The sequence below is a fragment of the Scyliorhinus canicula genome, chromosome 7 (assembly GCF_902713615.1).
Source record: "Scyliorhinus canicula chromosome 7, sScyCan1.1, whole genome shotgun sequence".
Taxonomy (NCBI): domain Eukaryota; kingdom Metazoa; phylum Chordata; class Chondrichthyes; order Carcharhiniformes; family Scyliorhinidae; genus Scyliorhinus; species Scyliorhinus canicula.
In genome coordinates this window covers 52,709,369-52,850,712 of record NC_052152.1, presented here as the reverse complement: position 1 = coordinate 52,850,712, position 141,344 = coordinate 52,709,369, and the positions used below count along the sequence as shown (strand labels likewise).

General features: G+C 48.3%; 2 protein-coding genes and 1 long non-coding RNA gene across 5 annotated transcripts; 2 read left to right on the top strand and 1 right to left on the bottom strand.

The window, feature by feature from the left end:
- The first annotated feature begins 24,074 nt into the window (after positions 1-24,074).
- Positions 24,075-68,026, top strand: LOC119968969 (T-cell surface antigen CD2-like). Its single transcript, XM_038802027.1, has 5 exons — positions 24,075-24,285; positions 24,399-24,719; positions 31,892-32,155; positions 48,892-49,024; positions 63,747-68,026. The coding sequence occupies exons 1-5, from the start codon at positions 24,228-24,230 to the stop codon at positions 63,754-63,756; spliced, it is 786 nt and encodes a 261-aa protein (XP_038657955.1). The 5' UTR covers positions 24,075-24,227; the 3' UTR covers positions 63,757-68,026.
- A 793-nt stretch (positions 68,027-68,819) lies between these two features.
- Positions 68,820-97,830, bottom strand: LOC119968608. Of its 2 annotated transcripts, none has more exons than XR_005461150.1 (3): positions 97,746-97,830; positions 72,068-72,164; positions 68,820-69,869 (listed from the first exon to the last, which is right to left on the bottom strand). It is a non-coding gene; the product is annotated as an uncharacterized LOC119968608 (long non-coding RNA). The 2 variants fall into 2 exon arrangements; XR_005461151.1 differs by lacking the exon at positions 72,068-72,164 and adding an exon at positions 86,090-86,295 and having other exon boundaries at positions 97,746-97,804.
- A 71-nt stretch (positions 97,831-97,901) lies between these two features.
- On the top strand, positions 97,902-136,919 carry LOC119968967 (T-cell surface antigen CD2-like). Of its 2 annotated transcripts, none has more exons than XM_038802023.1 (5): positions 97,902-98,064; positions 99,893-100,213; positions 123,774-124,019; positions 127,558-127,686; positions 136,108-136,919. In XM_038802023.1, exons 1-5 carry the CDS (start codon positions 98,004-98,006, stop codon positions 136,497-136,499), a joined length of 1,149 nt encoding a protein of 382 aa, XP_038657951.1. In that variant the 5' UTR covers positions 97,902-98,003; the 3' UTR covers positions 136,500-136,919. The 2 variants fall into 2 exon arrangements, with proteins under 2 accessions (XP_038657951.1, XP_038657950.1); XM_038802022.1 differs by having other exon boundaries at positions 136,105-136,919.
- The last annotated feature ends 4,425 nt before the right edge of the window (positions 136,920-141,344 follow it).

Below are 141,344 nucleotides of genomic sequence, written 5' to 3'. Positions count from 1 at the left end.
ACTAGCTAGCTTGCACTCATATTTCATCTTCTCCCCCCCCTTATTGCTTTTTTAGTTGTCCTCTTCTCGCTTCTAACGGCTTCCCAATCCTCTGACTTCCCACTAATCCTTGCCACTTTGTATGCCTTTTCTTTTGTTTTTGTGCTGTCCTTGACTTCCCTCGTCAGCCAGGGATGCTTTGTCCTCCTCTTAGCATGTTTCCTCCTCCTTGCGATGAATTTCTGTCATGCCTCCCGAATAACCCCCAAAACCCCCTGCCATTGCTATTGCACTATCTTCCCTGCTAGGCTCCTTTTCCAATCAACTCTGGCCAGCTCCACCCTCATGTATTTTAGTTACCATCATATAATTGTAATACTGTTACATCTGATTGCAGCTTCTCCTTCTCAAACTGCAAGGTAAATTCTACCATATTATGGTCACTGTTCCCTAAGGGTTCCTTCACCTTAAATTGCCTCATCAAGTCTGTCTCATTACACATCATCAAATCCAGAATTACCTGATCCCAAGTAGGCTGTCACAAGCTGCTCCATAAAACCACATTCCACAAATTCCCTTTCTGAAGATCCACTACCAACCTGATTTTCCCAGTCCACCTGCATCTTGAAGGCCCCCGTGATTGTAATATTGCCTTTTTTACACACCTTTTCTATCTCCTAATTTATTTTCTGCCCCACATCCTGACTACTGTTAGGGGGCCTGAAAATAACTCCCATCAGGGTCTTTTTACCTTTGCGATTCCTCATCTCTACCCACAGAGATTCTATGCCTTCTGATCTTATGTCGCTCCTTGCTATCGATTTAACTTCATTCCTTACGAACAATGCAAACCCACCCCTTTGCCCATCTGCCTGTCCTTTCGATGGGACACATATCCTTGTATATTTAGATCCCAGCCATGTTTCCCTTACAACCATAGCTCTGTGATGCCCACAACATCGTACCGCCCAATTTCAATGTGCACAACACACTCATTTATCTTGTTCCGTATATTGCGTGCATTTAAGTACAACATCCTCAGTCTTGCATTGATCATTTCCCTTCTCACACTTGTCACCTTTATTGCTCTGCCTGAGGGTGATATAATTCTCTTATTTTTGTTCTCTATTTCCCCTTCAGTTATTACACCTTTTAAGCTAACACTCTGGTTCCCACCCCATAACAATCATTTGATTGATGCACTCTCTCCAATAACTGAAATGTGAATATTTGCACAATATTGATTATTTAACTGACTATGTCACTTCTGATTCATGACTTTCAATTTCCTCAGATTCTTCGATTGATGCAGGAGATGCTGCAGGAGGAAACTGAGAATCCACAGGTGAGGTTAGGCACTCTGAGGTAGTGCTGCCATGTCTACTCTCCTCCAATACGCACCTCAGAAGGGACTCCAGTAATGACAACAAGTTTGATTGGGGAAATGGTGTCATAGTGGTACTATTACTGGACGAGTAATCCAGAGGTCCAGGTTGTTGCCATGGGGACATGGCTTCAGATCCCTTCATAGCAGCTTTTAAATTCACTTAATCAATAAAACAAATCTGAAATTTAATGCTAGTCTCAGTAATGGTGCTAGGATACTATTATTGATTGTTGTATAACCCACCTTTTAAAAAATGTAGTTTTTATTCATTTATGAGATGTGGGCGTCGCTGGTTAGGCCAGCATTTTTTGCCCATCCCTAGTTGCCCTACAGAAGGAGGTGGTGAGTTGCCTTCTTGAATCGCTGCAGTCCTTGAGGTGTAGCTACACCCACTGTGCTGTTAGGTGGTGGGGTTCCCAAGTATCTGATGCTCTTGACCTTCTAGATGGTAGTGGTCTTGGGTTTGGAACGTGCTGTCTAAGGAACCTTGGTGAGTTACTTCAGTGCATCTTGCAGATGGTACACAAGGCTGCCAGTGTTCGTCGGTGATGGAGGGTTTGAATGTTTGTGGAAGGGAGAACAATCAAGCAAGCTGCTTTGTCCTGGAAGGTATCGAGCTTCTTGAATGTTGTTGGTGCTGCACTCATCCAGGCAAGTGGAGAGTGTTCCATTACACTCTTGACTTGTGCCTTGTAGATGGTTGACAGGCTTTTGGGGGGGGGGGGGGGGGGGGGGGGGGGGGGGGGGGGGGGGGGGGTTAAGGAGGATTCCTAACCTTTGACCTGTCCTGGTAGCCACAGTATTAATGTGGCTAGTCCAGTTCAGTTTCTGATCGATGGTAACCCCCAGGATGTTGATATTGGGGGATTCAACAATGGTAATGCCATTGAATGTCAAGGGGTGGTGGTTAGATCCTCTCTTGTAGGAGATGGTCATTGCCTGGCACTTGAGTGGCACAAATGTAACTTGCCATTTGTCAGCCCAAGCCTGAATATTGTCCAGGTCTTGCTGCATTGGGAAATGGACGACTTCATTATCTGAGGAGTTGTGAATGGTGCTGAACATTGGGCAGTCATCCGCAATCATCCCCACTTCTGACCTTATGATGGAAGAGAGATCATTAATGAAGCGATTGGCTTCAGTTTAGCTCGGGCTTCTTGATGCCATACTCAGTCAAATGCTGCCTTGATGTCAAGGGCAGTCACTCGCACCTCAGCTTAGGCTGAATAGAATGGTAATCAGAGTGGATGGTGAGCCAAGTGTGTGAATGTGTCTGACTGTAGAAATAAGTTGTGTTGTGTGATGGGCAGTGGGATCAATATGTTCCATAATGCTTCCCATACTCATTATCTGAACTGTGCCTGGAAGAGTCTACATGGGCTTCCATGAAAGCTATAGGCTGCAGGAACACTGGACACATCAGGCTCTTTCTTTTGATGATGCAGAGCACTCCTTACAATTCTCCTCTCTCAGCTTCAGCCCTCCATTTTCTGTTGTATAAAGCACAGCTGAACACAAATCTTGCTGCTTGTACATACTGAAGGGCAACACAAGATCTGTCCAGGCACCTGAATCACATTGTCAGAAACCTAATAGTTTGCTTTATATGCTCATGTGCCTCCTGTTGTTCCTTGGGGTAGTCTGTGCACTGGTGTCATTTTTTTTTTACATAGAATTTACAGTGCAGAAGGAGGCCATTCGGCCCATCGAGTCTGCACCGGCTCCTGGACAGAGCACCCTACCCAAGGTTAACACCTCCACCCCATCCCCATAACCCAGTAACCCCACCCAACACAAAGGGCAAATTTGGACACTAAGGGCAATTTATCATGGCCAATCCACCTAACCTGCACACCTTTGGACTGTGGGAGGAAACCGGAGCACCCGAAGGAAACCCACGCACACACAGGGAGGATGTGCAGACTCCGCACAGACAGTGACCCAAGCCGGAATCGAACCTGGGACCCTGGAGCTGTGAAGCGATTGTGCTATCCACAAGGCTACCGTGCTGCCCCTAACTGACCTGCTCCTTAAAGGGTCACCTCCAAGGAGTCACCCATTAACTCTGCATGAAGGTGTGAAGACCGGTGGAACATTTTCTTTTTTTTTATAAATGTTTTTTATTGAGTTTTCGTATTTTATATATGACAAATTACAAATTATTAGAGAGAAAAAAAAAGAAAACACAAAAATTTAACATGAATATTTACAGGTAAGCATCTTCATAACAACAATTGTGGCTGCCCCCTTTAGCCAGTATACATATTTTACATTCCCCAATATGGCCGAGGCACATGTTTATAGGCATTTATTTATAGTTTGGTTTTGGGCCTTGGCTTGCCAGCAAACCCCCATAACGAGCCCGTAACCCCCCCCCCCCCCCCCCCCCCAACGTCCGACCCTCGGATGGCGAATTTGATTTTCTCCATTTGGAGAGATTCCGAGAGGTCGGACAGCCAGTCTGCAGCTCTGGGCGGTGCTGCTGACCGCCAGCCAAACAGGATTCTACGGCGGGCGATCAGGGAGGCAAAGGCAAGGGCGTCCGCCCTCCTCCCCAGGAATAGATCTGGCTGGTCTGAAACCCCGAAGACCGCCACTATCGGGCATGGCTCCACCCTCACCCCCACCACTTTGGACATAGCCTCGAAGAAGGCTGTCCAGTACTCCACAAATCTGGGGCAAGACCAGAACATGTGGGCGTGGTTGGCCGGGCCTCTTTGGCACCGCTCACGTCTGTCCTCCACCTCCGGGAAGAACCTACTCATACGGTTTCTCGTTAAGTGGGCTCTATGTACCACTTTTAGTTGCGTCAGGCTGAGCCTTGCGCACGTGGAGGTGGAGTTGACCCTATGCAGTGCTTCGCTCCAGAGTCCCCACCCTATCTCCATCCCCAGGTCGTCCTCCCATTTCCTTCTTGTTGCGTCCAGTACGGTGTCGTCTCTATCTACCAGTCGGCCATACATGTCACTACAGTTCCCTATCTCTAGGATACTTGCGTCCAGTAGGTCTTCCAGTAGTGTCTGTCGTGGCGGTTGTGGGTACGTCCTTGTCTCCTTTCGTAGGAAGTTTTTGAGCTGCAGGTACCGTAGCTCGTTCCCCCCAGCTAGCTGAAATTTCTCTGTCAGTTCGTCCAGTGTTGCGATCCTGTCGTCCGTGTATAGGTCCCTGACTGTCAGTGTCCCCCCGTCCTGTCTCCACCTTTTGAAGGTGGCGTCAGTCAGTGCTGGTTTGAACCTATGGTTGTTGCAGATGGGAGCCTTGTCCGACATTTTGTACAGGCCAAATTGCTGCCGCAGTTGGTTCCAGGATTGGAGGGTGGCTGTCACCACTGGGCTGCTGGAGTGTTTTTTGGGTGGGGATGGGAGTGCTGCCGTGGCGAGGGCCCGGAGGGAGGTTCCCATGCAGGAGGCCTCCTCCGCACGCACCCACTCGGCTTCTGTCTCCTGGATCCATCCCCTTACTCGCTCGGCTGTTGCCACCCAGTGGTAGAATTGTAGATTCGGGAGGGCTAGCCCCCTCCGGATTTTGTTTTTTGTAGGACCTTCTTTGGGATCCTAGCATTTTTACCCCCCCCCCCCCCCCCCCCATACGAACGCCATGATAAGTTTGTCCAGCGCTTTGAAAAGGCCTTGGGGATGTAGATCGGAATGGATCTAAACAGGAAAAGGAACCTGGGTTGTACGTTCATGTTGATCGTCTGGACTCTCCCCGCGAGGGAGAGCGGGAGTGTGTTCCATCTTTGCAGGTCCTTTTTAACTTCCTCCGTCAGGCTGGTGAGGTTCCATTTGTGGATCCCTTTCCAGTCATGGGCTATTTGGATCCCCAGGTCGGTGGAACATTTTCTTGGCACAGAATGAAGTAACCGTGTAGCAGCTTCCAGGATGCCTTGCATAAACATGCATTAATACCTTCAGGTGGTCACAAACCAGCTGAACATTGACATAGTAGATCTCTTCCAACTGGCAGAGACTCCTGGTTGATTTGAGGTGCCTTGATTGGTAAATATGTGTAGTCCCTGTACCTGTGGGAATCTAGACACTAGAAAATCTGAAAGCCTTCTGGTTCTATCTGCCTTCATCAGGAGCAAATTGCACACAAGTGGAAGCTGTGGCAAACCTGGGAGATTGCTTGAGTTTGTGAAACCCTGTTCATGACACCCTGAAGAAGCTAGAGGCGATGTAAAGTAGTGATTAATAGCCACCAGCAATGCTTTTTCAGCTTGCCCACTGGAAAGGAGGTCTTGTTGCAGAAAGCTAAAGATGTCAGCAATCATCATGAATGCTGAGCCAGGGGCAGCATGGTAGCATGGTGGTTAGCATAAATGCTTCACAGCTCCAGGGTCCCAGGTTCGATTCCCGGCTGGGTCACTGTCTGTGCGGAGTCTGCACGTCCTCCCCATATGTGCGTGGGTTTCCTCCGGGTGCTCCGGTTTCCTCCCACAGTCCAAAGATGTGCGGGTTAGGTGGATTGGCCATGCTAAATTGCCCGTAGTGTCTTAAAAAGTAAGGTTAAGGGGGCGGTTGTTGGGTTACGGGTATAGGGTGGATACGTGGGTTTGAGTAGGGTGATCATTGCTTGGCACAACATCGAGGGCCGAAGGGCCTGTTCTGTGCTGTACTGTTCTATGTTCTATGTTCCTGTAACATTGTTACTCCACCATGTTGAGGAAGCTGATCTTCAGCCTATGTATTCTATGCTGGGTACATAAAGGGACATCCAGGAAATAAATTGTCAGTATTTTGACTATTTGATTAGAGCTGAAAAGCTGCAGTGACCTTTTCCAGATGGCAAAGTGGAGGCCAGCAGAAAGTTTTTAAAAATAAATTTAGTGTACCCAATTATTTTTTTCCAATTAAGGGACAAGCAATTTAGCATGACTAATCCAACTGCCCTGCACATCTTTTTGGGTTGTGGGGGTGAGACCCAGGCAGACACGGGGAAGATGTGAGCACTCCACATGGGACAGTGACCCGGGGCCAGGATCAAACCCAGGTCCTCAGCGCTGTGAGGCAGCAGTGCTAAACACTGTGTCACCGTGCCGCCCTGACAGCAGGAAGAGTTGACATGTGAGGATAATGTAGGACAGATGAGTGTGGCATACCATGACAATACATCTTCTGGTAGGAGTAGATACAATCAGCAGTAAGTATATTGCCTCTTTCTAGTTGGAGCTATGTCCTTTGGAGAGATTTGTGACGCTGTAGAAGACAGCTTCTGCTGCCATGAATATTCTTTAAAAATATTCTTCATGGGATGTGGGTGTCACTAGCAAGACCAGCATTGCTGTCCAACCCTAATTACCCTTGAACTGCTCAGCTTGTTAGGCCATTTCAGAGGGCAGTTAAGAGCCAACCCATTGCTGTGGGTCTGGAGTCACATATAGACCAAACCAGGTAAGGACAGCAGGTAGCCTTCCTGAAGGATTTAGTGAACCAGATAGTTTTTTTTACAACAGTCGATTATAGTTATTATGGTCACTATTACTGAGACTGGCTTCATAGTCCAGATTTTATTAATTGAATTTAAATTCCACCAGCTGCCATATCCCCAGAACATTAGCCTGATCCTCTGGAATACTAGTCCAGTAACATTACCACCACAGCACCATCTCCCCTTAGTTCCTCATCAGAGGTCCAAAGTAGAGCTGCAAACATTGCACCTACTATGAAATGAAAGGTTGATTCATGGAAGTGCAGACCAAAGTTGAAAAAGTCCTGGGCAGCAGAGATGCATTTTGAAATATTGGAAACTACCTGTAAGTCAGTGGAAGCCCATTTTTAGAACATGTATTGTGAGTAAAAGTCACTCAATTCAGTTGAAGCAGCTGTTTCACCCTTCAAATCTTTTCCATCCTGGCAATTGAATAGAGCAATCACCCCGCCATGCTCTTACCTTGTTGAACTTGGTGTGTTTCCCAGAGCCTAATGTAATAGTCCGCACTAGGTGGGAATGATTAGCTTCCCCGTGGTCATTAAGGAGTACCAGTTCCCCCGCTATGGGCGGGGGATCTCTATTAACCTCTGTATAAAAGGTCAGCCAGTGAGGCACCGCCCAGAACAGGAACCCGGCAGGGGTCTACTTGGCAGTGTAAATATCATGTGTAAATAAAACCATGTTTCTTTATTTTACTCAGTGTGGACGGACTCCCCATGCCCTCATTAAAGTTGGGAAGCTTGTCAAACCAGAATGCAGGGTTAAAGCCAGAATGAATAGGTTCTTCCATATTTGAAATAGCGACCAACATCTCTCTGTGGGTTTCCTATGTGCATCCAATTGTGCCTGGGTAAATGATGGAAGTGAGTGGAATCATGTAAGGTTATGTTGACATTTGTAGGGATTTAATTCTCTATAATCACAAGTCTCCTCATGCCGGCTAAGTTTCTGCCCACTCTGTGTGCCTCTAGCTGATCAAATACATTTTCTGGGCAACATTAGATAATGCAGTAACCAGCAATGACTCTTTTCCTCAGTGTGGGACAACTAAAGACCCTTTTGGCAACCGACCAGTACCGAAAGTTAGCATCACGGGTTTACCTTTGCCAATCCCCCAACCTGACAAGGCTGCCTGAGCAGTCGGAGTGAATTTGAAAGGCATTTTACTCAAGGGGCAGCATTCTCTCTCTCTCTCTCTCTCTCTCCCCCCCCCCCCCCCCCACGCCGGGTGTGAGAATCGGCGGGGCGCCGTGCGAGTCACAGCACCCGCACGCGATTCTCCTACCACCCCCTAAACCGGCGCGGCGAGATTCACGGCTGGCTGCTGGGAGAATCGGCACTCGCCGTTTCTAACGGGCGAGCGGCGATTCTCCGGCCCGGATGGGCCGAGCGGCCTGCCCAACACGACAGGTTCCCGCCGGTGCTGTCCACACCTGGTCGCTGCCGGCAGGAACAGCGCGGGAACGCTGGGGGGGGGGTCGGCCTGTGGGGGGGGGAGGGGGCATCCTGCACCGGGGGGGCCTCAAAAGGGGTCCAGCCCGCGATTGGTGCCCACTGATCGGCGGGGTGGCCTCTCTGAAGGAGGACCTCCTTTCCTCCGTTGTCCCGCAAAATCCATCCGACATCTTCTTGCGGGGAGGACGGCAACCGCGTATGTGCGGGTTGGCACCGGCCAACCTGCGCATGCGCGTGTGACATCATTTATGCGGTGCTGGCCGCGTAAATGATGCGGCGCCGCTGCCAGCCCCCCCGGGGGTGGGAGAATAGGGGGCGAGGAGCAGCCTCCGACGCCAGAGTGAAACACTCCGGTTTTCACTCCGGCGTCGGGACTTAGTCTCCCGATGGGAGAATTGTGCCCAAGATCTTTGGATTACATTGTTTCTTACCTTGTATTCTACTAAAATAATCTTTACTATATCCTGATAGAGAGCAACTTGATTTAACGTCTCTCACTTTTATAACACTAATTCCGTGCTCCACATGACCATCTTCTCCTGCTCACTTGACAGCTAGATATTAGCCACATGATGATGAAATGCTGCTCACAGCAAGTTCCTTCCTGGGTGTAACCTGAGTCACAGGATGGAGCGTAGCTCTAATGTATATTGCCATATCATACTTCCTGACATTCTGGTGGCAGGAGATAAAATGCTTGTCAGAAACTGATACAACATTGGCTCATTTTGTGTGGAACATTCCACCCCAGACCTTTCAATCTGAAACTACATGAATGTATAACAAAACCTTGCAGGCAGTAAAGCTATCGAATTTGTTTATAATGTAGCTACTGATCGCAAGCCAGTTGTTGCAATTTTGGTTGGAGCTTGAAGTGCTACTTTTGCTACTCAGGAATCATCTCTGCACACATCAGGGGCAGGATATTTGGACCCTGCTGGAGATGCAAATGGAAGCAGACAAGGCCCAAAAGTACTGGGCTGGCTGGACTGTGCCTATTTCATGTAGTGAAATGCATGTACATATCAATGTATATAGTTGTCTATCAGTGCACAGTTATCGGTATGACCTACGACTAGTAGGTTGGATCTGAGATCTATCACGTGATTCGAGACACCGGCCACTTGGTAGTAAGCCGTACAAGAAGATAGTCACACTCAGTAGCTCCAAGAGAATTCACTGAACTCATTTAGTAGCCGTCGTCTGTACTATAGTTCATCTTTTCCATGTGCTTGTTAATAAATCATCTTTATAGTTAAATAGCTAGGGGGCAGCGTGGTGGCGCAGTGGGTTAGCTGTGTTGCCTCACGGCGCCGAGGTCACAGGTTCAAACCCTGGCTCTGGGTCACTGTCTGTGTGGAGTTTGCACATTCCCCCTGTGTTTGCGTGGGTTTCGCCCCACAACCCAAAGATGTGCAGAGTAGGTGGATTGGCCATGTTAAATTGCCCTTTAATTGGAAAAAAATAATTGGGTACTCTAAATTTTTTTTTTTTAAATAGTTAAACAACTATGTTCCTTGTACATCATTACAATGGTTATATCACAGAACACAGCACCCAAACCCATCCCTGACCATGGACATTTTTGCCAAGCTAGGTTTGGGGCCAGCAGGACTACCAACTTCCACGTTAGCTTCATTCAGACAACATAGAAATACTAAAAAAAACATAGCTTTGTTAAGCCGTAAGACTTGCATTTTCCAGTCAGCTTCCAGTTTCCCACAACAGTGGGGTCAGGCTCCTGGAGGCAGGCAGTCAGTGACAGGCCAGAGACAAGCACTCCTCCAGTCCTACAAACCTTCCTGCTCACCTAAGTGCAAGAGGCAGCCACATGCTGCCCTGTGGAGGGACTTACCCTCTCACTACCCCCGCAGTGGTGGGCCAGTTTGCAGGAGCCATTTTTGCAGTTAAGCTTTTAAAAATGTTGGTGCCAGGCTGCATCCATGTTGAAATTCACTCTCTGGAATTTGCCAATTAAGGGACCACCCCAGGCAAAATTCCCCCCACCCTCCTGAGCCAGGGAGAAGGGAAATTCAGCCCATGGTTACTGTTAAATTTCAATATAAGTTTCTATAATGACCACCAGGGGGAAACATTGACTTGCTTAAAAGACACATTTCACCGATGCTTGCACAAGGATAATAAAAATATCACAGAACCTGCAAGGTTCTGCTGCCAGTGGAAGGCTTTGCTGAATACAGGTATTGATCAGAGGTAGGGCCACTGCAGTGCAGTCTTGATTCTGCAAACTATTGTGCATTTGCATCTACTGCGGTGTTGCACCCACAGCAGGACCTCATATTTTCTGAATATATAATTATTTCCTCTTAGTTTTCCCTTTTGGTTCTTTTTTTCCTTTGTCATCAGATGGAAACTAAAGACCATGAGTGAAACAGGATGAGCACAAAATAGATCATATTTAGAGTGATTACTCCCAAGTATTCATAAACATAATCATGAACGTTATGACCGCCACAAAGATATCTAAATTACTGTCATGTCAATAAATGGAACCAAAATGTTCGACAGGCTAAGTGTGATTAAAACAAATATAACCACAGGGACAGATTGCATTTATCCCATACTGCTGCGAGACTAGAGAGAAGATCTTTAAGTATTGCCAATCATTGTGAGGGAATCAGTGGACACGGAGAAGGTACATCAAAACAGGCTAATATGGAATACTCAAAATGGTGAAAAAAAAGACACATCAACTGCAGACCCTTTGGCCATACTTCCACGTCATGACAAATAATGGAATCAATTATCCGATATTGAGGTTCATCTGTGCAACAGTTACTAAGTAAACACCACGTGGTGTGGATTCAGGTAAGGAAGATCCTGCATAAACAACCTCCTTGACCTATTTGAGGCAGTGGTAAATTCAGTGACCTGGCTTAACCTCTGATGCACCATCAATTATGACGAGATGAGAGTAGAGAGTAATCGAGGCTTTATTACGCAGAGATGTGTGGCCTCCCGCAGCTGCTGCCGAAATGGCTGCAGCTCGGAGAGCCCACACATTTATACTCCGCCTACTGGATGGAGCCAGCAGGCAGGGATCTACCCCCGTACCTGTAGTACAGGGGCCTTACCGTAATTCACCTCATATGTGGTATATACAATACAACAGTGATGATTACCACAACCTCAACCTCCAAAACTCTTGATAATTGTTTCCGTAAAGGCTATTAACAACACAAATAACTCCTATGTACTTCCCCATTTTGGGACCAATGAAACTCCAAAGGAGGAAGCAGAAACCCCACACCCAGTCCTCCCTCATTCATGATTCTGTGTGTCACAATTCACTTTTGTTTGCTCCCAGATTTAAACATCTGCATCTATGTAAACATTGCAGCAACACTGGATTGCACATCCCAGAGTCGAGTTCTAAATGGACAGCAATAAACGCGTTTGACCGAGTCTTCTTAAAAAAATGTTTTTATTAAATGTTTTTCATATTTATACAGAACAAAGATGAGCGTGAACATACACAGAAACAATATATATACATCGGTTGTCTTTCATTATTTACATCGATTACCGTTTCTTGTCTTTCATTTTTCAGTAGGCGGTTAGTTAGAGTTGGATTCCCTGCTTCCCTCTTTCCCTTCCTTACCTCCCCTCCCCTTCTAGTCGTCTGGCGTGCCTCTTCCCTCGTTGAGTCTTTTATCTTGTTCCTGTTGGGGTGGTATGATGCCATGTATCTTGTTGTGTATTGGGCATGGTTGGGTTCCATGTCTCTTTATTCCCCCATCCCCTCACCCCCACCCTCTCTTTTTGTTTGTGTCTGTTTTTTTACCGTGGCTTCCCCCTCCCTCCCTCTGACTTATTGGCTGTTGGCTACAAACATGTCTTGGAACAACTGGGTGAATGGCTCTCATGTTTTTGTGGAAGCCCTCTTCTGACCCTGAATGGCAAATTTAATTTTCTCTTTCTGGAGAATTTCTGATAGGTCGGACAGCCACTAACCTGCAGCTGATTGCCTGTCGAGCAGGATTCTCCGGCGGACGATTAGGGCGGCAAAGGCAAGGGCGTTAGCCCTTCTCCCAATAAAGAGATCTGGTTGTTCTGATACCCCGAAGACTGCCACGCTCAGGCATGGCTCCACCCTCATCCCCACCCCCTTGGACATTGCCTTGAAGAAGACTGTTCAAAACCCAACAAATCTGGGACAATATCAGAACATGTGGACGTGGTTGGCCAGGCCTTCTTGGCACCATTCGCATTTGTCCTCCAGCTCGGGAAGAATCTGCTCATTCTGGTTCTGGTTACTTGAGCTCCATCTACCACTTTGTGCTGCATTAGGCTTCGCCTTGCGCATGCGGAGGTGGAGTTGACCCTGTGCAATGCTTTGCTCCAGAATCCCCACTTATTTCAAGCCCTAGGTCATGCTCCCACTTTTCCCTTATCTTGTCCGGTGTGCCCTTCCCAGTAGTCACCCATACAGGTCGTCGCAGTTCTCCCTCCCTAAGATGTGCACGTCCAGTAGGTCCTCTAACAGCAATTGTTACGGTGGTCATGAGTATGTCTTTGTTTCCCTACGTAGGAAGTTTTTGACCTGTATAAATCTTAGCTCATTTCTCCCTGTCAGCTGGAACCTCTCTGTGAGTTCCTCTAGTGTTGTCAGTCTGTGATCTGTGTAGAAATTGCTGTCAATGTTCCACTTCTCCTGTCTCCACCTTTTGAAGGTGGTGTCCATTTTGGCTGGCGGGAACCTGTGGTTGATGCCTTAATGGACATTTCGGTTCATCTGAAGTACTGTCGTAGTTAGTTGCACGACTGGAGTGTGGCTATCAGCACTGGGCTCATTGAGTGCTTGGTCAATGGGGATGGGAGCGCAACTGTGGCCAGGGCCAGGAGAGAGGTCCCAGTGTAGGAGCACACCTCCATTCTCACCTATTCAGCTTCCGGCTCCTTTTTCTACCCCTTTACCATTTCCACTGTTGTTGCCCAGTAATAATATTACAGTTTCAGAGGGCTAGGTCCCCCATGCTACTCGTTCTCTGCAGGACGTTTCAAGGGATCATAGCACTCCACCCCCCCCCCCCCCACCTCCTCCCTACCCCCTACACACACACATACAAACGTCATTGATCAATTTTTCCATTGAGCTGAAAACGGCATTGGGGATGTAGATTGGTCTGGATCTGAACAGGAAGAGGAAGCTGGGCAGTTCGTTCATCTTGATCGTCTGAACCCTCCCCACCAAGGAGAGTGGGAGAGTGTCCCACCTCTATAGGTCCTTTTTAACTTCCTCCACCAGGCTGGTCAGGTTCCACTTGTGGATCCTTGTCCAGTCATGGGCGATTTGGATCCTCAGCTAACAGAATCTGTGTCGGGCCTGCTTGAAATGCAACCCCTCCAGCTCTGTCTCTCCCCCTTTACTGATCTTACTTTTGCTCATGTTGAATTTGTACCCCGAGAAGGTTCCAAACTTTTTCAAGAGGGCCATGATTCCCTCCATGCTGCTTTGCAAATCCGAGATGTAGAGGAGCAGGTCATCCGTTTAGCAAGACTCAATGCTCTCTGTCTCCTCTCCAGATCCACTTCGAATTCTTTGCCGAGAGAAACTGTAATGAGCACGATCATTAGTGGTTCATTCGCAACAGGAACAGCTGGTATCCTGCCTTGTGCCTCAATACAACTGGAAGTACTTTGAACTGGTGGTATTTGTCCCCACACTCGCAGTGGGAGGGCTATACAGGAGTTTCACCCAGTCGGTGAACCCTGGTCCAAGCCTGAACCGCTCCAGTACCTCGAAGAGGTACTTCTATTCGACTCTGTTGAAGGCTTTTTCTGCGTCCAGAGAGATGATCATCTCTGGTGTTCTCTCCCTGGGTGGGGTCATTATCACATTCAGCAGAAGTCTGATGTTCAATGTTAGCTGTTTACCTTTGACAAAGCCAATTTTGTCCTCTGCTACCATCTCTGGTATGCAGTTCTCCAGCCTTTTGGCTAGGAGCTTGGCCAGTATTTTTGCGTCTACGTTTAGCAGCGAAATGGGTCTGTGTGACCCACATTCTGTTGAGTCTTTGGCTTTCTTGGGTATCAGCGAAATTGAGGCTTGTGCTAGGATGCCATCGCCAGCGAGTCTGTGGGCACCTCCCTCAAGTGTGGGGCAAGTGCTATCACAAATGTTTTGTAGAAGTCAGCCGGGAATCCGTCTGGTCCTGGTTCCTTCCTTACCTGAATGGAGTTGATACTCTCCATGATCTCTCTGAGTTCTAATGGTGCTTCCAGCCCCTGTTTCCCATCTTCCCCCACAAATGGCATGTCCAGTCCATTGAGGAACTGTTTCATCCCGAGTCCCCTACGGGGGCTCGGAGGTATACAGCCCCCAGTAGAACGCCTTGAATGCCTCGTTGACCTCCTCCGGCTCCGTTACTAGTTGTCTCTAACCTGCCCTCGGTTGTCTCTAACCTGTGCTATTTCCTAGTGGCTGCCTGCTTTCTCAGCTGGTGAGCCAGCAGACGGCTGGGCTTGCCTCCGTGTCTCATACCTGGCAGAGTTGGTGCACTGCTTTTCTTGTGGAGAGCAAGTCAAAGTCCATTTATAGCTTTTTCTTTTCTGCCAGGGTCGTGGAGTATTGCCGGTCTACCTCCAATATGGAGTCGACTAGCTGTTGCCTAGCCACCCACTCTTCCCTATCTCTGTGTGCCTTGTAGGCAATAATTTCACCCCTGATCACAGCCTTCAGCGCCTCCTGGAACATGGAGGATGAGACCTCCTATTCCGGTTATTAATAATATACCTGTCTATGACCTGTGATATTTTCTCACAGAAGGCCTTATCAGCCAGGAGGGCCATGTTCAAACACCAGGCATAGCCGTCTTCAACTTCACATCCATGTAATGTGGAGCACGATCAGAGATTTGAATTGCGGAATATTCTGCTCTTAAAGATAAAGATAAAGATCTTTGTTGTCACAAGTAGCCTTACATTAACACTGCAATGAAGTTACTGTGAAAAGCCCCTAGTCGCCATATTCCGTCACCTGTTCGGGTACTGATGGATCTGTACTTTGTTAATATGCTTATGAGTCGCCGCACTTACAGAACTGGAGACTGAGCTTCTTGGGTGGAGTCAAGTATAGCTTTATATATGTCAGTTTCGAAGTTTACTGATCAAGTCAAGTTTTATGCAAATACAGAATCTAGAAAGTTGTTTGTCCAATGCAAATACAGATGGTTGAGTTGAATTCAAAATGCAATTCAGTTTGTGGTAATTTCTTGAGATCAAAATGCACAATATCAAAATGAAACAAAAGAAAATGAAATTTGATTGCAAAGCAAAGTAAAAATAGGTTTCAAAGGTTAGGTTAAAGATGAATTCAGAGAAGGAACTTTGACCTCTCCACCAGGAAAGCAGTGCACCAACTCCGCCAGGCGCGCGGGACCCTGTACGAACACGGAGACAAAGCCAACCGCCTGTTGGCACACCAGCTGAGAAAGCAGGCAGCCACCAGAGAAATTGCGCAAATCAGGGGTACCGGAGGCACATTGGAAACAGAACCAGAGAGGATTAACAAAACCTTCAAGGCCTTCTACCAAGAGCTGTACACCTCAGAGCCCCCAACGGGGAAGGCTGGGATGAACCGGTTCCTTGATGGACTGGACATACCAGTTGTGGGAGAGGGCAGAAAACGGCACCTGGAAGCACCACTAGCACTGGGAGAGATCATGGACAGCATTAGTTCCATGCACTCGGGGAAGGCGCCAGGACCGGATGGATTCCCGGCGGACTTCTACAAAGAATTCGCGACAGCGCTGGCCCCGCACCTGCGGGAGATGTTCACAGACTCGCTAGCTAGGGGCACACTTCCACCCACGTTAGCACAGGCCTCAATCTCTCTGATAACTAAGAAAGACAAAGACCCAACGGAATGTGGGTCATACAGACCCATCTCTCTGCTGAACGCAGTCGCCAAAATACTGGCCAAAATCCTAGCCAAAAGGCTAGAAGACTGTGTACCTGAGGTGGTCACAGAGGACCAGACGGGCTTCATCAAAGGTAGACAGCTTACCTCGAACATCAGGTGCCTACTGAACGTGATAATGATCCCCTCCAGGGAGAGAACACAAGAGGTGATCGTCTCCCTGGACGCAGAAAAGGCCTTCGACAGAGTCGAATGGAAATACCTCATAGAGGTACTGGAGCGGTTCGGGCTTGGAACAGGGTTCACCGCTTGGGTAAAGCTCCTATACAATGCTCCCATGGCGAGCGTACGGACCAACAATACCAACTCCCAATACTTCCAGCTGCACAGGGGCACCAGACAAGGATGCCCACTGTCCCCGCTGCTGTTCACACTAGCAATTGAACCGCTAGCAATCGCACTCAGGGCAGCGAAAAACTGGAGGGGGATCCGAAGGGGAGGCAGAGAGCAGAGTCTCACTCTATGTAGATGACCTGCTCCTCTACATCTCGGACCCACAGAGCAGCATGGACGGAATCATTGCGCTCCTGAAAGAGTTTGGAGCCTTCTTGGGCTACAAACTCAACGTGAGCAAAAGCGTGATCTCCCTCAAAGGGGAGGGGGGGGGGGGGGCAGCACTAAAGGGGCTGCCATTCAAACAAGCCCGACACAAATTCCGCTACCTGGGGATCCAAATAGCCCATGACTGGAAAGGGATCCACAAATGGAACCTCAGAGTCTGACGGAGGAAGTAAATAAGGGCCTGCAAAGATGGAACACACTCCCACTCTCCCTCGCGGGGAGAGTCCAGACGATCAAAATGAACGTACTGCCCAGGTTCCTCTTCCTGTTTAGATCCATTCCGATCTACATCCCCAAGGCCTTTTTCAAAGCGCTGGACAAACTAATCATGGCGTCCGTAATGGAGGGGGGGGGGGGGGGGGGGGGTAAAAATGCTAGGATCCCAAAGAAGGTCCTACAAAAAACAAAATCCAGCTAGCCCTCCCAAACCTACAATTCTACCACTGGGCGGCAACAGCCGAGCGAGTAAGGGGATGGATCCAGGAGCCAGAAGCCGAGTGGCTGCGTGCGGAGGAGGCCTCCTGCATGGGGACCTCCCTCCGGGCCCTCGCCACGGCAGCACTCCCATCCCCACCCAAAAAACACTCCAGCAGCCCAGTGGTGACAGCCACCCTCCAATCCTGGAACCAACTGCGGCAGCAATTTGGCCTGTACAAAATGTCGGACAAGGCGCCTCTCTGCAACCACCATAGGTTCACACCAGCACTGACTGACGCCACCTTCAAAAGGTGGAGGCAGGACGGAGGGACACTGACAGTCAGGGACCTATACACGGACGGCAGGATCGCAACACTGGACGGACTGACAGAGAAATTTCGGCTAGCCAGGGGGAACGAGCTACGGTATCTGCAGCTCAAAAACTTCTTACGAAAGGAGACAAGGACGTACCCACAACCGCCACGACAGACACTACTGGAAGACCTACTGGACGCAAGTATCCTAGAGAAAGGGAACTGTAGCGACATGTATGACCGATTGGTAGAAAGGGACGACACCGTACTGGACGCAACAAGAAAGAAATGGGAGGATGACCTTGGGATTGAGATAGGGTGGGGACTCTGGGGCGAAGCACTGCATAGGGTCAACTCCACCTCCACGTGCGCAAGGCTCAGCCTGATGCAACTAAAAGTGGTACATAGAGCCCACTTAACAAGAAACTGTATGAGTAGGTTCTTCCCGGAGGTGGAGGACAGATGTGCCAAAGAGGCCCGGCCAACCACGCCCACATGTTCTGGTCTTGCCCCAGACTTGTGGAGTACTGGACAGCCTTCTTCGAGGCTATGTCCAAAGTGGTCGGTGTGAGGGTGGAGCCATGCCCGATAGTGGCGGTCTTCGGGGTTTCACACCAGCCAGATCTATTCCTAGGGAGGAGAGCGGACACCCTTGCCTTTGCCTCCCTGGATCGCCCGCCGTAGAATGCTGTTTGGCTGGCGGTCAGCAGCACCACCCAGAGCTGCAGACTGGCTGTCCGACCTCTCGGAATCTCTCCAAATGGAGAAAATCAAATTCGCCATCCGAAGGTCAGACTCATTCATGTAATTGTTCCGGGACCTGTTTGTGGCCAACGAACAAGAGGAAGAATAGTCGGGTGGCCAAGAATCAGGGGAAAATGGTCGGGAATCGGGGGAAGGTAGCGGGGGGGGGGGGGGGGGGGGGGGGGGGGGGGGGTGCTACGGGTTCGTTATGGGGGTTTGTTCTCATGGTTTTATGCTTATTTCTTTTTCTTGTTAATTTATTGTTTTTGTATTGGAGGGGAGGGGTTACTGTTTTTCTCTGTTGTGATCAAATTTGTTGTTGAAAACTTGAATAAAAATTATTCCAAAAAAAAAGGAAGGACAAAGCCGCAAGCGACAATCTGATGGCAAGCTAAGGCCCAAAACCAAATTGTAAATAAATGCCTATAAACATGTGCCTCGGTCATATTGGGGAATGTAAAATATGTATGCCGGTTAAAGGGGGTGGCCACAGTTGTTATTATGAAGATGCTTACCTGTAAATATACGTGTTAATATTTGCATGTTTTTTTTCTAATAATTTGTAATTTGTTGGATATAAAATATGAAAACTCAGTAAAAAACATTTCCAAAAAAAAAAGATGAATTCAGAGAGAGAGAGATGATTTTGGAGAGAGCTAAAAAGGTTCTCTCTCGGTCTCATGAGGAAATCATAATCTTTTTAGGCTCTGTCCCCTTTCTGACTGTGATTGGGTTAAAATAATTATAATTCATCTAATTGACCAAAATGTCTGCCTATCACGTTTTAAGGGATAATGTGGCATGGGAGAACTTCTATATGTTTCAAACCACCTGTTTCCCATCATGTTTTCCAGAACTTGGATGTTTGCCCAGCAATGACAACAATGAGTGTATTCTGCAACATGGATAGTCAGTTTGAATACTGACTTCCTTATCAGATCTTTTCCCATGCTCTCAGCATTCTCTGTTGTTATGGCTAATGTATGGTTTTTAATCGTATAATGTCACTAAATCATTTCTTCCCTTAAACTTTTATTACCTACAAGAAAAGTAGGTTTCCATCAGGTACACGGAGGGAGAATTCAGAATTCTCTGCTGGCACGGGAATTGAACCCGTGCTGCTGGCCTTGTTCTGCATCACAAACCAGCCGTCTAGCCCACTGAGCAAAATCAGCCCTTCACAAAGGCACCATAAGCAACCACTTGGAAGCACCGATTTCCCCATTACAAAGAAGTCGATCTGTGTGTATACATTGTGTACCGGGGAGAAGAAGGACAACTCCTTCCCCCCTGAGTGAGTGAACCACCATGGGTCCACTGCCCCATCTGCTCCATGAACAAGCCAAGTTCTTTCGCCATGTTGGAGGTCTTCCCGGTTTCTGGGTTCCACCTGCCTGTCCGTGGGTCTTGTTCACAGTTAAAGCACACCACTCCCCATGATAGGTTGGTACATATCGATATCGGCGATGGTCTTTTTTATAAACTTCATGTCGTCCCATTTGGGAGGCCAACAGTTCACCAGGACTAATGGTGCCCCGTCCAGGTGACCATGATGTACTGTCCCTCAGGTCAATAACTGTCCTTGTCTCAGTAAACATTGTCCTCTTATTTAACAGTATGGCTACTCCCCGGCCCTCGTCCCATTGCAAGAAAGGTAGGTCTGTCCCAGCCAGCCCTTCCTTACCCACAGTCGGTCCTTCTCCCTCAGGTGTACCTCTTGGAGGAAAACTATATCGACTTTCAAACTTTTCAGGTGGGTGAAGACTCTAGATCTTTTCACTGGGCTGTTAAGTACCCTGATATTCCAGTTGACTATGCTAATGTGGGGTTTCTGTCCCTCCCCTTCTGCGGGATCAACCATATTTACTTAGTGGATGCTCCCTTGCACTCTGGCGTTTTCAATTATTAGGGGGCCATCCAAAATGGCTGTGGTCACCGTACTCCCCATGAGGCTGGGCCCCTACACTCTGGGGTTTCCCTTTGTCCAGGGGCTACCCAACGTGGCCGCCAACTGTGTGTACTCCATGTGAGTGACCCCTGTGCTCCTGAGTTTCCCTTTGTTCAGGGACACTCCAAAGTGGTTGCTTGCAGTGCCTTTGTGTACCAAGTCACCACATGTGGCCTGTTGAAGCCAGTCTAATACCCTTACTACCCTTGTTCCTATGTTTCACCTCGGGTTCTTTCTCCCACACTCGTCCACTTCCCTCCCTTCCTTTTGCTGTTCCTCCCCCCCGTGTTCCCTTCCTCCCCCGTTTCTTCCCCTACTTGTTCCCCCATTAGTGATGCATACCCCCTGCCCCCGTTGCCAAGCGCTCTCTTCCTTGCGGGAGATGCGCCGCGGTCCCTCTTTCCCTCACGCTTCATGGTGCTCGCTCTCCCACTAGGGTGGTGGCCCCCATCCCAGGGTACGCTATAACTACCTTTTTGCCCGCTATCTGTTTTCCCTCCTGCCATTCTTCTCACCCTTTCCTGCGCACTGCTGCCCTCGCCCTCTCCTTCTTATGCTGTAGCTCCTGTCCTCAAAGCGGGCAATACAGCCCCGCGCAATGTGTCTTTCGAGTTGGTTAAATAAATAAATTATCTTCGGGTGCACTTTTCACCGCCGTCCCTGCTGCTGTTTTTCTAGCCCATTCTCCAGGACAAATTTGTTTGTGTTCGCATGAGCCGTAAAGAAGTGTTCCCTGCCCTGGAATGCTACCCCTCCACCCCATGGTGTCACCCAGGACCCTATGGGCCCGATGGGCCCTATGAGCCTTTCCAGGTGCCTTTTACCAAGGAGTCTCAGGGAATCTCCATTCCTCCTGAATCCTCCCATCCTGACACCATGCCTCAAGGACAGTGGGCAGAACAGGGTGACACAGCGACACATGTGACATCTGTAAGTTGGCCGGGGCACTCTGGCTCCAGCCCCTCCAGAGATCGTCCGTCAAGGGCATCAAGGGCCACAGAGCACAGAAGGCTGCCTCCACCTTTGACGAGCATCCTGGGGACACACCTTGAAACAGCACTAGACCACAGAGGATCAAGATGTTTTAGGAGTGGCTGCTGGTGAGGTCACTATTCGTAGCTAGGGGCGTGGATAATTGTAATATTAAAATAGTAATAATTCTTATTGTCACACGTAGGTTTACATTAACACTGCAATGAAGTTACTGTGAAAAGCCCCTGGTCGCCACATTCCACCGCCTGTTCGGGTACACAGAGGGAGAGTTCAGAATATCTAAATGACCTAACAGCACATCTTTCAGGAGTTGTGGGAGGAAACTTGAGCATCCGGTGGAAACCCACGCAGACACGGGGAGAATGTGCAGACTCCACACAGACAGTGACCCAAGCCGGGAATCGAACCTGGGACCCTGGCACTGTAAAACAATAGTGCCACCCCACTGTGCTACCGTGCTGCAAACTGTTCACCAGTAAAGCATTTCACACCTGAAACATGTAAATTATCTGTTACATTACACTTCACGTGCCTGTCCACACCCCATCCCCTGTTCTCCATGTTCCCTAATGCATTGGCATCATCAGCCATGACCTCAGCAGGTATCCCTTGTGCCCCACAAGCTAACCTGTCATCCTGGTGTGGTACTCAAAGACATTGGGCGGGATTCTCCTGCAATTGGCCGGATAGCCCGACGCCAAGAGCGGCGTGAACCACTCCGGTGTCGGGCCGCCCGGAAGTTGTGGAATCCTCCACACTTCTGGGGGCTAGGCTGGCGCTGGAGGGGTTGGCGCTGAACCATGCTACGGAAGCACTGTTGCTTCACAGCGCCTGGGACTCGGTCTCAATTCCCGGCTTGGGTCACTGTGCGGAGTCTGCATGTTCTCCCGGGGTCTGCGTGGGTTTCCTCCGGGTGCTCCGGTTTCCTCCCACAAGTCCCGAAAGACATGCTGATAGGTTATTTGGACATTCTGAATTCTCCTTCCCAATACCCGAACAGGCGCCGAATGTGACGACTATGGGCTTTTCACAGTAACTTCATAGCAGTGTTAATGTAAGCTTACTTGTGACAATAAAGATTATTATTAAATTGCCCCATAGTGTCCAAAAAAGTTAGGTTGCGTTGCTGGGTTACGGGGATATGGTGGAGGTGCTCCTTCAGGGGGTGTTTAGACTCGATGGGCCGAATGGCTTCCTTCTGACTATAAATTTTATGATTCTATGATTGTTGGCAGCATCCTTCTTGGTGCTGACGCACCTTGAGTACAGGTTACAGAACATCCACCCACAAATCATCCTCTTAGACAGGCCACCTGTTCATTTGAGGAGGCACTTGAGATTTCAAGACCGTGAAGTACTGTCACAACTAACAAGGCTATATCCTTTGAGATAGAATTGAGCTGTGAAGCTAGAGGCTGCTCACAGTCAAAGGGGTGTGAAATGGAATATGAACACTCAAATACAAAGGTAGAAAAGAAGGCAGACTGCAACATTGAAAACACAGAGCCTTTTGGAACCTCAAGGGGGTGAAATGGATTGTCCTAAGACAGGGTGTAGCAGGGCTCTGTCCTGTGAGAGTTTGGTAAGACAGGCAGGCCTCTATTATGGGTCTCCACAATATTTAAAGATGGCTTGAATGCCTCACATACGGAAACCACCTCCCCCATCTGTCGGCCCAGGGGCAACCCCCGACCTGGCTCCCTCCTGCACTGCCCGAACAAACCCTGCCCCCATGAGGGGCCCCGCGCCACTCCACAGCACTGGGGCATTAGCTATGGTGTCCTTGAGCTGCATGTCGGTAAATGGAGAGGACAACTCACCTCCTCGCTCCCCTCAGTATCCATTGAGCTACGTCCCCGTTTTTGAAGAGGAGTACTAAATGACGTGGTGACCCGCGGGAGGACGCCTCATTCGACTTTAATCTCGCTAATGAGATTAAAATGAATGCAAATGAGGTTTCACCAGGTTCCCAACCTTTCTGGGCGAGATCCTGATCACGCCTTCGGGAGCAGGTCAGCAGAATGGCAATTTGTTTGTCGCCTGGTATAAATTCTGTTTTTGCCCTCTTCCGCTATTCACCCGATGTAACAGGATCAGTGCTGGGCAGAACATGGTGGGAAAAGCACACCCACCACTGCCTGAAAATGTTAGCAAATAGCAGAGAAAATCTCTATCAGCTCAAAAAAACAGCCAGTGGAAATCAACCTGCAGCTAAGTAGAAAGTAATTGAAGATTGCTTTAAGTAGCTTTGTTCAAGGTTGAGGCAGGGCAATAGTTGGGACTTTCAGGTCAAAAACCAGGGGCTGGTTTAGCACACTGGGCTAAATCGCTGGCTTTGAAAGCAGACCAAGGCAGGCCAGCAGCACGGTTCAATTCCCGTACCAGCCTCCCCGAACAGGCGCCGGAATGTGGCGACTAGGGGCTTTTCCCAGTAACTTCATTTGAAGCCTACTTGTGACAATAAGTGATTTTCATTTCATTTCATTTTTCAAAAATAGCCCCACTAGTGTCAAACCATGGCTACAAGTTGGCTGCTGTTGCAATTTACCTTCCCTCCATCCTTGCACGCTTCCTATCACTCTTGTCAAAATGGCAACAGGCGTGCCCAGCACCAGAAGGGTGACATACATCACAGGCATCACCAGCACCACAACACCAAAAGTACAGCCACCCAATCCACTATCGTGGCCAGTGACAGCTGAAGAACTGTTGGAAGGTTCAGTTGTTCGGATCTTTTACAACCACTAGACCTGGCGGAGCTCTGTGAATATTTTTTGAATAAGAAGTAGATTTTTTCGCTTTATGTTTTTTACACAGCATTTATGGGGAGATCTTAGGTTAAAATTGCTTTCCTTTCAGCATAGTTTTCGAACTAAACATCAATTTGTGTCATTGGCGGTCTGGAACTCAATTTGGCTCTTATTTGTTTATTCCCTCCCTTCCTTCCTGTCAAAGTGCTTGCAGAAACTTTCCAATGCAGTTCTCTTTAGTTCCCTTCTTATGAATATTGTTAACTAAATCAGAGTTCTGACCAAGCAGTTAAAACCAGTCAGGATGATTTCTTATAGTAACTGTGCACAATACAGCTTGATTCTCATGATAGCTGTCTCTGGTAAGTTAAACTAACCTGAAAACTTATTTATAACTTGAAAGTAATTGTTTTCAATTCCGCATCTCAATTAATTGGATTGTAATTTTTAGCATTTATTTTCTGTTCATTTTCAGGACGGTTTCTTACAGAAGGTACTGGCGATGTAGGAAATGTTTATAGTGAATGTGGCCATCCTTTGTTTGTACATTTTTGGAATCAAAGCTTCAATACTGAAAGTGACTTTAAGTGGGTTAAAGAAAGCTCAACGTTAGTTGCACGATACAAAAATGGTTCTCGGGCATATGGAAAATTTAAGTCGAGAGTTGAAATTTTTCCAAATGGCACACTGAGATTTGACATCACGACAAAAGATGATGAAGGAGAATACAGATTTGAAGCACACAACAAGGATGGAAAACTTCAATTCTCTCAAGATTTTAAATTGCATTTACTTGGTGAGTTTATTTCTTCAAAACTCCCTAATTGAATCTAACCGAAACCTTCAAGACACTTCCCTTTCGCAAAATAATTACCTGCAAGTAGCTTCTGGTATCAGAAATGACTGACCCGTGATGATCTATAAGTCAATATTATTGTGATGGAGTAGGTACCTTAAGTTTAGGAAATGCACCTGCAGTGGATCTTTGAGCACCTAACAGGGTGAAATTAATGTTCACCACTGACCCAGAGAACTACCACTATGCTTGTCGTGCTACACACAGCTGAGGTAGGTTTGCCTGTAATCATATTTAACAATATGAACATACAAACACGGAGCAGGTGTAGGCCATTCAGACCCTCAAACCTGTTCCACCATTTAATAAGATCATGGCTGATCTGATAGTAACCTCAAATCTGCATTCCGCCTCCCCCCAACAACCTATTAACCCCTTGCTTACCAAGAATCTGTCCACTTCTTAAAAATATTCAGAGACTCTGCATCCACCACCTTTTCAGGAAGAGAGTTCCAAATACTCAACTCCCCGAGAGAAAAAAAATTACCTCACCTCCATTTTAAGTCAAATTGCTGAAGGCACTTTCATGTCCTTCAAAGGCTCTGTGTAGGTGGTAAGCACTAGGATACTTCATCAGGGTAAATACAATAAACTCAATTATAGTAAATTTATAACTTCTTAAGGGGATCATTTGGTGTGAATTTTATCTGCATCTGCAGTGTCTTATTTTCTTTTCCATTAACTCAAGCTGAATCTCAACCCCAGTGGGTCCTTCTGTGAAGGACCAGGGAAAGGTAGCGAGTGATGGGAGGAATGGAGAACGTCAGATCAATTGAATGGGCAAGCAAATATGAAAGTGATTTGTTGTGTCAGGTATATCCATCCATGACTGTATACATGAGGACTACTGGCTATGGATATTATGGGATGCATGTACTTGTTGAGCAGCTCAATCCTCAGAAACATTAATTGCAAGGTTGGGATGTAACTTTGCTTGGAATTTCTGTAATTTCTTCATACACAATAATGGTCCGGCACATTAATATCAGGTATGTACCAGATTAGAACTGTCAAAACTAAATCCCAGTACTACCCAGGTTAGTTTTAGCTGTACACAAATGTTTCAGAATATATCATCAACAAGTTCACCGACTTAGAGACAAAGCTTGGAGGGCTTCAGAGTAAGTAATACCAATAATGTGACGGAAAACAATGATGAAGTAAAATGGGAGAAAGACTTTCACAGGAAGTAAAATACTTCAAAAAAATATTTAGCGAAGTGAAGGATGCGGGCGGCACGGTAACACAGTGATTAGCACTGTTGCTTCATAGCGCCAGGGACCCAGGTTCGATTCCCAGCTTGGGTCACTGTTTGTGCTGAATCTGCACGTTCTTCCCGTTTCCTCCCACAAGTCCCGAAAGACGTGCTGTTAGGTGAATTGGACATTTTGAATTCTCCCTCTGTGTACCCGAACAGGCGCGTAGTGTGGCAACTAGGGGATTTTCACAATAACTTCATTGTAGTGTTAATGTAAGCCTATTCGTGAGACTGAAGAACAATAAAGATTATTGTTATTATGTTAGTTTTAAAGAATAGAACTCTACCTGTCAGAGATACCTGGGGCTTGATTTTCAATTGCCTGTGGAGAAGAGGTTGGGTGCAGACATGTTTTGAAAAGAGCACCCGCAGTTGGCATCTCAGTTTTCCCAGGCCTCCAGAACACTCTTGTATTCTCAAAGCTAGGAAGGTGTGGAGCTGGAAATCTTCTTGCCTCCAACTGAGCTTCACGAATAACTTCATAACCAGCTGGGGAGGGCCTGAAGAAGGTTTGCAAAGTGGAGACTGGGAAAAGCAAATGGTCTGGTTCATGTGAATGCTCAGCTGTCAGGAGGAATGTAAAGAGCCATTATGTGATGGAGGTGATGAGTAAAAGTAATGGGAAAATAAGGTTATTCAAACAGAGAGGGACAAATACCTTCTGATTGACCATTTGACCCCTTGAGGCTGTCCACTCTCTGCTCTCCTGCCTGCTCCAATCTGCAAAGCAGCGGCAAGCCCAATCGTGGCTGCTATCTGCCGTGGAGCATTGCAGTCTACAGCCAGTTCCGTGCAGCACCTGGCATCCATAATTGGGTGCCAGGCTCGCTTCCAGCCCAAATGGTGTTGCGTCAATAATACAGCTGCTGCACAGGTTCGTGACCCCAGATTGAAAATCAAGCACCTGATGTCAGTATCAAGAACTCTCCAGCCAATTATAGCACAACCAGATACATAGAGCTCTCGCCATCGTAACCTTCAAAGGCTACCTCCTACTGCACCAATGTTTCTATTTTTCGCACCAGTCATTCTTTGAGATTGCCATTAGTGCTGAATTAGAGACAGTTGAAGGCTGTAGACTGACAGGAACGTTGTTGAAACTGTCCTGTTCATTTGACACAGCAGAAATTGTATTCCATCAGTCTGGGTTAGATTCAAATGTAAGTGCTGAGGTGAATGTGTCGAGACCATTGCACCACTTAGTTATCAATGCAATACTTTTACTTCAGCGTTCTTCATTTTGAAAATGATACTGTTTAATAACAATAGAATTATTAGGTGAAAGTTTGACAGCATTGTTGCAGGTTTATTTTAAAATATGCAGAGCAGGAAAATCATTTTGTAAATTAATTGGGCCATATGTCAGAGCTGGGAAGGAAGATAGAGCTGATCTTCCAGCTGGGAGCGTGCAACAACATGGAGGAGGCACAGTGAGGTACATATTTCATTTATTTTTAATGCAAGCATCAAAGTATTGTAACATTTACAAATTTTAAGAAGGACCCAATGAGATGCATGTTCAAATTGAAGTTCTACATTTTTGCAGCAATGGTGATTAGGGATTTGGTTTCAACTTTGAAGTTTAAATTTCAGAGAAGGGGAAGCCAAGGAGTAGGAGAATGTGAGGAAACGTCAAAGATTATTAGTGATGAGTGGGCCTGCTGGTCATTGATTGTTTTGGAGGGCAGTTAGAGCAGAGAGCAAAGCAAGGCAGCAGCCTGATGTTTAATGACTTTTATCATGATGATAATTTGCATTTACTGTATACCTTAACATCGAAGAATATCCCAGGATGCTTTACAAAGGTGTAATCAGGCAAACAGGATGTATGAAATTTGTCAAAACATTGATCAAGGAAGTGTGTTCAAAGGAGAGAGACGAGGAGAGGAAGATGAGCTGAGGGAGGGAAGACCAACGTTCTCCAGAATTAGAGGAAGGGAGAGTTATGGAGAGAAGAGCAATTGAAAAACATAGGGCGGGATTCTCCGGCCGCGTCCGCCTGACGCCTGAGGTCAATGGAGTTCTCCATTGTACGCGGTTCGCCCGTAGCGTTCTTGCGGTGAGCGGGGCAGGAGAAACGAGCCCTTGGGGCAGGATCCTCCGGCCTCCAAGCCACGTGTCTCTCAGCAGAGGGCGGCAGAGCGATGTTCCCTGGCGGTGAGATTCTCTGCTTACGCTGCTGTCAATGGCAATCCCCCTTGAAGCCTCCCACGTGGGAGGTGGTACCCTGCTGGCAAGACCAGAGAATCTTGCCGGCATGAACGGCTGGAGAATTATGGCCTTGATTTAGCACCTTTCACAATCAAACCTCTTGGACAATACAAGACCGGATTTTCCTGCCTTGCCTGCCAGCAGGATGTTCCGGACCCACCAAAAGCGACCCCTCCATGGCAGGTTCCGGGCGACGGGTTGGGCAAGCAATACAAATTGCTGGAGACATTGGCGGCAAGGAAAATCTCGCTGACGGCTTTCGGTGAGCCACTTCCTCCTCTGGAAAATACACAGAAAATCCTGCCCAGTGAAGTGTAATTACTGTTGTATTAAGACCATAAGACCATAAGACATAGGAGTGGAAGTAAGGCCATTCGGCCCATCGAGTCCACTCCGCCATTCAATCACGGCTGATGGGCATTTCAACTCCACCTACCAGCATTCTCCCCGTAGCCCTTAATTCCTCGCGACATCAAGAATTTATCTATCTCTGCCTTGAAGCCATTTAGCGTCCCGGCCTCCACTGCAGTCCGCGGCAATGAATTCCACAGGCCCACCACTCTCTGGCTGAAGAAATGTCTCCGCATTGTAAGAAACCGTATTGTATTGTAAGAAACGCACTGGGAAATTTCAATCAGCAAGATCCCACAAAGTGCAATTTGATACATACCAGGTAATCTGCTTTTCTGATGTTGGCTGAGAGATAAATATTGGCCAGCACACCAGGCAAAATGGCAAAGCTGCTTTTCTGAAATCGTGCTTGGGATCTTTTATGCCCATTTGAAAGGGCAGGTGACTTCAGTTTAACACCTCTTCTGAAAGGCAGAACCTCCAATACTGGAGTGTCAGCCAAGTTTGTTGTTCTCAAGACATGGAGTGGGGCCTGAACCGACAGCGTGTGATACCATCTGAGTAAAACTCGACCTACACACCAAGGATGTAGGACTAGAAATGGCAGCAATGATAGGGTGGAGTGAGGCCATGAAGAGGTTTAAAATATCAAATCCAAGTTCAAAGTTTTGGAAAGACTCTGTTCACAAAAAGCTTTAATGTAGACCTATAAAATTAACACAAAAGTCAATCAAACTGATACATTTTCATGTTATTCTGAAATGTGTATTTCTGATGTTTAAAAATGAAACATTTCTGTCATAAATGGCAAATCAAATACTTTCAGTTCAAAAAGCTTCAGAAATTATTTTGAATGTTTTGTTAGAAGATTTTGCAATGACATGGTAATAAGTTCACATAGAAGGCAGACATCAGGACTGGGGAGAATAATCATGGGCCTTGGTGCTCCTCCTGTTTCCCTTATTAAGGTCCCTTATTATCTTCTCCAGCTCCCACCACAGCCTTAGCTTCCCCCCTTGCATCCTTTTGGATGCTCAGAATTAGGGAACATAGTTGCAGTGGGGTCAAACTATTTTATATAGGTTCAGCAAAACCTCTTGGCTTTTGTACGCAGTGCCTCTTATAAAGCCAATCAAAAGCTCAGGTTCCACAGTGATACACTTTATAATCACAGCTTTGTCAGCCAATTACACAGAATCATTCAAAAGTGCTTAGAGGTAGAGCTAACGAGTCAAACCTGTTTTGCCTTTTCACTTAAGAAGTAGATCTAAAGATAGACAGACCAGGCCCCAAGGGACCAGGGAAAGGGAGGAGATCGGACCTGTGATTGCCTCCGGTGGGGATCATTCCAACTAGCTTTGGTGAAATTCATACACAAGTGGGTGTTGGGTGTGGATTGCCTTTCTGCCTGAGTTTTCCTCATCTCCCGGGCCTGGTGCATAAAGAGGTTTGTGGAGAGGAAAGAGGAGCTGGGTGTCTGTGTTCTTCCCCGCACAAGCGTTTTGTTTGTGTGTGTCTATGCAGCTCACTCCCAGTCTCAGGATTCTCTCACTCTCTCATACGTATTTACTCTCACACACACCCTCACTCACACTCATCTCTCTCACACACACTCACTCATGGCCGCACACACCCTCACTCACACTCATCTCTCACACACACTCACTCATGGCCGCACACACCCTCACTCATACTCATCTCTCTCACACACTCACTCATGGCCGCACACACCCTCACTCACATTCATCTCTCACACACATTCACTCATGGCCGCACACACCCTCACTCACATTCATCTCTCACACACGCTCACTCATGCCCACACACACCTTCACTCACACTCATCTCTCACACACACTCACTCATGCCCACACACACCCTCACTCACACTCATCTCTCTCACACATTCACTCACACACACACACTTGCTTACTCCCACACACACTTACTCTCACACACACCCACACACACACACACTCGCTCACTCCCACACGCACACTCACACACACTCACTCTCACACGCACTTATTCCCCCCACACTCAATCACACACACTTGCTCACTCCCACACACACACTCACTCACGCCCACACACACTCTCACTCATTATCACACATACAAACTCCTATTCACACGCACACTTGTTTCTCTCAAAAATGCACTTGCTTACACACACACTAGAGTCTCTCTTACACACACACTCACTCCCACGCAAAGTCATCTTACCCATACACATACTAGCTCACTCTCACACACTCACATACACTGATTCCCTCTCACACAGCCACTCTCACACACTCATTCTCACACACACTCATCTTTCTCATACACATACTAGCTCACTCTCACACACTCACATACACTGATTCACTCTCACACAGCCACTCTCACACACTCTCATCTTATACACATACTCGCTCACTCTCGCAGTCACTCACTCACACTCATGCACTACTCATACAGCTACTCTCACAAACACACTCTCATACACTCACTCACACACAATAATCTCTCTCACACACTCACTCTCATGCACACTTACATTCATTCACACACACTCACGCACACTCACTCACACACACACAAGCACTTATTCACTCACAGACACACTCACTCTCGCACACATTCACTCTCACATCACTCATTTATCACACATATACACTCTTTGTAGTTTGAGTGCAAAAGCCCAAATTTCTCAAATTTTGCTTCCTTTTTAAAAAATACTTTTATTCAAGGCTTTTTTCATTTAGTCAAATTTCTCTTCCCAATTCTATCTCATCATTCAACAGTGGTGAATCTACAATTCACCTTTTCTATTACTAAATAAATTTAGAGTACCCAATAATTTTTTTTTTCTAATTAAGGGGCAATTTAGCATGGCCAATCTACCTACTCTGCACATCTTTGGGTTGTGGGGGTAAAACTGACGCAGACACTGGGAGAATGTGCAAACTCCACATGGACAGTGACCCAGGGCTGGGATTCAAACCCGGGTCCTCAGCGCCGTAGGCAGCAAAGATAACCACTGCACCACCGTGCTGCCCTTTCTATTACTTTTAGATTCTTTCTATTTGAGGGTGCTTAAACCACACATTGATGTAAAATTTTAATAAGATAAAGATATAGATAGATTCCAATCTCAGCAGGTATTTGACCATTCTGCTGTCTGAAGTTCAGTCAAGGAATATAAATAATTTTAAATGTCTGAAAGAAGATCGATTTTAGAATGAAGACCTATTTTAGAATGACACAAGAAGGGATTTACACAGACTTCACACTTTTTTCTATTTCAGAGAAACTTTCAACACCAGTACTGGATATTACTTGTGATTCTGAGCAAGGTGTGACCATGTCATGTCGAGTTCAAGGAGGGACACCCGATACCTTCTATTTGAATGACCAACAACTCACCGAGGACAATGCTGTGTTTTCATCTGATGGAAAGAAAGCTACACTGAAGAACTCAAACTCATTTTTTGGCAACAAAACATTCTTCTGTAAAGTTGAAAACCGAATTAGTAAAAGTCAGACTGATCCAAGAGAACTCACCTGTGCAGGCAAGTGTAAACGTGGGAACATAAGAGTAGGAGTAGGCCATTCAGCCCATAGAGTCCGCCATGCAATACAATCATGACTGATCATCCACTTCAATGACTTTTGCTTCGCACCATCCCCATATCCTTTTACATCATTGGTGTTTAGAAAGCTATCAATCTCTACTGTAAACATACTCAATGACTCAAGTTTGAGTAAACAAACTTTTCCTCAACTCGGTCCTAAGTGGTTTCTCCCTTATTTTGAAATTGTGTCTTCTGGTTCTCGACTTCCCCACCAGGGGAAACATCTTACCTGCATCTTCCCAGTCCATCCCTTTAAGTATTTTGCAGGTTTCAATGAGGGATCCTCTCATTCTTCCAAACTCTAGAGAATACAGGCCCAGTTTCCCCAATCCGTATTCAAAGGGCAAACCTGCTATCCCTTGAACAAGCCTGGTGAACCTTCATTACATTATCTCCATGGCAATAATATCCTTTCTATGGTGGGGGACCAAAACTGTACACAGTATTCCAGGTGCAGTCCAACCAAGGTTCTATATAATTGAAGCAATACCTCACTATTCCTGTATTCAGTATGATAGCAATAAAGGCTAATTTCCCAATAGCCTTCCTAATTGCTTGCTGGCCTTCAGTGACTTATTGATAAGGACACCCAGGTCCCTTTGTACAACTACACTCTCTAATCTCTCACCATTTACAAAATACCCTGCACTTCTGTTCCTCCTACCAAAGTATATACCCTTGCATTTTACCGCATTAAATTCCATCTGCCATGTTCTTGCAGTCACTAGGTCTGCCCAAATCCTCTTGATGCCGCTTTGTATCTTCCTGACAATACACATTCCCACCTAACTTTGTACCATCAGCGAACTTGGAAATATTACATATGATCGCCACATCCAAATCATTGATATATATTGTGAACAGCTGGGGACCAAGTACTGATCCTTGAGGTACCCACTAGCCACAGCCTGCCTACATGAGAATGACCTGTTTATTTCCACTCTGTTTTCTGCCTGTTAGCCAATCCTTAATCCATACCAGTGTATTACCACCTGTCCCATCTGCTTTAGTTTTGCTAACCGACCTCCTTTGGGGGACTTTATCAAAAGCCTTCTGAAAATCCAAGTATACTATATCCTTTATCAATTCTGTCAGTAACATCATCAAAAAACTCCAATTTATGATTTTCCTTTCAGAAATCCACGTTGGCTATGCCCAGCCAGATCATTATTATCTAAGTGTCTGACACATTCTTTATAATGGATTCCAGCATTTTCCCTACCACTGATGTGAGACGAACAGATCTATAGCTCCCTGTTCTTTCTCTCCCTCCCTTTTTAAATAATTTGGTGAAATTTGTTACCTTCCAACCTGCAGAAACCATTCCAGAGTTTGTCGAATTTTGAAGCAATGTTTTGGTGTGTATATGTTCAGCAAATATGAAAGCAACAGAAACTTTACCATTACATTTGATGGGATAACAGTATTTCAGGATCACCATAACAAAGGTAAATCAATAGCCTCGGAGAAGATGAAGGCTGTAAATCACCAAGCAATACATAAGAAAGTAAGAATACTGCCCAGCTGCAAGGAATAATTTTGCAAAACCATGAAGCGCCCAAAAACTTAAGAATTATTTTCCTTTCACTTAATTCACAACTAGCCTTGGTGATTACCTTGTACGAACAAGAGCTTCCATTTTACTGGAAATGTTTAAGCTAAACACATGATAATAACCAAAAGGTTAACCATGAAAATCCAAATTTTGTGAAGTTTGAGGAATTTACATTTTCTGCCAAAACAGTTATGATCTTCAGCTGGTAGCTCACCTAATGGAAATCTAGCAAATTCCTCATATATAAAAGGTTGCATCAATTTAGGGGCTGCAGGCTGTCGTATAACTAGGGCTCGAGAGAGGACTTCAAACTAAATAGGTGGGTGCGGGGAAGCGATCACCTGAGGGAGGATTTTGAAACTAGAAAAAGGACAAGGCAATAGCATTGATTACTGCCACAGGTAATGGTAATCAGATTGTGACAGGAAGGAGCAGAGCAGAGTGCATAAAGGTGACAGTGCACCAGCAAATGGAGACAGAGTAGGAGAAAAACATTTCTTTAAACCAACAGAGCGGAAGAGGATGCCGGTGAAACGAGATTCGAAGATAGAAGTTGAGGCAATAAAAACAAGTTGAGTGAGGTAGGGATTTTATTGGCAGCAGTGCATCAGATCGCAAGGTCTATGCAGGGAATGGTAGTCAAAAAATAAAATTGACGTCACTTTATTGGAATGGGTGGAGCATCCGCAGTAAGATTTGATGAATGAATGGCACAAATGGACATAAATTCCTTAGATCTAATTGCTTTCTTATGTATTGCTTGGTGATTTACACCTTTTAGAAGGTGAATATGGTTGCAAATCACAGAAACACAGAATTGTTACAGTTAAAAGAGTCCATTCAGATGATCATGCCTGCACAGCCTTTACAAATGAGAAATATGACTTAGTGTCGTTCTCTTGCTTTTTTCCCGTATCTGTACATATAATTTCTATTCAAATAATCTTCCACTGCCCTCTTGAATGCTTGAGATTGAACCGGCCTCCACTACACTTTCAGGCAGTGCGTTCCAGATCTAAGCCGCTTACTGTGTGAAGAAGTTTCTTTCATATCTCATTTGCCCCTTTCATATCTCATTTGCTTCTTTTGCAAAGCACCTTTGATCTGTGCCCTTTCATTCTCAATACGTTTACCAGTGGGAACAGTTTCTCCCTATCTACTCTATCCAGCCTCCTCATGATTTTGAACATTTTAATCAAATCTCATGTATCAAGTTTTCCAGGACATACATTTCAATAAGGCAGACAGAATGGAAAAGGAGGAGGGGAAGCCTTGTTAGTTGAGGGTGATTAGTGATATTAGTGAGAAATGATCTTAGCTCAGAAAATCAGAAAGCAGAATCAGTATTGGTGAAGCTTAGATATAACAAGGACACAAAATGGTAGCGGGAGTAATTTATAGGCCTCTTAACTGTAGTTATACCATTGGACAGAATATTAAATAAGAAATTATTGGAGTTTGAAACAAAGACAATGTACCAGTTACAGGGGACTTTAAGATTCATACAGACTGGACCAATCAAATTGACAAAGGTGGTCTGGAAGGCGAGTTTGCTTTTGTAATGGTATTCTACTGCCAGATAGGGCTGAAGATGTAGGGCGAGATTCTCCAACCCCAGGCCGGGTCTGAGAATCGGCGGGGTGGGGGGAGGGCTGTGATTCACGCGACGCCGCTCTAACGCTGGTCCGCCGATTCTCCGGTTACCAGAGAATCGATGCCATTGGCGCAGCACCAGTCGGTGGCCACACCAGCGATTCTCCGCGCGCGTTGGGCCGAGTGGCCGCCAAGATAGGCCGCGTCCCGACGGCGCCGTTCACATGTGGTCCTACCCAGCGGGATCTCGCCATTCATCCTGCAGGGGCGGCTTGGTGGGGGGGAGGTGGATTCGACTCTGGGCGGGAGGGTGCCTCCACCGTGGCCTGGCTAGTGATCGGGGCCTACAGATTGTCAGGCCGACTTCTCCTGGCGGGGGCCTATTTTACTCCACGGCTGGCCCCTGTAGCTCTCTGCCATGTTGCATCGGGGCCGGCGTGGAGAAGGCCGAGTTCGCGCTGGTCGTAACATGCATGTGCGAATTTGCGCCGGCCGCAGCGCATATGCACAGACCCGCGGGGCCCGTTTGACGCCGGTATCGGCAGCTGGAGCAGCGTGAGGCTCTCCAGTTCCGTGTTGGCCCCCTGTGAGGCGCAGGACCGTTGATCCTGGGGGCCTGTTGACACTGTCGTAAAACGCGACGGCATTTACGATGGTGTCAACATTTAGCCTCAGGATCAGAGAATCCCGTCCATAGTATTTGACAATGAGGCAGGGATAACGAATAATAGTAAGAGATCACTGGGAAATAATGCTAATAATACAGGTGAATTTGACATTAAGTTTGAAAATGATATATTCCAATCACAAACAATTGGAGACCCGGTTGTGATTTATTGGGAACATGGACTTAAACCTTTGGAGGTAAATAACCTGTTGAAAACATTTAAAGAAACAATTCAAAATGTTTAAAATAATCTTTCTCTGTGACTATGTTTGTTAGAACCCGAGGATGCAGACCATCAATTCCTGGGGATTTGTCATTTTTTAGTCCCTTGAGGTTCTCCAGTACATAGTCTCTGCTGATATTAATTACCTGAATTTCCTCACTCTTATTAGTCTGCTAGGGTTACTGTCTATTTCTGACATTCTATTGAAAAACAAAATTCTGCAATATAGACCCATGCAAGGCTTACTAAAGAGGTTAAGGATTCTACCAGACTAAAATAAGAGACTCACAATGTGGTAACGAACGGCAGTAAGTTGGAAGATTGGGAATGTTTAAAAGTCGGCAAAGGGTCACAAAATATTTGATATTAAAGGGAAAAAATAGAATATGAGACTAAACTAGACAAAAGTAAAACAAAACAGATTATAATTGCTTTTACAAATATATAAAAAGGAAGAGAGTAGCTAAATTATATGTCAATCCCTTAAAAATAAGCAGGAGAAATTATCATTGGTAGTGAGGAAATGCCAGAGACACTGAATAAATAATAAATATTTAGTGATGACGTAAGTTACATACCAGAAATAAACAGTAACCTAGCAGGTTAATAGCAGTGACGAAATTAAGGTAATTAATATTAGCAGAGGATATGTACTCTAAAATATGGCAAATCCCCAGGACCCGATGGCTTATCTACTGGTCTGGCTTGCATACTAAGTCCCCATGCTGGGGTGAAAACGGTGGTGTTTTACTCCAGGAAATCTGGCGTAAAATGGCCACAGTTTCCCCGTTTTGCTGGGGGGTAACAGGGAGGCAACATAGTGCACCCAGCTCTAGCTGCCGATACAGCCCCAGGACGTCCGGTTCAGAGGCCATGCTCCATGGTGAACTCAGCCCAGGGACCCGGACCGCCAAGGTAATGCCCCCCATCGGCCGCTCGCGTGCCCCGGACCAACTATCCACAAAACCCCCAGCCCCGAATGAAGCCCCCCCCCCCCGACCGCCGATCGGCCCTCCCCTGACTGTGGTAGCCCCGGCCTGAGTCCGCAGCCGCCACGCCGAGTTCATGAATGGTGTGAGCACACGTAACCCACGCTGTCAGGAACTCAGCCGATCGACGACAGAACATCGTGGGGCGGGCCTCAGGCAATGGCCTGGGGCCGTAGATAACCAGCACGGAGTACTCCTAGAGTATGCCGCTTTTTAGGGGGCGGAGAATTCAAAAACCGGCGGCGCTCCCGATTTTGGCGGCAAACCGGAGTCTCCGCCCCGTCGCAGAACGCGATTTCGGCATCGGGGAGCAGAGAATCCAGCCCCCTATGTTTCTAAAAGAGATACTGGATACGTTAGCTATGATTTTCCAAAATTACCCAGATTCTGGAATAGCTCAGCAGTTTGCTAACTGGCATATGTAACACCATTATTCAAGAAAGGAGGGTGTTACACTCACATAAATCTCTAATAAATTTGTCAAACAGGATTTCCCTTTCATAAAACCATATTTAAAAAAAATAAATTTAGAGTACCCAATTCATTTTCTTTCCAATTAAGGGGCAATTTAGCGTGGCCAATCCACCTACCCTGCACATCTTTGGGTTGTGGGGGCAAACGTACACAAACACGGGGAGAATGTGCAAACTCCACACGGACAGTGACCCAGGGCCAGGATCGAATCTGGGACCTTGGCGCCATGAGGCAGCAGTGCTAACCACTGTGCCACATGCTGCCCTATCATAAAACTATATTGATATGTTCTAACCATACTATGTTTTCTAAATACATTACTGAGACTTTCTTAATAATTGATTCCAACACTATCCCGATGACTGGCCTGGACCTCCCTGTTTTCTCTCAGTGGGTTGAAAAAAGGGGAATCAGTAGATGTGGTATGCTTGGTTTTTCAAAAGGGACTTGATAAGATGCCACACACAAGGTTAATCATAGAATCATAGAATTTACAGTGCAGAAGGAAGCCATTCGACCCATCGAGTCTGCACCAGCCCTTAGAAAGAGCACCCTGCCTAAGCCCACACCTCCACCCTATCCCCGTAACCCAGTAACCACACCTAACCTTTAGACACTAAGCCTAATTTAGCATGGACAATCCAATTAACCTGCACATCTTTGGACTGTGAGAGGAAACCGGCACACCCGGAGGAACCCCACGCAGGCACAGGGAGTGTGCAGACTCCGCACAGCCAATGACCCAAACCGGGAATCAAACCTGGGACTCTGGAGCTGTGATGCAACTGTGCTAACTACTATGTTACCATGCTGCCCCTAAGGACTCGAGGAAGGCGGGATCATGATATTCATTTGATGATCGACCATGATCATAATGAATGGTAGAGCAGGCTCGAAGGGCCAAATAGTCTCCTCCTGCTTAGAAAATAGAACATAGAACAGTAGAGCACAGTACAGGCTCTTCGGCCCACGAATGTAATGCGACATGAACACAAGGTCCCGGTTGAGGCCGTACTCATGTCTGCGGAACTTGGCTATAAGTTTCTGCTCTGTGATTCTGCGTTGTCGCGCGTCCTGAAGGCCGCCTTGGAGAACGCTTACCCGAAGATCAGACACTGAATGCCCTTGACTGCTGAAGTGTTCCCCGACTGGAAGGGAACATTCCTGCCTGGCGATTGTTGCACGATGTCCGTTCATCCGTTGTCGCAGTGTCTGTATGGTCTCGCCAATGTACCACGCTTCGGGACATCCTTTCCTGCAGCATATGAGGTAGACAACATTGGCCGCGTTGCACGGATATGTACCATGTACCTGGTGGGTGGTGTTCTCACGTGTAATGGTGGTGCCCATGTCAACGATCTGGCACGTGTTGCAGAGATTGCCATGGCAGGGTTGTGTGGTGTCGTGGTCGCTGTCCTGAAGGCTGGGTAGTTTGCTGCAAACAATGGGCGCAATTCTCCCAAAGGGAGACAAACAGCTGGCGTCGGAGGCCGCTCCTTGCCCTCTATTCCCCCCCCCCCCCCCCCCCCCCCCCCGGGGGGGCTAGGAGCGGCGGCACATGAATTTTGCGTGCCGGGCCTTGACACTTGCGTCAAAGCGGTGCGCCAGGACTGACGCGGCCGGCGGCACCTAAGTGACGTCAGCCGCGCATGCATGGTTGCCGTCTTCCCCTCCGCTGCCCCGCAAGACATGGCGGCTTGATCTTGCCGGGCGGCGGAGGGAAAAGAATGCGTCTTGTAGAGACGCCGGCCCGACGATCGGTGGGCACCGATCGCGGGCCAGACACCTCTTGAGCATGCCTGTGGTGCTCAATCCTCCCTCCGCCCCCCACAGGTCCCACACATAGCGGTCACACGCTGTTCACGCCGGCAGCAACCAGACTTTAATCTGGCGTTGTAGGACTTCTTACTGTGCTCATCCCAGTCCCAACGCCGGCATCTCCACATCATCCGAATCTAAGATCAACGTAATCTACACCCCTTCAATTTACTGCTGTACATGTGCCTGTCCAAGATTCTCTTAAATGTCCCTCATGACTCTGACTCCACCACCTCTACTGGCAGTGCATTCCACGCACCCACCACTCTGTGTAAAGAAACTACCTCTGACATCTCCCCTATACTTTCCTCCAATCACCTTAAAATTATGTCCCCTCATGACAGCCATTTCCACCCTGGGGAAAAATCTCTGGCTATCCACTCTATCCATGCCTCTCATCACCTTGTACACCTCTATCAAGTTACTTCTCTTCCTTCTTTGCTCCAGTGAGAAAAGCCCTAGCTCTCTCAATCTTTCTTCATAAGACTTGCCCTCCAGTCCTGGCACCATCCTGGTAATTCTCCTCTGCAGCATCTCCAAAGCATCCACATCCTTCCTATATGATGCGACCAGAACTGGACACAATATTCCAAGTGTGGTCGAACCAGGGTTTTATAAAGCTGCAGCAAAACCTCACGGCTCTTCAACTCAATCCCCCTGTTAATGAAAGCCAACACACCATATGCCTTCTTTTTTTTTTAATAAACAATTTTATTGAGGTAGTTTTTGGCTTTATTAACAGTTACAGACATCATCAGAAAGAAAGCAAAAAAGGCAAAAATGTGCAAACATCCACGTACTTTCAATACTTCCATCGTAACATATTGCACAAGCCCGCTCCCCTCCCACCGATACTACCCGCCATATTTTCCCTCCTACTCTACTCTACCGCCCCCCCCCCCCCCCTCCCCCCACCCCCCTGCTGACGCTCACTCTCCCGCAAATAAGTCAATAAATGGTTGCCACCTCCGGGTGAACCCCTGCACAGATCCCCTCAAGGCGAACTTAATTTTTTCCATCCCCAGGAAACTCGACATGTCCGCAAGCCACCACTCAGTCTTCGGGGGCTTTGAGTCCCTCCACGCCAATAATATTCGTCGCCGGGCTATCAGGGAAGCAAAGGCCAAAACATCGGCCTCTTTCTCCCCCTGGACGCCCGTCTCTTCCGAAACCCCAAAAATTGCCACCCCTGGACTCATCACCACCCTTGTTTTTAGCACCTGGGACATGACCCCCGCAAATCCCTCCCAGTACCCCCCCTCAGCTTAGGGCATGCCCAAAACATGTGAACATGGTTCGCTGGTCCTCCCGCGCACCTAGCGCATTTGTCCTCTATCCCAAAAAATTTGCTCATCCGAGCCACCGTCATATGGGCCCGGTGAACGACCTTAAATTGGATCAGCCCGAGCCTAGCACATGTCGCGGTCGAATTTACCCTACTCAGGGCCTCTGCCCACAGCCCATCCTCCATTTCCCCGCCTAGGTCCTCCTCCCATTTAAGTTTCAGTTCCTCTGTCTGGGACCCTTCCTCCCTCATGAACACCTTATATATACCCGAGACTCTGCCCTCCCCTTCTTCCCTCCGAGAGACTATTCTGTCGAGGATCCCCATTGGCGGGAGGCGCGGGAAAGATGGGACCTGTCTACGAACAAAGTCCCGCAACTGTAGGTATCGAAAATCATTTCCCCTTACCAACCCAAATTTCTCCTCCAAGCTCCTCAAACTCGCGAAGCTCCCTTCCAGGAACATATCACCCACCCTTCCCGCCCCGGCTCGCCGCCATACTCGGAACCCCCCATCCATACTGCCGGGGGCAAACCGATGGTTGTCGCAGATTGGCGCCCAGACAGACGCTCCCATCTCCCCCACATGCCTCCTCCACTGGCCCCATATCCGCAGGGTCGTCACCACTACTGGGCTGGTGGTGTACTTGGCCGGCGGCAGCGGTAGAGGAGCCGTGACCAGGGCTTCCAAGCTGGAGCCCCTGCACGAAGCCGCCTCCACCCGCTCCCAAATAGACCCCGTACCCACCATCCACTTCCTTATCATAGCGATGTTGGCCGCCCAGTAATAATTGACCAGACTCGGCAAAGCCAGCCCTCCCTCGCTGCGGTTCCTCTCCAACATCACCTTCTTCACCCGTGGGGATTTTCCCGCCCAGACAAAGCTCATGATCAGCCCGTTAACTCTTTTGAAGAAGGACTGTGGGATAAAGATCGGGAGGCACTGAAAAATAAACAAAAGTCGAGGGAGGATTGTCATCTTTACAGTCTGCACCCTCCCTGCCAGCGACAGCGGGAGTGCATCCCATCTCCGAAATTCTCCCTTCATTTGCTCCACCGCCCTGGCCAAATTTAACTTATGCAGCCTGCCCCAGTCTCGTGCCACCTGGATTCCCAAATACCGGAAATTTTCCTCAACCAGGCTAAACGGTAGCCCTCTCAATCTGTTCTCCTGGCCCCTTGCCTGGACCACAAATATTTCACTCTTGACCGTATTTAATTTGTATCCTGAGAACTGGCCAAACTTCCTCAGCATTCCCAGTATTGTTCCCATCACGGCCACTGGGTCCGACACGTACAGGAGCAGGTCGTCTGCATAAAGAGAAACCCTGTGTTCAACCCCGCCCCTCACCATCCCCTTCCAACCCTCTGCGGCTCTCAGCGCAATCGCCAGCGGCTCTATGGCCAGCGCAAACAGCAGCGGGGAGAGCGGGCAGCCCTGTCTGGTCCCTCGGTACAACCTAAAGTACTCCGACACTTCTCTGTTGGTCCTGACGCTGGCCCTCGGGGCCTGATATAATAATTTGATCCAATCCACCAATCCCTCCCCGAACGCAAACCGTCCGAGCACCTCCCATAGATAGTCCCACTCCACCCGGTCAAAGGCCTTCTCGGCGTCCATTGCCACCACTACCTCCACCTCTCTACCCGCCGGGGGCATCATTATCACATTGAGCAATCTCCTCAGATTGGCCGCCAGCTGCCTACCTTTAACGAACCCCGTTTGATCCTCCCCAATCACCTCCGGTACACAGTCCTCCATTCTACCCGCCAGTACCTTTGCCAGGAGCGTGGCGTCTACATTAATCAGGGAGATTAATAGAACAGTACAGCACAGAACAGGCCCTTCGGCCCTCAATGTTGTGCCGAGCCATGATCACCCTACTCAAACCCACGTATCCACCCTATACCCGTAACCCAACAACCCCCCCCCTTAACCTTACTTTTATTAGGACACTACGGGCAATTTAGCATGGCCAATCCACCTAACCCGCACATCTTTGGACTGTGGGAGGAAACCGGAGCACCCGGAGGAAACCCACGCACACAGGGGTAGGACGTGCAGACTCCACACAGACAGTGACCCAGCCGGGAATCGAACCTGGGACCCTGGAGCTGTGAAGCATTTATGCTAACCACCATGCTACCCTGCTGCCCGTATTGGCCTGTAGGACCCGCACGCCTCCGGGTCTTTACCCCGCTTCAATATCAGAGATATGGTGGCTTGTGACATTGTCGACGGCAGGGTCCCTCTGCCCCTTGCCTCATTGAAAACCCTCGCCAAGACCGGGCCCACCAGCTCAGAGAACTTCCTATAAAACTTTACTGGGTATCCATCCGGCCCCGGGGACTTCCCCGACTGCATAGCCTTAAGGCCCAATACCTCCTCTACTCTAATCGGGGCCCCCAGCTCTTCCACTCGCCCCCCACCAACTGTTGGGAATGTTAACCCGTTCAGAAACCTTTTCATCCCCTCCAGTTCTTCCGACGGCTCCGAAGTATACAGCTTACGATAGAAGTCCCGGAATACCCTATTCAATTCTGCCGGGTCCTCCACTTTGCGCCCCCCCCCCTCGTCCCTCACTCTACCTATTTCCCTGGCCGCCTCCCTCCTCCTGAGTTGCTGCGTTAACAGTCTGCTAGCCTTTTCCCCATGCTCGTACACCACTCCCCTCGCCTTCCTAAGCTGTTCCACGGCCCTGCTCGTGGATAGTGCCCCCATTTCCGCCTGTAGTCTCTGCCTCTCCCTGAGTAAAACCTCCCCCAGGGACTCCGCGTGCTCTTCATCTATCCGGCCTATTTCCCTAACTAATCTATCCATCTCTGGCCGGTCTGCCTTGGCTCTATGGGCCCCAATTGAAATCAGCTCCCCCCGCACTACTGCCTTTAGCGCCTCCTACAAGGTCTCCGCTGAGACCTCCCCCGTGTCATTCACCTGCAGGTAATTTTTTATACATTTCCGAAGCCTCTCGCAGATCCCCTCCTCCGACAGCAGTCCCCCATCTAGCCTCCATTGCGGGCGTTGATAGCTCGCTCCCCCGAACTGCAGGTCCACCCAATGCGGGGCATGGTCTGAAATGGTAATTGCTGAGTATTCCGTGTTCTTTACCTCCCCCATACAGTCCCTGCTTAGTACAAAGAAATCTATCCTGGAATATACTTTATGGACGTGCGAGTAAAATGAGTAGCCCCTTCCTGTTGGCTGTCTATCTCTCCAGGAGTCCACTGGCCCCATTTGCTCCATAAACCCTTTCAGCTCCCTTGCCATTTCTGAGAGTCTACCCGTTCTGGGACACGACCGATCCACAGTCGGGTCAAGGACCATGTTAAAGTCCCCTCCCATTATTAGCCTGCGAGAATCCAAGTCCGGGATCTTCCCCAGCACTCTTTTAATGAAGTCCACGTCATCCCAGTTCGGGGCATATATATTCACCAGCACCACTCTTCTCCCCTCCAGTCTGCCCCGTACCATCAGGTATCTGCCCCCCCTGTCTGCGGATATGCCCTCTGCCTCAAATTGCACGCGCTTGTTAATCATGATTGCCACCCCTCTGGACTTCGAGTCCAAGTCCGAGTGGAAGACCTGGCTAATCCAGCCCTTCCTTAGCCTGGTCTGGTCCGACACTTTCAGATGTGTCTCCTGCAACATAATTACGTCCGCCCTCAGGGCCCTCAAGTGCGCGAACACCCGCGCCCTCTTAACCGGCCCATTCAGTCCCTTGACGTTCCAGGTGATCAGCCTGGTCGGGGGGCACATCCCACCCCCCCACCCCGCCGGTCAGCCATAGCCTTTCTCGGGCCGGCCCCTGGCCCGTGCTTCGCGCCATTCCTGGCCCGCCCTTTGGCTGCCTCCACCCTCGACCTCCTTTCCAGTGCCTATTTCAAGTCCCTCTCCCGTCAGCAGAACAACCCCCCCCTCCTCTAACCCCACCCCCTGATACCCCCACCCCTGCCATCTACTGGCTGCAACTTCCCCCCCCCCCCCCATCTGACTCCCTTGACTAGCCAATCTGCTAGCCCGGTGACTCAACACTCCGGCGCCTTCCTGTCTCATTCCCATTGTTTCCCCGTCCTCCTCCCCACCCACTGGGGTAAGCCGGCTCCAGTATCTTCCGCGAGCTGCACAAAAAGCACAAACCAGCCCAAACAGGAAAAAAAAACCACAGAAAAAAGAGAAAAAAGCACATAAATGTCCATGAACAAAGGAAAGAGTCTCAAATGTTCCGCTTGGCCCCTTGGCCCAGCAAACCGTTGAGCAGCAGTCCAGGCACATTCGGCGTTCCTTCCCACAGAAATCCTCGGGCCCTAACTCGCGTCCTTGGGGCCTCCTTTCGGGACCAGCCCCAGGTCCCTCACAAAATCCATCGCTTCTTCGGGCTCGGAGAAGTAGTGGTGTTGACCCTGGTGCGTGACCCATAGCCGAGCTGGGAACAGCAGACCAAACTTCACGTGCTTCTTGAACAGCACCTCCTTGACATTCTTAAAGGCTGCTCGCCGCCGAGCCACCTCCTGGCTTAGGTCCTGATAAATGCGGAGAACACTGCTGTTCCACGTGCTGCTCCTGGCGCTCTTTGCCCACTGCAGCACCCGCTCCTTGTCCACGAACCTGTGGAACCTAATCATCATCGGGCGGGGGGGGGGGGGGGGGGGGGGGGGGGGGGGGGGGGGGGGGGGGGGGGGGGGGGGGTCCGCCCGGCCGCCCCTGCCTTGCCTGCACTCTGTGTGCCCCCTCCAGCTCCAGCGGTCGCGGAAAGGCTTCGGCCCCCATCAGCTGCTTCAGCAGGTCTGCTACAAACGCTGCAGCATCAGCTCCCTCAGCCCCCTCCGGGAGGCCGACCATCCTCAGATTGTTCCTGCGGACTCTATTCTCCAGCTCCTCCACTCTGTCCAGCAGTCTTCTCTGCCGCTCTTTCAGGCCGTCAACTTCTAGCGCTGCAACCGTTTGCGCATCCGCCTGCTCCTCCACCGCCTCTCCCAGCTCCTTAACTTTAACATCCTGGGCGTCCAGCCTCTGGTTCAGCTGATCCACCGCTTTATGGATTGGGTCCAAGCTGTCCCGCTTCAGCGCTTCAAAACTGGACTTCATTACCTGGAGCATGTTATCCAGCGCCTGCTGGATTGCTGAGTCCGGGGTCCGTGTGTCCGCCATCTTAGGTCCCAGGTAATTTTCTTCAGGTCCTTGTCTCTGTCCCTTTTTTTCCTTCTTCTTCTGCCTTCTGGAATCCCGCTGTTCCATGTGCCGCAGCCCGCTCCTCAGCACCTTCGCTGCCGCCTTCCTTCGCCCAGCTCCTTAAATTTTACCTCCTGGGCATCTGAAGTGGGTCCAAGCTGTCCCTCCTCAGCAACTCCAAACTTTTTTTCCTTGTCCTGGAGGAAGGAAGGTCCGTTGGTCCGCCATCTTACCCTTCAGGTCAGTTTCCTCCTTGCCTCCGTCTCTCTCTCTCTCTTTCTTCCTCTACCTGCTGGCCTCCCACGATTCCATCCGCTGCAGCCCGCTCTCCTCTTCTTTCACGGCAGCCTTTTTGCCGCCCCCGTGGTCCCGCTATCGCGGGGAATCAGCTGCTAAGCCCCGCCGGAGCGAGAGCCCGCCGAATGTGCGGCTCACTCGAACATCGCCGCCACCGGAAGTCACCATATGCCTTCTTAACGACCCTATCAACCTGAATGGCAACTTTGAGGGATCTATGTATGTGAACCCCAAGATCCCTCTGTTCCTCCACACTTCCAAGAATCCTGCCTTTAACCCTGTATTCAGCATTCAAATTCGACCTTCCAAAATGAACCACTTCACATTTATCTAGGTTGAACTCCATCTGCCACTCCTCAACCCAGCTCTGCATCCGGTCAATGTCCTGTTGTAACCTGCAATAGCCCTCAACACTATCTACAACTCCACCAACCTTCGTGTCATCGGCAAACTTACTAACCCACCCTTCCACTTCCTCATCCAAGTCAGTTATAAAAACCACAGAGCAGAGGTCCCAGAACAGATCTCTGTGGGACACCACTGGTCACCGCCCTCCAGGCGGAATATTTTCCATCCACTCGCTTTCTTCTTTCGGCCAGCAAATTCTGTATCCAGACAGCCAAATTTCCCTGTATCCCATGCCCCCTAACTTTCTGAATGAGCCTACCATGGGGAACCTGATCAAATGCTTTACTGAAATCCATATACACCACATCCACTGCCCAACCTTCAGCATGGTAGCACGGTAGCATGGTGGTTAGCATAAATGCTTCACAGCTCCAGGGTCCCAGGTTCGGTTCCCGGCTGGGTCACTGTCTGTGCGGAGTCTGCACGTCCTCCCCGTGTGTGCGTGGGTTTCCTCCGGGTGCTCCGGTTTCCTCCCACAGTCTAAAGATGTGCGGGTTAGGTGGATTGGCCATGCTAAATTGCCCGTAGTGTCCTAAAAAGTAAGGTTAAGGGTGTGGGGGGTTGTTGGGTTACGGGTATAGGGTGGATACATAGGTTTTTGTGTAGGGTGATCATTGCTCGGCACAACATCAAGGGCCGAAGGGCCTGTTCTGTGCTGTACTGTTCAATGTTCTATAACCTTCAATGAGGCTTGTGAGGCAAGACCTGCCCCTCACAAAGCCATGGTGACTATCTTTAATCAAACTGTTTTTCTAAATAATCATAAATCCTATCTCTCAGAATCCTTTCCAATATTTTGCTCACCACAGACGTAAGGCAATGTAATTCCCAGGGATTTCCCTACTGCCTTTCTTGAACAGGGGAACAACATTCACCTCCCTCCAATCATCCGGTACTACTCCAGTGGGGAGTTCTATCTATTTCTATGTAAGGAGTTGTGGTGATATATTTCGATGCCCTGGATTATAGATAGGAAACAGACAGTAGGGATAAATAAGACATTTTCAAGTTAGCAGACTGTGATTAGTGAATTTCCACAAGGATCAGTGTTAGGGTATCAACTATTTGCAGTATAAATTAATAAGAACTAAGAACATAAGAACTAGGAGCAGAAGTAGACCGTCTGGCCCTTCGAGCCTGCTCCGCCATTCTATAGGGTCATGGCTGATCTTTCCGTGGTCTCAGAACCATTTACCTGCATTCTCGCCATACCCCGTAATTCCTTTATTTTTCAAAAAAACAATATAAACATAATATAATGACATAGAGATAGAGATAGAGATAGTGAGTAGCATGTTTAAGTTTGCTGACAATACAATGCTAAATGGAAATGCAAGCTGTTAGATGGAGACAAAGAGGTGAAACTAATGTTGATAGATTAATTAAGCAGGCAACAAGGTGGCAGATGAAGTGTGAGGTTATACATTTTGGTCGTAAGACTAAAAGAGCAGAATACCTTTTTAAAAAGCGTGACATTTTAAAATTTTGTATTTCAGAGTCTTCAATGTACCTTTACAAGGAGCATAAAATGTTAGCATCAGGTACAGCAAGACCATAGGAAAGCAAATGGATGTTAGATTTTATTGCAAAGGGATTGGGTTCAAGAATAAAGAAGCCTTGCTATAGTTGTACAGGGTTTTGGTGAGACCACATCTGGAATACTGTGTGCGGTTCTGGTCTCTGTATTTAAGGATGATAGGATTGTCTATGATAATAAGCTTAGTAAATTGTGTCTATATTCTCTATATAGAAGAATGAAAGGTGATCTCATTGAAACATTTGAGATTTTGAAGGATCTTGGTAAGGTAGGTATTGAGAAGTTGCTTCCCCGGCAGAGGAATATAGGGAAAGGGGACACAGCATGAGGATGAGATGCAAATCTTTTCGGACTGAAATGAGGAAAACAATAACTGAACAAATGAATAAGAAATCATTGTTTTCAAATATTATACGTAAAATTTCCTAAAAATGAGTTACGTTGCTGTTGTATGTTAACCTGATTTTAAGCCTGCCGATCTGCATGAACTGGGTAGGTGGGCTGCCATTTTAACTGACAGAATCAGTGCCACCTAGCAGATGTAGTAGGGGTCTCAGCAATATTTAAAAGTTGGGTCATTTATGCCTCTGTTCTGTGTGTGGTTGATGGCATTTTAGGACATTCACTTGACGTCTTTTTGTTGCTTCTTTTGGTACAGATTCAACTGAAGGTCATGATTATGTGAAGACTTTAATCATTATTCTGGCTGTAGTGATTGGACTGATTATTCTGTGGGTCTGGCTTATCATTTTTGCCAGAAGAAATTTGGACAACAACTGCAAGATAAGGAGGTGAGTTTCTAACTGAATGTCAAGATGGAGTGTCACTTATCCCCCCACCCCCACGCGAACAGCTCCTCAAATGTGGCCACGAACAGTCCCCACCATGCCGTGAAGCTCTCTGCTGAACCCCTCAGTTCCAACTTAGTTTTCTCCAACTGAGAGATTTGACACCGGTTTTTGAGTCTCCCCTCACCGGTCCCAGAATCAGTGTGAGTTCGGGGCTAATTTTGGCATCATGAAACGCCACAGTTCCCACGCTGGCGTCGGCTCTTAACCGCAGAAACGGAGAATCCAGCCCCAGTTCTTTCTTTTTCCTTTTTTTCTTAGCTTTAGTGCTACCACCCTTGAACTTGGTAAGGTCCACGCTCGCATCTGCCTGTGAATCTTTGGCATCATCCTTGCTGCTCGTCTCGCCCAAGGAATTCGCTGTTTCTGGAGGTTTTGCTGGATTGAAAGGGTTTGGTTTATCCATGGCGCTTGCGTCCGAGAACTGTACCATGTGTCCATGAACTATTGAGGCATCTAATGTCAGCGGTGCTTGGATGCCTTTGAAGTTGAAGGCAAGTTTGTGACTTCAGGAATGATCTGCAAACCCTTGAATTTCTGTATCTTGGACAGGTCAATATCCTTCAAAATGGGGATTATTTCTTCAATTTCCAGCTGGTTGTTCTCAACTGATTTGTTCTTACTTCATTTGTTTTTTGTTGCAATCTGACTTTCAGTCTCTGCACACTTATTTTAGAGCTTTCACAATCATCTTTCTGCTGCACAGATTCAAAACTACTTGTTATCACCTCTTCACTAATGTCCAATGAACTTTCATGGTCTTCCTCTTCTAGCTCAGCCTTCACTTTGTCTCCCAATGGAGCTGGTACACATCTTGGTGCGTGTATTACAGATTTTCATTCTCCTTAGTTGCAGTGCTGACTGCACTGTAAACCCGCATAACTAGCTGCAGTTCCTAACTCGCTCTACTCCTGTCAGACATTTGCGTTCAGTCGTCACAACGGAAGATTTATGTATGTAAATACTGGTTTTACATTGACATCGGGTTCGCATGCTCCTAATGTCTTAATTTCATTTCCATTGTAATCTCTTAACAATACTGTTTTGTCTACTGCTTGCGGTTTAATTCACTGCTTTTTGACATTGGACAAATTGATGAGGTTGACCTTGTACCTGTGTCGAGTTTCAATGTTATTACTGTGTCATTTATCATTAATGTCATTGTCCATTTATCTTTAGGAACTTCTGCATTACCTTTACTATTACTACAAATTGTCATTGCAACATTGTCATTTTGCATGCAATGACAATACTTGTCCTCCCTAAAGATCATGCCGATGAAGACCAGGGGCGCAGTTCTCCCGAATCCGGCAATGGCCCGACATCGGCGTAAATGACGGCGTAAACCACTCCGGCGTCTGGTCAACCAGAAGGTGTGGAATTCTCCGCACTTCCGAGGGCCAGGCTAGCGCTGGAGGGGTTGGCGCCGCCCCAGCAGGCGCTGAAGGGATTGTGCGAGTTTGAGCATGTGCAAAACCGCCGGAATGGTTCAGCGCATGCGCAGAGCGGCCAACGTATTCCAGCGCATGCACAGGGGGGTGTCTTCTCCGCACCGGCCATAGCGGAGCCGTACAGGGGCCGGCGCGGAAAGAAGGACTGCCCCCACAGCACAGGCCAACCCGCAGATCGGTGGGCCCTGATCGCGGACCAGGCCCCAGTGTGCCCCCCCCCCCCCCCATCGGGGTCGGATCCCCCCGCGCCCCCCTGAGGACTGCACCAGCCAACTTACCTGCCAGATCCCGCCGTGTGGGACCATGTCCAATCCACGCCGGTGGGACTGGCCAGAAACCGACGGCTGCTCGGCCCATTGGGGCTCGGAGAATTGCCGGGGGGGGGGGGGCGCGCTGTCAACGGCCCGCGACCGGTGCGGCGTGATCCCTGCCCCCACCTGAAAATCAGCACCAGAGAATACGGCAGCTGGCACGGAGCGGCGGTGCGGGATTCACACTCCCCCCGGGGATTCTCTGACTCGGCAGGGGGTCGGAGAATCCTGCCCATGTCTTTGAGGCACATTTCATCAACTGTGTTGAAGGCTTTTGTTTGTTCCTCTTTTTGATGAGAAAAACATTGCCTAGCTGTGGTGAATCACAGTAGCGTAATTCACACTGTATTACCATGTTGTACTATGCCTCGGTAAGCTCGGCACACGAGCAGTTGCGCTACTCTGCCACTAGGGGGAGATGCACTGGGAGTGTACGGGAGTTTGTACTGGGCTCCACCCTTGGCTCCACCCACGGCTCCTCCCCCTAACCGGAAGTATAGAGGTTGATGCTGAGAGCCTGCCTGCCAGTTCATCTGGAGTTCATCTTGTCACAGGCAGGCTCTGTTGTAAGACGATTAAAACCACTGTTCACTTCTTTTTTTTTAAAATAATTTTTATTGAAGACATTTTTCAAAATACAAACATTTTAACCCCCCCTACATTTACATTTAAATTATAACAAAACAAAGTCAAACCCCCCTACTTAACAAAAAAAGAAAAAGGTCCCCCCCCCCCCACGCGCGCGTCCCCCCCCCCCCCCCCCCCCCCCCCCCGTCCCCCGCCGGCGAACCGACAGTCAGACCACTATCATTTCTAGCAGCGTTCCCGGGCAGGCCTTGCCCGTGCCACCACCGCTACCGTACTTCCTCCGTCTTTGTCCCCCCTCCCCTCCCCCTCCCCCCCCTCCCTCCCGCCCTCCCCTCCCCTCCCGGGTTGCTGCTGTCACGGCCTCAGTTTCTATCTCTGATCACTGTTCACTTCTAACCACATGTCGCGTGAATTGATGGTCTCATCAATTTAATCGTCTTAAGAAACAGTAAGGAATGACCATGGAATCAGCCCTCGAGCCTAATCGACTGGAACTCGACCCGCAGGATGCAGAGGCGAAAAAGGTCTTTTCGCATTGGCTCCGATGTTTTAAGGCCTACCTGGCTGAAGCAAGCACCACAGAAATGACGGAGGAGCAGAAACTCAGTCCACTGCACACGAGGGTGAGCCATCGTATAGCTACTCAGCTAAACTGTATCGTCTCATATACAGAGGCCCTGGCCCTACTCGATAGAATGTACGTGAGGCCTATCAATGAGGTCAACACGCGCCATGTTTTTACTACTCGCCACCAGCATCCTAAGAATCGCTAGAAGAATTCCTCAGAGACTTAAAAGCCTTATCCCGGGACTGTAATTACCAGGCAGTAAATGCTGCAGAACATAGAGAACTTGCTGTCCATGATGTCTTTGTTGCAAGCCTTAGATCGAATTACGTGCGCCAGCGACTGCTGGAGAGGGGGGCCCTAAATTTAGAAGATACTGTTGAACTCGCGACAACTATGGAGGTCTCATTTCGTAGCCTCATCTCGTTTCCTGCCGACTGCGCGACCCCGTCATGGGCCCCCGACCAGCGACTCCCCAGGCCAGTGCCGCGCGGCCACCCAGCCACCATGCTGCCCCAGCCTGCCACTTTTGTGGCCAGTCCCAGCACCCGCAGCAGCACTGCCCGGCCCGCAACGCGACCTGCAGCAGTTCCGGGCGAAAAGGCCATTACGCCAGAGTGTGCCTGGCAAGGAAGGCCCCAGCCCCTAAACCTCCAGCGGCACAAAGTAATCGCCCTCCGCACTCGCAGGCCCGCAGGCCCCGGAACGCAGCGGCCTATAACCCCAACTCCGCCCTCACCCACCACGTGCGATCCATGGGGGCCGCCATCTTGGCGGACCCCCACCACGCGGTCCACCACGGGCGACGCATGGGGGCCGGCATCTTGGATGCCATCTTCCTCGCCGCCCACCACGTGCGATCCACGGGGGCGGCCATCTTGGGCGCCATCCTCTCCACACTCAGAAAACTCGATTGAAGACTGCAACCTCAGCGGGCACTCATCGCGGGGTCATCCCAGCGCAGCCGACCGAGCCACCGACTACCTGCAACTCAACGCAGTCACACTGGACCAATCGCGCCCAAAGCATCTCCACAACTCGATGACGACGGTCCAAATCAACGGGTACAGTACACCGTGCCTTTTCTACTCCGGGAACACTGAGAGCTTCGTACACCCAGATCTGGTAAGACGCTGTTCGCTCCCTGTTTTTCCTTCACGGCAAACTATCTCCCTCGCTTCGGGTTCCCACTCTGTCCACATCCAAGGGCGCACCGTCGCGACTCTAACAATCCAAGGCGCTAGCTCCTCTAATTTCCAACTATACGTCCTGCCCGAACTCTGCGCCCCACTCTTATAGGGACTCGACTTTCAATGCAATCTCAAGACTCTCACCCTCAGCTTCGGTGGACCCCTACCCCCTCTCACTATCTGCAGCCTAGCCACGCTGCAAATCTCCCCCCCTCCTCTCTTTGCCAACCTCACTCCGGACTGTAAACCCATAGCCACTCGCAGCAGGCGGTACAGCCTACAGGACAGGGTGTTCATTCGATCCGAGGTCCGGAGGCTTTAACGTGAGGGGATCATAGAGGCCAGTAACTGTCCCTGGAGAGCTCAGATGGTGGGCGTCAAGACCGGGGAAAAATTCCGTATGGTCATAGACTATAGTCAGACTATTAATCGGTTTACGCTCCTCAACGCGTACCCCCTCCCCAGGATTGCAGACATGGTAAATCAGATCGCCCAGTATCGGATTTGTTCCACGGTGGATCTGAAGTCTGCATACCACCAACTCCCAATCCGCCCGGAGGACCGCCACTTCACGGCGTTTGAGGCCGATGGCCGCCTCTTCCACTTCCTCCGGGTCCCCTTTGGCGTCACGAATGGGGTTTCGGTGTTTCAACGAGCAATGGACCGAATGGTGGACCAGTACGGGCTGCGGGCCACGTTTCCGTACTTGGATAACATCACCATCTGCAGCCATGACCAGCAGGACCACGATGCCAACCTCAACCGATTTCTCCAGATGGCCCAGAAACTTAACCTCACATACAACAAGGAGAAATGCGTTTTCTGCACAACCAGACTAGCCATCCTCGGCTATGTAGTGGAAAACGGAGTCCTGGGTCCCGACCTGGACAGTATGTGCCCCCTCTTAGAACTCCCTCTCTCTCATTGTCCCAAGGCCCTCAAGCGGTGCCTGGGATTCTTTTCGTATTACGCCCAGTGGGTCCCTCAATATGCGGACAAAGCCCGCCCACTCTTTAAGGCCACACTTTTTCCCCTGTCAGCTGAGACTCGCCAGGCCTTCAACTGCATCAAGGAGGACATCGCCAAGGCTGCCATGCGGGCAGGGCCGGCTCAAGGCACCGGCAACTCGGGCTGTCGCCCGGGGCGCCATGTGCTAGGGGGCGCCAGACTCGGGTCCCGCGCATGCGCAGTTGGGCCAGCGCCAACCAGCGCATGCGCGGTGGCCGCACTCCCCCAGGGCGGCCCCCCCCCGGTCCGTCCCCCCGCCTCGGGTCCGCCCCCCGCCCCCCCCTCGGGTCCGCCCGCCCCGCCCCCCCCTCGGGTCCGCCCGCCCCGCCCCCCCCCCCCCCCGGTCCGTCCCCTCGTTCCGCCCCCCCCGCCTCGGGTCCGTCCCCCCGCCCCCCCCTCGGGTCCGTCCCCCCGCCCCCGCCCTCGGGTCCGCCCCCCCCCCACCCCGCCCCGCCCCCCTCGGCCCCCCCCCTCGGCCCCTCCCCCCCCCCCTCGGCCCCCCTCCCCCCCTCGGCCCCCTCCCCCCCTCGGCCCCGCCCCCCCTCGCCCGCCCCCCCTCGGCCCCCCCCCCCCCCCCCCCCCCCCCCCCCCCCCCCCCCCCCCCCCCCCCCCCCCCCAAGGGCGCCGAAGTTCAGCTTGCCCGGGGCGCCAGCAACCCTAGGGCCGGCGCTGCATGCGGGCGGTGGATGAATCCGTCCCTTTCCAGGTTGAGAGCGATGCCTCAGATGTAGCTCTTGCAGCCACATTAAATCAGGCAGGGAGACCAGACGCATTTTTCTCCCGAACCCTCTCCGCTTCGGAACTTCGACACTCCTCAGTCGAAAAGGAAGCACAAGCCATTGTGGAGGCTATTCGTCACTGGAGGCACTACCTCGCAGGTAGAAGGTTCACCCTCATCACCGACCAAAGATCGGTTGCCTTCATGTTTGACAACTCGCAAAGGGGCAAAATTAAAAATGACAAAATCCTGAGGTGGAGGATCGAACTCTCCACCTACAAATACGATATTATGTATCGACCGGGGAAGCTCAATGAGCCCCCAGATGCCCTGTCCCGCGGGACGTGCGCCAGCGCACAGAGCGACCGGTTAAAAGCCATCCACAATGACCTCTGCCACCCGGGGGTCACCCGGCCCGCCCACTACATTAAAGCCCAAAATCTGCCTTTCTCCACCGAGGAGGTAAAAGCCGTCGCCAGGGATTGCCCGATCTGCTCGGAGTGCAAACCGCACTTCTACATACCAGACAGGGCCCACCTGGTCAAGGCTTCTAGACCCTTTGAACGCCTCGCTATCGATTTCAAAGGGCCACTCCCCTCGACTAACAGGAATGTGTACTTCCTGAACGTCATGGACGAGTTCTCCCATTTTCCGTTTGCTATCCCGTGCCCCGATATGACCTCCCACACAGTCATTAGGGCCCTGCATAGCATCTTCACCCTGTTTGGTTTCCCCAGCTATGTACACAGCGACCGGGGTTCGTCCTTTATGAGCGACGAACTGCGTCAGCACCTGCTCGGCAAGGGCATCGCCTCGAGCAGGACTACCAGCTACAACCCCAGGGGGAACGGGCAGGTGGAGAGGGAGAATGCGACGGTCTGGAAGACCGTCCTACTGACCCTCCGGTCCAGGAATCTCCCGATCTCCCATTGGCAAGAAGTCCTCCCCGACGCGCTCCACGCTATTCGGTCCCTCTTATGTACCGCTACCAACTAGACCCCTCACGAGCGGCTCTTTATTTTTTCCAGGGGCACTACCACGGGGGTTTCGCTCCCAGCATGGTTGAATACACCGGGCCCAGTACTCCTCCGGAAGCACGTCAGGGCGCACAAAACTGACCCACTCGTAGAGAAAGTGCTCCTACTGCATTTGAACCCCCAGTACGCCTTCGTTGAATTCCCTGACGGACGTCAGGACACCGTATCCCTCCGGGACTTAGCACCTGCAGGGTCCAACCCCCCCACTACACCACCGAGGTACCCCTCCCACTACATCCCACCCAACTCGCCCCCCACACCCTCGCACCTACCAGTTCGCTACATTTTTTTTGCACGCCCGCGCCAGCTAGCACCCAGCGCCCCCAGTCCCCAGTCGATTCAGACGGGTACGAAACTCGGGCGGAATCGCCCCCGGAGTCCACCATCGTACCCCAACCGACGGTGCTCATCCAGCCACCAGAAGGGGCTGCAACCCCGGTGCTCCCCCGATCACAGTAGCATAATTCACACTGTATTACACATGTTGTGCTATGTCTCTGTAAGCTCGGCACACGAGCAGTTGCGCTGCTCTGCCACTAGGGGGAGATGCACTGGGAGTGTACGGGAGTTTGTACTGGGCTCCACCCTTGGCTCCACCCACGGCTCTTCCCCCTAACCGGAAGTATAAAGGTTGATGCTGAGAACCTGCCTGCCAGTTCATCTGGAGTTCATCTTGTCACAGGCAGGCTCTGTTGTAAGACGATTAAAACCACTGTTCACTTCAAACCACGTGTCGCGTGAATTGATGGTCTCATCACTAGCAAAATGATTTGTTCTTCCACATTTGGAGCTTACCTTTCCAAATGCTGGACATTGTTGTGGCAAATGTTGATTGCCACACCGCTGGCATGAAATGGAGGATTGGGTCGGCCACTCAAAATGGCTACCAGCACTGGGAAAACATTTTTTATTCAAGTGCATCACTACACTAATGGCATCTGCCATCTCTTCTACCTTCAGGTAAATTGGGGAAAGGCAGAGTATAACAAAATTCGGCAGGAGCTAGGGAATGTGGATTGGGAGCAGCTGTTTAAGGGTAAATCCACATTTGAAATGTGGAAGTCTTTTAAGGAAAGGCTGATTAGAGTGCAGGACAGACATGTTCCTGTGAAAATGAAAGATAGAAATGGCAAGATTAGGGAACCATGGATGACGGGTGAAATTGTGAGACGAGCTAAGATGAAAAAGGAAGCATACATAGGATTGAGGCAACTCAAAACTGATGAAGCTTTGGAGGAATATCGGGAAAGTAGGACGAATCTCAATCGCGCAATAAAGAGGGCTAAAAGGGGTCATGAAATATCTTTGTCTAATAAGGTTAAGGAAAATCCCAAAGCATTTTATTCGTATGTAAGGAGCAAGAGGGTAACTAGAGAAAGGATTGGCCCACTTAAAGACAAAAGAGGAAATTTATGCGTGGACTCAGAGGAAATGGGTGAGATTCTTAATGAGTACTTTGCATCGGTATTCACAAAGGAGAGGGACAAGACGGATGTTGAGGCTAGGGATGGATGTTTAAATACCCTAGGTCAAGTTGTCGGACGGAAGGGGGAAGTTTTGGGTATTCTAAAAGACATTAAGGTGGACAAGTCCCCAGGACCGGATGGGATCTATCCCAGGTTACTGAGGGAAGCAAGGGTCAAAATAGCTGGGGCCTTAACAGATATCTTTGCCATGATGTGGAGATGCCGGCGTTGGACTGGGGTGAGCACAGTAAGAAGTCTTACAACACCAGGTTAAAGTCCAACAGGTTTGTTTCAAACACGAGCTTTCGGAGCACGGCTCCTTCTTCAGGTGAAGAAGGAGCCGTGCTCCGAAAGCTCGTGTTTGAAACAAACCTGTTGGACTTTAACCTGGTGTTGTAAGACTTCTTACAGATATCTTTGCAGCATCCTTGAGCACGTGTGAGGTCCCGGAGGACTGGAGAATTGCTAATGTTGTCCCTTTGTTTAAGAAGGGTAGCAGGGATAATCCAGGGAATTATAGACCTGTGAGCTTGACGTCAGTGGTAGGCAAACTGTTGGAGAAGATACTGAGGGATAGGATCTATTCACATCTGGAAGAAAATAGACTTATCAGTGATAGGCAGCATGGTTTTGAGCAGGGAAGGTCATGTCTTACAAACCTAATAGAATTCTTTGAGGAAGTGACAAAGTTAATTGATGAGGGAAGGGCTGTAGATGCCATATACATGGACTTTAGTAAGGCGTTTGGTAAGGTTTCCCATGGCAGGTTGATGGAAAAAGTGAAGTCGTATGGGGTTCAGGGTGTACTAGCTAGATGGATAAAGAACTGCCTGGGCAACAGGAGACAGAGAGTAGTGGTGGAAGGGAGTGTCTCAAAATGGAGAAAGGTGACTAGTGGTGTTCCACAGGGATCCGTGCTCGGACCACTGTTGTTTGTGATCTACATAAATGACCTGGAGGAAGGTATAGGTGGTCTGATTACCAAGTTTGCAGATGATACTAAGATTGGTGGAGTTGCAGATAGCGAGGAGGACTGTCAGAGAATACAACAAAATATAGATAGATTGGAGAGTTGGGCAGAGAAATGGCAGATGGAGTTCAATCCAAGCAAATGCGAGGTGATGCATTTTGGAAGATCAAATTCAAGAGCGGACTATATGGTCAATGGAAGGGTCTTGGGGAAAATTGATGTGCAGAGAGATCTGGGCGTTCAGGTCCATTGTACCCTGAAGGTGGCAACGCAGGTTGATAGAGTGGTCAAGAAGGCATACAGCATGCTTGCCTTCATCGGACGGGGTATTGAGTACAAGAGTTGGCAGGTCATGTTACAGTTGTATAGGACTTTGGTTCGGCCACATTTGGAATACTGCGTGCAGTTCTGGTCGCCACATTACCAGAAGGATGTGGATGCCTTGGAGAGGGTGCAGAGGAGGTTCACCAGGATGTTGCCTGGTATGGAGGGTGCTAGCTATGAAGAAAGGTTGAGTAGATTAGGATTGTTTTCATTGGAAAGACGGAGGTTGGGGGGGACCTGATTGAGGTCTACAAAATTATGAGAGGTATGGACAGGGTGGATAGCAACAAGCTTTTCCCAAGAGTGGGGGTGTCAGTTACAAGGGGTCACGATTTCAAGGTGAGAGGAGGAAAGTTTAAGGGAGATGTGCATGGAAAGTTTTTTACGCAGAGGGTGGTGGGTGCCTGGAACGCTTTACCAGCGAAGGTGGTAGAGGTGGGCACGATAGCATCATTTAAGAAGCATCTAGACAGGTATATGAATGGGCGCGAACAGAGGGAAGTAGACCTTGGAAAATAGGAGGCAGGTTTAATAAAGGATCTGGATCGGCACAGGCTGGGAGGGCCGAAGGGCCTGTTCCTGTGCTGTAATTTTCTTTGTTTTTTGTTCTTTGTTCACACCAAAATGCCGGGGATTCAATGTGCTGATCTGCTTTGCTGCAAGCTCGCTTGTATGACATATTTGGATAGCACTTTCAAGTTGAAGCTCTGTTTCTCTCAGAAGCATCTCGCATACCTGTTCGTCCTGAATACTATCTGATCGCGGATCTTTGATGACTGAAGGATAGTAAAATTACACGACTGTGCCTTCAACCGCAAGTCGGTTAGAAAACTATCAAATTATTCGCCTGCTTTCTGGGTGCACGTGTGAAATATGTACATCTCAGAGGTCTCATTTTTTTTTAGGAGCGCAATGCTGATCAAATTGCTTGAGAATTTCGTCAAAGTTCTTGCTCTCTGTCTCGCTTTCGAAAACAAATGTGTTGAAAATTCTAATTGCTTGGGGACCTGCTACAGTGAGTTGCAATGCAATGTGCTTCTCATCAGGCTGTACCTGCAGAACAAGGGCTGCAACATAGAGTTTTGACTTCTGCTTAAACACCCACCAATTCTCATCTACCGGTAATCTGAAGCTGTTGAGGTGCCTTGATACCTCCATCCAGGACTTTGAGGTTTTACCGTGCGTTGAGCACCAGTTGCCGGTAGTTTACAGGTTTAGTAGAAAAAATGCATTTTCTTGCTTCTTCCTCATAGTTATCTTTAATTGTTCGAATCTTTTCAGAATCTTTTTGTTCTTAATCGACCTTCACCCTTGGTACCATGTCATGTTCTGTAGACTGGCCAAATATGAATAATGCACTATAGAACATCTAGTTTAAATAATTTATTATGAAACAACTGTGCGGTAAAAATAACTGGAATGAATAAATAACAAACTACTAACACTAACTAATTAGTATAGAGCTACTGCAAAATACACCTATACATCAACACGACTTACTCCCAACTCCCCCAGACACAGAGTCTTACACTGCCATCTGCTGGTCGGATGCCGTGCACACAGCATCACAGCGCCAACTCCCCTTTCTGCCTCTGCCTCTGCCTCTGCAGCAGGACCCTCTTCACCCATGGCACCTCTCCCGCCCATACAAACACCAAAATGACTGTTTCTAACCCCCGAAAAAGGCCTTTGGAATAAAAACCGGAAGCATCTGAAATATAAATGAGAACCTTAAGGTGATTGAGTCAGATACATTAGCGACCTTTAAGACTTATCTAGATGGACACATGAACAGTTGGGACAGAAGGAGGCAGTTGGTCTAGATAGGACACGTGATTGGCGCAAGCTTGGAGGGCCGAAGGGCCTGTTCCTGTGCTGTACTATTCTTTGTTCTTTATTCTTTGACAGAATATTCATTTTCTCCACTTGAATCCTCCCAGCCAGTGGCAGGTACAATGTATCCCACCTCCTAAAGTCCTCCCTTATCTCCTCCATCAATTTTGTTAAATTCTACTAATTTAGCACCACCCTCTTTCCTGTCACCTAGATCCCCAAATACCTAAACCTATCCCTGGCTACCCCAACTGCTAGCCCCCCTAAATTGGCTCTCCAACTCGACTCGTTCATCGGGACACCTCACTTTTCCCAATGTTGAACTTATAAACTGAGAAGATCCCAACCTTCTCTAATATGCTCGGGTCCCTCCCTTTCTTTGGCATAAGTGTAATCGTCGCCTGTGTCATTGTCTCTGGCGGCTCCCCCTTCTCCAGTGCCTCACTAAATTCCCCTAGTAAGTGTGGTGCCAATTCCACCACAAACTCCTTATAAAATTCCCCTCAGGTAACCGTCCAGCCCAGGGCCTTCCCTGACTTCATCCCTTTTATACTGTCCATTACCTCCCTCAGCTCTAAAGACTCCTCTAGCGCCTGCCTCCTCTCCTCATCCAACCGCGGAAATTCCAGCCCGTCTAAGAACTGCCCCATATCCCCCTCTTCACCCCCGGATCCGCTCTACAATTACTCGTAATATCCCCTGAACGCCTCGTTTATCTTCCCGAGCTCCGACACTACCTCCCCCGTCCCTGTCCGTACCCTCAGGATTTCTCTGGACGCGGCCTGCCTCCGTAGTTGATATGTCAACATGCGGCTTGCCCTCTCTCCAGGTTCATACTGCACCACCCTCGCCCTCTGTAGCTGCCCAACTGCCCTTCCCATCATCAACTTGTCGAACTGTCCCTGTAGCTTTTTCCTTTTCGCCAATCCCTCTGCGGTGGGGGCCCTCAAATTCTCCCTGTCACCTCGACTACCTCGCCCAATAATCGTTTGTACTCCTCTCTCCTTTTCCTATCCTCATGAGATAATCTCCCCCTGAACCACCACCTTCAGTGCATCCCAGAATGTGGCCGCTGATACCTCACCATTTTGGTTTAACTCCACATAGTCCTTAATCATCGACCGCACCTGATCGCAAAACCCCTCTCGCAAAAAGCACTGAGACCTTGTGTTTCCAGCTGGCGAGTGTATTCGCAGATATTTTCAACACCTCACTTCTCCGCTCCGAGGTCCCTACCTGCTTCAAGAAGACCACCATAATACCAGTACCAAAGAAGAACAAGGTAACCTGCCTCAACAACTACCAACCGGTGGCTCTGACATCTGTTATCATGAAATGCTTCAAGCAGCTAGTCATGAGACGGATCAACGGCAGACTCCCAGATGGTTTTGATCCACTGCAGTTTGCCTACTGTGGCAACCGACCCACAGCAGATGCTGTCTCTCTGGCCCTACAATCAACTCTAGAACATCTCGACAACAAGGACACCTACGTTAGACTGCTGTTCATAGACTACAGCTCCGCCTTCAACACCATTATCCCAACAAGACTAATAATCAAACTCTGCAACCTTAGACTTGACTCCTCCCTGTGTGGCTGGACCCTTGACTTCCTCACCAACAGACCTCAATCTGTCAGGATAGGTAACAGCACCTCTTCCACAATAGTCCTCAACACCGGGGCCCCGCAAGGATGTGTGCTCAGTTGTCTACTGTACTCCCTAAACAAACACAACTGTGTGGCAAGATTCAACTCCAATTCAATCTATAAGTTTGTAGATGATACAATTGTGGTGATTGTACCCTCAAACAACGACGAATCAAACTACAGAAGGGAGATAGATCACATGGTTGCATGGTGTACCAGAAACAATCTCTCTCTAAATCTCAGAAAGACCAAGGAACTGATCATCGACTTCAGGAAGCATAGCACGACACCCCCCGCGCACTCCCCACCCCCCCTCTACATCAATGGCTCTGAAGTAGAGATGGTCGATAGCTTTAAGTTCATGGGGGTCACCATCACCAACAGTCTGTCCTGGTCCACTCACATTGATGCAACAGTCAAGAAAGCCCAACAACATCTCTATTTCCTATGGAAGCTAAAGAAATTTGGCATGTTTGCATCGACTCTCACAAACATCTACAGATGTGCGATAGAGAGCATCCTATCCAGCTGCTTCACAGCCTGGTATGGCAACTGTTCGGCCTAAGATCGCAAGAAACTGCAGAGTGTGGTGAACTCAGCCCAACACATCACACAAGGTTGCCTTCCTCCCATTGATTCTGTATATACCTCCCGCTGCCTCATATTGAGCATTGTCAGAGACCCCTCACACCCAGACCCTTCCATCAGGCAGAAGATACAGAAGTTTGAAGACCCGCACATCCAGACATAGGAACAGCTTCTTCCCCACAGCTATCAGACTCCTCAGCGACTCTCCCTTGGACTGATATGTTCCGTGTAAGAACATTATTCAGGACACCCTATGCTGCTCTTGTTTGGCCTTGTTTTGCACTAGAACCAATCACTATTTGTTGATGTACCATTGTCAATGTACTCTGTCGATTATTCATTTGTCTACTATGTACGTACTGTGTACGTTCCCTTGGCCGCAGAAAAATACCTTTCACTGTACTACATGTGACAATAAATATCAATCAATCAATCAAACCCTCTATCTGCTAGCATATGGGGTAGACCAATTGGGATTGAGATGAGGAGAAATTTCTTCATCCAAAGAGTGGTGAGCCTATGGAATTTGCCACCATGCTAAATAAAAGCAAACAATTTTGTTTCACCGAAGGGATTTCTATGTAAATCTATTGTTTGCTCTTACTATCACTCATCTGTTTGCCTATTGCTCAAAATATTTGCCTTATAGTTTAAATCAGAGTGGGATTTTCAAATTGAGAAAAGTAACTTGTGACTGGTCATATGGTCAGAAAGATTTTCTATTCATCTTGGGCTCAATGCACCTACCTGGATATTGAGAAGGTAAAGCACGCTCTGGGTGATTGGAATCTGGGACTTGCTTAGGGGCACTGTCTCTCCAACTGAATCCAAGTAAAATATCTTTTGCAAACACTGCCCACCTCACACCCCCATCCACCCTCAAAACATAACATGTATGACCCATATTTAATTTTGGAAGATGGCTTTCATAAAGTTACGTTATGTGACAGAGCGTTTTTTTAATTACAGCTGCGAATGAACGAAGACGGCCTGTAGAAGCGGGTGTTGAAATTAGCTGAGATCAGTACAACAAAGTAAACAGAGGAACAGAGGGAAGTAAAGCATCAAGCCTGCAAGGATTTCAAGTGTCTTACTGCCTGCCATCTATTTCTTGTGAAATTAAACACAGTCAATAGTCCTTCCTTCTTTCTTCACACTGAACATATGGTCTATTATATCAATTTGAGTCATTGAACCTTCATCTGTTTTGCAAATTAATGTTATCCTGGTCTATTAATTATGTTCCTGTTTCCAGAGATATTCTGTACAGTGGTTTGAGAGATGAATGATAATCTTTGCATACAGTACCAAATTATCATTGCAGAGTTTGCTTGGTGAACATCCAGCCACTGAAGGTCAAGGCTCTCCTCAACTTTGCCATGTCTAGGTCGACTGATTTTCTCTGTGTCCATTTGTGTGTACATGTGGCTGCTGTTTTGACCTCAAATCCATCAGTTTCTCTTTTTATCTCTCTTCCCTTGACCTCTTTTAAATCCTTTCCTCCTGTTTCTTCCCCTTCTTATCGAACAGTCATATAACCCTCTTTTCACCCCTCTTTGGTACTTTGACAACATTATTCCCTAACCTAACCCATCACTATTGCAAACCTAACCCTAACTACTCCTTAGTTAACCCATCACTATTCACACCCAAATCCCAACACTATTCCTTACCTAACCCATCATTACACCCTACCCTAACCCATCACTATTCCCTACCCTAACCCATCATTACACCCTACCCTAACCCATCACTATTCCCTACTCTAACCCATTACTATTCCTACTCTAACCCAACACTATTCCCTACCCTAACCCATTATTACTCCCTACCCTAACCCATCACTATTCCCTACTCTAACCCATCACTATTCCCTACTCTAACCCATTACTATTCCTACCCTAACCCAACACTATTCCCTACCCTAACCCATTATTACTCCCTATCCTAACCCATCACTATTCCCTACTCTAACCCATTACTATTCCTACCTTAACCCATCACTATTCCCTACCGTAACCCATCCCTACTCCCAACCCTAATCCATTACTACTCCTTTGTCTCTCCTGTGTTGTCCAAGTCTTGGATTTCACTTGGATAAATCTATAGTCAACTTCTGTGCAGCTCCTGGAAGTCTGAGAAAGTCTCACAGTGGCATCCGTCATTGTATTCTTATAAGTAATAATCCCAAATGCTCCATCCTTTTCCCTAGTTGACTTTCTCACTCAGCATGTCTCCTGAAGGCTAACCTCCTCAATTCTGTTCCAAACACCCAAATCACTACAGCCCCTTTGTCTTTTGTCAATGAAACAACAATTGCTGCTCTTCTCTGCATTTCCCTGTTGAATGTTTGTTCAATTGTAAACAAGGACATGTCATCCAGAACCATAACATTGTAATTTAGCTTTTACAGAAATGTGGCTGGAGTGGATCCTTACCAAACCTTCATGCTGACAAACGTTTCCACCTCTGGTCCACCCAAACCAGTGGAAAGGCAGTATAGGCTTTGCCAGCTCATCACACTTTGGTATATTCCTCATTTTCCTTGTGTTCTTTCTCTTTCTTTAACCACCTCACCTTACCCATCTTCTCACAATGATTTTTCTGCACGACCCTCCAAACCCCCACTGAGATATTTTCTATCCTTTTTTCTCTCGGCAATTCCTTGTCCTCACTGATTTCATCTCAACTCCCTTCTGCTCCATATCATCCTTACCTTCAGTACAAAGAGTGAGGAGCTCAATCGGCTTCTTCATCACTAAGACTAATACCAGCTGTTCAGTTGCCTGTTGTATTCTCTCTTTTCCCTTATCATAAATCTAAATTCAAAGCTTACTTCTGTTCTAACCATGAGTTCTCATATTTAGAATTTTTGGGGTATCTCTCCTAATGTCTGAGCTCACCTGGTCCATAAGGCCGACTGACAGTTCTCTTGATCCCATTCCCACACTAATCTGCTGACTACACACACGGACTGGTATTGTAAACTTGTCCATCTTCTCAATTAGGTCTCTTGCAAAACTTCCATTATAAGAACACTCAATCTTTTTTGTCTTTCCAAACTACCTCAGCTTCTTTTCTAGATGAAGCATTGTTATCTCCAAAATCTCTGCCCTTTTTATCGGAGTCTCTAGAAATGGTGCCATGGAAGCTTGGGGAGTGCATTGCTCCACCAGCATCAGGGCATCTTTGCAAATGTCCCCTGCCAGGGCTGGAAGCAACTGGAGTGGTCCAGTCATGGAAATCCTGCCGGCTGATGTGATAGCCACTTTTCAAATTTGGACCAGATAGATCCATTCAACAAATTCATGCATCATTCAGCAAAGGTCACTTATTCAGCTGCAAGAAAGTAAAGCATAAGTTATTGGCCATAATTCTCTGGTCATTGGGATTCACTCTTCCTGCCGGCAGCATACCCTGCCCGGCATGTCCGCTAACCTGGCAACCCCACGCTGCAATGGCTTCAATGGGAAATCCCATTGACAAGCAGCAGGAATAGAAACTCCCACCACCAGCAAACGGGGCACCACCGAGGAACAAGCAGCTGAGGGACCAGAGACTTAAAAAGTGAAGCATCCAATTGCAGGTAAGGCAATCGTGAAAGATTTCTCTTTTAGCAAAGTTTCCAGAAGAACCCTTGAGGTGTTGTGAAATTCTGAATTTGGTAGGGAATGTTACAGCATTCTTAGGGAGAAGAACAGAGGCGTAGGTGACCTGTTCAAACAAAGACTGCAACTGGATGTGCTGCTGGGTGAGTGATGGGCCTGTGGTGCATTCAGCAGCATGAATGGCTGATGGATCATTGGGAAGGAGATGTCATGTAAAGATTTATTCTCTTGCGTGAGGTTTTTGATGTCTACTGCTGCAAGGTCCTTGGATCCAGACACTTGGAATGATCTCCTTGGCAATTGTCTCCCACTCCCATCTGATGGTTATCCTTGAGAACCTCCTACCCACCCTCCACCCCCCCCTCAGGAACATGACGATCACCTCCTGTCTACGTCCACCAGTAATGCCTGCAACTCCTCATCCATCACCCTGGAACCCTCTCTCTGACCTATTGTTTAACCTCCCTTTAAGAGACTGCATGCACACTGTGCCATCAGACGAGGTGCACAGCTTCCTGCTAAGTGCAGAGGCAGCCACAATGCACTCAGCCTGACATTAAAGTCAGGTAAATAAGGTGGCAGCACCAAATTTGTGTGCTTCCCACCTCCACCAGAATCATCTTGCGGGCAAGTCACAAATCACATACCTGCATCCAAAAAAACGATGCAAATCAATTTTTATCACTGCATGTATGTGTACCTGCACCACATAGACTGTTGTGGTTCAAGAAGAACAACACCACCTTCCCAAGGGCAATTAGGGATGGGCAACAAATGCTGGCATAGCTGGCGATGCCTACATCCCATGAATGAATAAAAAAAATTGTTTGAATCTTGCCAATCAGCTTTATGTTGCTGCCAAATCTCTAATTATAGTTATAAATGACTTTCTTTGTGAATGCGACCATGGTGCATTTGCCTCCTTATTCTCCTCAAACTCAGTGTAGCCTTTAACAAAGTTGAAATCCTCCAATGCATTTTCTCCATTGTGCACCTTAATAGGAATGCCTTTGCTTTATTTCAGTCTTACCTATCCATTCATAGCTGGAGAGTCAACACCAATGGCTTCTCCCTGACCCTTCACACCATTACCTTTTGACTTCTTTAACAATTTATTCTTCGCCCCTTCCTCTCTCCCCTCTATGCTTTACTCTTCGGTGACATTATTGGAAGACATTAGAGCAGGTTCCACATGTACGCTGACATAACCAGCTCTCCGGTCTCCATCATGACACCCAGCCCTTTCCAATTGGTTTGACCTGCCTAGGCTGCCAACACTGCTTTCCCTTTGCTCAGGCCTTGGGTTAAACTTACAGATTTGGCCCCAAAGTCATTGTTGCCATGTTTAAATTGGATGCCATTGGCTTGGGGTGGATATCGTCGAAAATCAGTCAGCAGATGAGGTTTGGGAAAGGCTGCGGCATCATTTGGGAACACCTCATCACAGTTACCATGAGATTCTGCATTCCTCCAATAATGGGACCCTTGCAGAACCTTGATTTCTTTTTTCTCCACCACTGGAGGCTGTACCTTCAACTTACTGGGCTCTAAGCCATGTGCATTCCATCCCTGAACCTCTCTGCAACTCTACCTCTGCTCCCTCCTTTTAGAAACTGATTAAAATTGAATTATTTGACAAAACTTTTGGTCACTTGTCCTAATATTTCCTTTTGTGGCCTGATGGGGTCAAATGTTGCCCAATATTGTTCCTGTGATATGTCATGGAGACTGTACCACTTCAATAGCACAAGATAAATGTATGTTGTTGTTGTGATATCATCTCTGAGGTTGATGAGGTTTCTGGTTCTTCCCCCCCCCCCCCCCCCCCCCCCCCCCCCCCCACATAAGGCTGAGTAGCAATTCTTCACATTCTTGTCTCCATTGAAATATCAGGGCCGGGATTCTCCACTACCCGGCGGGGCGGGGGGTCCCGGCGGGATGGAGTGGCGTGAACCACTCCGGCGTTGGGCCGCCCCAAAGGTGCGGAAGTCTCCGCACCTTTAGGGGCCAAGCCCTCACCTTGAGGGGCTAGGCCCGCGCCGGAGTGGTTGGCGCTCCGCCGGCTGGCATGGACGGCCTTTGGCGCCATGCCAGCCGGGGCCAAAAGGATTTTGCCGGCCTGCCTAAGTCCGCGCATGCGCTGGAGCGACAGCGGCTGCTGATGTCATCCCCGTGCATGTGAGGGGGTCACTTCCCCCTCCGCCATGGTGAAGACCATGGCGAAGGCGGAAGGAAAAGAGTGCCCCCACGGCACAGGCCCGCCCACCGATTGGTGGGCCCCGATTGTAGGCCAGGCCACCGTGGGGGCACCCCCCGGAGCCAGATTGCCCTGTGCCCCCCACAGGACCCCGGAGTCCGCCCTCACCGCCTGCTCCTGCCGGTAAGGTAGGTGGTTTGATCCACGCTGGCGGGAGAGGGTTGACAGCAGCGGGACTTCGGCCCGGCGCGCGTGATTCCCGACCCCGCTGAATCTCTGCTGGCGGAGAATTCGGGACACGGCGGGGGCGGGATTGATGCCGGCCCCTGCGATTCTCCGACCCGGTGGGGGGTCGGAGAATCCCGCCCCAGGTTACTCAGCAAAAAATATCGAGGTAGTCACCCTTCTACAATCTGGATATGTCACAGGATGACATTGTAATCCAAATTAGGAAGCAAATTACGTTATTTAATTCAGCTCCTTTGAATAATCTTGAACTTATTTGTTCAGCATTGAACGTCCCCTTGGTTTAAGCAGTTCTTTGCTGTGTAAACAGCCCTGTTCATTATGATCCACAGCAACTGCCCAGTGGAATTGTAAAAGCCAGCCGATATTACTCATCCTCGGCCAGCTGCAGTGATTACCTTGAATACTAGATTCTTCATTCTCTTTCACTCTTCATTTTCCAACAAAGGGTACACATTGTTTACAAAATATTGTACACTTTCTGCCGCCAAATAAACATGATATATGCACCATTTACATTGCCCTTTCCTTGACTGAAGATGTGATCTATGTTACACTGTGTCCTCTTGCATCTCATCCAAGTTGACAGTCCAGAAATGTGGCTCTAGGTGGTGACAGTTGGCAGGTTATTCAACTGTAAGGACATCTCTGGTCCAATGCTCACGCAATAATCCTCACCTTTACAACGCAAAACAACAGGTTTGTTCAGGAATGGAGAACAATAAGAGATTTCAAGAAGACAGAGAAATGACAGGTGCAGAGATATGTGAGGGATCACAATACCAGATAAAACATTGAAAGGGCGTGTATATTTAATGGAAAAATTCTGAAGACAGTTTTGCATCCCAAATCTCACTGAATTTAGTAGGCAGGCAGCAAACACTCGATACGCTTCCTGACGTAGCTCACCGCTCTTCGATTGCAAGGTTGTCAGCTTGCTGGGTGATCAGCAGGAGCCTGAAGATAGGGGTTTGGAGAGATGTGGTGGACCTTGATGATGCAGAGCATGATACCAATTAGACATGACTGCTCCTTCTGGATCTGAAATTAAAAAAAAATATATACCTTATGCTCATTTCCTGATCAGAAAACATACAGAACATTTGTGTAAGACAGGAGAGTACAATTACAATGAGGCATTGATAGATGAAGGAAGCAGACAGAACTGTGGCCGATGGTTTTCATCACAGTTAAGTGTGAGTTCATCCATTTTGGAGCAGAAAAAGATTAATAAATATTATTTTAATTGTGAAGTATTAGGATTAGAGATCCAGAGATAAAGAGATATACTTGTAAAAAGATCACTTAAATGTATTAACAATATGAAAAAAATAATCAAGAATACTTATAGAATACTTTATAATTAGTGGGCTAGAATAATAATAGGGAGGAAGTTTTACGATAACTGCACAAAGCCCAGATTAAACCACATCTGGAATACTGAGCCTGGTTCTTGATGCCAGACATTAGAAGAGATATAGTGCGTTGGAAGGAGGACAGTGCAAATTCACCCAAACATTACTTGGGCTTCACGGGTCAGATATTATGAGGAGAGAATATATATAAATATAATGGACCTGTGCTTCCACAGATTCCGCTCCTAGTTTCCTACTGATCCTTCCCAGTTGTTCCTTTCGTGCCCGACCTTCTGACTGAGAACTGTTTAGGGCGGCACGCTCCTGAGGCCGCCAATGCCCTTTTTTATGTCACCTCACAGGTAATCCTAAAGGACAAGATACTTTCAAAAGTCATGGAGAAGGTAGGTTTTTAAAATAAGGGTTGTGGGAGGTTGTTGGAAGAGGGAATCCATTCGTCAGTGGGGAGGGAACGGTTGGTTCGGAGGGTGGTTGGTTGGAAGGGGGGGGGGGAATGGTTGGGGAATTGCTTGGTCATGGGGGTGGTCAGGCGTTCAGTGGATTCTGGGTGTGTGGGATTGGTGGTCAGTGTAAGGATGGGTGTCAGGTGGTCAGTGGGAATGTGGGGGTCAGGTATTAAATAGGGGTTTGGTTGGGTTGGTGGGGTTGGTCAGGAAGGTTGGTCAAGGAGGTTGGATGGTTGGGTGGAGGTAGTCGGAGTGTCAATTGGGGATTGGGGGAATTGCTTGGTTGAGGCTGTTGGTCAATGGGGGTCAGAGGTCAATATGGGTGATCGGTCAGGTGGGAGAGATTGGCAGGAGTGTTTGGGGGGGGGGTGGTCAGGGGGTGTGTGTGATCAATGGTGGATTTGATTGGTCAGTGGGGTCACTTGGCGCGTGGGATAGCTAATAGTTTGGGAGGGTCAGGTTGTCAATTGAGAGGCGGTTCAGTTGGAGGGGAGGGGTTGGTCAGGGTGGGTTCGGGTTGGCTAAGAGGTGTGGGCTGGTCAGTTGGGAGGTTGGTTGGTCAGTGGAGATGTTGGTTGTTCATAGGGGTCGGTCGGGGTGGATCACGTGGTCAGCGTTGTGCTAGTTGTTAGGTAATTGAGGGTGGTGGTTGGGGTGCTGTGTGGTCAGTGGGAGTATGTGTGGTTCAGGTGGTTGGGTGATGGTTTGTTGGGGGAGGGGGGTGTTCAGGTGGTCAGCAAGGTCCTAGTGCAGGGTCATTGCCCACTGGAAGTTTGAACTTCCCATGCAATTGATGGACAAACCTGACCTAAGAGGAGTTCCTAAACACACCTTTTACACGCAATTACAAAGTGATGTGCCAATATATTATGTTTGTATTCTCTGGAATCAGAAAGTCAGGAGGTGCTTGATTAAGGACTTTAGGATTTTGAGAGGAATCAACAGTGGGTCAAATTGTCTTTGTCTATGCTGTTCATCTGTACAGGGGCTGGTATAGCACAGTGGGCTAAACAGCTGGCTTGTAATGCAGAACAATGCCAGAGTGCAGGTTCAATTCCCGAACTGGCCTTCCTGAACGGGCGCTGGAATGTGGTGACTAGGGACTTTTCACAGGAACTTCATTGAAGCCTACTTGTGACAATAAGTGATTATTATTTTTTTATGTTTGTACAAAAAATATGCTTCATCAATAATAATTGGGATGACTTCCCCCCCTCCCCCCCCCCCCCCCCCCCCCCATCTCATTGACTCAGGGAATGCTATAAGTACTATTTGTGTCCTAATGCTGCCTCAGCTGAAATCAACTGACCCACAAACCAGGGATTGAATGGAATAATAATATAAAATCCACAGCATAAGATACAAGGTAATTTGGCCCATTCAGTTTATACTAGTGTCTATACTGCACATAAACTACCTCTCACTCTAACTGCCTCTTCAACCCTAGCTCCATATCCTATTCATGTTCACCTCTCCCTCATGCAAAGGATCCGCTGGCTCTTCATGGGCCAGACCTGCAAACACATAAAAAAATATCAATTAAAAGAGAGAATTCTTCTTAACAGAGAGCAGACTGCTGATATGCTGTAGCCAAAGGATCTCAGCTTGTGTAGTACCACCACTGGTCACAGCAATACGCTGTCTGCTTCATACAAGAGTAATATACTCTCCCATCTCTAACCTGCGAAGGAGAAGTTGCCCCTGAATCTCCAGGGTTCTCTTTTTTTTAATGAGGTGAGATAACATATTCCTGCTTGGCTCCCTCCCGTTGCATTTCTCTGCCTCAAATCGTCCTCTGCCTTTTCCTGCAGTCACATCACAATATGCACAAGAATGCAGCCACCTAGTTACTGTGTGATGAGCAGGAATGGGTTGCAATGGCTGGTATTTGGAGCATGAGGAAGGGTGTAAGCACAGTTTCAGTTATCCATATGTGATTAAGTGTGCTGAGAGATATGGTGAATTTAGCACACATTAGGCGATGGGCGCAATTTAATGGCTACGCTGCTTGTGGCACAGCATGGCCGATAGAAGTCAGGAGACCCTGAGCCCGGGAGCTACCTGGCTCTCAACACCGCACGAGATCTAACGAGATCTAATGAGATCACTTTTTTAGTAAATCTGCATATTAGAGCCAGGCAGCTAGTCTCAGTTTAATGTGCAGATTTGTGAGTTACCCTAGGCGTGGGATCAATCCCCTTTGCCTTGGAAACCTTGGCCAAGTGCTGTTCGGTACTGGTCTCTACAAACAGAGACCAGATGGAGTGACACTTGTGGGAGTATCCCAGGGGGTCGGAGGCCCCTAGGTGCATGGCCTTTGGGCAGGGTGGCACTGTCTAGGTGCTAAACTGGCATTTTTTGCACCAGTGCCCTGTGTGAGTGTTGAGGGAATGCAGGGGGTGGTGGTGGGGTGCGGTAGGTTGGGTATAGTGCGTTGGGGCTTGGGGAGGTAATGGAGATGGGGACATCGTTTAAAAATGATGCACCGGTCTCTAGCTACACTGAGGAGTTCCGGTGAGCGGAGCTCCTCAGTCTACAAAACGGGGCTATGTGTGACCTCGGCCGTGCGTTCTCCATTGAGGCCCCCTATCAAAAGCAAGCCATGTTTTATAGCCTTGCCTTTCCCGGCACTCTAAGCTAAATGCATTCGCTATGGGACTTTGTTCCTATTTAGTTAAATCGCACCCGACATTTTATAATGTAACGATTGAGAAAGTCACAAGTAAATGTTGGTAACAAAGTGTCACAAAATGCTTTTGTTAATTAATATTGATCATAAATAAAAACCTTCCATCTGCCTACTTTGACATACTCTCTCTCCCTCTTCAACTGACTACTCCTTGTAAGTTTGCTGAGATTCTTTTTAAACTGCAGACAGATATAATGCGCTGTGGTTCTCATGTTAATATCATCTCTTGCCATTCCCTTCAAATTGTTGCCTTGGGATACTTTTGAGTGTGTCTGCTTTTGGCATCAAATTTTTTAAAGGTGAACACCCTTCTGCTTGCAAACCTTGTTCCTTGCATCAAGGATTTAAGCATGAGATTTCCTTAGTGACCCTCACCATAAACCAAGCTGGAACTGAATGATTCCAGGTCTAAAAAGGCAATGTTGTACTTTTCATTCACCAAACAGGCAATAACTCAGGTATTCAGTGTAGGCCTGAAGCAGACAGTGAAAACAACACCGCCCGTTTAGGGTGGAAAAAGTCCTGATAGTTTACACAACAAACTGCCAATTTCTGAACATATATACTCAGAGACTAGGCTAGTGTACATGTCAAACTTTTAGTTTATGCAAATCATGAGGAGGTCAGTAAATTATTCTTCCCCTGCAGAATTTCCCACAAAATACACTTCTAGCACACAACACTATAATTGAACTTATTTGTGGCCTGCCCCACAGATAACTATAATTAAGAGAATTGAGAATGCGTGTGGAAATGTTAAAGATGTTTATCAATAAACTCAGTGGCGGACGGACGCTGCTTCATCTCAAGGGAATGTCTACTTCCCATCCCTCGGGAAGATTAAAACCGTCAATTATTTGATAATCCTCTTTGAACTAGAGCTCATTAGCATGGGTTCACCTTCACTGGAATTTCCTGTTGCACAAAGAAAGACATGCGATCCATTATCAGCAACGTTCTGTGTTAACCTTTCAAAGTCTGCAGATGAGTTGTTCTTTTGAAAAAGTGTTAAACATAGGGTGCGATTAAGCTAAATGAGAACAAAGTCACATAGCGAGCATGTTTAACTGCATGTTTCCCAGCGCTCGCAGCTCAGAGAAACACAGGGCTATACAACCACTTGCGTTAATAAGGGGCCTTAGCGGGGAACACGCTGCCAAGGACGTACATAGCCCCGTTTTCTACACTGAGGAGCTCCGCTCGCCGGAACCTCTCAACATAGCGAAACATCTCCAAGGCCCACAACGTGAGAATCAACCTCCCCCAAACCCCAATGCACTATGGGAAAGTTCCCACTCCCCTAACACCCGTGTAGGGTCCGATCGCCAGTGCACAAAAAATAGCACCCAGGTGGCAGTGCCAGGGCGCCACACTGACCAAAGGGCATGCACCTGGGGGCCTCCGATCCCCTGGGAGACTCCCACGAGTGCCATTCCGTCTCAAATGGGGACCAGTGCTGAACTGTGCTCATACGAGGCCTCTGAGGTGAAGGGGTTAGATCCCAATGCTTCGGTTACCTCGGGTATCTGCTTTACAGTCAGACTAGCTCTCTCGCTCTAATAATGGGCAGGATTTGCATCGCAACGTCTCATGAGATCGTGTTAGATCTGTCACGGCGTTGCAATCTGGGTAGATCCCGGGAGCGGGGTCTCCCGGTTTTTATCGCCCAAAGCATGGTGAACTGCTTTTCGGACACAGAGGGACAGTTGGATCACACCCTGTCCAAGTTAATATTAAAGTCTGCAAGGCAGCATGAAAAGAATTGAGAGTTCTTATGGAGTCCTGCACAAAATTCGTCCCTCAACCACCAAAATTAAATTAACTGGCCCTTTATCTAATTTTGTGTCAGTTTACAGAGTACAAAACAGCTACTTTGTTCAACTACTCTTGATATTCTCAGTGGTCACCTTTTCTCAGGTGCTCACTATATAAGACCCTTGGAATCTCGCTTTGTGTAAAGTACCATACCATTTCCAACTTCCCTATCCTCGGCAAAGTGCTAGAGCACGTTGTTGCCTCCCTGATCCATACCCATCTTTCACACAATCCCATGTTTGCACCTCGCTGAAAAAGCTTGAATCAAAAGCAAGAGTTTTCCCAACCATGGTGAGCCATTGAAATGTCCGTTCAATAGGCGGAACTCAAAGATCGTACTGGTGTCAAGCACTGGAAAATTCCAGCCACGGTCAACGGATTATACCATCCGTGGCACAATGGGTTCCCACAACTTTACTTTAAAGATGTATGATTCTCTCCCTTTCTCTCGGGCTTGTAGTGAACACAAAATGACTTCTGGAACTGTCACCAAGTCTAAATGTTAATGAGGCTTTCAGTTGGATAGTAGTGCTGGGTGCCCGTGAGAAGAGAGTTTAGGAAAGGCCTTGTGTGCCACGTGGAAATAAATGAGAGTGGCCACTGTACTTGTGCTGTACTTTTCTTTGTAAGAAGTCTTACAACACCACATTAAAGTCCAACATGTTTGTTTTAAACACAAGCTTTCGGAGCACTGCTCCTTCCTCAGGTGAATGAAGAGGTATGTTCCAGAACCACATATATAATCAAATTCAAAGATGCCAGACAATGCTTAGAATGGAAGCATTTGCAGGTAATTCGGTCTTTACAGATCCAGAGATAGGGGTAACCCCAGGTTAAAGAGATGTGAATTGTCTCCAGCCAGGACAGTTGGTAGGATTTTGCAAGCCCAGGCCAGATGGTGGGGGATGAATGCAATGCGACATGAATCCCAGGTCCCGGTTGAGGCCATACTCATGTGTGTGGAACGTGGCTATAAGTTTCTGCTCGGCGATTCTGTGTTGTCGCGCGTCCTGAAGGCCGCCTTGGAGAAGAACACTTACCCGGAGATCAGAGGCTGAATGCCCTTGACTGCTGAAGTGTTCCCCGACTGGAAGGGAACATTCCTGCCTGGTGATTGTTGCGCGATGTCCATTCATTCGTTGTCACAGCGTCTGCATGGTCTCGCCATGTTCGCTGTTCTGAAGTTGGTTGGTTTGCTGCAAACAATGGTTTGTTTGAGGTTGCGCAGTTGTTTGAAGGCAAGTAGTGGGGGTGTGGGGATGACCTTGGCAAGATGTTTGTCTTCATCGATGACGTGTTGAAGGCTGCAAAGAAGATGTTGTAGTTTCTCCACTCCGGGGAAGTACTGGACGACGAAGGGTACTCTGTCGGTTGTGTCCCGTGTTTGTCTTCTGAGGAGGTCGGTGCGGTCTTTTGCTGTGGCGCATTGGAACTGTCGATCGCTGAGTTGAGCGCCATATCCCATTCATACGGGGGCATCTTTCAGCATCTGTAGATGTCTGTTACGCTCCTCCTCATCTGACCAGATCCTTTGTATACGGAGGGGATGGCTTCTTTAATGTGTTTAGGGTGGAAGCTGGAGAAGTGGAGCATCATGAGGTTATCCGTGGGCTTGCGGTAAAGCGAAGTGCTGAGGTGACTGTCCTTGATGGAGATGAGTGTGTCCAAGAATGCAACTGATTTTGGAGGGTAGTCCGTGGTGAGTCTGATGGTGGGATGGAACTTATTGATGTCATCGTGTAGTCGTTTCAGTGATTCTTCGCGTGGGTCCAAAGGAAAAAAATGTCATCGATGTATCTGGTGTATAGCGTCTGTTGAAGATCCTGTGCGGTGAGGAGGTCTTGTTCAAACTTGTGCATGAAGATGTTGGCGTATTGAGGTGCGAATTTTGTCCCCATGGTTGTTCCGTGCATCTTGATGAAGAACTTTTTGTCGAAGGTGAAGACGTTGTGATCCAGAATGAAGCGGATGAGTTGCAGAATCGCGTCTGGAGATTGGCAATTGTCGGTGTTGAGTCTGAGGCTGTTGCAGCAATGGCGTTATCATGAGGGATGCTGGTGTAGAGTGCCGAGACGTCCATTGTGACGAGGAATGTTCCTGGTCCATGGGTGCTGAGTTTCTGTAGGAAGTCCGTCATGTCGAGACAGAAGCTGGGCATACCTTGGACAATGGGTTTCAAGATGCCCTTGATGTAGCCAGAGTGGTTCTCACACAGGGTCCCATTGCCTGAAACGATAGATCGTCCTGGTATGTTGGCCTTGTGTATTTTTAGGAGGCAGTAGAGATCTCCAATGCAGGGAGTGCGTGGGATGAAAGCACGTCGGGTGCTTTGAAGGTCTGGATCCAAGGTCTTGATCAGTCTGTTGAGTTGGCGGATGTGTTCCTTGGTCGGATCTGCGGGTAACTGTCTGTAGTGTTCCTGGTTGTTGTGTTGTCGGTATACTTCTTTGCAATAGTCCATTCTGTTCAGTATGACAGTGGCCCCTCCTTTGTCTGCTGGTTTGATGTCGATGTTGCGGTTGGTCTTGAGAGCGCGGATGGCGTTGCGTTGTGCTTGGGTGCTTGGGGCTGTCTTGTGAATGTGACTGATGAATCTGGCATTGACGCAACTCCTGACGGCTTGAGCATACATGTCGAGTCCAGGGCAGCGACCTTCCGGAGGGGTCCAATTCGACTCTTTCCTCTTTGGTTGCCACACCGTAAATCTCTCGGTCTGCTGTTCCGGTTCATTGATATTCTCCTTGGGTTCGCTGTCGGTCTCTTGGGGTCTGTGGAAGAGTTTTCTTTGTTCTTTGTTCACTTCTCTCACTGACAGACTGCAGACCAATACTGGGAACAAATATCAGCATTCACGTTAAGTCATCGCTCACTATTCTCTCTCAACGTCACCCATTGGAAACCTGCTTCTGCATCTGTCCCTGGAAAAGCCTTACCACCAGGTTGTTTGAAGCTGCACTTTCAAACCCTCAACCACCGTACTGAAGAGGGCAATAAATCATCATTTCACAACAGCTATGGCCATCACATTTTAAAAATTATTTCATGGAATGTGGGCATCACTGGCAAAGCCAGCATTTGTTGCTCATTCCTGATTGTATTGTGAGCAATTAAGAGTCAACCAGATTTCTGTGGTTCAAATAATAATAATCATTATTGTCACAAGTAGACTTACATTAACCCTGGCGTTGTGAAGCAACATGCTAACCACTGTGCCACCATACCGCCCACACTGGAGTCATTTTTAGGTTAGATCAGATAAAGACAGCAGATTGCCTTCTTTAAAGGACATTCATGTACCTGATGGGCTTTTTCAACAATCAGTGATTGTTTTGTGGTTACTGTTATGACCCCTGAGAGGTAAGGGAGTGTGCACCATCCGATTACCATTATCTCATGAGTATGAATTCCCCCGATAATTGGGGGAAGAGTTTCCTCCTGAACCGGGAAGGCTCCACAGTATAAAAACCCCGGCCTAGGTGCTGGTCGGGGAGGGTGACCCTTTGGGGTTTGGGAGTTTAGTATGTGTCTTTCTTTGTATCCTACCTTGTGTCCTTTGAGTGTTTCTTGCCCGTCGGATTCTACATCGGTGATGAGGCTGAAGTGCAGTTGCTGCCGGCACCGTGGGCGGGATTCTCTCAGCGCAGGGCCGGGCCGGAGAATCGGCGCTAATTGCGCCACGCCTCCCCGAAGCCGGGACGCGATTCTCCGCAAACCCGAGTCCCACCAGCACCGTTCTAACCTGGGGCGGGATTCTCCCCTACCCGGTGTGATGGGGGGTCCCGGCATAGGGGAGTGGCGCCAACCACTCCGGGGTCGGGCCTCCCCAAAGGTGGGAATTCTCCCCACCTTTGGGGGCCAGCCCCGCGCCAGAGCAATTGGCACCAGAAGACTGGCGCAAAAAACCGGCCACCCGGCAGCGGGGCTGGCCGAAAGGCTTTCGCCAGTCGGCGCATGCGCCGGCGGTGACGTCAGCGGCCAGCTGCCGCTGACGTCACCACCGGCGCATGCGCGATGTAGGTTTCTCTTCCACTTCCACCGTGGCGGAGGCTGTGGCTGCCGCGGAGGAGAAAGAGTGCACCCAGGGCACTGGCCCGGAGTCTGAGCGGGGGGCCCCGATCGCGGGCCAGGCCACCGTGGGGGCACCCCCCCGGGGTCCGATTGCCCCAGGACCCTGGGGGCCTGCTCGTGCCGCCGATCCCGCCGCCACCAGAGGTGGTTCAAACCTCGGCGGCGGGAGAGGCCTCCCAGCGGCGGGACTTCGGGCCATCCGGGCCGGGGAATCACCGCAGGGGCCTCGCCGATCGGAGTGGCGAGATTCCCGCCACTTCCCGGGTGGCGGAGAATCTATGCCACGGCGGGGGCGGGATTTTCGGCGGCCCCAGGCGATTCTCCGACCCTGCTGGGTGTCGGAGAATTCCGCCCCTGGTCTTACCTGGCAGGACCTCGGCGTTGAAGGGCCCTGGAGCGGACTGTGGGGGGAGGGGGGTTCCAACTCCGGGGGGGGGGGGGGGAAACCTCTGCTGTGGCCTGGCCCGCGATCGGGGTTCACCGATCGGCGGGCCGACCTCTCAGGTTGGGGGCCTCCTTTCTTCTGTGCTGGCCCCGTAGACCTTCACCATGTTGCGCCGGGGCCTGCGCGGAGAAGGGTGCCACTGCACCTGTGCAGACCCCGCGGCGCCCAGTTGACGCCAGGATCGGCAGCTGGAACGGTGTGGGTCGCTCCAGTGCCATGCTGGCCCCGTGTAGGGGCCAGAATTGCTGATCCTGAGGCCACGTTGACGCCATCGGGAAATGTGACGGCGTTTACAACGGCGTCAACACTTGGCCTCAGGATCAGAGAATTCCGCCTGTACATGTTCCACACCGCGAGCACCCATCCAGACTGCAAGAGGCCTTACCTGAACCGATCGAGATGCCTCATGTAGGAAAGCTGAAGGACTTTGATGTGAATAATGACGATTGAGCTCAATATGTCGAGAGTATGCAATTTTTATTTTGGACCAACACCATAATTGGAGATGAGCAGTAGACTGTAAACCTACTAACGGCGGTTTGTGGGCCAACACATGCACTGATCAATAGCCTGACACACCTGACTCACAGTCTTTTGCAGCTTTGGTTAGCCTTGGTAGAAAACCACTTCAATCCCAAACTGCTACTCATCGTTTGCTGGTTCTGCTTCCCCATGACTATCTAAACCCAAGGTGAATCAAACAGTGATTTATTTTTGCACATTTAACGAAGCTGGCTGAGACTTGCATGTTTGTGTCCAAACTCTGTGAATTCCTTCACTACCGTTATGTCTGTGGGATCCGGGAGGCTGCCACACAGAGAAAGTTGCTGACCAGAACCCAGCTGATTTTGCAGCGGGTAATTGAGATTGTCGTCTCTGGCGAGAGCGGGGAGCTGAGGGATGGTGGTATTGAATCTGGGGCATTCTGGAAAATGCTGCAAAGATCTATCCGGAGGGCCGGGAGACCGGCAGTGGGGTGCCCACCCAAAAGATGGTGGCTGTCACCGCTGAGTAACCATGGAGTGCAGGGATCAATCTGCAGAGCTGGGGTACTGAGACAGACGTCCAGGCCCAAGGCCCTGTGGGCCATGCGATAAGCAACCCACCCGCAGCCCGTCCAGACGGTTCCACCTGCTTGTGACAGGGCCCCTACCAACAACTCCACTGTGTTACGGCACCCCAAGTCGCCCCAATTTGAGTGTCCCTTTTGGTAAATGGGTACCCAATCGACATGGAGCTGGATACTGGAGCAACTGAGTTCGTGATCAGCCATCGCACATTTGATGGAATCTGTACCGGCCTCCGCACATTGACTCGCCTGACATCGAGGCCCTGTTGGCCACCTACACCAGAGAACCGTTGGTCATTGAGGGTGTAGTGATATTCAGATATCAATATACATGATCAATGTATGTAAAAGTAGTACAGTCATTTCAACACTAGATGGCTTACAGTCAGATACTACAAGAACTGGTTTCTCTGCTTTTCTAAGTCGGATGATGATGATGATGTGATTCAGAACAGTGAACAAGCAAGACATAGAATAGCTAGAGTGAGAGAAGTTAGAGCTAGTTTGTTATAATAGTGTATAGTTCGATAGTTATCTGTATTGTATTTAATTCTTTATTGTTAGTTTAGTATTGAGTAAAAGGACTCATAGTTTATTATTTTATTCCTCATTAAATAGTTAATCTTTCAACAAGAAGACTATTGGTCATTTTATAATCTTGGTGGATTCAAGAGTAATATATATATTTTAGATAAGTCATTATTTAAAATATAACAGAGGGCACCGCCCAAGTACCAGTGACTTATGGGCACCAATCCACTAACCTATCATTGGTGGTAGTCTATGGTGGGGAACCAGGTTTGCTGGGTCAGGACTGATTGTGCCATTTGAAACACGACTGACAGATGGTATGCCACCAGAACCCGCATGGTCCCGATGGGTCCTGGCCAGAACCCGCATGGTCCCGAGCGGTCCTGGCCAGAACCCGCAAGGTCCCGAGAGGTCCTGGCCAGAACCCGCATGGTCCCGAGCGGTCCTGGCCAGAACCCGCATGGACCCGAGGGGTCCTGGCCAGAACCCGCATGGTTCCGAGCGGTACTGGTCAGAACCAGCATGGTCCCAATGGGTCCTGGTCAGAACCAGCATGGTCCCGAGGGGTCCTGGTCAGAACCCACATGGTCCCGAGGGGTCCTGGCCAGAACCCACATGGTCCCGAGGGGTCCTGGCCAGAACCCGCATGGTCCCGAAGGGTCCTGGCCAGAACCCACATGGTCCCGAGGGGTCCTGGCCAGAACCCGCATGGTTCCGGGTGGTCCTGGCCAGAACCCGCATGGTCCCGAAGGGTCCTGGCCAGAACCCGCATGGTCCCGAGGGGTCCTGGCCAGAACCCGCATGGTCCCGAGGGGTCCTGTCCAGAACCCGGAGGGTCCCAAGGGTCCTGGCCAGAACTGACATGGTCCCGAGCGGTCCTGTCCAGAACCAGCATGGTCCCGAGCGGTCCTGTCCAGAACCCGGAGGGTCCCGAGGGGTCCTGGCCAGAACCAGCATGGTCCCGAGTGGTCCTGTCCAGAACCCGGAGGGTCCCGAGCGGTCCTGGCCAGAACCCGCATGGTCCCGAGGGTCCTGGCCAGAACCCGCATGGTCCCGAGGGGTCCTGGCCAGAACCCGCATGGTCCCGAGGGTCCTGGCCAGAACCCGCATGGTCCCGAGGGCCCTGGCCAGAACCCGGAGGGTCCCGAGCGGTCCTGGCCAGAACCCGGAGGGTCCCGAGCGGTCCTGGCCAGATCCCGCATGGTCCCGAGGGTCCTGGCCAGAACCCGCATGGTCCCGAATGCTCCTGGCCAGAACCCGGAGGGTCCCGAGTGGTCCTGGCCAGAACCCGGAGGGTCCCGAGCGGTCCTGGCCAGATCCCGCAAGGTCCCGAGGGTCCTGGCCAGAACCCGCAAGGTCCCGAGTGGTCCTGGCCAGAACCCGCAGGGTCCCGAGTGGTCCTGGCCAGAACCCGCAAGGTCCCGAGTGGTCCTGGCCAGAACCCGCATGGTCCCGAGGGTCCTGGCCAGAACCCGCATGGTCCCGAGGGCCCTGGCCAGAACCCGCATGGTCCCGAGGGCCCTGGCCAGATCCCGCATGGTCCCGAGCGGTCCTGTCCAAAACCAGCATGGTCCCGAGGGGTCCTGGCCAGAACCCGCATGGTCCCGAGGGGTCCTGGCCAGAACCCGCATGGTCCCGAAGGGTCCTGGTCAGAACCCGCATGGTCCCGAAGGGTCCTGGTCAGAACCCGCATGGTCCCGAGGGATCCTGGCCAGAACCAGCATGGTCCCGAGCGGTCCTGGCCAGAACCCGGAGGGTCCCGAGGGTCCTGGCCAGAACCCGCATGGTCCCGAGGGTCCTGGCCAGAACCCACATGGTCCCGAGGGTCCTAGCCAGAAGACGGAGGGTCCCGATGGGTCCTGGCCAGAACCAGCATGGCCCCGAGGGGTCCTGTCCAGAACATGGAGGGTCCCGAGGGTCCTGGCCAGAACCGGCATGGTCCCGAGGGGTCCTGTCCAGAACCCGGAGGGTCCCGAGGGTCCTGGCCAGAACCCGCATGGTCCCGAGGGGTCCTGGCCAGAACCCGCATGGTCCCGAGGGTCCTGGCCAGAACCCGCATGGTCCCGAGGGTCCTGGCCAGAACCCTCATGGTCCCGAATGCTCCTGGCCAGAACCCGGAGGGTCCCGAGTGGTCCTGGCCAGAACCCGGAGGGTCCCGAGCGGTCCTGGCCAGATCCCGCATGGTCCCGAGGGTCCTGGCCAGAACCCGCATGGTCCCGAGGGTCCTGGCCAGAACCCGCAAGGTCCCGAGTGGTCCTGGCCAGAACCCGCAGGGTCCCGAGTGGTCCTGGCCAGAACCCGCATGGTCCCGAGGGTCCTGGCCAGAACCCTCATGGTCCCGAATGCTCCTGGCCAGAACCCACATTGTCCCGATGGCCCTGGCCAGAAACCGCATGGTCACGAGGGGTCCTGGCCAGAACCCGCATGGTCCCGAGGGTCCTGGCCAGAACCCACATGGTCCCGAATGCTCCTGGCCAGAACCCGCATGGTCCCGAGGTGTCATGGCCAGAACTTGCAAGGTCCGAATGCGCTTCTTGATAACTACTGTAACAGAGGCAGTGCTTATTTGCTGCTGGTCAGGTTACATCTAATGGTCATTCTCCATAGGAATAGAGGGGAGGTCTTTTCATTCACAAGTCTTCCACTCGTAATTAATGTATTTCAGGAACATCAGCATGACAGGGATGGAAGGGAAAAGTCTCATGTGATCCACATTTAGTTTCACTTTTGCTTTGAGCAGAGATCACCACACCGTACGAATGTTTCCAAGCTATCTATGCAAGGCTGTTCTCATGTGTCCAGTCTCAATAAGGGAAACCACAACATGTTTTCCCAATCCCTTATGAGCGATTAGGTATTATATCCTTCTAATAACTGACATGACTTTATTCCTTGAAAAGATCAGTGAAGGTTAAATTTTGCAGGATGAATGCATTGTGGTAGCTTCTGGCACATTTTGCATTTATGCGTCAAATCTTTTGCAAGTTGTCGGATACAACCTTCTCATGCAGGGAATGGAGAGTCGAACAGCGTGAACAGTTCTGCAACTGAAAGACTGGAAAAAGTGAACATGGAACTCTGAAGGGCTTGGGGAGGTCTCAGGGGGGATGCTGGGCTTTGGGGGGCTGGGGATGGAGTGGGGCGGACGGGTGATTTAAACTCGGAGGGGTGGGGGTTGGACCTCATGGTGAAACTCAAAGGGGTTGGGGCGGGGTCAGGTCTGCGAGGAAGGGCCCGGGAGTGGGGGTGAGAGTTCTGATCAGGTTGCAGGTTGGTGGGGTGCGGGGAGGGGGGTCAGGCCTGCCGGGTGGGGTGATGGTTTGGGAGTTGGGGATCGGAGGGGTAGTCTGGTCAAGTCAGGCCTGTTTGGTGGGGAGGAGGTGGGCGGTCTCTGCTCAAGTTGGGCCTGCATGGGGGTGGGGTTGTCGGATCGGTGTATCTCATGGTGAGTCAGCGGGGGGGGGGGGGGGGGGGGGGGGGTGGCGGGGGAGTACCTTGAGGTTATGGTTAGAGGGGGGTGGGGGGGGGTCCATGGTGGTCAAGGGTAGGGGGTGTGCCATTGAGGGTAGTGGGGTGGGGTGTCAATCTGGGTCTGTGCAATAGTTGCCCATAAGTTAGACGAGATTTTAATTCTTCTAACTTTTTCTGAGTAACTATTATTGTAAAACAGAGGGAATCATCCGAAGTTTACAATTTAAATCACATTTTTGGATGTTTCTCATGGCAGGGGTATTGCCCAGAGGACGTTAGCACTTCCAGGCCAAGCAAATCTTACCAGGGAACTTCCAAAGGGAATTCCTCAGAGCTTCTTTGGGGTACTCCCCAAACTGAACACTGGGGAGCTCAGAAGTTACAGCCAATATGTGAATAGCTTGGAGTTGCATTGTTATATCCACTAGGTGGTGCTATCATCCAACATGTAAGGGACCTGGGTTCTGCTTACAGGAGTAACCCACGTCACGGAACTGAAAACGTTTCTGCACAAATCTGAATTTGGAACAAATAGTAATTGGAAATTTTGTAAATGTACCATTGACTTACTTTGAAAATTGTAAATTCCACTCTTTAAATCTGAATTTGGAACAATTAGCAATTGGAAATTTTGTAACTATAACATTGAGTTTCTAGGTATTAAGACCAGCCCCAGGTGACATCCCCAAAATGTTCTGGATCCGGGAAAGACCCCGCGATTTCTCACCATCCGGCTGGGATACCCCCAAAATGTTACAAACCCGAGTGAGGAGGAATGGCTGGCTCTGTGTCTTTATTTAACCTACCCTCTGCTGGTAGCAACAAAGGTTTAATCTAACAATGTTCCCTTTTCCCTTGGATACCTCTTCCAGACCTAATCATTACTGTTAAAAAGGAACCAATTTAATCAATAACAATAATCTTTAGTGTCACAAGTAGGCTTACATTAACACTGCAGTGAAGTTATTGTGAAAAGCCCCTAGTCGCCACATTCCAGCGCCTGTTCAGGTACACAGAGGGAGAATTCAGAATGTCCAATTCAGCTAACAAGCATGTCTTTCGGGGATTGTGAGAGGAAACCAGAGCACCCGGAGGAAACCCACAAAGACACAGGGAGAACGGGCATACTCCGCACAGACAGTGACCCAATCCAAGGTTTGAACCTGGGCCCTTGGCGCTTTGAAGCAACAGTGCTAACTACTCTGCTACAGTGCCGACCAAGGCTTTCATGAATTAAAGTACAGTACCTACTAAAAGACAAGGAGAAATGATAAAACACATGCATCTCCATTCATACAGCTTAGAAGTAAGAATTGAGTCCAATGGTAAATAAATATAAATAAAAAGTTACATGGAACAGTTCTTGACTTGCAAGGCGAAGATGGTCAAATCAGTGGCTGTTACAAATTGATTCCAGTACAGTTGACTTTTGCAAGTGAACAGTTGGTTCTTCAATTCCAGTTTTCTGTGGTTTGGCAGAGAGATTTCAATTCACTTTCCAGCTGAGATCCTTTTGTTGGCCGATTGACGTCCACAGAGAGAGAGTTTTTCGATTTCCTGCAAAAGATAGTTTTTTTTTCTGGGACATTGCATCTGGTACTGTATCACCTTCAGTGTGGAAAACTTCCACCTGCTTTTCCTCACAATACACACACACACACTTTCAGGGTAGACACAGGCAAGCAGCAGGAGTGTTCTCAGCTAGCTTTTAAGCCCCTTCCTTGTATTTACCATGTGGAAAGCGGAATACACTAGTCCGTCTCAGCTATTACACCCAGCCTCAATGAGGTGGGATAGCCACTATTTTCCTTTGTCTTTACTGAGGATGGTAATCAGTCTTTGGATGCTTTTAGTAGAATCTTGTCTGGAAACACAGGGAGGGCTTCCATTTTCCCTCAGAGAAACACCCTGTTGTCATTCCTGTCAGTGACTAACTGAACATTCTCAGCCATTTTGAAGTTTGTGTCCATTTCTAAATATAAAACACCAGTCTTTTCAAAGCCCCATATTTCTACATGTAGCTCCATAGCTTTTTTTCTCCATCATCATAGCATAGGCCATTTCAAAGGGAAGTTATAGAAACATACATAGAAATATACATGGGAAATAGAAGCAGGAAGAGGCCATTCAGCCCTTTGAGCCTGCTCCACCATTCATTATGATCATGTTTCAATTCACTGATCATCATCAAGTTCAATACCCTGATCCCGCCTTTCGCCATATCCCTTGATAAAAACATATGAGCCATTATGAGCCAATCCCCTGTGAGCCAGGAGTCACATATCGGTCAGACGAGTTAACAATGACAAATTTCTTTCCTAAAAGACATGAATAAATTGGGCTTTGAGAGAGTGTTGGTTAGCCCATTTGTCTAGATGGTTAGCATGTGGTTCATAATAATGTCAACAGCACAAATTCGATTCTGGGGTAGAATAGGGATCTGCCCCCAATTCTGGAAAGCAATGGCAAACCACTGGGAGAAACCACAGGGAACCTGCTCAGGGTGAGGCATCAGTAGACAATGAACCAAGCGACTGTCTGTCTTTGGGCGGAACACGCATGAATGAATTAATAGGGTCTCTGTTGAGTAACATATTGCTGCCATTATTCTAAAACATTCCTCAAAATACAAATAGCAGGACGCCCGGTTGCGGATTGTAGGTGGAGATCGCATGCTTGGTGGCTACTGCCAGAGCTGTCCTTTATGGCCTTTTTAGTGAAGATTTGTTTGTGAGGCAATGTGGGAAGGTGTAGGGCATTTATACAACGTGAAAAACTGGCTAGAAGAGTCCAGGGAAGAAGACAGTGAAGGAAAGTCCACTGCTGACCATTGTGAGGAGGGCAGCAGGTGGAAAGATGGCGGGAGAGAGCCTGTCGGGTGGGGCCGCGCCCATCACGGTGGAGAACATGATGGAGATGATGGCTGGAGAGTTTGAATGATTGTTTTCCAAGCTTAAGGCGTGAGTGGGAGCGACCCTTGACGCAGTGAGAGAGGAGTTGGTAAGAAGTTCGGTGACGGTGCGGGGGCAGGGAGAGAAAATGAAAGGGTTGGAGGAGACCTTGTCATAGCACAGCGACCAGTTCACCTCAATGGGTGAGGAGCTGCGGAGGGTGGCAGAGATCAACAAAGGGCTGAGAGCTAAGGTGGATGATCTGGGTCATGGGTGTGCCCAAAGGGGTGGAGGGTCAGCCAGTGACCTACAGAATAATTTGCTGATATGATGGCGAAACTGATGAGGGAGGGAGAGTTGGACAGGGCCTACCAGTTGCTTCGGCCGAAACTGAGGACAAATGAGCCAACGAGGGCAGTGATAGTCTGTTTCCATAATGTTCACGTGAAGGAAAGAGTGCTCAGGTGGGTGAAGTAGAGGCGCGAGATGGAATGGGAAGGCAAGGTAAATGTATATACCAGGACTTGACGACAGGTTACAAGGAAGCGAGCGGACTTTGGATGGTCTAAGGCGGCTTTGCATAAGCGCAATGTGTGGTTTGGCATGGTCTACCCAGTGAAACTGAAGGTCAGGTACAACGGCAGAGACAATCATTTTGAGACGGCATTGGAGGCGGAGGCGCTTGTGGAAACAGAAGGCCTGGGATTGGACTGAATTTGGACTTTTGATGTTTTTTGGCGGAGTTTTTTCTTTGTTTCTTCTTTGTATTTTCTGAGTTGGGTTCTTTTTCGTGTATGGGTGTAATGGATAACTTTGTTGGGGGGCTTTTTGGATGTAGGGGGGATTGGAGAGGTGAAGGGAGCAATGGAGTTGGTGTGATTTTGGTTTTGATGTGGAGGAGGAAAGTCTGGCAGAGCCGCCACGCTAGCGAACGCAATGTTGGCTAGTGAATGGGAGTGAGGTGGGGGGAGGGGCCATGACTGCTGGAACCTGTATGGGCAGGTGTCAGGCACTGTTTGTGTAAAAATATTAAAATATCACTATTGTTAAAATCAATCAATAGTGAGAGGGAGAGAGTAGATGAACCCAGCCACAGAGAAACCACAGAGCTGTGCAAGAACTATAGAATGGTGATATTGAGAGACTTTAATTATCCAAATATCAATTGGGATAATGTTAGAGTGAAGGGTAAGAAGCGGGTGGAGTTTCTCAAATGTGTTCAGGACAGCTTTCTGGAGTGATATCATGGTTGTATTGTAATTCACCAACTGTCCACCAGGAGTCTCATTAGTATATAAGTGAATGTTAGAGTCAGGTGACCTCAGAGTGACGAGGGAGCTGGGAGAGAGGTTGCTTGTGCATGTTCATACTGTTATTCATCTGTTGTTTGTATACATTTGATCCACAGTTAATGTTGATAAATCTTTTATAGCTTTAGCTGCAAGTATTCTTGCAATATAAATCAGGTCATCCGACAAGAACATTACACTTCCTTGATTTGTATGTTCTCAGTCCAATGAGAAAGGAGGCATTTTTGCATCTGGTTCTGGGAAATGAGGTGGGCCAAGTGGATCAACTTTCTGTGGGGTGGATATTTGGGTAACGGAGATCATCTTGTCATAAGGTTTAAATTAGTAATGGTGAAGGGCAATTCACAATCTAATATGGAACTTGTAAATTAGAAGGGGGCTAATTTCAGTGCAATGAGAAGGGACCAGCCAAGATAAAATAGAACCGGAGACTGAAGGAAAGACTGTAACAGGACAATGATAATCTTGGTAATCAATGGTAATGGTAAAGGAAGAGATACTCAAATACAAGTTATGTACATTCCTACAAGGGCGAAAGGTAAGGGAGCCAAAAACAGGCTCCTTGGGTGACGAGGGAGTTAGAAAATATGATGAGTCAATGAAGAGGAGTGTATATTGCATGTCAGGTGAATTCAAGTGAGAATCAGTTCAAATACAATAGGATTAAAGGTGAAATAAAGATGAAAATACGACTGGACAAGAGAGAGTATCATAAAAGAATGGAAGTCAACATAAAAGGGAATTCCAAATTCTTCTACCAGTATATAAATAGCAAGCAGATGGTAAGAGGTAGAGTAGGTCCTATTAGGTACAAAGAGGATTATGCATGCTTAGGAGTCAGGACTAGGGATCAAAATACTTAATGAGTTCTTTATATTGGTATTGACCAAGGAAGAAGAATCTGGCAAAATAGCATTATAAGCACAGATAGTGAGGGCAATAGTTAGTGCGAAAATTGAAACGGAGGAGATTTTGTTTCATATTCTTTCATGGGATGTGGGCATCGCTGGTTAAGTCAACATTTATTGCCCATCCCTAATTGTCCTTGAGAAGGCAGTGGTGAGTTAACTTCATGAACTGCTGCAGTCCATGTGGAGTCAGTATACCCACAGTGCTGCCAGGGAGGAGTCCCAGGGTTTTGACCCAGTAACAGTGAAGGAACGGCAATATATTTCCAAGTCAGAATGGTTGTGGCTTGGAGGGGAATGTGCGGGTGGTGATGTCCTCATGCATCTGCTGTCCTTGTTCTTCTGAGTAGTAGAGCCCGGGTGTTTGGAAAGTGCTGTCGAAGAAGCCGTGGTGAGTTAATGCAGTACATTTTGTAGATGGAACACTCTACTGCCATTATGAGTCAGTTGTTGAGGGAGTAGATGTTGAAGATGGTTGATGGGGTGTCAATCAATTAGGTGGCTTTGTTTTGGATGGTGTTAAGCCTCTTGAGTGTTGATGAAGCTGTACCCATCCAGGCAAATAGGGAGTATTACATCACAATCCTGACTTTTGCCTTGTAAATGGTCTACAGTCTTTGGGGGAGTCAGGAGGTGACTTACTCTCCGCTGAATTCCCAGCATCTGACCTGTGACCACAATATTTGTATAGAACATAGAACAGTACAGCACAGAACAGGCCCTTCGGCCCTCGATGTTGTGCCGAGCAATGATCACTCTACTCAAACCCACGTATCTACCCTATACCCGTAACCCAACAAACCCCCCCCCCCCCCCCCTTAACCTTACTTTTTAGGACTCTACGGGCAATTTAGCATGGCCAATCCACCTAACCCGCACACCTTTGGACTGTGGGAGGAAACCGGAGCACCCGGAAGAAACCCACGCACACACGGGGAGGACGTGCAGACTCCGCACAGACAGTGACCCAGCCGGGAACTGAACCTGGGACCCTGGAGCTGTGAAGCATTTATGCTAACCACCATGCTACCGTGCTGTTTCTGGTCCAGTTCAGTTTCTGGTCAGTGATAACCCCCATGATGTTGATATTGGGGGTTTCAGTGCCATTTAATGTCAAGGTGAGATGGTTAGATCCTCTCTCGTTGGAGATGATCATTGCCTGGCACTTGTATGGCATAAATGTAGCATGCCACTTAACAGCCCAAGCCTGAATATTGACCAGGTATTGCTGCATGCGGGCATGGACCGTTTCAGTCTCTGAGAGTTGTGAATGGTGCTGAATATTGTGCAATCATCAGCTAACATTCGCATTGCGGACCTTCTGATTGAAGGAAGGTTATTGATGAAGCAGCTGAAGATGTTGGGTCTAGGACACTACCGTGAGGAACTGCTGCGTCCTGGGACTGAGATGATTGACCACAACCATCTTTCTTTCTGCTAGGTATGATTCCAACCAGTAGATAGGTTTCCCCCATGCACAAACGCTGCCTTGATGTCAAGGACAGTCACTCTCGCCTCACCAGGTACTGGATACGCTGGACATGCTTAGGGTAGATAAGTCACCTGATCCGGAGAGCGTGCATCTCTGGTTGCTAAAGGAAAAGAGGGAATTAGCAGAAAAGGTTTCCTTAACCTTTCAGTCTTCTGTAGATGTGGGGGTGTGGCCATAATACTGGAGAGTCACAAATATGGCACCCTTATTGAGGGATGTTAAGGTCAGTCTTAGCAACTACAGGCCATTTAACATCAGTCGTGGGTAAAATGTTGTTATCCGTGATCGAGGTAAAAAGCAGCAGGCACTTTTGGAGGTCCCAATTAGGAGAACCAGCATAAAATTTTTAAAATACAGATTGTGTTTTACTAATCTCATTTATTTTTTGATGATGTAACAGAGAAGGTTGATGAAGGGAATATGTTGGATGTTATCTGTGTGGATTCAGCACGATAGCACAGTGGTTAGCACGTGTTGCTTCACAGCGCCAGGGTCCCAGGTTCAATTCCCGGCTTGGGTCACTGTCTGAGCAGAGTCTGCACGTTCTCCCTGTTTCTGCGTGGGTTTCCTCCGGGTGCTCCGGTTTCCTCCCACAAGTCCCCAAAGACAGGCTGTGAGGTGAATTGAACATTCTGAATTCTCCCTTCGTGTACCTGAACTGGTGCTGGAATGTGGCAACTAGGGGCTTTTCACAGTAACTTTATTGCAGTGTTAATGTAAGCCTACTTGTGACAATAAAGATTCTTCTTATTATTATTGAATGAAATAAACTTGCAGAGCTATGGGAATGGAGCATAGTAGCAAAAATGACTGGATTGTTCTACAGGGAGCCTCATAGACTCGATGGGCCAAATGGCCTCCTTTGTGCTATAAATAACCCTGGGTTGAATTCTCCGCCCCACGGCGCCGGCGTCAATCCTGCCCCCGCCGTGTCCCGAATTCTCCGCAACCCGGGAATCGCCGGGGGCGGGAATTGCACCGCGCCGGTCGGCGGGCCCCCCGCGGCGATTTTCCGGCCCAGGATGGGCTGAAGTCCCGTGGCTGACAGGCCAATCCCGCTGGTGGGAATCAAAACACCTCTGGTGCCATCGGGATTTGCGGCGCGGGCGGGCGCCGGGGTCCTGGGGGGGGGGGCGTGGGGCGATCTGGCCCTGGGGGGTGCCCCCATGGTGGCTTGGCCCGCGATCGGGGCCCACCGATCGGCGGGCGGGCCTGCGCCGTGGGGGCACTCTTTTTCTTCCGCCCCGCCATGGCCTTCACCATGGCGGGGGCTGAAGAGACCCCCACCCCTGCGCATGTGCCGGTATGACGCCTGCGTAAATCTCCAGATTAAGAGCCCACCAGCCTGACCCCAGACAACTGGAACAGTTGGGACCCCAATGTTGTGGTGCAAAGTGAGCCCCAAGCTTGTACATGTCGGCATAGATGCCCACTTGGCAATTTTCCCACTCGGCAGCCTCCGAATTGTCTGCCTACTAGGCCCACCATCCAATTATGGATGATGGGTAGGCTCTTTGGGCCAGCAGCTCTGAAGAACCAGCTCCGCCATGGGGAAAGGTGGTCACTGCTGAGGAATGCAGGAGTCCTTGGGCCTCCAGAAAGTAAGTTTTAAAAAAATTCTCAGGGTTCAGCTACAGAGGAGGAACCCCTCTGAGGTGGTGATTGAGTCCGCAGGTGCTGCTTTCTCTGCCTGTGACCCCATCTTTTCTTCTTGTTGTGTGCTTTAAAGCTTAATAAATGTTTTGTTATTTGAACCATTTACAACAAGACTGACCCCTTTACGGGTTTTTCACAGTAACTTCATTTCAGTGTTAATGCCTACTTGTGACAATAAAGATCATGATTATTTACTGCAATGGATCTCACTTTTAAGAACCGGCATTCCATCAAACCTTCCCCCACTGAGCTGTTGCTGGGAGGTCACCTCCATTTACCTGGTAGCCTCCTGATGCAATGGGGGATCACCCCTATATTGGAAAAATTCTGAGAGCAATGTGAAATGGCCCCTAAGTAGACCTTTAATTACGAAAATTAGCTTCTTGGACCAGGCAGCTTTTCTGCATCCAATCCTGTCATCAGTAAAACGCCACACTTGCAGAAGGTACACACTACTGACAATGTGCACTGCCGATGGGGTGGGGTGGAGGCAATATTTAAGGTGGGGTGCCTATTAAGAGGGCTACTTTTTCCTAGATGAAGTTGAGCTTCTTGAGTGTTGTCGGTGCTGCACTCATCCAGGCAAGTGAGGAATATTCCATCACACTCCTTACTCGTGCCTTGTAGATGGTGGATGGGTTGAGGGCAACAGGAATGGAGTTATTCTTAGCCAATGACCTGCTTCTGTAGCAATGGTATTTATCTGGCTGATCCAGTTCAGTTTCTGGAGAATGGTAAATGGTGACCTCCAGAACTTTTATGGTGGAGGATTCTGCGATGGTTAAACTTTAGGGAAAATAGTTATATTCTGTCTTTCTGTCTTGTTGGAGATCGATGGGCATTGCCTGGTACTTGTGTGGTGCAATTGTAACTTGTCAATTATCAACTCAAGTCTGATTGTAGACACGGCCTGCTTCAGTATAGGAGAAGTTGTAAATGATAGTGAATACTGTGCAATTAATAATAATAATAATCACTTATTGTCACACGTAGGCTTCAATGAAGTTACTGTGAAAAGCCCGTAGTCGCCACATTCTGGCACCTGTTCAGGGAGGCCGGTATGGGAATTGAACCCGCACTGCTGGCCTTGATCTGCATTACAAGTCAGCTGTTTAGCCCATATCCCCACTTATGATCTTATCTTAGAGGGAGGGAATACAATACAACATAAAGGTCTCTTTGCTCTTTTATAATTCTTTCCATGTGCACATATCATTCAAGGTGGCAGATAAATCCCAGGTTAGACCCCAACCAGAGTATTGCGTCTAGTTCAGGTCACCACACTGTTGGCAAGATGTGATAATTCTAAGTGGCTGCAGTTATGGAGAACGGGCAGGACAGTGGAATTGAGAGGCCAGGATGGGATTGCCTACTCCCATTCCTAGGTCATGTGTTCGAGAGAGGAGATGCTCTGGCTGATTTTGCAATCCAGCTCTTGGTCTGTAACATTGTAAGTGGCAGGTGAGGAACATATCAGCCATAATAGAATAGAGAAGAGGCACGATGGGGCGAATGGCCCACTTATGCTCCTATATTCAATGAACTTATAAGTGATTAATACGTATACAGAATCCTGGTATTTATAAATAGAGCACAGTACAAAAGTAAAGAAGTTATGGTGAACTACCATAAAACAGCGGTTTGAATTTAAGAGGAGTGTTGTGTCCAGTTCTGAGAATTATACTTTAAGAATGATAGTGCAAGCATTAGAGAGGGCACAGAAAGGATTTACAAAACTGGTTCCGTGGATGAGCGACTTTACTTACATGGATAGACTGGCAAATCTGTGGCTGCTTTCTTAAGTAAAGAGAAGTTTGAGAGGAGATTTAATGGAGATCATAAGGATTTGGTCTGAATAGATATGGAGATCCTCAGTGGGATTCTCCCTTCTGGGCGGGAGAACCGGCACCAACCACTCCGGCGCCAACCACTCCGGCGTCAACAGCCCCCGAAAGTGCAGAATTCTCCACAATTTCGGGGGCAAGGTGGTTGCCGGAGGAGGTGGCGTCGTTCCAACTGGCGGCGAAAGGGACTGCGCGAGTTCGCGCATGCGCCAAAGAGCCTGCGTGATCTTGCGCATGCGGGAACCACCGGCATATTTTGGCGCTTGTGCAGGGGGTTGTCTTCTCTACACCGGCCATGGCGGAGCCCTACAGGGGCCTGCGTGGAAGGATGGAGTGCCCCCACGGGGGCAGATCGATGGGCCCCGATCGCGGGCCAGGTCACCGTGGGCCCCCCCCCCCCCAAGGGGTCGGATCCCCCCACGCCCCCACGAGGACTGCCCCAGCCAGCTTACCTGCCGGGTCCCGCCGTGTGGGACCATGCGTAACACGCGCTGGCGGGACTGACCAAAACGGACGGCCACTCGGCCCATCGAGGCCCGGAGAATTGCCGGGGGGCTGCTGCCAACGGCCCCCAACCGACGTGACGTCAACCCCACCCCCTCCCAAAAACTGGTGCCGGAGAATACGGCAGCCGGCGGGATTCGCACCGCCCCCCCCGGGGGATTGTCTGACTCGGCGGGAGATCGGAGAATCCCGCCCCCTGTTTCCATTGGTGGTGCTTTCGAGAAAGCCGGCACTGATCCAAGGTGATTAGTAAAAGAAGCAATGGTGACATGAGGCAACCCGTTTTTATCCAGCGTCTGGTTAGGATCTGGAATGCACTGACTGCGAATGTGTTGGAGATAGATTTGATCGTGGTTTTCAAAAGCAAATTAGATAATTGTCTGAAGAGAAAAAAATTGAAAATGTTAGGAAAACAAAAGTAGTTTCAAGGGATTCATATTTATATTGGTAAACATTAGAAATAAGGTATGATTTTAAGTGTGCTTAATTTAATGTTTCTGTGCCTGGAAGGGTAAAGCCTATAGTTAGATTCATGCTGGACAAAGGTGTTGGTATGGTGGGGTTTGGTTATTGTGCTTCGAGCAGACTACGGCATAAAGAATAAATAAATGGCATAAGCATGTGAGTGTTGCTTAGCAACTGGGCCTTGTAAGGCGGAGAAGTTTTAAAGTTTTAGTTTTAGCTGAATTTGTGGGCAGTTGGAGATAGGACCTCAGGGAGTGAACATCTCTCAACTCTGCCAGAAAATAGATTGGACAGGGTGGGAGCTGAAAAGAAGCAGGCTTCCTAAAATACAAGTTACAGTCCAGATAATCAAGGAATTGGGAGAGAAAGGGTTTTTAAGACGGCTGGAATTAAGTGAGCAGAGTCCAAGGTATTGTTCTGAAGAATTCAAGGAGAAGCAAACAAAGTGTTCTGAGTAAAAGAAACAATTGCAGTAACAAGATACAGGACAGGATTTTCTGGTCATTCACGCTGGCGAGATCTTATAGTTCTGCCGATGGCACATCCCCGCTGCGGGTTTCCCGGCAGCGAGGGATGCATTAAACTGGAAACCTCATTGACCGCTGGCGAGCCGCCCACCGCTGCTGCAGAATGTGCAACACATGGCGAGGAAAATCCTGCCCTTAAAGTAGAGCAGCAGCTTTCAAAGGTAAGTCGACCACACAATGCCATTTTAATACTGGGAATTGAGAGTTAAAGCAATTGTGAGCAGTTTTCAAAGCAGTGAAGACAAATAACTCCTAAAGGGGTTAGTGTAAATCCCGGATTGGATTTACTGTTAAAAGTGGAACGGAAGCTTGGTTTAAAACAGTCATTTGTAAAACCTGGACTGGATTTTAGAATGTAAGCCACTAAAAGAAGGCATTATTATAAGAGAAGATTTTAAAACATGTTTTTGGGAGTGTAGTTTGGAAACTCTCATGTGATAGTCATCTGGGGGATTCTGAAGAGAAAACCACAGACACTGACTTGGGTTCAGAGCAGAGTGCATGTATTTTACCAGTCATTTTATGTGCTTAAAAGGGACTTTGTATTAATGGGACCATTGTAGTTTAAGATTCATTTTATAATCCATGTTAATCCTAAATTTGTGTGCATTTGTTCAACTAAGGGGGGAGCAAAGTATTGCATAATAATCCAACTTTTCATGTTTAATAAATTTTTCCCCTGGTTGGTAAAACTAATTAGCGGTCCAGTGACTCGGATACATGTTTTATTAAAAGAAAATAAAAGTGATGGCCCTTTGAGACAGGATTCCACTCTGGGATCTTCCCCTCCAATTATATAACATCAACTGGGATCATAACACAAAACTACCGGAAAAGGGTGGGAGAGTGTGATTAACTTACCAGTTCTTATAGAGTGAGCTATCATGGACATGATGGGCCAAATGGATGCCTTCTGTACTGTGACCAATCTATGATTGTATGGCTACTCCTGCTCTGCCTGAGACAGTAGCTGGGGAAGGGATGGAATCAGTGGCATGGAGTGAAGTTTCTAGCAGGATTTGAAGGCAATAGCTGTTTTTAATGTTATGCTGAATAAATTATGCCTCGTCCAAGATTAAATGCTGGACAAGCAATCTGATATCACTGATACAACTAAGGGACGTACAAAGTGTTAGAGATGTGAAGCTGGGTGTTAGCAGCATAGCTGTAAAGGCTGACTTTTTGCATTATATATTTAAAGGGCATTAAGAAAAGGTGTTGGTGAAATTATCCCCTTCCTTACCTATCCAAATTTCCTCTCACATTCTTCCTCTTTTCTATGAGCTCTGCTTGCCAGTGCTCCCATCACAATCTTCCACCAATCACAAACAATCCCTCTCCACGCCTCGTGAGCAGAAGTGCTAGCCAAACTCTTCACTTCTGCAAAGAACTGTATGTTACAATCCTCACCTGTTGTCAATACTGCTCTGTTAAAGTCCAGCTTTGTCTTCCCCTCCCCTCCCCATCAGCTTGGTGCTGTCTGTCAGAATCTTTCCTTCCTCTACCAGTCAGAGCCCTTCCCCTCAACTCAAAGCCGCCTCTGTTTCCTCTTCTCCTCCCACCCTGAGCTGAACGACTTACGTCAGTTTCTTCTTCGTAGAATAACGTTTTGTTAAAATAGACAGCTTCTGTTCTCAATTCCTGATACACAGCCAAAATTCAGTCAAAATGGCTTGTATTCAAAAATGTTCACTGCAGATCAACATAGTTTTTCTGCTAACTATATCAGGTAAGGATATTTTAATTGAAATACATTTTTAACTTTTTGTATTAAATTTTTTAGGTTAATTTTAACTTTTAAACCAGGCAATATCAGTTCATTTGATCATTTTACAGTCAGACGATTTTCCTTTCCACCTAATGCAATGGGCACCCGCTGTGATAGCAACTGCTTTATGTAATCTTCATTACCCACCATACCTTTGGTTTTCAAAGGAAATTTGGAAATAGAGGTAATTTAATGAACAGTAAATTGGGAAGATAGGTTTCCTATTGCATTAACTGTTACAACAAAGAATGCTCACATTTACTCAAATATTGATCTTGTATCTTATCTGCTTTATGAAATTACACTCTAAATGTGCACTTAATTAACTTTCAATAGCTAAAAGCACCCAATGTTCATTTATCTGTAAATAATCCTGAAATAAATTCGATTACATTTAATATTTAATTCAAAAGTTTGGATACGTTATTTCTAAGAAATTATTGTATAATTGCAACTTGTACTTCTGAGCATTCATAACTAAAACATTACTGATTTAGTCTTGCCAACTTACACTGCTTAGAGACATTTATTTCCAGATAATTATACTTAAATTTAAATTTAATATTTTCAATAGGAATGCTGTAAATACTTTCCTTGAAAGAGAAAGAATATAAGTCTCTTCAAGTTCATGTTTCTCAAGATAATACAGAGCGTTTGGAACTGTGTTAGCTACTATGGCAGCTTTCATAATGTGACACATGATCCACCATAAGCAGATTTGTGGGAATACTCACTATAATTTTTTTTAAAGTATTTTTATTGGCATTTTAACACAATATCAAAATTTAATAACACATAAATTTAAAAAACAGAACAAGAACAACAAGCACATCAACAACATATATAGGGGGGGCCTCACGGTAGCATGGTGGTTAGCATCAATGCTTCACAGCTCCAGGGTCCCAGGTTCGATTCCCGGCTGGGTCACTGTCTGTGTGGAGTCTGCACGTCCTCCCCGTGTGTGCGTGGGTTTCCTCCGGGTGCTCCGGTTTCCTCCCACAGTCCAAAGATGTGCAGGTTAGGTGGATTGGCCATGCTAAATTGCCCGTAGTGTAAGGTTAATGGGGGGATTGTTGGGTTACGGGTATACGGGTTACGTGGGTTTAAGTAGGGTGATCATTGCTCGGCACAACATCGAGGGCCGAAGGGCCTGTTCTGTGCTGTACTGTTCTATATCACAGGTTGTCCCCGCATCTGTGACCTTAATTTTCATAATCACGTTTCCTTATTTACAATGGTGTACATAGTTACAAAGGGAACCTTTTATTTACATTCAAAGGTTACTAATGCAGGACTTCCTTCCCACAATTCTTTTCTTTTTTTAAATAAACCTTTTTATTGGCATTTCCCATATTTATAAGCAGTTGCATACATACACATCACATTTTAATGGATAATTCATCCTAAAGGGCTGGAACTGTCAGTGGGGCCTGGGAGTTTCCTCAATCAGTTCCAGATACCATTTGAGCTCATGTCCTGGATAAGCAGTGAGAATTTAGCAGTACTCTTTGTTGTCAGATTGTGAGAGGGACTCCAGCAGCAATCTTGCACATGTTTGGAGCCCTCTAAGCATTACACCTGCCAGCCTGCTTCAAAGCCTTTTCGATAGGTCATGTTATCTGTAATTTTCATGTGGAAGTGACAGCCACACAATATCATGCCAAAGAAACTCCAATCTGGTGGATTTTTCAATAGTTTGGATTGATGCTGAGTTTCCTTGCATGTCACGGAGATCAGTTGACCAGAAACAAATTAATACATTTCAACAGTTTTGTTTTTTAATCCACAGGTCTGTTACTTACAGAAAGTAGCGATGATGTAGAGAATGTTTACAGTGAACTTGGGAAGCCAATATTCTTACATGTTCGGGATCAAAGCTCCGATAAGTACTATGATGTGAAGTGGATGCATGCTGACAAAGTAGCTGGACGATACAAAGATGGTTCTGTTCAGGGCTATGGTGATTATAAAGATCGATTAAACATCTTTGAAAATGGGACTTTGAAACTTAAAATCAGTAAAACAACTGACAATGGAAAATATAAATGGGAAATATGTGACCAAGCAGGAAAATGTCAATCTAATAAAACCGTTCAACTGCATTTACTTGGTAAGTTTCTTTCTTTATTAGAATCCAGCCCAAAGCTTTGGACAAAATTTACTGGTAATAGTAAGGGATTCCAAATCCTTTTGGGGAAAGAATCTATTTCAGGTAATTAGAGTATTGTAAATCTGAGGAAATATTCTCCACGTCAGGATTACCCATGCATTAGACCCTTTGTAATACTGGACTTGCACTTAGATGTCTTCGATATATTGGATGGTGTTGTCTTGGATCTAGAGCATTCCAGTTCTGTATTGCAACCAAATTTTATATTTTAACCATTTGAGCTGCATTCCAGTCAGCTTAAATAAACAATCTATGCATGGTTTTCATCTACAAGGCAGTGTAGACCCTACTGATGTTCAGCATGCAATTGCACAACAAATTGTCGGACGTTGAATTTTAAACAAGCCGATTTTAGCTAGTGTCAAGGCAAACAATATCTAAAATTTAAGGAACACTTATTTATTTTGAATGCGTTTGCACCAAGTTGCAAGCAGTTTGAATAGTTACCATAAACCAAGAGCAAAAGTTGCTTTGTCCGAATTTGTACAATATATTGGTGACTGGATTATCAGATACTATATCATTATCAGCACTCTTAATCCAACTTCATAGTCATTCTACTATATTATTTTTATAAGGAGCAACAAAAGGAGTCTATAACATGTTGTAGGGAAAAACAATTTATTTTTATTTAACATGTTAACTATATACACATCACCAGTAGTTCCCTACTAGGTCTTTCCTAGTTAGTGCCTGACTGGCCGACTCTGTTTATATGAAGGCACATTGCCTTAGTTAAGGGTCCCCTGTCCCTTAATCAGGGGAGCTCATATTCTGCAAACTCCACAGGATAGTGGATCATCTCTACCCTGTAAGACCCATGCGGGTTTGTTGAAATGGGCCCTTATAGAACTACTTTAGTGAATTCTACCAAGTCATTTCTTTTGATTCATTGTAAAGTTGAGCAGTATTATTTTAATAATTGAAAATGTTAAATTTGAATTCTTTTGAACTCTACTTGCTCAGTTGCATTAGTTATAACATTAATGAAGAAAACAAGATGTGAAATATTTCAGACTTTTAGTTGAATAAGTCTTTCCTATATTGATAGCACCTCTAGGATGATTAATAGGATTTATGTTATTTTTATCTCAACTTATTTTAAGTCACTGAGTTTTCTTCAGAAATATTTTCACCTCAAAAAGTTCCCCATACACCCTGTGGGCCAGTGCCAGGTTCTTGTTGGCCAGGTTCCATATTGTTGTGCAGGCCTGTCAGCCAAGATTTCTGAAACAATTATGGGAGGGTTTTTACGAGATCCCTGTCACAAGGGATAGGCTGCCGGTGGCTTCTCAGGAAGTCACAAGCACAATGCACTTTTTTGTGTTTTGATTACCAGTGCACACAATAAAATGCTAGCGCCAGTAGCAAGTGTGCTGGAGATGTAAAATGAAAACAAAAAAAGCTAGAATTTAAAGATAAATGAAAAGCATTACTGTTGCATGTTGTGATGAAAGATTATACCTGAAATAAAGGCCAATCAATGTCTCTTTTTTGAGGTGCCAGTACTTTGCATTTTCAATTTGGCAAAGTCTGCAAATCTTAAGCTGTAGCCTACAGACAATGTGGGCTTTCAAATTTCCCCTGTATATCCTTGACATGTTCAACCAAAAACCACGGGAACATACATGCTGCAGACCGACAGTTGTCACCAAAAGTCTGCAATATTGATGGGAAGTAGCTGACAAATGATATAGCTGGATCAGAGAGTTTTGATCTTGTCAGCTAAAATCACAAGAGGAAGTTCATCATGAGGAACATCAGCAGATTAAAAGTAAATTTACTTCTCCTTTGCTCCATGTAATATGCTATCCAATATAGAGTGAAGGTTAGCTTATTTCTAGTTACCCTGCATGAATTGGTTGGTTTTTCTAGCTCAGCCATATCTCCATGAGAATAAGAGGTGTCAAAATTCACTTATTAAGTTGTTATTTTCAATTTTATGTATCAATTTAACAGATAATTGATGGTGTAATATTAGGAATTCTATCACTAAGATTAACTGAAGTGCAGAACTCCACTTTAAGCTCACTTCCAACTGTAAAATGTGTAGTGAATGGTGACATTTTGTCAATTATTTCTTTGCGTTGTGGTTGGCCTTTGCTTTCTCTGTGCAAGTTTTACAATGTCACTGAAATATCAAAATAGCTTCAGGTTAAGCGAGAACACAGCATGTCAACAAATTTATTTTTGGAAGTTGTATTGGTTTGTTAACAAATGTGTTTAAATTACCGTATATACTCGCGTAACTTTCGATCTCGCGTATCATGCGACCCCTAAATTTTCATCCCCAAAACATGATTTTATGGTATACCTCATGTATCATGCGAGTGACTTTTTTGGAAATTAATTTTGGAAACTAAAACTTCCAAATGGTATCATTGTGTGTGGTTTCTGCGGAGTTGATTCTGCTGTGAAAGCTGTTCGCGATTCGAACAGCTTTCCAGCTGGCTTTACTAGCGTTGTTCAGCCACTTGCCGTTTCCATTCATAAAAACATGAATGGAAACGTCAAGTGGCTGAACATCTTCCCATCAGAATGCTGTGGTCACAATCAGTAGTATTTTGATGGGAAGATGGGAAGAATGGATTCTGCTGTGAAAGCTGTTCGCGAATCGAACAGCTTTCCAGCTGGCTTTACTAGCGTCGTTCAGCCACTTGCCGTTTCCATTCATGTTTTTATGAATGGAAACGGCAAGTGGCTGAACGACGCTAGTAAAGCCAGCTGGAAAGCTGTTCGAATCGCCAACAGCTTTCACAGCAGAATCCACTCTTCCCATCTTCCCATCAGAATACTACTCTTCAGATTTTGACCACGGCATTCTGATGGGAAGATGTTCAGCCACTTGACGTTTCCATTCATGTTTTTATGATTGGAAACGGCAAGTGGCTGAACGACGCTAGTAAAGCCAGCTGGATGCTATGTGACTTATCTTGGCCAGCATTTCAGACCCGCGATTTTTGTACCTCGCGTATCATGCGACCCCCGAAATTTAGGCTTCAAATTAGGTGCTCAAAAGTCGCATGTTACGCGAGTATATATGGTACTTAATACTAGACTATAGAGACATTCTGAGTGTGTAGTTTAAAAGCATTTGCCTTATCGATATTACCTATCGATTCCCCGCTGGGTCACTGTCTGTGCGGAGTCTGTACATCCTCCCCGTGTGTGCGTGGGTTTCCTCCGGGTGCTCCGGTTTCCTCCCACAGTCCAAAGATGTGCAAGTTAGGTGGATTGGCCATGATAAATTGCCCTTAGTGTCCAAAATTGCCCTTAGTGTTGGGTGGGGTTACTGGGTTATGGGGATAGGGTGGAGGTGTTGATCTTGGATGGGGTGCTCTTTCCAGGAGCCGGTGCAGACTCGATGGGCCGAATGGCCTCCTTCTGCACTGTAAATTCTATGAAACTCTATGAATAATCACCGCACAAATGATACATTTCCACTATCGTGATTGGATTAAATAAATGAGAGTTATTCTAAGTAATTTTAATCTTGGTATGAAAAAATGAATTTTCCCTAAATGTTTTAAGTTTGCCTCTAAATGTTTTCCATAATAGTTAGCTTCTATAGCTAAAGGTACCTAGGAGGATTTATTATGCATGAAATTCTGGACAGATTAAAGCTTATGGTATTAAAGTAAATGTTGTGCAGTCTATATCAACATGGCAATTATTATGTATCATTATTATCTGCACAGATTAATTTCTAGAACTGTGAGACTATATTTAAAATTGCGAAGAATTTTTAACGTTGAAATATCCTGTTCAGCCCAACCAGTCCATATTGACATTTGTTCTCCAAATGAGAATCAGCCCTAATCACATGTTCTCACATTGTTCCCATATGCCTTCATCCCTTTTTCTTCATGTTAGCTATCTAAATTATTCTTAAAAATAACATGTGTTGGGCATTTTCCAGCCGTGCCATGATAGGACCCATCTGTAACCCATCGGGTACCGTTCGGCAGCATGGTAGCATCGTGGTTAGCACAATTTCTTCACAGCTCCAGGGTCCCAGGTTCAATTTCCGGCTTGGGTCACTATCTGTGCGGAGTCTGCACGTTCTCCCCATGTGTGCGTGGGTTTCCTCCAGGTGCTCTGGTTTCCTCCCACAGTCCAAAGATGTGCAGGTTAGGTGGATTGGCCATGCTAAATTGTCCTTAGTGTTCAAAATTGCCCTTAGTGTTGGGTGGGGTTACTGGGTTATGGGGATAGGGTGGGGACGTGGGCTTGGGTAGGATGCTCTTTCCAAGAGCCGGTGCAGACTCGATGGGCTGAATGGCCTCCTTCTGCATTGTAAATTCTATGATTCTAAAAAAATTCTATGATCACGGAAGGTTTGACAGCACAGCCAAACAGCCAAAGGCTGATTGATGTTTGGCAGGACGGGTGATCCCGGTGGCAGGCTGGGTCGGAAAATCCCACCCATGGTGTAAGCCATCCCACCCTCATTTCTCCATTCTTGGAAAATTCTTTAACCTCAAACATTCTAATCCAACCCTTCACTACTCTTCATTCTTCCAACTCTCCTACTGTCATCACAAGATTCAATCCTTCTTAAATCCACAACCACTCTGTACATCCTTTCTGATTCTCAAAGGGCCCATAATAAGCACATTACAATCTTAATGGAGACTGGTGTCTTCTAAAAAGAAATTTGAATTCCCAGTTGTTAACTGAAATACCACACAACAAGATTTCATGTTTTAAATGAAACCTTTACTTTGACAAAACCCAACAAGCACGACTAGATTTTGGAAGCACTTTAAACTATTACGAGCATCCCCATTCTACTTTTAATTACAGTCAAGAATCCCGTTATGCTAGTTTCACGTGGGGTCATTCAATTGTCCTAGGACCAAACCAAGGTGTGTTACAGCTCTCCTTAGTTTCGGTGCTATCTCCCGGGGTGAGGGGTTTTCTGGGGATTCTCCCTCTACGTCGAGCTCGATAAACTCTTCAACCCCATTTCAACATCTCACAAAGTTGGACTTCTGCAGCCTGATCATAGGCTTCACTCACATCCTTGCCCAGTGATGCACGATCAATTACACAAAGACCAGAGTTGAATGCAACTGAGGCTTTATTGCACTAAGATGTGTGGCCTCCTACAGCAGCTGGCGAAATGGCTGCTGTACGGGGAGCACACATATTTATACTCCGCCTACTGGGCGGAGCCAGCAGGCAGGGAACTACCCCCGCACCTGTAGTACAGGGCCTTACTGCAAATCACCTAATATATACATCAGTGGTGACTACCACACCCAGTGAGTCCAAATCAAAAACGACCCTGGTTCATGAGGGCCCTATGCTCCTTGTCTTGGTTACTGCCAGATTCTAATTCTTTCAAGCAGCTCTGGAAACAGATACTCCAGGCCTCCTACATTGATCCAACTGATATTTTTAAAACAATGAATTAAATATATTAAATCTGCATAGCAATGTGATGGACATAGCCTTTTTCCAGATAGAAATCCAAATTAATTATCTCTAACTTTCAACTATCTCTTGTTTATCAGTTGCCTTCAAACATTTTCTGATCTGTGGGGTGCGATTCTCTGACCCCCACGTCAGGTAGGAGAATCGCGGGAGTGCCAGGCGATTCCCGCCATGCCGCCCTGGCACCCGCACGCGATTCTCCCACCCCCTCAAAACGGCGTGCCGAGTTTTACGACAGGCCGCTCGGAGAATCGCCGCTTGCCGTTTCTAACGGTCGAGTGGCGATTCTCCGGCCCGGATGGGCCGAGCGGCCTGCCCAATCCGACCGGTTCACGCCGGCGCCAACCACACCTGGTCGCTGCCGGCGTGAACAGTGTGTGAACGCTGTGTGTGCGGCCTGTGAGGGGGGGGGAGGGTGGGGGGGGGGGGAGGATCGAGCACCAAGGGGGTGCTCAGTAGGGGTCTGCCCGCGATCGGTGTCCACCGATCGGCGGGCCGGCGTCTCTAAACGACGTACTCTTTTTCCTCCGCCGCCCCGCAAGATCAATCCTCCATGTCTTGCGGGGCGCCCGCGGGGAGGACGGCAACCTGCGGATGCGCGGGTGACGTCATTTAAGTGCCGCCGGCCGCGTCATTTACGCGGCGCCGCTTTGACGCGGCACCAAGGCCCGGCGCGTGAAATTAATGCGGCACTGCTCCTAGCCCCCTGCGGGTGGGAGAATAGGGGGCGAGGAGCGGCCTCCGACGCCGGAGTGAATCACTCAGGGTTTCACTCCGGTGTTGGCACTTTATCTCCCGTCAGGTGAATTTCGCCCCTGGAATTTACACGAATAATTTAATGTTTTTCCAGAAGCCCTCACGTTCAGATTATCTCCTCAGGCGATAGTTAATGAGGATCTCATTGTTTAACTTTTAGCACCTTGTATCACTAACACAACATGGGCTACCCTTTGATCTGTAGTTTTCATAGGCCCTCACCAGCCTCCCATTTTTTCATTTTTCCTACATTTAAAAATTACTATCTTCAAACGAAATATAATCTTCTGTGTATTTTTTTATAACATTTTATTCAGGCATTAATGGTTTTATAATAACAAAAGACGCAAATACAGATACAAACATAGTTCAACACGTAACCCACCCCTCCATCTCCCACAGTCTTCGCCTAAGCTGGACCGACATAGTCTAACTCCCTCCCCCTACCCACCCCTGCTCCCCCACCCACCCCCCCCCCCTCCCCCCCCCCCCCCCCCCCCCCCCCGCCCCCATATTGGATCTGCTGACAGTTCAAATTTCTCCGAAGGAGTCGATAAATGGCTGCCACCTCCAGACAAACCCTAATGATGAATCTCTCAGGGCAAACTTGATTTTCTCAAGCCTGAGAAACCCAGCCATGTCACTAACCCATACCCCTGCTTTCGGGAGCTTCGTGTCCCTCCACACTAGTAAGATCCATCTCAGGGCTACCAAGGAGGCAAAGGCCAAGACATCCGCCTCTCTCACCCCCCCCGGACTCCTGGGTCTTCCGACACTCCAAAAATCGCCACCTCTGGACTCGATGTCAGCCTCGCATTTAACACCCTGGACTTGACATCTGCAAATCCCTGCCAGAATCTCCTGAGCTTCGGGCTACCCAAAAATGCGGACATGATTTGCGGGCCCTCCTGCACATCGCCCACACCTGTCCTCTACTGCAAAAAACCTGCTGATCCGGGCCACGGTGCACCACCTGGAATTGTATCAGGCTGAGCCTGGCATATGATGTGGACATGTTGACTCTGCTTAGGGCATCCTCCCACAGACTCACCTCAAACTCCTTTCCCAACTCATCTTCCCATTTACGTTTTGTCTCCCCATCTGGGTTTCCTCCCACTCCATACGTTCTTTGTAAATTTTCGATACCTTCCCCTCCCCAACCCTCAATCTAGAAACTACCTTGTCCTGTAGCCCCTGTGTTGGAAGGAGCGGAAAGGTAAAAACCTGTCCTCGCACAAAATCCCTTACCTGGAGATATTGGAACCCATTCCCTCCCGGCAATTCCAACTTCACTTCCAGATCCTCCAGACCGGGAAAGCTCCCATCAATAAACAGATCCCCCAGCCTCTCAATACCTGCTCTCTGCCACCTCCGAAACCCCCATCCATAACCGATGATTACCACGGGTTGGAGCCCACACCGATGCTCCCTCTACTCCCATATGCTTCCGCCATTGCCCCCAGACTCTCAGGGCTGCCTCTACCATTGGGCTTGTGGAGTACCGGGCCGGCAGGAATGGAAGAGGTGCCGTTACCAATGCCTCCAAACTTGTGCCCTTACAAGATGCCGCCTCCACCCGCTCCCACACCGACCCCTCCCCAACTACCCACTTCATAATCATGGCTATATTCGCCATCCAGTAGTACTTCCTAAAGTTTGGCAGTGCCAGCCCTCCCTCCCCTCGGCTCCAGTCCAGCAACGTTTTCTTTACTCGCAGAGTTTTACGTGCCCACACAAACCCAGATATCACCCTGTTCACCCGCTTAAAAAAGGCCTTTGGAATAAAAATAGGGAGACACTGAAAAACAAACAAAAATCTTGGGAGAACCGTCATCTTTACGGTCTGTACCCTCCCCGCCAGTGACAACAGGAGCACGTCCCACCTCCGGAAGTCCTCCTTCATTTGTTCCAATAATCGACTCAGATTTCTTATACGCATTTATAATAGCACCTCAGGTGCCTCATGTTTCTTCCTTGCTAACATTCTACATTGCATTTCCAATTGGGTTAAATTTCCCAAGCTCTTTATGATCAAATTTGATGTGTTGGGTGTTGTGTATTCTTGAGACACAGACAGGCTGCCAACACGTAAACTAGTACAACACTATTTTATTAACTGCAGACTGTTAAACCCTACGCTTACTGTGGGTTTACACAATGTTAGGTTTAACTAAAGACCTGTGCCTATCCTAACCAGCCTAGTTGCTCAGCACATGGTGAGGTTGTGTGCTGAGAGTCGTGAGCTCTGCTCTTAGGCAGATTCAATTAGGTCATGGGTGATGCAAGGGTTCAGTTCAGATGCAGCATTGCTTCAGGAGATAGCCCAAAAATATGGAGAGCCAACAGATCAATTTAACTGCCCATCTTCACTTTTTCTTCCAGAAAATCCATTAATGTGCAAAAATGATCCCTGGACAATTGTATTGACATCCTGCATTCTCACAAAATTACCCTCCCTCCTTTCTTCCCACAGTCTCTACACTAATGAGCCACGATGATTTCAATCTTCATCTGAACAAATCTTGCTCTCCTTTTCCTGAATGCATTGACCTACTGCCCTTTCTGTACCTCTCCCTTCATATAAACCTGCTGACCCATAACATGGCCGACTTCTCAAACTTGCCATCTCTGGGGGCTCAAAACCCCGTGGTCTTGATTATAGACAAAGCCATCCTTGATCACTTCTTTCTATCCCTCAGCATATTTCCCCAATCCCTTTCTATCTGCACCTATCATTGGAAAATCCATCTCCAACTCAGTTACAACTGTACTTTCAAACTCTCATCTTTTGCCCATTAATTAGCAATAATGCTTCTCTGGCTCTCAATCTGATTAATATCTCACTGACTTACACTTCTGAAGTCCTTATCCTGAGCAAAGCCATTACTTTCTCTCTCATTGTGGTCCATTCACCCAGCCTAACCCCGAACCCTCATCTTTTCCTAGTTTCTAACCAATCACCCCTCATATCCTTCCCAAGATTATCATGTCAATGAGACCCAGCCACTCTCCCCTTGGGTCAAAGTTACTAAACTGCGGACCATCCAACTTCCTCTTCTAGCCCCTAAGTTCTGATTTTGCGAATGGTTACTGTTCTCTCCCTTTGAAACCACTATCACCACCCTATTTTATCAATACCATCTTGCTCTTTCTGTTTTTGCAAACTGCTCCACTTCTATACTTGCTTTCCTCTCAGAGGTTCTTGAGCATGTTGTTGCCTCCAATATCAGTGGTTAGCTTTCACACTACAGCAGGATTCAATCTGTCCAATCTGTTTTCTGATCTTTCCACAACACCAAAATAACCCTAATAAATGAATTGCTCAGTGATTGTTCCCTCTGGGCATTATCTCTCTCCTTCATCCCCATCCAATCTACATCGTTGATAGGATCAACCATACGCTCTCAGGTCGCACGGTGGTGCAGTGGGTTAGCCCAGTGGCCTCATGGCGCCGAGGTCCCAGGTTCGATCCCAGCTCTACGTCACTGTCCGTGTGGAGTTTGCACATTCTCTCCGTATTTGCGTGTGTTTTGCCCCCACAACCCAAAGATGTGCAAGGTAGGTGGATTGAACATGCTAAATTGTCCATTAATTGGAAAAAAATGAATTGGGTACACTGCAACGAAAAAATAACCATACACCCTCCTCCTTGTCTTGTTCAGTGTGACTGTCCTTATTTGGATCCGGTTGTAGTCAGAACATTTCTAACAACTCGTTCTTTCCTGCCCTGCATCCAGACCTCCAAAGTCGCCCAAGAATTTTATCCTTGGCTCCCTCATTTACACAATGCTGTTTTGTAGCAGCAACTGCAGACATAAGGGGCGGGATTCTCCCACCCCCGCCAGGTCAGCGAATTACCGGGGCGCGGCATGAATCCCGCCCCCCGCTCCGATGCCGGCTGCCGAATTCTCCGGCAGGGGAACGCGGCGCGTTGGTCAGGGGCCGTTGGTAGTGGCGATTCTCCGGTCCCCGATGGGCCGCGCGGCTGCCCATTTTCGGCCAGTCCCACCGGCGTGGATTAGACCAGGTCCGTACCAGCGGCACCTGGCTCTGAGGGCGGCCTGCGGAGTCCTCGGGGGGTGGGGGGGGGAGGGGCGCGGGGGATCCGCACCCGGGGGGGACCCCAGGGTGGCCTGGCCCGTAATCGGAGCCCACAGATCTGCAGGCGGGCCTGTGACGTGGGGGCACTCTTTCCCTCCGCGCCAGCCTCTGTAAAGTTCTGCCATGGCCGGCGGGAAGAAGAAACCCCTGCGCATGCGCAGAAAGCACACCAGTGGTTTTGTGCAAGCACCTGAGCACGCTGGTGCTCCTGCGCATGCGGCAACTCGCACCGGCCAGCGGAGGCCATTCTGTGATGGTTGGCACGGTGCCAACCCCTCCAGCGCCGGCCTAGCCCCTTAAGGTGGGGAGGATTTGTTCTTTATTTATGGAATGGTGGCGTTGCTGGTTGGGCCAACATTTATTGCCCATCCCTAATTGCCCGTGAATTTAGTGGCATGCTCGACTCTTTCAGACGTCATTTAAGAGTCAACCACATTGCCATGCCAGGTAAGGATTGCAGCTTTCCTCCCCTGAAGGATATTAGTGACCCAGATGGGTTTTTATGACAATCGACAACGGTTTCATGGTCATCGTTAGACTGTTAATTCCATATTTCTATTGAATTTAAATTTCACAATCTGCCGCGATGGAATTCAAAACCGGGTCCCCAGAGCATTACCCTGGGTCCCTGGATTACAAGTCCAGCGACAATACCATTATGTCACTGCCACCCCCACCTCTGTGTAACCCAGTGACTGTGTAATTTCATAAATTACATGTAATAGGCTGTTCAAATGGATTGGACAAGGCTGGTTACACGGCCACCCATGTCTTGCATTTCAACATACTAGGCGTGACGGCCCTCTTGGGGGCCAGAGACTGTGCTCCATTCGATTTCCCCCTTACACAGCTGAGTATGAACACCCTGGTAATTGGGGTGGGATTTTCCCTTACCAAGGGGAAACTACTCTGTATAAAAGCCCTGACTTGGGTGCAGGTCGGGGAGAGGTGTAGCAGTTTTCATGATTCTGTATACACGGAATAAACACGTCATTCATTTCTATTCTACCTTGTGTTCCTGTCATCTCTCCCATTCGGGTTCTACACTAACTCTCACCTGTAATCTGTATTTGTGCCTTATTGTCTTTCATGATTTGTTATCCTTTAGTGCTTCTGATGCCGCCATCAATTCACACTTGACGGAGAGTTGACTTGAACAGTGGTTTTAATCAGCTAGAACAGTGCCCGCCTGCGACTGCTCTGTACTGAGTGCCGCCTACAGGCTGCAGATCTATATACCTCCCCCGAGGGGGCGGAGCCACAGGCGGAGCCCACAAGGGCATCAACATCATACAATACAATGTAATGTAATACAATGGTGAATGGTAGCAGTAATACATTCTACCACATTCACCCCCTGTTAAAAACTGAAGTCCAGTGGGGGTGAAGTGGGCTCACAGATCGAGTCTGTCCGGTGCCTTGATCATTTGCTGCGATCGCCTGAGCTCTGGTTTAGCTGCGGGCACGGGTGTTGGACTCGTCGCTGCGGGAACGGGTGTTCGACCTGTCGCTGCGGGAACGGGTGTTGAACTCATTGACTCCGGGAGCGTGTCTTCTGGAGCTTCATCCCTGTAGGTCAGCGATGGGGGGAAGGGAGGGGGGTGTAGACCATGTAAGTGCCGGGGCGGTGTTCGGTGTAAGGTGGGGGGGGGGGGGGGGGGGAGGTGATGGTCGCAGGGGAACCGGCAGATGCCAGGTCCCGGAGGGATACTGTATCTTGTCGGCCGTCGTGGTGCGCTACGTAGGCATACTGAGGGTTGGCGTGAAGGAGCTGGACCCTCTCGACCAGGGGGTTGGACTTATGGCTGCTCCCGTGCTTTCAGAGGAGGACAGGCCCCGGTGTCGTCAGCCAGGACAGAAGCGAGACCCAGAAGTGGACTTCCTGGGGAAGTCAAATAGGCGGTCATGAGGGGTCTCGTTCGTAACTGTGCAAAGGAGTTACCTAGTGGAGTGGAGCGCGTCGGGGAGGACTTCCTGCCAGTGGGAAACTGGGAGACTTCTAGACCGTAGGGCCAGAAGGACGGCCTTCCATACCGTCGCATTCTCCCTCTCTACCTGTCCGTTTCCCCGGGGGTTATAGCTGGTAGTCCTGCTCGAAGCAATGCCCTTACCGAGCAGATACTGATGCAGCTCATCGCTCATAAACGAGGAGACCCTGTCACTGTGGACGTAAGTGAGGAAACCGAACAGTGTGAATATACTATGCAGGGCCTTAATGACAGTGGCCGCGGTCATGTCGGGGCAAGGGATTGCAAAGGGGAAACGGGAATACTCGTCAACAACGTTAAGAAAATACTCGTTGCGGTCAGTGGAGGAGAGGGGCCCTTTGAAATCGATGCTGAGGCGCTCAAAGGGCCGGGTGCCTTCACCAGATGGGCCCTATCTGGTTGATAGAAGCAAGGCTTACACTCCGCGCAGATTTGGCAGTTCCTGGTCATGGCCCTGACCTCCTCGGTGGAGTAGGGCAGGTTGCGGGTCTTGATGAAGTGGAGATGCTGGGTGACCCCCAGATGACAGAGGTCATTGTGGATTGCTCGGAGTCAGTCATCTTGCGTGCTGGCGGATGTGCTACGGGACAGGGCATCTGGGGGCTCATTGAGCTTCCCTGGACGATATACAAAATCGTAGTCACGGGTGGAGAGTTCGATCCTCCACCTCAAGATTTTATCATTCTTCATCTTGTCCCGCTGTGTATTGTTGAACATAAAGGCTACCGACCGCTGGTCGGTGACGAGGGTGAACCTCCTACCAGCCAGCTAGTGCCTTCAATGCCGCACAGCTTCCACAATGGCTTGAGCTTCTTTTTCAACTGAGGAGTGTTGAATCTCGGAGGCGTTGAGGGTACGGGAAAAATATTCTACTGGCCTGCCCGTCTGATTGAGGGGGGCGGCAAGGGTGACCTCTGCGCGTTGCTCTCCACCTGGAAGGGGATGGACTCGTCCATCTTGTGCATCGCGGCTTTGGTAATATCTGCCTTGATGTGGCAGAAGGCCAGGCGGGCCTCAGTCATCAGGTTGGAAGATGGTGGCTTTGATCAGTGGGCGGCCTTTGTCCGCATAGTTGAGGACCCACTGGGCGTAATATGAAAAGAACCCGAGGCATCTTTTCAGGGCCTTGGGGAAGTGGGGGAGGGGGCGCAAGCGATCAGGATCGTCCCCAGGATTCCATTTTCCACGACCTAGCCGAGGATGGCCAGTCGGGTTGTGCAGAAAACACAATTCTCCTTGTTACAGGTGAGATTGAGGGCTTGGGCGGTTTGGAGAAACTTCTGAAGGTTAGCGTCGTGGTCCTGCTGATCATGGCCGCAGATGGTGACATTGTCCAAGTACGGAAATGTGGCCCGCAGCCCATACTGGTCCACCATTCTGTCCATCGTTCTTTGGAAGACCGAAACCCCGTTGGTGATGCCAAAGAGGACCCGGAAGAAGTGGAAGAGGCGGCCGTCTGCCTCAAAGGCCATGTAGTGGCGATCCTCCGGGCGGATTGGAAGCTGGTGGTATGCGGACTTCAGATTTACCGTGGAGAAAACCCGGTAGTGTGCAATCTGATTTACCATGTCCGCTATCCGGGTTACACATCGAGTTGCGTATACTGATTTATGGTTTGGCTGTAGTCTACAACCATCCCGTTCTTTTCCCCAGTCCTGACGACCACCACCTGGGCTCTCCAGGGGCTATTACTGGCCTCGATGACCCCGTCCCTCAGGAGCCGCTGGACCTCTGACTTAATAAATGTCCTATTCTGGGCACTGTACCGCCTGCTCCTGTGGCGACGGGTTTACAGTCGTCGGTGAGGTTTGCGAAGAGCGAGGGAGGTGCGAACCTGAGGGTCGTGAGGCTACATACGGTGAGAGGGGGTAGGGGCCCGCCGGACTTCAGGGTCAACCTGAGGTTGCATGTGTGGTAAACCACTGTTACACCTGTATTAGGTGATGTAAGGTAGGACCTGTACTACAAGTTCGCCGGTAGCCCCTGCCTGCTGGCTCCGCCCAGTAGGAAGAGTATAAATATGCGTGTCCTCTATTCAGCAGCCATTTCACCAGCTGCTGTGGGAGGCCACACATCCTGCTGCAATAAAGCCACAGTTGTATCCAACCTTAGTCTTTGTACAATTGATCATGCATCACATTGGAAGTCCAGTCCTAACAGGAGAGGAGCGCAGAGATGGTGGGAGGACATATAGTTTAAAATTGGCATACTTGGTGCCCTGTATCGTGAGGTTTGCGACACAGTACCCCTGTATCTGCACTGAATGCAATCCGGAAGCAAGGGAGATTGGAATGCAGGGGAGATTTGGAGAGAACAGCGCCTTACCGTGTCTGGATGTATAAAGCTCTCCGTGCTCCCAGAGTCAAACAGACAGGGCGTTTCGTGCCATTGACCTGGACGGTCATCATCGAGTTCCTGAGATGCTTGGGCCGTGATTGGTCGAGGATGACAGCGCCGAGCTGCGGGTAGCCAGCATGGTCGGAGGTGGTCGGGTGGTCCCAAGATGGCAGCCCCCATCGGTCGCACGTGTCGGGCGGCGTTGAAGATGGCGGCCCCCATGAATCGCACGCGTTGGGTAGGCTTAAAGATGGCTGCCCCCACGGACAGCACAAGGTTGATGACACATCCAAAGGGGGCAGTACAGGCAGGCACGCAGCCAGACTGTGGGGTCTGTGGGCCTGTGAGTCTGAAAGTCGGGCCTGTAGTTTAAAAGCTTTGGATCTGGCCAGGCAGACTTTGGCAAAGTGTCCTTTCTTGCCGCAGTCGCTACAGGTCACATTCAGAGCCGGGCATCGCTGCCTGTGGTGCTGGTTCAGGCCACAGAAATAGCAGCGCAGCCCCCCGGATTGAGGGGCAGCCACGTGGCACAGGCCTGGGCAACCTCTGGTCAGGTGTCCACGAGGGGATCGCGTATCGGAGGTGAAAGCATTGAGGACTTGAAAAGCTGTTTCTAAGGAAGTGGATAGTTTTACCGTCTCTTGTAGGTTGAGGGCGCTCCTTTCGAGCAAGCGCTGTCTGACTTAGTTGGACCGGACTCCAGCCACATAGGGGTCCCGGATGGCGAGTTCAATATAGATTTACAAAGAATTTACAGTGCAGAAGGAGGCCATTCGGCCCATCGAGTCTGCACCGGCTCCTGGAAAGAACACCCTACCCAAGGTTAACACCTCCACCCTATCCCCATAACCCCACCCAACACTAAGGGCAATTTTGGACACTAAGGGCAATTTATCATGGCCAATCTACCTAACCTGCACATCTTTGGACTGTGGGAGGAAACCGGAGCACCCGGAGGCAACCCACGCACACACGGGGAGGATGTGCAGACTCCGCACAGACAGTGACCCAAGCCGGAATCGAACCTGGGACCCTGGAGCTGTGAAGCGATTGTGCTATCCACAATGCTACCGTGCAGTGACGTCCTTGCAGTTTCAGTTACGAGCGAGTACCTTCAGATTGCATAGGTATTCCTCCAGCGATTCCCCGGGCGCTGACGACAAGTGGTGAACAAATGCCGCGCGAACACTTTGTTTACCGGCCTCACGTACTGCCTTTTCAGGATTGCGACCGCGTCTGCGTACGTGGTCGCTTCCTCGACCTGCACAGATATTCTGTGGCTCACCTGGGCGTGGAGGAGACTCGGTTTCTGTTCCTCAGTGACGGTGGGCGAGGACGAGGTGCGAGGTAGGCCTCAAAACAGTGGAGCCTGTGTGAAAAAATTCCTTTGGCTTCAGCTGCCTGTGGGTCGAGTTCCATTTGATCAGGTTTGAGGGCTGCTTCCATAGCGATATTGTAGCTGATTAAATTGATGCGACCATCAATTCACACGAGATGGAGAGTTGAAGTGAACAGTAGTTTCAATCAGCTAGAACTGTGCCTGCCTGCGACTGCTCTGTACTGAGTGCCACCTACAGGCTGCAGATCTATATACCTCCCCCGAAGGGGTGGAGCCATAGGCGGAGCCCACAAGGGCATCAACATCATACAATACAATGCAATGTAATACAATGGTGGATGGTAGCAGTAATACATTCACCACAGCTTCTCACCGTGAAAAATGTCAATGTTGGAGACTGTTTTACTGATCTACTTCTCACACCAAGTGGCATTGAATCATGGAATTTACAGTGCAGAAGGAGGCCATTCGGCCCAAGAGTCTGCCCCGACCCTTGGAAAGAGCACCTGTAGTAATCCACGGGAGGCAGGAGTTCCGTCACCACACCAATATTTATTTACAATAACGATATTACAGGAGCAGCTACAAACAGTGCTGCCAGCAGTCCAGTCAACTTAAGACTGGCTCACAAAGCCTACACAGGTGATTATATGTGCCCCCTCAATGAGCTGTCATTGAGGGAGCTCATACTCCAATTGGCCAACCAATAAAGCCAATTGGAGTTCATTACACCCCTCCCCCCCAAGGTCCGAGGAATTCCTGCCAGCTGGCATTCCTCTGAGCTTCTTCATGCTCCTCATGTCTGGGTCTGTCACCTCTGTGTCGTCCGCCGGGTCGTTCTCCAAAGTGGCGGGGTGTACCTTATAGGTGTCCGTCGTTTCCTTGATGTCCTCCTTGGAAGTTGTTCTTCCTCTTCCTTGGGGCGAGATGTCGCGGCGGCCTCGTCGAACGTGTCCATCTCCGACTCTGACGACTGGATGACGGGGTCTGGAGAAATTGCTCGGGGCTGCGGTGTGGGTATCCTTTCCGTCTGGGTTATCCCAGCTTGATGCGGTCCTGCTTCGCCTGCCTCCAGGTGTGGTTCCGCTGCCCTTATTTGGTCTAGGTGTTTCTTCAGCGCGCTTTCATTGACGCTGCTGTCTGCTTCTTGAGCCCCGCTTTAAGTGCCTGGACTGCTCCCTCTGCCAGGCCGTTGGTCGCTGGATGGTATGGGGCCGTTTTGATGTGACGGACTCCGTTTTCTTTCAGGAATTTTCCAAATTCCCCACTTGTGAATGCCGTTCCGTTGTCCGACACCAAAACCTCCGGAAGTCCATGTGTTGCAATCGAGGCCCTGAGCTTTTCAATTGTCGATGCTGTGCTTGCCGCGTTTACCCGGTGGACGTCCAATCATTTGGAGTGGGCGTCCACTATCACCAAAACCATTGAGCCCATGAAAGGGCCGGTGTGGTCAATATGCAGGCAGGTCCACGGTCTGCCTGGCCATTCCTACGGGTGCATTGGTGCCGCTGGTGGCACTCTTTGCCCCTGTTGGCACTCCTGGCACCGATGTACCAAGGCTGCTATGTCTGTGTCCAAACCTGGCCACCAAACATAGCTTCGAGCTAGCATCTTCATTTTAAACACCCCTGGGTGTCCGTGATGTAACTCGGTTAAGATTGCCTGACTGCCCTGAGCTGGGACGATTACCCGGGCTCCCCATAATAGGATACCGTCTTCTACGGTTATTTGGTCCTTTCTGCTCCAGTATTTGTGCATCTGGGGCTCCACTGGTTTTTCCAGTTCCCTGTTACCAGTAAATGCTTCATCTTGGCTAAAACTGTGTCTTTTTGCGTCCACAACCGAATATGTTGTGCGTCTACTGGTAGGGTGTCCAAAAAAGAGTCGTTAATGTCTCCTCTACTTTTGGTATTTGCGGCGGAGTGTCCGGGAGGGGACGTCTGCTCAAAGCATCTGCATTTGCTACTCGCATTCCCGGTCTGTGCTCCAGTAGGTATCTATACGCCACCAGTAGCAATGCCTAGCATTGGATTCTGGCTGATGCAATCAGGGGTATTGACTTGTCTTCTTTTAATAACCCTAATAACGGCTTATAGAACATAGAACATAGAACAGTACAGCACAGAACAGGCCCTTCGGCCCTCGATGTTGTGCCGAGCAATGATCACCCTACTCAAACCCACGTATCCACCCTATACCCGTAACCCAACAACCCCCCCCTTAACCTTACTTTTTAGGACACTACGGGCAATTTAGCATGGCCAATCCACCTAACCCGCACATCTTTGGACTGTGGGAGGAAACCGGAGCACCCGGAGGAAACCCACGCACACACGGGGAGGACGAGCAGACTCCACACAGACAGTGACCCAGCCAGGAATCGAACCTGGGACCCTGGAGCTGTGAAGCATTTATTCTAACCACCATGCTACCGTGCTGCCCCCGTCACGGTCCGTCAATATGGTGAATTTCCGCCCGTACAGATACTGGTGAAATTATTTTACTGCGAATATCACTGCCAGTCCTTCCTTCTCGATTTGGGCGTACTTCCTCTCAGCCATCGCCAAGGTCCTCGAAGCATAGGCTATTGGCCGTTCTTCCCCATTCCTTCCTCTATGGGCTAAGACGGCTCCTACCCCGTAGGGGGATGCATCACAAGTGACCACCAACTCCTTCCTTGGGTCATAATGCTCTAGTACATTTTCGGATGACAGCTGTTCCTTAATGTCCTTAAATGCTCGGTTTTGGCGAGCGGGCCATTTCCATTCTTGCCCCTATTTTAGTAGCTGGTGGAGGGGTTCTAGGATGGAGGCCCTATTTTCTTTTATTGCCCTTACTCTGTCTTCTAATGGGTGGAAGCCTGACTCATCTACTTTATATCCCATCCTCGTCACCACTGTAGTAATCCACGGGAGGCAGGAGTTCCGTCACCACACCAATATTTATTTACAATAACGATATTATAGGAGCAGCTACAAACAGTGCTGCTAGCAGTCCAGTCAACTTAAGACTGGCTCACAAAGCCTACACAGGTGCTTATATGGGCCCCCTCAATGAGCTATCATTGAGGGAGCTCATACTCCAATTGGCCAACCAATAAAGCCAATTGGAATTCATTACAGCACCCCACGTGGCAATTCTCCTACGTCAAGATTGTGTTCAAACTACCAAGGCGTTCTCATTTCCTTCTGGCCCAACTTCAGCAAAACACCCTTTGGCCTCACAGACCTCTCTAGCCACCCCTGTAATCCTTGGTGGCGTTGTGCTTGTTGTATATCTGTTTAATAGGCCCGCAGCCTATTAAAAGTCACCCCTACCTTACTGCTGGTCATAGACCTGCCTGTGACAACTCCCTGAAAGTGCTATGCTGCTGCCTGCGAAGCTGGCCATTGATTTCTGTGAGTGTTGTGTGATGCAAGATTGGCGAGCTGACTACGAAGTGAGGAGTGATGTGCAGGTCGGCAGATGCATGTTACTTATGTACAACTGTGAAATACTTTGTTTTAATTGCACGTCGACTTGGCTTGATAATCCAGATTGGGGGGATGATTCTGTTGAGGATTCCTTATAATGGGATATAAATATATTAAAATGACGTTCCCCCAATGTGCCACGATGGGAAACGTGACCCGCCATTGACAGGTGGAGCGGACAATCACAAACTGGTTTCACAATTACATAAACTGAATTTTGGCCTTGTAATATTATCTACTTCCACCCGTCACAGCACCCAAAGCGAATGGAGGAGGAAAATCGAGTCAGTTTCAAAAACTTTGCCAATTGCAACCAATTGCATCTCTCTGCATATATCTCTCTATCTCCTTTGTACCTCTGCTGTCAGACTTCTTGCCTGACTTCTTGCCTTGCCTGGGTTTGAGTAGGGTGATCATTGCTCGGCACAACATCGAGGGCTGAAGGGCCTGTTCTGTGCTGTACTGTTCTATGTTCTATGTAAATGGTCTTGAATCTTCCATAGTGTACCCCATTTAGAAGAGGCGGCTCCCCATTGGCTGCCTGTGGGATCTTACGGTCCCGCCAAAGTCAATGGCAATTTGCTTTGCTTTGCCAGGGAACCCACGGCGGGTGGCTGCCTTTGACAGGACTGGAAGATCCTGCCAGTGGGAAGGGCTGGAAAATCCCAACCAATCCCTTTGTGATTGATTGCATTCCATTTCCATCCATCATGTCAGATTGAAGCAGGCTGTTTGCCACATTGGCATGCTATCAGTTCGCCCACTGAGCTTCTCACCTCATACGCTCTTGGTCACACATTTATCTTTCTTCCACCTCAACCCTTGAAATAGCCTTTTTTCCACTGAACTCTCATTCCTGCCTTTGTCACCTCAATGATTCCAATGTGCTTCCTGTCTTCCACAGGTGGTAACCATTAACTCCGCCAAAGTGCTGCAATCCACATGCTAATCTGGGCCTCTGTGCTTGCTGACTCTTGAACGTTCCTGGCTGGCATTTTACATTTCTCAAACCTTTCATGTCCTTGCCCCTCCCTATTCACAGAAAGTACTCCAGCCATCATGCCATCCCATGTTCCCTGTTCCTCTGACACTGGTTCTTATAAATGACTCATCCCATTGATCCCACCATTGATGGCCATGCTTTTAGTTATCTGCCTAACTGCCTCAGCTGCTCTGCCTCCCCCCCCCCCCCCCCCCCCCTCCTTTAAAACTTCCCAAACCTTTGATCACCTCCCCTAATATCTATCTGCCTCTTTGGTTTCTCGTTCATTTATTTCTGAATATGCTTCAGTGAAGGCGCGATGTAAATGGAATTTATTGTGGCTGTTTCTTTGTAGAATATTTACAGATAAGCGAAGGTGTGATGAAGATAAGATTAACACCATTTGCGATTGTTCAAAGTAATTGTTGATGGAAACACATTTTCTTTTATTATCAGCAGCAAGGTAGCACAGTGGATAGCATTGTGGCTTCACAGCCCCAGGGTCCCAAGTTCGATTCCCCGCTGGGTCACTGTCTGTGCGGAGTCTGCAAGTTCTCCCCGTGTCTGCGTGGGTTTCCTCCGGATGCTCCGGTTTCCTCCCACAGTCCAAAGATGTGCAGGTTAGGTGGATTGGCCATGATAAATTGCCCTTAATGTCCAGAAAGGTTAGGAGGGGTTATTGGGTTACGGGGAGAGGGTGGAAATGAGGGCTTAAGTGGGGTGGTGCAGACTCGATGGGCCGAATGGCCTCCTTCTGTACTCTGTACATAGAAAAGAGCCAGTGCTGTCCTGGCCAGGATAAAATAAATTGCACTCTCTGTAAATTCATCGAATCCCCATTGACCCATTCCCCTTGTGCTCACTGGCCTTATTAGTTTTTGGGCTGAGGATATCTCAATTTTAAAATTCTCATTCTTGTTTTCAAATCCACATAAGGCTTTAACCCTTCATATGTCTGTAATAACTTCCATCCATAAGACCCTCCTTCTGTGCTGTCATGATTCCACTCTATGAACCCTCCAAAGTACTCTGGTTTCTTGCTCATCCTCGATATTAATTGCTCCGCTATTGGTGAAGCTCTGGAATTCTGTCTCTGAAGCTCTCCCAACCTTCTACCTCTCTCATGTCCTTTAAGATGCTCCTCAAAACCTACTTCCTTGACCAACATTTGGTCACCTATCCTAGTATCTCCTTATGTGGGTGGATGTCAAGTTTTGTTTGGTAATGCAAGTTGCCTTGAGATTTTATTGCGCTGAAGGTGCTGTATAAATAATATTTATCATTGACTTCCGGTGATGGTGGGCGGGAGGCAGCCGCACACTGGAGGGCTCCCGCTCGGGAATAGAAATTTCGGGGTTTTGACAGCTGGTCCCAGGGGCAACGGAGGATAAAAAAGTTGTAAGAAGGCACAGGGAGGAGAAATGTCCAAGCTTGGGAAAAAAACAGCCGTGAAAAACGGGGTTAATGAAAGTCCGCTGGTGAGTGGAAAAGTCAACGCAGGAACTGCAACGAAAGCGGAGGCTGGAGCACCAGGGGTGGCCGCATCGCTCACAGCAGAAGAAATGACCAAAGTGATGGTTGTGGAACTTGAAAAACAGTTTGCAAAGCACATGGAAGCGATGAAGAAGGAGACGGGGGTGGTATTGAAAGTGCTGGTGGGGGAGGCGATTGCCCCGGTGAGGCCGGTGGTATCAAGCGCAGCAGCAGAGGTACAGGAGCAAGGTGAGACACTGAAGGAAGTGGAAGAGGTATTATCACAGCACAGTGATCAACTCACCTCGATGGGGAAGGAGCTGCGGAAGGTGACAGAGACCAACAAGGGTCTGCGGGCCAAAAGGGAAGACCTAGAAAACAGATCCTGGTGGCAGAATCTGAGGATCGTGGGTATGCCCGAAGGGGTGGAAGGCCCGAGGCTGACGGAGTATTTTGCCACGATGTTGGCAGAGGTATTGGGGGAGAGGGACGATCCCTCTCTATACGAATTGGATCGGGCTCATCGGTCGTGGAGGCCTGTACCAAAGGAAAGTGAGCCGCCAAGCGTAGTGTGTGTTTCCGTAGGTAGTGTGAAGGAGAAAGTCCTAAGCTGGGCAAAGCAGAAGCGGGTGGTGCAGTGGGCTGAGCTGGTATACACATATACCAGGACTTTATGGTGGAGCTGGCGAGGAGGCGGGCTGCCTTCAGCCAGGTGAAGAAGGCACTGTACATCAGCAAGGTGCAGTGCGGCATAGTATATCCAGCTAAGTTGAGGGTGACCTACAAATCTAAGGACTTGTGGAAGCGGCGGAGGAGTTTGCGAAGGCAGAAGGACTGTGGCAGAATTGAGAAATGGGACTGAGAGCGGGTTGTGTACCGATGTAGCTTCATGTAACTTGATTTTTTTCACTGCATGTTGGTATATGTACTAAATGAATCGACGCTGTATATTTGGACAAGGGAAGAATTGTCTACAATTCATGGGTGCCATTCACGGTACTCTTTCGGGGATTGGATGGCATTGAATATTAGGGTGGGGTTGGGGGATGGACCATATGCGTCAACGGTGACCGGGGCGATTCCTAAATTCTTTTTCTTTTTTCCTTTTTTCCTCCTTGTGAGGTTTAGTTTTATTGATGCCTATATTGTCAGGTGGGCCGTTATTTGGGGAGTGGTGGGAGGATCGGATCGTTGTTGTTGATAAGGGGATTGCCATTGTATTCGTTACCGTTTACTGTTTGATGGTGGGGTGTAAATTCTGAAGAAAATGTGAAAATGGAGAATAAAAATATTTTTCAAAAAATATATAATATTTATCATTGTTCTTTTTAAAAAATAAATTTGGAGTACCCAATTATTTTTTACAATTAAGGGGCAAGTTAGCGTGGCCAATCCACCTATCCTGCACATCTTTTGTGTTCTGGGGATGAAACCCACACAGATACGGGGAGAATGTGCAAACTCCTCACTGACAGTGGCCCAGGGCCAGGATTCGAACCCGGGTCCTCAGCGAGTCGGCGGCAATGCTAACCACTGCGCCACCGTGCTGCCCTTGATCCTTGTTCTTGGTGTAGATTGCTTATTCATTATGTAATCTTTCTTTCTCTTTCAGTGAAAGTGTCAAAGCCAGTCTTAGGTTTAACATGTATTTCTTCAACAAAGATCAATATAACCTGCAAAGTGGAGAATGGAACGAGTTTGACCTTGAAATTATTTGGTAACTCACGAAATGAATCAAGCAATGGTCGATATTTAAACAAGATACAAACCTTGAAAAAGACTGAAGATATTAAATATATCTGCACTGCTGGCAACAATATTAGCAAAACCCAAGTATCAAGAATGATTAACTGCAAAGGTAAATGTAAATTAATAATTCAGAGTGACACCAATTTGCTCTTGTGTTAGTCGTCACGATTATTGTCTGATACTGAGAAATTGAGAGAACTGGTTTCAATGCTTTCAACTTGACTTGATTGTGACAGGATTGTGTTAATCTGGAATAGTTCCTGATCAGTAAATCCAGACAAAATTGATTTCTTAATCTTCCAAATATGTAGTTCTAGATTAAATTGGAAACACAGCTCTATGTGCAACATCAGACTGAATTGATGCTCTAAAACTATATTAAATTGATCTGAAAGTCTTGATCAGTAAATCAGAGTAGATTTTCACTTTACTGCCGGGTGTAAAGCTGACAATGATGAATAGCTGCTTATTAAAGTTTTTTATTTTCATTGATGTGCTCGCCATCACATTCTCAAGGGCATTTAGGGATAGGCAATAAATATTGACTTTCCCAACATCCTGCAAAATAATTTAAAAATTGGGAATGGAAATGAAACAGTTTCCACAAAGGAAAGCTGACTTCAGGGGCTGGATTCTCCGACCCCCGCCGGTGTGAACCCCGCCCCCCCAGCGATTCTCCGGCCTGCGATGGGCCGAAGTCCTGCTGCTGCAATGCCAGTCCCGCCGGCGTGAATTAAACAAGGTATTTACCAGCGGGACCAGGCGGCGCGGGCGGGCTCCGGAGTCCTGGGCACGGCGCGGGGCGATCTGCCCCGGGGAGTGCCCCCACGGTGGCCTTGCCCGCGATCGAGGCCTACCGATCCGCGGGCGGGCCTGTGCCTTGGGGGTACTCTTTTCCTTCCGCGTCGGGCATCAGTCTCCGTGATGGCTGACGCTCCCGCGCATGCGCGCACTTCTGCCGGCCGGCCGAGTCCCTTCGGCCCTGGCTGGTGTGGCGCCAAAGGACTTTCCCGCCGGCTGGCGGCGCGCCAACCACTCCGGCACGGGCCTAGCCCCCAAAGGTGAGGTCTTGGCCCCTAAAGGTGTGGAGGATTCAACCCCTTTGGGGCAGCTCGATGCTGGAGTGGTTCACGCCACTCCATCCCGCCGGGTCGGGGTGAATCCAGCCCCAGGTCTGAAATATCAACCAAAAATTCCAACTGAAATCCTTGGTCAAATAATGTATTAACCATAAAGAAATGCAGTTCACAATTCTCACACTGGAGTTTGGAAACAATGACATTGTAAGTGTCTTTTGCAACTTTCAATCTGCATTGACTTGATACCAAAATTCAATGTATGACTTTGCGAATTGATCTTACTTTCTCAGTTGGTTTCTCCCTACTTTGTATTACACCATTCACCCTTCCTGACAGAGAATGATTCCCCTGATGAACAATGGGGATGTATTCAGATGCTAACCTCACTCACTGAGGTCATCTTTGACGTTGGATGGTTGTCCAACTAACTATGCCAGCTGCAAAGAACCTACCCTGTTTTTTTCGGTCTAGTTCTTATTTGAACTTGGCAGGTGAACTGCTGATCCCAAACCTGCATCCTGATGCTGCTAGTCACAATTCTACCTGAGGAATGTTACCCTGCCATGATTGAGGTTAACATGTTGTGGTGAGTGTTTGCATTCATGCACAATGTCACTTGAAATTGTAACCGGCCCCCGCTGGGTCGGAGAATCCCCGGGGGGTGGCGCGAATCCCGCCTCAACGCCGGCTGCCGTATTCTCTGGCGCCGTTGTTCGGGAGGGGGCGGGATTCACGCCACGCCGGTCGGGGGTCATTGGCAGCCGCCCCCCGGCAATTCACCAGGCCCCGATTGGTCAAGCGGCCATACATTTTTGGCCAGTCCCGCCGGCGTGAATCACTCAACTCAAGTACCGGTGGGACCTGGCAGGTAAGTCGGCGGGGGCGGTCTTCGGGGCGGCGCAGGGGGATCCGACCCCAGGTGGCCTGGCCTGCAATCAGGGCCCACTGATCTGCAGGCGGGCCTGTTCCGTGGGGGCACTTCTTCCTGTCCTGCCGGCAGGCGCGGGGAAGAGAACCCCCCCGCGCATGCGCCAAAATACGCCGGCCAGTCTGCGCATGTGCGGATCCACGCCAGTGGTTCCGTGCATGCATGAGATCACGCCGGCCCTTCGGCGCATGCGCAAACGCGCGCCGTCCCTTCGGTGCCGCCTAGCCCCAAAAAGTGCGGAGAATTCTGCACTTTCGGGGGCTGTTGACGCCGTAGTGGTTGGCGCCGGTTCTCCCGCCGGTGTGGGGACTTAGTCCCCGGAAGGGAGAATCCGGCATGTTCCTCCCAATATTTTGGGGATCCTGGTTTACATGGGGAACATGGTCTGCCAGTTGTTTCAAGCAGGCAGATGTCCAGCAGGAAGCTTTTAACATAATTAAATCAGGCTTATTGTTGGATGTTGTTTTAGGCCTTTCCTATTTTCATTAACAATGATTGTCCCAAGTCCAAATGGGCCCACTCTAAGAATAAAACAAACCATTCATACATTTTAATTGTTGGGTATTACAATTAATATTTTTATACTAGTGATGTACCATCAATTGGACTCGAGACACGATGTAGATCCAAACTGTGGCTTTAATCAGCTAGTTGTTAGCCCGGTGGTCGACTACATTGAAAGGCCGACCGCCGGGAAATCTGGGTACTTATACCCTGCCTCGGAGGCGGGGTCTACTTGGCTCTCGACCAATTGGTGAGCAGTCACATGACTAGTCCCAGCCAATCGGACAAGAGGCACATGACCAGCCGGCGCCAATGGGGAACCAATGCTCTGCACCAATGGCAGTGCTCACATTCATACCACCACAACTAGCAATATATTATTTAGCTCAGTTGGATGGACAGCAGGTTTGTAACACCGAGCGAAGCCAACAGGGCGGGATATTCATAAACAGCTACCTTCTCAACCTTGTCCCTCGCCTGAGGTGTGGTGATCCTTGTCATGATATGCACTCATGCACATAATGAGATACAGACAGGCAGTGACAGACACCCAGTACAGCCAATCAACACACTGGACAGATCACAACCAATCACCAGGCAGAACACTAGAAGGTAGTTTCCCACTATAAAACACACAAGGCATCAACACTCTGCCTCTTTCCACTGGTGACAACTGTCAGGGTATATATAACCAGTTAGCACCTTTTACACATGGCTCAGAGCTAGTCTGGTCTAGTTAGTTATAGTGAGCACGCTTAGATTAGTAGAGTGTCAAACTCACAGCGAACTGTGTGCACTGCTTAACAAGTTCAGTAAAGCGTATTGAACGAACATCAAAGTTTGGAGTCTACTTTCAAGTACAACTGCATCCAGTTGCAGTCCGTGTTACCCCAGGGTGATTAACACGACAATCCTCAGGTTAAATCACCGCCAGTCAGCTGTCCCCTCAAAGGGGAAAGCAGCCTATGGTAATCTGGGACTATGGCAACTTTACTATTATTTAAATGGAAACACTCAATCTAATTTCATATCTTAACCTTGATTGCAATTCTGGTATTTCTGTTTATTGTTAATTTTTTACTGTGTAGCTTTGCAGGTATTATTCGTGTTTTCATTCATTCCTTTTTTATTTACAGGAAATAAATCTCAAATCAGTAATACTTTTAAAATTATGATACTAGCAGGAGCAATAGTATTGGTAATCATCTTAATAATCCTAATGATTTATTGCATTAGAAGATGCTATCAACGGAAAAGGGGAAATGGTAAGTAATAATATGGATATGTAAAGCATCAAAGATATACAAAATGACCAAACAAAACTGTCAAATATCGATTAACTTCTTCAAAAAGGGGCAGCACGGTGGCACAGTGATTAGCATTGCTGCCTATGGCGCTGAGGACCCGGGTTCGAATCCCGGCCCTGGGTCACTGTCCGTGTGGAGTTTGCACATTCTCCCCGTGTCTGCGTGGGTTTCACCCCCACAACCCAAAGATGTGCAGGATAGGTAGATTGACCACTCTAAATTGCCCCTTAATTGGAAAAAATAATTGGGTACTCTAAATTTATTAAAAAAAAAAAAAAAAACTTCTTCAAAAGACTGCTACAGGCCCAAAAAAATCTGACAATTCAAACTTGGCCCTGACTATAGCACCACATCATGCAGGAAATAGATTAACATTAGTAGTTAAGTTGTAAGCAGGCAAATGGTGTATATTCTGTCAGACTCTTGATGCAGGCATTTTAAATTGTGAAGAATGTTTAAGAAGTCAGACAGCAAGTGAGCCATCCAACACACCCAGGCATGTCTCTTTAAAAAATTGTGCAACTAGTGGCTAGGGTTATAATGTCTGCCACTCAACAATCTCCACCAACTTCCTGTTTGTCAGCTTTGATTAAATAGACTCTGCCATCTTGACATTCAGGGCAGTGAACTACTCGCACGTTGTCAGCGAATTGAATAACCTGGCTGCTTCTTCCACTGACTGCAGCAATGCGCTGAGTTAATTTTGGATTTCTACGAGTTCAGCTGTTTTTTTGAACATTTTATAAGTAATGAGAGAATTAAAGAAGCTAATTGTAAGCTGAATTACAACTGGACATGCTCATCAGACCTCTGGAATTCTGCCCATGTCCAGGCCAAAGCTGTAACAAGCTCAGGAGTCAGGTTGTCCGGCACAATTCAAACTGAACATCAGTCAATGATCAGATTGTTGTTGAGTAAGTGCTGTTTAATCGCCCTGTCATTGACACTCACCATCACTTCCCTGCTGATTGATGGTAGGCTGATGGGGCAGTAATTGGCTGGGTAGGTTACTTCCTGCTTTTTGTAGACAGGACATACCTGGGCAATTTTCCCCATTGTCAGGTAAACTCCTGTATTGCAACTGTACTGGAATAGCTTGGATAGGAAAGTGGCTAGTTCTTGTGCATTGGTCTTCAGTATTACAGCTGGGAGGTTGTCCAGATTCATTGATTTTGCTGCATCTTCAGCCATTTACTGGTAACACATGGAGTGGATCACATTGACTGAAGACTGGAACCTGTGATTTGGGGATATCAAGAGGAAGCCGAGATGGATCATCCACTTGTCACTTCTGGCTGAAGATGTTTGCAAATGCTTCAGCTTTATTTTTTTGTATTTATGTGCTGGTTCCGTCACCCTTGAGAATGGGGATGTTTTTGGAGCCTCACCTGGTTTACTGTTTAATTTTCCACCACTATTCACAACTGGGTGCGGCAGAAATGCAAAGTTTTCATCTGATCTGTTGCTTGTGGGATTGTTTCACTCTGTCAATTGCATGTTACTGCCACCTTGTGTCATGCATGCATTCCTGTTTTGTTGTGTCACAGGTTGGCACCTCATTTTTAGGTATGTGCTACTCCTGACATGCTTCCTGCACTAATCATTCATCCAGGGTTGATCCCCCAGACTGGTGGTAAATGAGAGAATGGGGGATATGGCCACAAGGTTACATATAATGGTAGAATAGAATTCTACTGCTGCTGCTCATGGCCCACAGTATCTCATGGGTTCTCCAGTTTTGAGCTGATAGGTGTGTTCAGAATATTTGCCACTTTAGTGACCCACAATATGATGGAGGGTATTCTCAATGTGAAGATGGAATTTTGGCTCCCCAAGGACTGTGCTAATGGTCACTCCTACCAATACTGTCACAAGCAGATGCATCGCGACAGGTAAATTGGTCAACAAGAAAAAGTAGGTCTTTTCCCCCTTGTTGGTTTTCTCACCACTTGTCGCAGACCCAGTCTGGTGCATGTGTCAATTAGGACTCATTCTGTAGTGGTGCTACTGAGCCACACTTGCTGCTGGACATTGAAGTCCCCCACTCAGAGGACATTCTGTGCCCTTGTCACCCTCAGTGCTTCCTCCAAGCGGTGTTCAACATGGAGGAGTATTGAGTCTTCAGCTGGGGAGACGATACATGGGAATCGGCAGGGAGTTTCCTGGCCTATGTTTGACCTGACACCATGAAACGTCATGAGGCCAGAGTCAATGTTAACAAATACCAGGGTTGCTCCCTCCTGAATCTAGACCACTGTGCCACCACCTCTGGTGGGTCTGCTCTGCCAGTGGGACAGGCCATTGCCAGGAGTGGTAATGAAGAAGTCTGAGAAGTTGGCTGTACATAATGATTGTGTGAGTGTGATAACTATTTCAAGCTCTCCCAATTTTGGTACAAGCCCCAGTTATTTGTGATGGGAACTTTACAGGGCCGATAGATAGTTTCCGGTGCTTCTGCCATGCCAGGTGGGCGGTTTGTTTTTAGTTTTTCTGTAGCAGTTTGGTTCAACTGAATTACTTGCTAGTCCATTTCAGAGGGCAGACAGTCAATTGCATTGTTGTGGGTCATTTAGGCCAGACCAAGTCAGGACAGCAGATTTCCTCCCCTTAAAAACATCAATGAACACAATTCATTAGTTTCAACAATTTTATTCACGTGCTCCCAGATTGTGCCCAGATCCAATTTGTAACTCATACCATCCACACAATGAGCCACCTCCTTAACAACATCTGTCTGAACTCAGTTTCAGTCTTTGTCACCTTCAGGCTCAATTATTTCAAAGAAGAGTTATACGCACTCAAAACGTTAACTCTGTTTCTCTCCCCACAGACGATGCCAGACCTGCTGAGTTTCTCCAACATTTTCTGTTTTATTTCAGATTTCTAGCATCCGCAGTATTTTGCTTTCAATTGAATTCAATTATTTCAATGCTCTGCTGATTAATCTTCCAACCTCCACTTTCTATAAACATCAGCTGATTCAAAGCTGCTGCCACATCCGTAGGTAATCCTGATGTGTATTTGGATTAATACCCACACTCGGGCCTGCGTCAAGATTTAGGGATTTTGGAGGATCGCAAAAGAAGTCCCCCGCACATGCGCAGGTTGGCACAGCACCGGATGGAGAGGCAGGAACCACTCCAGTGCCGTGCTGGCTAGAATCGTACGTAACCGGGCCCGGTTTGCGTCATTGTGAAACGCGACCGCGTTCACAATGGCGCAAACACTTGGGACCAATATTGGAGAATCACCCCCAATATCAGAAAATAAAAGCTTCCTTCTGGTACAGATCAATTAAACTAATGCATGGTTTATTTAATCAAAGGTGTAGTTCTGAGAACGATAGAACTCAATTCTTTTAACTATTCCATTAAACAGAGCTACCCCGAGGCAACTTAAGTCATAAAACAATAAAATGTCTGTTACTCTCAAACAACAGATTTCTTGTAAAGAATTCCAACCAGCAGACATTCAAACGGAACCATTTAAAAAGTGGTTATGGATTAAAATCCAGAGAGGTTACAGATAAAAATGATTGAAATCTTACAATATGCTAGTGGCAAGAGTCAGACTGATTAGCGTCTCACTTTTAAACATAAATGAATAGACTCCCACAGAAAACGCTGGATACTGATTTTAAAAACAGATATTTATCTCAACCGTCTTCTGAATTCAGGCAACTGTTTACAGTACCTTTTGCCTGCGGTTATCCTTTTCTGCCATTTTTATTATCAAGATCAGACACAAACAATTGAATAAAAACAATGATTTATTGATAAACGGAGAGATAGGTTATTTATGAATTGTCACAGACCCGGCCACAGTGCTGACAAATCATCTCACCCATACTGAACATAATTCTTTCGCTGCTCAGTGAAGATCCAGGCACATCCAAAGTAGGCAGCTGGATATTTCTGAACCTGCTGTTAATTGTAATTAAAATGAAAGGAGAGACTGAGCGATAGGAGTGGATATGTGCCGGTTAAGGTATGAGGACGAACAGTGAAATCATCAGAGTCTGCACAGTTTTGCTCGCCACTAAACCACAGGCAAGTAAGAAAGAAACATTGAAGGATTCATCAATAGCAAAGCTTTGTAGTGGTTAAATACAACGGAGTCAATTGCTGGACCATTGTTGTGGGCCTGATTGCAATTTTCAACAGCATTCACAACTCCTCAGATATTGAAGCAGTCCATGCCTTCAGGCTTGGGCTGATAAGTGGCAATTAACATTTGTGCCACTTAAGTGCCAGGCAATGACGATCTCCAGCAAGAGTCAATCCATCCATTCCCCTTGACATTCAACGGCATTACCATCATTGAATCCCCCACTACCATTGACCAGAAACTGAACTGGACTAGCAGTATAAATACTGTAGCTTGAAGAGCTGTTCAGAGGCTGGTAATTCTGTGGTGAGTAACTCACCTTCCAAAGCCTCCAATCTACAAGGCATAAATCAGTAGTGTAATGGAATACTTTTCACTTTCCTGGGTGAATGCAGTTTGAAAAATACTCAAGAAGCTCAACATCACCAAGGACAAAGCAGCCTGTGTGATTGGCACTCCATCCACCACCTTAAACACCCACTCCCTCAACCATTGATGCACAGTAGCGGCAGAGTGTACCATCTACAAGATACACTGCAGCAACTCACCAATGTTCCTCTGACAGCACCTTCCAAATGCTCACCCTCAACCACCTAGCAGGGCAATAGATACAATGGAACACCACCACCTGGAAGTTCCCTTCCAAGCCACTCACCATCCTGACTTGGAAATATATTGCTGTTCCTTCCCTGTTGTGGGGTCAAAATCCTGGAGTTCCTTCTCTAACAGCACTATGGGTGTACCTACACCACAGGGATTGCAGCAGTTCAAGGAGGCGACTCACCACCACCTTTTCAAAATCGACTGGGGATGGTTAAGAAATGCTGGCCTAGCCAGCGATGCCCACATCAAGTGAAAGAATGAAAAAGAAGCAAACCATATTGTAAAGTAATGACTACTGCCCTGGCCTAATTATCTAGTCCAGCAGGGAGCAAGCACAGAGAATTCCTATTAAGATAGCAGTGTTGCTTGCCCAATCATACAGCTGTCAAAATGTTGAGCAGTTGAGCTATACAGAGCAGGAAGATTCCAGTTTGATTCCCAGCCTATGTTGGGTTAGAGCACCTGTTTCTGTATTCAGGAATGGAAAATCAGCTGGAGTTTCATATTTTTAATTCTTTCATGGGATGCTGGCAAACCCAACATGTGTTGCCCATCTCTAATTCTCCTTGATCTGAGTGGCTTGATAGGCCTTGCAGACGGCAGTTAAGAGTCAACCATGTTGCTCTGGGTTTGGAGCCACTTGTAGGCCAGACCAGGTAAGGATGGCAGATTTCCTTCCTTAAAGGACATGAGTGAACCAGATGGATTTTTGCAACAATCAATGATAGTTGTCATGGTCACCATTACTGAGACTAGCTCCATATTCCCGGTTATATTATTTGAATTTAACTTCCACCAGTCGCCATGGTGGGATTTGAACCAAGAGCAATACTACTCCAGTTAGATTACCACAATACAATACAATGACCTCGCATTTCTCCAAATTATACTGCATCTTCCATTCATTTGCCCACTCAGTCACTCAACTCTGCATCCTCCTTACAGCTCACGCCCCCCCACCCACCATCCAACTTGGTGTCATCTGCAAATTTGGAGATATTACATTTCGTTCCCTCATCTAAATCATTATACATACAATTTACAGTGCAGAAGGAGGCCATTCAGCCCATCGAGTCTGCACCGGCTCTTGGAAAGAGCACCCTACCCAAGGTCAACACCTCCACCCTATTCCCAGAACCCAGTAACCCCACCCAACACTAAGGGCAATTTTGGACACTAAGGGCAATTTATCATGGCCAACCCACCTAACCTGCACATCTTTGGACTGTGGGAGGAAACCGGAGGACCCGGAGGAAACCCATGCACACACAGGGAGGATGTGCAGACTCCGCACAGACAGTGACCCAAGCCGGAATCGAAACTGGGATCCTGGAGCTGTGAAGAATTTGTGCTATCCAACAATGCTGGCGTGCTGCCCCTAAATATATTATATTATATTAATATATATTGTCAATAGCTGGAGTCCTAGCACTGATCCCTGCCATACCCCACTAGTCACTGCCTGCCAGTTTGAAAAACGCCAGTTAATTTCAGCTCTTTGTTTTCTACCTGCTGATCAGTTTTCTATCCATCTCAATTCACTATCCCCAATCCCATGAGCTTTAATTTTACACGCTAATCTCTTATGAGGGACTTTGTCAAAAGCCTTCGGAAAGTCTATGGGCTGGATTCTCCACCTTGCCACTTTTCAGCCTCGACCCGCTGGAGGGATTCTCCGTTATGCCGGTTGGTCAATGGGGTTTCCCATTGTGGGGCAGCCCCACGCCGTCGGGACACCCCTGGGTGCTGGCAAAACAGAGAATCCCACCTGCGGAGAATTCCGCCCTAAATATATCACATCCACTGGCTCTCCCTTGTCAACTCTACTAGTTGCATCCTCGAAGATTTCCAGTAGATATGTCAAGCATAATTTCCCCTTCATAAATCCATGCTGACTCTGTCCGATCCTGCCACTATTTTCTAAGTGCTTTGCTATAAAATCTTTGATAATGGATTCTAGAATTTTCCCCACTACTGACGTCAGGCTTACTGGTCTATAATTCCCTGGAATCTCTCTACCTCCCTTTTTAAATAGTGAAGTTACATTAGAACCATAGAATCCCTACAGTGCAGAAGGAGGCCAAATCTGCACCGCCCCTCTGAAACAGCACCCCACACAGGCCCAATCCCCCACCCTATCTCCGTTATCCCACCTAGGGGCAACTTAGCGTAGCCAATCGACCTAACCTGCACATCTTTGGACTGTGGGAGGAAACCAGAGCACCCAGAGGAAACCCACGCAGACACCTGAGGTCGGAATGATCCCGTGTCTCTGTGCGGCAGCAATGCTAACCACTGTGCCACCGTACCACCCATATATGCAGGAATTGTTCCAGAGTCTATAAAATCCTGGAAGATGACCACAAAAGCACCAATTATTTCTAGAGCCACTTTCTTAAGAACTCTGGGATGTAGATTATCAAGCCCTGATCATGTTAATTTTCAAATGTTGAAATGGGGTCGCATTGGAAATACCTTGGAAAACTCTGCCCTATAATTAGATGCTGAACCGGTGTTGTTGGAAGTGTAGACGAATGAGAGGTGATCTCATTGAAACCTACATAACTTTGAAGATATTTGACACAGTAGACGCTGAGAGGTTACTTCCCCTAGCTCGAGAATCTGGAACAAGTCTTGGGATAAGTGGTCAACCATTTAGGACTGAGTTGATGGGAAATTTCTTTAGTCAGAGGTTAAATCCTTTGTATTCTCTACTCCAGAGGGTCATGGGTATTCAGTTGTTGAATGTATTTACGGCTAAGATAGACAAATCTTTGGTCTCTCCAGGAATGAAGGGATATGGGGAACGGGCGGGAAAGTGGAGTTGAGGCAGAAGATCAGCTGTGATTTTATTGAATGGTGGAGCTGGCTCGAGGGGCTCTACACCTGATCCTGCTCCATATGTTCCCATGTAATTACTGTGCAAAGTGCAAGAGGCTGAATAGTGTGGACGGAACCACATCCTGAGAAAGAGTCAGTGCCTTCAAGGAAGAGAAGGCCTGGAGAGATGGTTGGTGTAGGGAAACAAAGAGATTACTTGAGTTCCTACAGTATAAGTGGGAGGACATTCAGCAGACGTACACAAAGTCAAACTGACCTACTTTAGGTGATATGGTTAAAGCCACAGACATGCAGCTGATCAGTAGAGAATAACAAACTGGTTCTGTATCGGAATGTGACTGCTTGCTTGTGCTGAGAGGCATTTTGCATATGTGCCAATATTTTCTAAAGAACATGCCCACCTTAGCTTGAACCAAATCACTGACTTCACTTCAACTCAAGTTAAGTTATTTTGTTTTTGTTAACCCACTATTATGCTCATTTCTACACCCGAGGCATTCATCGGTGATCTTGGTCTCTCTTTACCCTCATTATTTAAATCTGTTGAAACAGTTCAGAGTTTTGACAACAAATTTGCAGTGAGGGAGCATCTATTTTTCTGCAAACGGTATCAATACTCACAACAACTATCTATCTGGAGGGTGGGAGAGGGGCAAGGCTTTGATGTCTTCCTTGTGAAGTTAAACAAAAACACTTTAATTAACCCGGGGGAGGGTTATAATGACAGCCTAATGGAAGGATTGTTTTTCTATCCTAATTTCTTGATTTTTGTTATTACGAAGAAGTGTAACTTTGAATTAATATTTGTTTTTCCTTTCTGTTCAGTAGCGGAGTGCACAATCCAAAGTGAGCTCGAAGTATCCATGAAATTCAGAGAACAGATGATGCAGCCAAGGCAACCGACACCGAGCACTGGACAACACTTTGAAGAGTATAGCGCACCAAAACCACAACCCCGTAACCCCAGGGAGAGAGGACAGAGAGTGGAGGGAGGAGAGAGAGCACAGCGAGGAGAGGGAGCACAGAGAGGAGAGAGAGCACAGGGTGGAGAGAGAGCACAGCGAGGACAGCGAGGACAGCGAGGAGAGAGAGCTCAGCGAGGAGAGCGAGGAGAGAGAGCTCAGCGAGGAGAGAGAGCTCAGAGAGGAGATAGAATGCCGAGAACAGAAAAGAGAGAATTGAGAGTAGACAGAGGGCCTGTGCCTCCTCCACCACGATGAGTCATTGATGCTGACTAATAAAATTGCATTAGCAATATATTTTTTTAAGGGGAAAGCATTTATAAAAAAATAATTTTAAAAGTAAGAACATTAACAACTATCTCCTCAAATACTGTACAATCATTTTTGGGATTTTTTGCTACAATGATTGCAATTTATATAGGTCAATTATAAAAATAAGTTATTTGCACAACAGTCCAACAATCATCGATTTTACTAATTCATTTCTGATCTTTGTAACAGTATTCATAAATTTTTAGGTTTTTTACAAAAGATATAAATACGATAAGTAGCTGAATTTTTATTTTGCTGTGGAATATTCATTGTGTCAGAGCCAACAATAATCTGAACATTTGATATTTACTTGATTTTTATACTGTCTATTATGGAAAAAGAACCAGATTAAAATATTTAAATGTATGCCTTGCAGCGTTTTTAGAGTGATTAGGGCAGAAATAAAAGCTCTTACTGGAGATATAGGGTGTTATCAGACCAAATAGGAATGTCGTAATCAGCATATGTCAAGCAGAATTTTGTTTCAAACATTTTTCCCACTCAGTTTACCCTGGGGAGTTTGAACCTTTTTTTAAAAACTCAGTAGTGTGGTGTGATCTTAATTTTGTTAGATTATTAAATATAGAAATCATCACATGATCAGAATATCTATCCCACCCTGTTGGAAAGAGAAGGCTGAGTAGTGACCTGATCGGGCTCTTTGAGATTATTCAGGGAAAATATCATCTCAGTTTGGGGGGGGGGGGGGTGGGGGTGGTAGGGGAATCAAAACTAGAGGTCATAAATTTAATGCAGTCCCCCAAGAGAAACGGCCTTACCCAGAGAGTGGTTATAGAATGTGGAACTGGCTGACGAGGGGAAAAATTGAGGTTAATAGCAGAGATGTATTTAAGCAATTACTAGATAAACATAAAAGGAGAACAAAGTAAAATGATATGCTGCCAGGGTTAAATGAATAAGAGCTGGGGGAAGTTTCGGTGGAGCATAAACACCAGCATGAACCAGTTAGGTTGAATGTCCCTTTATTGTAATGTAATTCTATACAATTATCCTGTACCATTTTGTGGTGGCTCGAAGCAATACCAGGTAGATGGTAGTAAGGAAGAACAAAGGGCTGGATTTTCTGTTTCTGCGACTAAGTGTTGACTCCAATGGAGAATCTGTGGACTTTTACAACAGGAAAATCGGCACTGCACCTGAAACGATTATGCTACTGTTGAGGGGCTAGCACTGGTGTCGTGAGGAACACCATCGGTTCCCATGAAATACGGTGTGGGATTCGCCGGGTTCGTAATCGACACTTGCAGGGCGAATGAGCTGCAGCCGTGCTTAAACAGGCACTCCCCACACACATTTATTGAAGCCATAAAGATGGCACTGGTTGTGCTGGAGTGCCCATACAGTTGGGGCTGGAGTGCCCATTACGGCTGAGTCCAGAGGGCACCCAGGGAGGTGCCTTGCGGGCACCTATACGACCCAGGGCACCAGGTTCAAAGCATGTGCAGCAGCACGGCTGCCTTGCCGGATGCGGTAATGGTGTTACATACCCGTCAATCCCAACCCCACAGCCCACCTCCTGACCACCACCCATTATTCCCCCCAGCCCTGGCAGAAGCCCCGCCAGCCAGCGGAACAACTGTCGACAAAGTTTGACGGTGCTGGACACTGTCTCCACGCCCTCTCTCTTTCTCAGCAGCCACAACGGCAGGTTCACGATCTTTGAGACCACACGTGTACCGCGCCATTGGGAACTCCGGCTCGTCGGAGCCAGAGAATCGCGGGTGGGTCCACTAATGATATGCAAATGGTGTGGCGTGAATCATATTGATGCCATTTTCGAGGTGACGGAGCATCGCGATTTGGCGTCAAATCAGCGGCTGTTGCGATTTTGGCATCGGAAGCTATTCTCCGCTAATCACACTCCCCAATTTAGGCGTCGGCTAACGGAGAATCCCGCCCAAAGTGTTTATGATAACTAACAAAGGTGACGTCTATACAGACAGAGAGTCTCTATGCAGGTATTAACACTCTGGTTCCCTGGTTCACTCTGACCAGAATCCTGTTCCCTGGGCCCCTCGCTTTTTGCTTATTTGGGATTTGCGCACTCCTGCACGATATGCCCCGAGCCAATCATGCTGACTGTGAGGGTACGTCCCTTAAAGGGTCCGCGTGAAGACTTCTGGTAGCGTCCTTGGCGTGAGTGGTCACACATTTGGTAGCTCCCGCTCAAGGTGGATTTTTTCAGTCCTTCCCCCCCCGAATGGGGTGGTATTTGAGGGCAAAAGGTGGATGAGTGCCCAGACATGGTAATACGCCTTTGGTGAGGCTGGTGTATGGATCAGTGGGTGAGAAGTGCCATGAGAAAGAGAGAGCAGCTGGAGAAGGAAAATTGTCATGGTGCACCACAGGTGATGATGGCGGAGTGCAAGAGGCATGCTGCCTGCCCAGTGGTCGATGGAGCAGCTGGTGGAGTTTTTAAATGGCAAATTCCAGCAGCAGAGGAAAGAGGCCTTGGAGGATTTGGCCAAGGTGGTGGAACCCCTCAGGGTGGCAATTGAGCGATGGCATGAGGCTCAGGGCCTGAGGATCCAGGTGGAGGAGTTGGTACGGGAGCATGAGGAACGGCTGGCCTCGCTGGAGATGCCGATGGTGATGAGCAGCCAAAGAGGTTAAGAGAGAAATTGAAGGGCCTTGAGAACCATTCCAGGAGGCAGAATTTGAGGTTTGTTGGAATGCCTGAGATCATTGAGGAAGCGGAGGCCGCAAGGTATGTGGCGAGCATGTTGGAGTGCTTGATGCAGGAGGGGGCCTTCGACTGGCTCCTCAAGGCGGATTGGGTGCGCAGGACGCTGAGGAGGAGGTCACAGGTCGGGGAACCACCAAGAGTGATGGTGGTAAGGCTGCATCAATTTTTGGACTAAGAAAAAAGTGGGCGAAGCAGGCGGAGAAATGCACCTGGCAAGGGAGTGAGCTGTTGATTTACCAGGCCATGGTTCTGGAGTTGGCGATGTGGAGGGCTGGGTACAACTTGATAAAGGCGGCACTCTTGAAAAAGCGGGTGAAGTTTGGGGTTTTGTACCCTGACCGCTTGTTGATGACACATCAAAAGCAGGAATTTTATTTTGACTCGCCAGAGGAGGCGATGAACTTTATGAGGGACCATGAACTGGGAGGAGTGTGAGGACATTGAACTTTGGAGAGGAGCTTTGTGTGCATCATGAGGCACATGGGGTGGGCAATCTGGTGTGGGGTTTCGATGACGGAGCGATAATGGTGAGTGTGCCTTTTGTTTTTATTTGTTTGTTGGTGGCTGGGAGGATTGGGGGGGCGAGGGGTTGACTGGAGGGGAAGTCAGAGGCCTTGGGCAGGGGTCACCATATTAGCTGGGCAGGCTAGTTGACAGAGTATGGGGAGAAGTCGAGTAGGATGCTGGCACACCAGTTGAGGAAGCAGGCAGCGGCGAGTGAGATGGTAGAGTGAGGGACGAGAGGGTTAAGATAGTGATGGCCCCGGAAAGGGTGAATGGGGCATTTGATGCCTTCTGTCGGATGATATATGAGGTGAAGCCTCCAATGGGGAGGAGGGGATGCGGTGATTCCTAGATGTGTTGGCGTTCCTCAAGGTGGAGGGGGAGAGGGTTCAGGAGCTGGAGGCCTCGATTGGGCTTATTGAATGGTGGAGCAGACTCGATGGGCTGAGGGGCCTAATTCTGCTCCTATGTCTTACGGTCTTATGGTGTCCCCGGTTGACATTGTGGGCTCCGCTCTTGCATGTTTCCCCCCACCACACAAACCCACATCCTTGGTCGCGCCCATGCCTGGCACCATGAGGGCCTCTGGCCTTGATGTCCAATGGGGTATCGTTGGCTGGCACTGCCCTTGCCAGAGGTACTCTCTGCGGACCTTGTCTGGTGCCCCCTATAGGGGCTACAGTGGGTGTGGCCCTTGGATGGGGGTTTGGTGGAGGGTTGGGCGCGGGAGTGGGGGGATTGGGGGAACCCATGCGGCCGGTGTCACTGCGTAGAATCAGGGACAAGGTGAGTGGTCAGTGGGGTGCACAGCAAGATGGCTGCCTTGCAGGCCATAGTAATGGTGGTTCATGCCTGGACACTGTCCACTGGATCACCCCGGCTAATTGGCCTGTTCCACTGTCTCCCACCTCTCCCTGCCCGGCCAAGGTCTGACCCGGCAGCCCACAGTCGCCCCTCTCCGTGTCCCACATCTTCTCTTTCCCTCATCAGTCACGACACGAGTTTCACAAATTTTAAAAGCACAAGTGAACCACGCCGTGGGGAATTTTGCCCATCGGAGACGGAGAATCGAGGAGGCCCCTGCGAATACCGGGTCAGGCCTGCTAATGATATGCAAATGGTGTTTAGTGTACCTGCATTCTGGAATGCATTGCCACCCCTGTCGAGGTGATGGAGAATTGTGATTTGGTGATTTTGGCGTTGGAACTGTTTCTTCGCCCAATCATGTTTCGCGATTTCGGCCAATGGAGAACCACGCCCGTATTTCACTTCTACAATACCTGTGCCAAAAAATAATTGCATGTCTCCATCGAATGGACAGAGGCTAAAGTACGATCCCAACCCAGCATACTTAATGAATCTAGATAGGACTTTGTCCTCCAGAAACATATGAAGAAACAGCAGCGAATGTCAAAATTAGACACAATGTATTAACCAAACTTTCTGGATCTACATGGGGTACTGCTGCTACTACACTCTGAATGGCAGTCCTTGCTCTATCATACTATGCAGCAGAATACTGTGCAAATGCCTGGCAAAAGCCATCACACACATCAATTGAATGCAAAATGTGCACATAA

Bases quoted from the DNA above. Each gene is read 5' to 3' on its own strand.
- LOC119968967 (XM_038802022.1), top strand. From the start codon at position 98,004: ATGGCTTGTATTCAAAAATGTTCACTGCAGATCAACATAGTTTTTCTG. The intron at 98,065-99,892 runs GTAAGGATATTT...TTTAATCCACAG, and splicing joins TTTTCTGCTAACTATATCAG to GTCTGTTACTTACAGAAAGT. The intron at 127,687-136,104 runs GTAAGTAATAAT...CTTTCTGTTCAG, and splicing joins TCAACGGAAAAGGGGAAATG to TAGCGGAGTGCACAATCCAA.
- LOC119968969 (XM_038802027.1), top strand. From the start codon at position 24,228: ATGATTTCTTATAGTAACTGTGCACAATACAGCTTGATTCTCATGATA. The intron at 24,286-24,398 runs GTAAGTTAAACT...GTTCATTTTCAG, and splicing joins TCTCATGATAGCTGTCTCTG to GACGGTTTCTTACAGAAGGT. The intron at 24,720-31,891 runs GTGAGTTTATTT...TTTCTATTTCAG, and splicing joins TTTTAAATTGCATTTACTTG to AGAAACTTTCAACACCAGTA.